Genomic DNA, 130,768 nt, shown 5'->3' with positions numbered 1-130,768 from the left:
TTAATAACCACAGCAAAAAAGGTCGAGAATTCTGGTGCAGTCACATGATCCCTCATTTACTGACTGTACCACTTGATGAATTTCCCGGCTCCTATTGTGCTCATAAATCGAAGGCTACCTGCAATGCCTCCAATGTTGTAAATGCCAACAGATGGCAGTACTGATGCACAAGAAGCTCTGACATGTTCTTTAGTGTTTGTTCTGTCACGGGTGAGTAGAAAGCTGCTATGAGAAAAGGATGTATTGTTTGTGAAATGGAAGCCTATTGTGAGTACTTACCAGTGTGATTTAAGTACACTATAATTGAATCTTAATTGCTTACATGAGTCCCCCCAACTGAAACTCACCACTGTTGTTTGTGGTGATGACTGATATGAGTATTGTATGTTAACATGAGTGTTGAATTAAGAACAATTGGCAGATCGCTCTGAGGGAAACTGCTATCAAGTTTGGCATTTCACAGGAACACATCAATAACTTTACTATTGGTCTTCAGTACTGGAACGTTTGTGCAAGATGGTTTCTTCACACGCTGACAGCAGAAATGAAAAGTTCAAGACTTGAAATTTGCCAGCAAATTAGTTGTTGTGCTATAAGAATGAAGGAGAATTTATTCACAACATCGTGACAGCCAATGAAATGTGAGTTTGTCATTATGGACCAGGAAAAAAGTGTCAGTCCATGGAATACCATCACAAAACTTCACCTACAAAAAATAAAAAATTCAGACTTCAGCAGGAAAACTCATGACTAGTTTTTTTGCTGCACAGATTGTGTTATTCACATAGATTTGCTTGAACCTGTAACACTCAAAACTTTGAAATAATGATTAAGCAGCGTTTGGAAGCCCAAGGAAATATTTCAGTAATTTGACAATGCTAGACCTTGTACCTCAAGAGCCACTCAAGAGGCAGCGATGAAACTGGATCTCACCATCTTACCCATCCGCCATATAGTCCAGACTTGGGGCCACATGACTCTCACATTTTCCCAAAATCGAAGGAATATCTTCACAGGCATCTGCTTGACTTAAATGAAGAGGCAAAAAGATTGTCAGGACCCGAATGAACAGGCAGTATGGTAGTCTTTCATGATGGCTTTAAGAAGTGTGTCCTTTGCTGGCAGAAGTGTGTAATGACTCGTAATTATGTGGAGATGTAAATACAGGTAACAAAAGAGCTCATTTCAAGGATTATTTTCCTGTTCCATTTATTAAAATATCCCTATTTACAGTTATGGGGACACGGTGACGCAGCGGTTTAATGACGCTGGAAGTTGCCGGCCAGAAATGGTCGACACTTCAGCGGTTCGAGCCCAGCTCCATGCGGCAAAGTGAGCTCCTGTCTCATCCCTAGCTTCTGCCAACCTAGCAGCTCAAAAGCAACCGTGAGTAGATAAATGGGTACTCTCACCCCAGTGGGAGGAAAAATCCCGGTGGCACCTTGTACAGGAGATGGGACCAGTTGCCAACAACGTGGAAGTTGCGTACTTCCGAAAAAGAAATGAAGCAATGGAAACTTTGCCTTCCTGTGCCCGCCAGCTGAGCTCTGCTCTAGGAAGGGGGCAATGGCAAACCACTTCTGAAACATCTTGCCATGAAAACTGCAGGGACTCATCCAGGCAGTCACCGCAGAATCGGTCATGATTGAGTGCGGATTAAATATATATATATATATATATATATATATATATATACACACACACACACACACACACACACACACACATATACATACATACAGTTATAGAGGTAGAGGCATTACTTTTCATTCAATCCTTGTACATGGGGTAGGGGATACACAAGTCTGAACTGATCTACCACCCAGCTATATCTTAGTACTAGACTTTAACACTGCTAATATACATACTTATGTTTATATTTCTAGCTAATGTATCTTGTGAAATGCAATATATGAGTGATGGCCAACTGTGGGAGAGGGTTGGACATTATACCCACAGTGCTGCTGCATCTCTTTTGTGACTTTCTCTTCTTCGCTGGAAAAGATACTGTATAACTAAAAATGTATATGGTTCATGCCAGACACTTGTCTTTACATACATGAAGTCTGTTGTCCTCTCCCTTAGCATGGGAGAACATTAGAAACAATTACAGGAAGTGCCTTTGTTGAAACAAAAGAATGCCATGAAGTGCATTGGAGAGTATGACATCTGCTCTAATTTAAGTATGACAAATTCAAAATACTTTTCCCAACCATTTGAAAATTCCAGACTTTGATATTTCTAAAAGTTTGTTTACACTGATATGATTCAAATTTTAAAGTACTTGAAATATTCCTACTTAGTTGACTTAGACATCTTACTGTTTAAGGTTTTTGTGTTCCTATCTACAGCACTGGATTTTAAAAAATTATATTCTATTATAAGACCAATAATAAGCTACATATGATCCCCAAACACCTCAGACCACATTGCTTAAATATCCAATTTATGACTCTGGCTTTAGAAGATTATGTTAAAATAAAGGTAAAAAATGACCCTTTCCTCCAACTCAATATCATTAGAGGTCGTATAAACTGCGCCACCTTATCCCAAAGTTGCTTTTACTCTCCACTTAAATACTTTTTCAGGAAAGATAAATATACCTTTTCTATTTAGCATTTAAAAAATCCTTTTACAATTCTTGAAGAAAAATGTCCTTATATTTGACCTTGAGAAACAACTGTATTCACTCTATATTCACAAAAAACCAGGCAGCCACATTTTAGTCTTGCTTGTTGTACAATCCCAGCCCATGTTATCAGTATATCATATGAACCCCAAAACTGGGTTGTTTTACCCACAGGTAAACATAACATGATACTTGAAGATGTCCCTTCACTCAAGTGGGTCTGTTGGCATTTATTATCTTCAGTCAGCAGAATTATTGGATATCTGCATATTAGCATTTCTGCTAATGCAATGCCAAAACGTCAATATTGTTCCAAATCAACATCAAGGTTACTTTTAAATTCTGCGCAGGAATCAACACAGAATTAGAATTTTAAACTCTCCTGCAAATTAATAAACATTGGATGCCATTTTTCTGACCAAGCATCCTCAGCGTGCTCTTCACCTCTTAAAGGATAATGCAGCAGTGGCAGAGTTGCTGTCGACTGCCTCCTGCAGAAGGAGGTGGTGTTACTGGAGCAAAGCAAGCGTGAACTTTCACATTAGGTAGGTGAACCTGCAGAGAAACTCAGTCTTAATGAAATCTAATAATCAAATTATTATTTATAATTCAATACAGTAAAACAAAATCCCGCTACAATGTTTCCTAGATCATATCTACGCTATAGTGGGATTCTGTAAAATTGCCTACATTCAAATTGCATTATTTTTAGTAACTTGGTTTCTAAATCAGAAAATGCCCACAATATAAGTGGTCAGGTATAAAATTGACTTCCAAATTTCACCACTAGGGCCAAAGACCATGAATTGATAAGCAAGGGTTATTACATACCTGGGACTTTCTCTTATATGGGGAAGCATCCTTTAGGAGTTGCATCTGCCAAGCCTGTTGCCCAAAGCTCCTACTGAAGTACAGCCTTGTTTATCTTCAGAGGTGACAGGAGAGAAATATACTCTTCCTATGACTGTTTTTAAGACACACTATGCGGTTGTCATGCACTACAGGTAGTATCTGTATCAAGAATAGCTTCTTCAGTGGAAAGAGTCTTCCTGTTCCCCAGGTAGGGCCTGGAAAAGTGGTATTACAATATAAAAAATATGAATCAGCAGCATCACTTTAACTGAGAAACGGGATACATTAACAAGGAATTAAAACATTGCCAGAAACTTCATTTCTGCCATTCCTCCTCTCATAAGGAAGATTAGGTCTTGCAAATGCTCTCTCTTTGATAAGATCACCCCAGCGAGGTGTCAGGGAACAGCTTGAGAGGGCCATTTATCCTAAAGCAAACCTATCCAGAGTAGTGAGTTGTTGGCATCTATTCCTTCAGGTCCATGAGAGTAGCAGCATCTAAGCTGTTGCAACAAAGTCCTAGTGAGCATCTCACATTAAGGGCTCGCAGAAACAAAACTTTGACAGAGTGGGGAAATATTCTGTTGTGCACACATACCCCACCTGTCCTCATTGTTGCTTGTAGCTGAGACCTTTCCCTGAGCATCCTGTAGGTGTCTCATTTGTATCTCCAACCATATTCCAGGACTCTCAAATTGACTCATAGTCACCTGAGTTTGAGTACCCCTTTGGACTAGACTGCTGCCACTGAATCCCGAAAACAACTTGGCTCTAAACTATGATACCCCTAAGCAGCTACTAATCTCAGACACTCAACCCTGCATTCCCTGGTTTTCCCTCACCACCAGATCTGCTACATCAGTCTACTCATATGAACTGTAGCAAGAGAGGCTGTAAAATAGGATATAAAGTATCAGTCCTAATAGAGGAGGAAAACCAAGTATGTGTGACTCAGAAATCAGAGTATAATTTCCATTTCCTCCTAAGTCTCACGGAAATCATTCTTTACTTAGGGACATAATGGAGCAGTACAGTTTCCTCCTCAATCAGCATCCAAGGCTGCTGATTCTGAGAATGAGTGAATGGAAACTCAGATGGCTGCCTTCCAGACCACAGGTTAACTGAAAGGTATTAAATGTTGCTCCCCAAGGGAATAAGCTGAAATTCTTCTACTTTCCCTTCCCCCATTGTCACACCAAAGGTGTTTCTTAGTGTTTTATCTGCTTTTCAACAGTGTAACACTTAAATCAAGGACAACTACTGGTCTATTTGGTTTGCCTTTAGAAAGACTACAAAACAACTTCAGTTTTCTTGAACTCTATCCCCCGCCTCAAAAAATGGTCAACATGCTAAGCCAACTTGACTCCCACCAGTAGGTAAGACAAAATTATAAATGTGTATTTTGTTCAACATGGAATGAACTCTGGAACAAAAAGTAAATCTGGCTTAACACTATCTTCTTTGTGTGTACAAGGGCTGGGAGAAGCCAACAGGCTAGCCTCCAGCTCTGAGACCCCTAGGTTGGGGAAAGCTACTTCATTTCTTTCTGCCCGTGCCAATTTTTCCATAATTCATCCAAGGCTAATAGCAGCTTAAATGGTCCAGATTATTACTGGCTCCAATTATTGTGATTCCCTGCCATTTTTCTTTTCTAAAAAAGGCAAAGCACCTTGGTGCAATTATTGACTAGCACTGTTAAATATCTTAATTGTGTAAAAAAAGTCATTTTATTCAAATCATTATGAAAGTTGTATTTCTCAACCACCTAGCGGTCCACAAATCACAGGTGGAATCTTAAGTAACTAAAATCTACTGACCTCCTTTCAAACCTATGAATAGCCATGTTGGTCAGAATGTTCTGGGAGCTGTAGTCCTAATGCATTTGGGGGTATACCAATTTGAAGAAAAATTGTAAAAAGTAATCTTTGTGGCTACTTCATTAAGCATATCTGTTGCATATGGGAATTTGTGTCTTTCTCTGGGATGACAACAGGGTTAGAATTGGTCGTGCAATTCATGGTTCTCCATGCTACTATATTCCCAACCAGACCAATGGCTTTAAATTTGATCACACCAAATGATCATTAAAAAAAAAGGGTTTCTTTACACATCCTTACTTTGCTACTGAAACTATCTCTGCCATCTTGTCAGTCTTTATATAGGTTACTCTAACATATAAGAACTTTGCTGAAGGTATTCTAAAACTTCAAAATGTGCTCCTGTCACATGGGAGAGGAAGTGAGTTAAAGATAAGAATCATATCTATCTTCCTTAGTAGAGGTGTGCAGTGTTTGGACCTGAAACAGGCAACGGTATGCTGTTTTGACCTCCTTAACACTTCCTGCACAGCTACTGTGGATATGTCATGGCTCTTTCAAGGAGCTGCCAACAAGTACAGTTCTAAATCCTAACCTTGCTTATATGAGCCTTGCAAGCTAGAGAATGGGAGATCAGAGACCAATTTTTCTCTCCTACCCATTAATGATTTCTTTGGGAAAGAAAGAGGAAAACTCAGCCCCTTACTGGCCCACAACTTGGATCGATATAAACTCTCAAATATAATTTGGAAATACTGTATTAAATGAGCAGGTCCATTAACTGCAATTTTTTTTAAAAAAAGAAGCAATCGTTTGTAAGACAGAATGCTTATAATAGCAAAGGGGAAGAACACTGGTATCCCTGGTTTGAACTAGAAAGTAAATACAGGATGAACTTGGAGAAAAATTAACATTGCTGCCAAACCATAACTTGTTTCCTGATCTTGATGTTCTTTCAGTTTTGGAAATAAATATATGCAGTTGCACCTGTAAAGAACCCTAATCCAAATGTACAAACTTGTTAGGGCCACACTTTAAATCTGTGGTTGGAACAAACTATCGTTATTGAAAATAATGATGAATCTGTAATGCTATCTGTTGTTAATTTAAAAAGAGGGCGTTTTCCCATGCATGGGAAAAGAAGGAACACATTATTATGCTACAGTTTAATATTGTAACACTACTGCACTGGCTGGATTCTAAATCCTCTCCCCCACCCCGCCAATTTAAGAGTTATCAGTACTGGAATATTAAGCATATGTCCAAATAAGTGCTTCTGTGAGCTGTGTATTTCAGTGCTATTGACTAAAGATTATACAAACATCTAAGGTAACTCAACAGTATTTTAGTCTTTGCAACCGTCGTTGTCCTCAATTCATGAATTAGCAAAACATAAAACGTGAGTCATTTTTTCTCCCACCTTTGGATAGGGATTTTTCAAAAGGTAAGTTAGTAGACTTTAAAAATCTTTATCATGGAACTGGAAGGAAGAAAAAGGAAACTATATGTTAGAAGTTCACCTACCACTGATTTCAAATTGAAATGGGGTTTTCTTTATGAATTAGTATTTAGAATAATCACACCAATAAGTCTTAAGATGGGGGTGGCAAACTTTGCATTACCATGACCAACTAAAATGAATTTGTGTAACCTGTACACCCCCCCCCCATGAATAAAACTAACGATTTCACTGTGATTTAGACTGGACAAGAAAAAAAAACAGTTTGTTTTTAATGATGACATAATTTAAATATCGCAGGCATTCTCCAACTTTGCACAAGTACAACCTCCTCTTCCAGTTTGTGCAGGCAAAACAGGAAGCAAAGCTCAGAGCGAGCTTTGACAACCCTTCTGCTTGCAAAATGAGTGGTGTCAAAACTTGCTCCTTATTTAGCTTGGTTAAGCCCACATGGGGTTTGTACAGCTAAAGCAGGAAGTAAAATCTGCAGCAAGTTTTGCTGGTGCTCCCATTTTGCCTATGCATGCCTGATCAGGTTTTTAAAAAATGCAACCCCCTCTAATTTGTTCATGATCTCCTGGTAGTCACAACCCACAGTTTGAGAACTTAGGTCTTAAGATAAAGGCTTTAAGTGGTATCAAAAACAATGGCAGTAGCTACCTAGGGATACCCTGTCACTTAAAATAGCTGTATGGTACCTACTTTTATTCTTTTGATGCCTGAACAGGTGACTTGCTGACAGTTGTATAACTCAATTCTCTCTAAGTTGTGGCAATTCTCAAGATGTTCTAGAGTCACATCTGTGATAGAAGACAGTTGTCCAGCTCCAGTATCTGGAGCATTTCATGTCCACATGTGCTGTTGCTCAGATGCAGAATACCATCATCTGTGATCAGCTCACAGTGCGACAAGCTCTAAAACAAAAAGCAACATATGAAATTTAGCTTATTTAAAGGCAAACTTCCTAATTTAGACAACAACTTCCACTGGAAAAATGGCCTTTCAATTTTAGTACAAGTTATTTTTGTCCTGCTTTCATTGTGAAAAGCAAAACTATCCAGGAGTCCTAGATTCTTTGATCTGCAGGTTTTGTTTAGTTAAAGTAATACAAACACCCAAACCAGGTGTGAGAAACTAAATCTAATGGAAAAAATGGATTCAGTCTTCCATCTCTTCTGGCAGGTCAGGTGATATCCATGTATGGGATATTGGGAAGGAAAGCTCCACCCTTTAATATCCTCTATATTGTCCATGTAAGAAGGGGCAGGAAGCAATGGGTCTCCACTTCTTGAATGAAGGATGCCTTAGCTCAAATCCAGGCCTTTTGAATTCCAACAGGAGTGTGAAAGGTGCAGCTCTACTTAGTCTGCCTCATTTCTTCTTTCCCTTCCCTGTTTAGTTTGAGTTGCCAAACTATGTTGCTTGATAGGAAACAATGACCTCCTCGCATATTCAATTTGATATCTTAGCAGGTACAGTGTTTGCAGTAGTCCATTATTCCATTCTCCCAATGATGGAAATGAGCTAGGAAAAGAAAAAAATAGGTAATTTATTAGATTATTAAAGGCTCTGTCTCTGGAGTTAGCATGGTTTCTACCAACTTCAAATTCCATTCATACATATACAAACAAGAGGGAATAGACTAAATGAATTATTTGCTTCCACCTGTGCTGCAGAAAATGTAGCCTCAAACTTATTTCAAACCAGAATTCATAACACCTGCATAGCAAAAAGAATCTTCAACTGCATTATTCTAAGCATTGTCTATTGATAAGATGAAATGAAGCATGTGAACTGAAAAAAACAGCTTTGAAATGAAACTATTTCAGTAAAAGAGAGAGAGAAACAGAGAGAGAGAGAGAGAGAAAATAGCTTATTTTACAGTCCTCAAACCAAATTAATAATGCGAAACTTACCAATACTTGCAGTTTAAGGCAATGAATGGAAACCTGTATCAATGTGTTGTCTTCAATCTAAAAAGGAAAAAAAAAACTGTAGAAGACTGGTTAACATAGCAGTGGACAAAGGACTTCTGAAGCACTTTGTCATCCTTTAACTAAGTACTTTAATTGCCATTAAATACTTCACTGAGATTTGACACAAAGGCATTGCATAAATGGCTCTTACCAGAACACATTCTTCTAGGTCCATCTTTTCCAGTTTGTGGCAACTCTAAAATTGGAACAGATAGTTAAAACAAGGTTGAACTTAAAAGTTGAAGTTCCCTATGATATGTTCATGTTTTATATATTTTTGACAAGTGTTAGAAGTTAGTAATTCAGGACAAATAAACTAAATCCTCAAGAAAAATAAATTCATGGCATTCTTAGTGAGTTTATGCTTGTATATAATAATTTCAAGATATACCTAATAAATCTGCCCCAAACTAATCTTCTCTTTATATTGGTAAAAATACAGAAGTATACCTAGAAAATCCATATTTTTAAAAGTCAGTGCTATGCTCTGAGAAACCCAGTTATAAGGCTTCACCCATCACTGAAATTCATTGGACTTGGATAAGTCACTAGCCTAAGGTGACTAGCTGTCTTCTAAATTTTTTGGATTTTTAAATCTCATCAGTCCCAACTAGAACAGCCAATGGCAAAGGCATTGGAAGCTGAAATTCAAAAATATATGGAAGACACTAGGATTCTTGCCCCAGCTATAGCTTAATTGCTGTAATCTAGCTTGCATTAAAATCTTGTTGCCAAAAGCTTGTTTCAGGTAATTTAAAAGAAGGGTGAGATACAAATATCAATAATAAAATATTAACCTTATCTACCTGCGCTAGAAGAGTAAAACCAACATCTGTAAGATGGGAACATTGTGCAACTTCCAGATTCCTGAAAAAAAATATTATTAAAGGTCAGCATAATTTAAAAGGATGTTCTTATGTTGAGATTAAGAACAGAACAAGGAATGTACAGAACAAGAAATAAATCAGTAGAAGCATATTCACTTCCAAGAAGATCATATACCTTCCTCTTTTGGCAACAAGATTTGTTTTCAAGTTTTACAACATCATTATAACCCTATGCCTATAACTGATATATTACCAAATAAAAATATTGATTCACACCTGAAAATACTTTTGTGGAATCAGAGAAAATGAACAAAGGTAAAATCTATTATGGTTGGTCCTTGCACTCACTGGTAAAGATGGACAGTAAGAAATACTCATTGTTAATGTTCTGAAATTTACCTACTCCTGACATTCCATATTCTGTCACAGATGAAAACCCCGAGGCTAAACAATTAACCATTTTTCAAAGTCTTCATATTTTTAGAGGATCATTAATGGTCTTCCAGATGTTCTTGAGCTGTAACTTCCCAATAGCAGCCACCTGCATAAGCAGTGATAAAATATGCTAAGATATTTAGTCCAACAACATCTGGAGAACAAAAGGTTCCACAACCATACTTTGCACTAAACCATCAATAATTGGCTTTATTAGATTGTCATAATAGTTTAAGGGACTAGGATTCAAATCCTCTGTAATGAGAAAAACATGGACAGGTCACTTTCAGCTTGGCATACCTCACAGGATTGTCATAAAATAAATGGAAGGACTCACATAGGTTGTACTGAAAAAGGTGATATAAATATAGTAATTATAAACTAGAACCCTTATTCTCCTGTCTCTGGTTTGGTCTCTGGGAGTCTAAAATATTATATTTGTACTTAAGCTTTTCAGTATAAGCAAGTACATGTGGCTTCAGCTCATTGCTTTTTAATTTGGGAAAATAAGCAACCACTCATTTTATTGTTGTGAGGATGCCTGAGAACACTAAGTTCTAGATTTTTGCAACAAACGTTTAGAACGTAAGCTGAAGCTGTTTGCAATTCCCCAGAGGAGCAATTTCTGACTAGAGCAATGCAAAATTTTAAAATTAAAGACTTCTAAAATGAAAAAAAGCAGAGGGAAAAATAATTGCATCTATAACTGAAATAAAATCACAAAACAAAGAAAAGTGCATCAACCTTTCTCTAGTCACCTTAAGAGAAATAATGCAGAAATACATTGCAAATTTCATCTCCACAGACTCTAAGAAGAAGTGGGAGGGGAACAATATCAGGCAGAGGGAGGTTCATCACAAACAGACTTGTGCATAAATACCAAAAGGCCAGCAAGGGACTGACATGGGGGCACAGGGGGGACCTTAAAGATGAGTAGATTTAATGTATCAGAAGTTGTTATGGAGAAAATTCTACTGTCCATAAATAATTTAAAATAATTATTTATTTCACTCTAATGATTTTAAATTATTACTAAGAACAATATTAGGCACTCTAATATTTCTTCAGGGTTATTCTGTAATGTAGAATTGCTTTGCAATCAGTTACCAGGAACGAATATGTTTTTAAAAGATTACTACAAGTCACACAGGTATTCTAGTCTTATGTACAGGTAGTCCTCACTCAACGACCACAATAGGGACTGAAAAATTCGTTAAGTGGGGCAGTTGTTAAGCGAGTCACACCTGATTTATGCATACCTTTTTGCAGCAGTTATTAAGCAAATCATGCAGTTGTCAATCATGTGGTTGATCACATAGAATCATGCAGTTCCCCACTGACTTTGTTTGCCAAAAGCTGGCTGGGAAGGTCACAAATGGCAATCATATGACCCCGGGATGCTGCAACCATTATAAGTGTAAGACAGTTGCCAAGCGCCCGGATCGCAATCACATGACCATGGGGGTGCTGTGACAGTTGTAAGTGCGAGGACTGGTTGTAAGTCCCTTTGTTCAGCACTGTTGAAACTTTGAACAGTCACTAAATGAATGGTTGTTAAGTGAGGACTACCTGTACTTTGTAGCAAGCTTCTTGGGGATGTCTTGTGGATAAACTTACACTGGAGCGCAGTGATAATTACTTACTACCAAAAAATATTAGGCATCTACTATACTCATCAGTTCAAGACCAAATAACACCAGGCATTAATGTAAGAAAAACTTACATTAATTGCCCAAGTCTCAAGTAAATATTTCTCATTAATGTCAGAAACACTTACATTAATGAGAAATACTTACTTGAGACTTGGACAATTCAGACCAAGAGAAGCACCTGTAAGGTTTGTACAACCAGAAACACAAAGTGATTGAAGGTGGTGCATCCTCTACAGATACTGTTTATGCCTTCATCTGATATTTGCTGTAACAAACAAGGGCGGATAACTTTTCACCTGTAAAGTTATATTATCTCTCAAGCTAAAACACTGTTTATCTTATGGCTGAGTAACCAGCACATTATTGTCAACAATATCTGATCTTGCCAGCTGGCTTTTCCTGATGGATTGTTTTGCTGTTCATTGTAAAGCTTGTTGTGTCATCAATCTACGATCTACCTTCATTAATCTTTAATTAATGGCAAGTGGAAGCCACAAAAAACATAAAAAGATTTAAATGAGATGGCATCCACAAGCAAAGAAAAAGCCTTAACAAGCCAAGAGATCATTAGGTAGGCAGAGTGCCAGGGCAAAACCAGATGGTGCAGTTCATGACTAAACCACAAGCTATGCTTGTTGTGACCTCTGAACATAGTCACTTTATCATTCTATTTAGTCATCTGGAAAACAGTTCAAACACAGCACTAATTTTTGTCAGATATTTCCTAACATGGCATGACTTCTTTAAATATGGATCTGCTTTCATCACTGATCATTTCATTGACTGCATACATTCCATACGTCAATTTGTAAACAAACAATTGTAAATATATGACCAGAGGAAGGATAATTAGGATAACTAGCAAGGATAACTAGCAACCCATAGCCAGCTAGTACAGATCATCATCATAGACATTCATGTAACAAAAAAGTTTGGCCTATAAAAACCTCCAATCTAATTTCCTCATACATACTGACTTACAATTTCCCTCATTTCCAGCTAGCCTAGCCAATGGGAGTTTTAGTTCAATTCATCTCAAGGACATCAGACTGGGAACTGTGATGGATTGATCAGAAAGATAAGATAAAATCCAGGAAACATTATGAAATCTCAAAAACGAAAAAGAGATTCCTACATTCACAAAAAAGGAAATCACTCAGAATTCACTAATATGTTGATCATACCAACATTTGTGCCTTGTACTGAAGTTTTGTTTTCAATGAAAACAAAAATTACCTTTGCTGTGATTAAGAGGTAGACAGTGATGTTGTTATTGCACAATTCACAGAAACATGCAAAAAGGAAATCCTAACATGATATGTTTAGAAGAAAAGGAGGTACAGAAAGGAGAAGTATTTTCTTCCATCTATTTCTCCTCTTCAGAATCACTCCATTACATATTTAATAGAGTGAAATCAGTCTACTGGCTGGAGACCAGCTCTATTCTGCTCCTCCTCTCCCCTAAATTATTCTTCATTCAAACTGGGTAGTAGAAATTATTCATATCTGAAAAAAAATGGTTCTTACTTATCACTTCCTCCCTGTTTCTCTTTGTTTCCCTCCAGACATTGGAGAGGTGTCTGGTCTTTCAGATTACAACCTCTACTATAATACCTTCATTATTATTGATCTTACACAGGAATAAGCAGGGGTTTTGGCCAATGGGGACACTGAGAATTTCGAGAATACTTTTTTCCCAGTTCAAAAATTGCAGATTTAGCCAAATACATTTAATCTTTCCATCAGAATTATTTAAGAATTAAATGTTTATTAAAAAGAAATACTTATGGTACATGACTGTAGGTTTAAGGTAACAAGTTCATGGCAGTGCATTTCAATGTGATGAAGAGCTTCATCTACTAGCTGTAGCATTAGAATTCTAGCAGTATGGCATTACAGAATTATCAGGTAAAATAAATGGATCACTGCAGGTAATAATTACATTAAATTTTACTGAATATTTCAATACAAAACTAGTTTTTACAGACTTAACTTGAAATCTAAAAAAATATGTATCCGTGTAAATCCTCTAGGCAACAGTGCCTTTAGTCCATTACAGCCTTTCACCAATACTTCAACAACATCTTTCGAAATTTGATCACACTAGGAAAGGTTCAAGAATTTCAGGTTTTCACATCCCTCACTATATAAAATTAAGAAAACAAGACATTAAGTGCACAAGTAATATTGTAATAATCATCTTACTATAAATAACTACCAGTCCTTTTAGAAAAGCCATGAGAAAATCACCCATGATTTACACATTAGTAGTACTGGTATTTGGTGAGCCAACATTCAGTATTAAGATACCAAATCAATAGTTTAAGTCTGAGCTGAACAAACAAGAAATCTTTTTACCTTAGACTCCTCAAAGAATTGTTTGTGATAGACACACAAAATGTTAGATCCAGTTGTTGTAGCCTGGGACAGAATTTACTAAGGCTGTAAAATGTGCTGTAAAAAAAGAAGAGCACTAAATGTCTATTTGGTTCATTACTTCTATATGCAGATATCAAATGTTATCTGCTTACCTATCCATAATTTGTGTGTATCCATTGAGGGTCAAATATTCAATGTTACTATAGTTCTGTGCAAAGGTTCTGCAAGAAGCCAAATAATCCAATTAAAAAGATTAAGGTTTGATTTAGTCATACTCTCTCCCCTCAGACATTTCCATTCAGTAATTACAAATCATCAAATATACATTACTGTTCTTAAAAAAGATCTTCTGAGTCTGTTAAACTCATATCCTGTTTTATTATCTGTAGCTCAGTATCATATATATTCTTTTAATTAATATTAATCAGTCAAAAGAGGACAGTTGGTACACTTTTGTTCTCCTGATATCCACAAGCAGTTAAAGTCAAGTTAATAAAAACTTTTAATTTGTTAAATGATGCATATGTTGAATTGAAATAATTTGGCTTACAGCAGCAATCTATAAATCCACTTTTTGTAAGTTCTGAAGCTTGCTGCTTTGATGTCCCTATATTGCACGTCAAGACACTGGACAGCCTTATTTCTTTTTCCAGTGACAATGCTATAACTGCAAAAAAATATTTCAACACCTTCCAGGACTATTAGAAGACTTGCAGGATTGCAATACATTAATATATGGCTAGGACTGGTTTATCCTATTGTTATTAACATTTGTCAAAAAATATCAGCAGTAGTTCTGTGTTGCAATATGTATTTGTTGTGGCAAAATTAATACAAGGAATCCTCCAGACAATGTATTCTTCATTGCCTCAACAACACTGATGAACAATAGCAGATCTTTCCTTATCTACTAAATCAAAAACATGTATGAATACTTTAGAATGCTGCTTACTTCAAAGTAAGTAAGAGAATCTCCAACCCCAAGACAATTTCTTAGACTTAATTGTCTCAGGAACCCACCACACCTTTTAGAAATATTTTCTAACACTCGGCCCTTAAACAGATGAAACAAATGTCAATTTCATATCTAATCAGATGAATGTCAAGAGGAGATCCAATATTAGGCCACATAGTCTCTAAAACAAGACAAAAAAGATAAAGATTCTTTTTAATATCGTATTCAAATTCTATTTAAATCGGACCAAATTAATTTTCACTTTTAGGACAGAATTTTAAAAATAAATTAAGTAAAACTTGTGAAATATTGCCATCATTCCAGAACCAGGAATGTTCATTTAAAGTATAGAGAAGCAGAGAAGTGCACAGAAAGCCACATTAAGCCACAAGCCTTTGCCTTTGCCAGCACTGTATGTAGTATTCCATTCCTAAAGTTTAGTAGTTAAATAATTTAGATCCAAGGCGTAAAGACAGTGGAATTTTTAGGTCCTCCATTTTTTGGCAGAGGAGGCAAAACAGAGTTTTAAAAACTTTTTGCAATGTGTTAAGCCTTTTCAAAATTGGTTAGTACACTTTTATTATTATTATTATTATTATTTTGCTTGTTACCCTTTTGTTTCCAAGTCATTAACAAACAGAAGGCAATCATGTTATTGTTGTTAAAAGATTTATTGCTGAAGTTTGGCAGTATGATTTGGGGGAGGCATTCATTTAAAATCCACATTTGTGGATCCAATGAAACTGATCTGCATATAGAGGTTTGGCTCTCCCTTAGGTACAGAGCCTACCTAATCCTGCCCAAGAGCAACACTAAAATAAATTAATGCTTTTTGTTCCAACTTTTCAGTGCATTGTAATTTGTCCTTGCTACTTGTGAGATTGGATAGTTGGAACCAAACAATTGCTCCACTGATTTTTTTGTTTGTTTTTTTTATCCCGCCTTTATTATTTTTATAAATAATTGAAGGGGGCGAACATACTAATACTCCTTCCTCTTCCTATTTTCTCCACAACAACAACCCTGCGAGGTGAGTTGGGCTGAGAGAGAGTGACTGGCCCAAAGTCACCCAGTCGAATTTTCATGCCTAAGGTGGGACCAGAACTCACAGTCTCCTGGTTTCTAGACTGGTACCTAGACAATAGAAAATTACACTTAATTTTACTTTTGTATCTGTTACAAGCATGTGTTAAAATATGAACAAGTATGAAGTTTACTGCAGTATGCAATGTATTCAACTAACCTTTATTACAGCTATCTTCTGGGATTAGATGGGATTACAGTATGGACAGTACATAAGCTTTCCTCTCCTTACTCAACCCAGTTTGTTGCCCACAAGAACATGTGAACAAATAATTCTACTAGGCCACCTACACCTGGTGATAAATAGCTTTCCACTGGAGTCATTCTGTTAGTTTTTTTCTCCCCAAGGGAATATTTGTAATTACAGCTTGTTGCCCCTAAAAAACCTAGTTCAACACACAATACAATTTCTGTTTCTCAGCATCATTCAGAGGCTTTTTGTGTTTATTATATTTTTATCAAAAAGTTGCCATTAAAAGAGAAATAAACAATCTATTTCCAGTGGCACACTGTAGGAAATAAGTAACAAGAATATCAGTAGTATTATCCTTTGTGTTACATAATTACTTAATATATTCAGTAATGTACGATCTAATTACATTAGTATATCTGTGGTGCTAATTACTTGCATTTCTAGGATTTTTTAAAAATTCCTATTAACATCACACTAACCACATTTTCTATCCCTTCAGTTTATACTCTATACAGTATGTTACTGAGCACAGATTAAAGTGTTAACCATCTCATAAGAAATGTTGAACATTGAAATGTCACATAATAAGAAAGCTTACCCTTATTGGCAATTTGAAGACTTAGCACTGTGCATGAGATGTCACCAAAAGGCACACTTGAAAGTCACACTGAACAAAAGATAGTGGATACAGGTAATATGCAGTTTTTGCACCTTAAAAATAATCCAAACCGATGATTTGGGGTATAGCAGAAATGCCGTGGAGTTTTATCCTAAGTTTAAGTACTGTATGAGGAAGGTGTATTTTGTATGTACTGTATATTAAACAGAAATGTTCACTACATATATATTAAAACTATGGTCATACATTTTGTGATATGATTTAAACTCAAGATAATCTAGTGCAGTGGTTCTCAAACATTTTGGTCTCAGGACCCCTTTACGTTCTTAAAAATGATTGAGGACCCCAAAGAGCTTTGGTTTATGTGAGTTATATCTATTGATATTTACTGTATTAGAAATTAAAACTGAGAAATTTAAAAATATTTATTTATTTGGCTTCATGGAACCCCTGAAAGTGTCTCGGGGACCCCCAGGGTTCCCCAGACCACACTTTTGAGAACTGCTGATCTAGTACATCAATCTATTTCCTATACAAATTGGATAATTCTTGTTTACTAGTCTGAAGTTAAAATTACTGGTTATCTTGCATGAGATTATCAGACCAATTAGTTAATCTATAAAAAGGAAAGCAAAACGATGTACTGTCATTATGACTAGTGTTAGACTTTCTTCTTCTACTCTTACCTATTTGACATACAAAGAGTAGAAATAACTACTAAAAACTGTAGTGATGGCAGCCTTAACCTGTAGAGGCACAGGTAATAAGCATAAGAAAAGTTTTATTTCCAATTGCATAGGTGATACAAAATAAAATAAAAAGTATATTTTGTGAATGTATAAATAGGCTGCAGTAAAGGATCCATGAAGAGACAGAAACACTGAATAATAATGTTCTAATAGGTTTTAATTATCCTAATCCCTGTGGCTTGTAAAATATCCACCCTGAGTGCTTGTCAGAACAGAAAGGCACATTATAAATTATAAAGAATAAAATACACATTTCATAAGCCTTGTGCATATGATTTCAATCTACAAACATGCAAACTTTAATTAAGATTTAAATCTAGTTAAGGTTTGGAAATAAAAGATCCAATAGTTTGTAGACATCTCAGTAACTACCATAACTATAAAACTAATCTACTAAAACATGGCATTATAATATTTAATGAGACATTGCTTCAAACTGTTATGTAGATAGAATTTTAAAGTATATTATTTAACTGGTAATTGTATTATTTATTTAACTGAATAATTTCAAATCAACAAAGAGTAGATATGAGATAAAATTATATTGCCTTCCAAGTTTCAGTTTCACTGTATATAAATAGCTGTTTCAGCAACAGTGGAGAATTGCAGTATAACAACCTCTACATCTGTCTGAAAGTTGAAAAGATCAGTTCTTTGCCAGTTACTTCCATCCAGAGCCAAGACATTCCAATACTAAATGTACAAAACACACAAAATATATGCATTATAAATACTTCAAATATCTTTGTACATTTTTCTCTCAAAAAGTACAAAAGATGCATAAAAAGGAAAAGGTTTATTATTCTAAGTAATATGAATGAACATGAAATCAGACTACTAATTAAGATGGATTATGTTTTCATATTTCAAAATCTACAGTCTTAAAAGGAGTAAAAGTTTTAGTGTAGGAATGTAGAAAAGCTATTTATATGTACAGCAGGAAGAAAGAATCCTCATTTGGTGTAAGGTGAGGTAAAAATATTCATTCCAAATATTTGCTTTGGCTTGGTACAACAATGATGATAGTTCAATTTAACAAGAGTGAACTTATTCATTTCCCTTATCCTTCTCCATTAAACTACCAGGTAATTGAAAGTTTTGTTCTGCCACATCTAAATGAACTTGTTTTAACATATGATTTATGGAAACAAATCAATGTCATAATGCAGTTTATAAAGCGGGTTTATTTCCTTAAATCAGGAGTGAACACCTTTTCAGCCCCAAGGTTAAACTGCCGTCCCCAATGTGCACTGGGTCCACAAATATACATACATACATATAACTACCCTTATCCCAATGAGCTCAGCTAGCCTTGATAGAAGGGACTTGATAGAAGGGACTCATCACATCATGAAACTTTTTTATTTCAGCACTGCAGGGATGGCAAGGTTAAAGCCTCCTCCCCTATGATCCATGAGGCTGTTATCATTATGATCTTGGGGAAAGTGTTATTTTAAGTGCATCAACATCTTTGGCAGCAGCAAAAGAGATGGAAAGAGGGACCTGGATAACCATAAGTGGAGAAAAATGGCTTTCAGGAGTCACTTGCAGCACATCTCTCCCTACTGCTTCTCTTATTTTGATTGCTACATCATCAACAATAGATTTTATGGACCCCGTATGCAAGCAAGGGGTTAACATGGTACCCCACGAATGCAGTGGCATACTTGACCCCCTCAAGATGGTACCTGCAGGAGCCAGAATTAAAATTAATTTTAAAAAGTTAAAATGACTGAAATCTCTCAAGATTGCCAAATCTGGTAAAAACCAATTATTTTCTTGCTTGAAATCTTGCAAGCTTTGGCAATTTGGTGAATTTCAAACATTATTAAAACATTTTTATGGGGGTCTTTTTTGGTGGGTATCCACCCCACAAACCATCCAGAGCATTCTGTAAACACTGAATGAGAAGCACTGAAGTAGATTATTACAAGCTAGAAAATGTGATCCTTCTAGAAGCTATGACCCACTGATTTCTTACCTATTATAAACAAATGTTCCAAGTATACGCAGATTTATCCTACACCTTACAAACAGGAGATAAAATCTATATATTACTAAAACTCTCACTGTGTTTATCTGTTTGCCTGTTTCTACCCTCAAGTTAGCCCAGACAGTGCATTATACTGCAACAATTTTTGAATCAAGGTACCTAAAATCCGCTAACTTAAAGAATGCATAAAAAAATCCGGGACCCATCACTCCTGTGGAATTGAAATTTCCACAATGTTCACACCAGTTTTATTTGCAAAGTTGTGGCCGTTGCAACATCCCCATAGTCACGTGATTGTGATTTCTGATGCTCCCTGCTAGTTTCCAACAAGCAAAATCAATGGAGAAGCTAGCAGGAAGTCAGAAGTCGCTCCTGCTCCCAATGCTTTTTTGCCTGCCTGTGGTCATTCTATTTATCTGTTTAGGTAAATAAATATTGACTTATTATTGAAGTTTGTTTGTCACTACAATTATTTTTCTGTTTATGATACATACTCTTCTTAGATGATCACAGGACTGTCTGGCATTGGGATAAAAAAAATATGGTCAACCTAAAATTTAATGTTCATTCTGGTCACATCAGACTGTACTACCTTTCTCTCATAGGATGACCCAATGGATCACAGAGTTGTCTAGTTTAATTCTGAAGTTTAAAGTAGATTTATATTTACTTTTCTTAATCACAAAATAATAATTATAATGCAAATGCCCAACAGTACCTTAGAAATTTGTGCACATCTACACAAAGTAATTGTATCCAAGAATGAAAATATTCTGTGAGAAAAGAGAAAAAAAACCTAAGCTATACATTCCAATAGTGCAGTCTATATATTTCTGTAAGATTAAAAACGTAAGCATTATCTTATATGTTAGATAAAATTAAGTCTGAAAAACCTTGATTATAATAAATAAAGCCAGTTATAAGAACTTTGCCCATTTAACATCCATTGGAGGATCTCCCCTACAATCCCATGACTCGTCACCTTACTCAAGAGTCTTTGATGAAGAACTTTATCAAAAGCTTTTGAAAATCCAAATATATAATGTCAACAGGATCATATAGTACATTATAACAAGTATTATTGGTGTTTTGGAGCATGGGATATCCTTGGAAGAATGGGCATCTCAGGAAAGGTTGTGACTTGGAACTCATCTGTTGAACAGTTCTCTGAAAATAGTAGGATGATTTCAGTCTGGATTAACAGTACTCCTCTTACGTATACAGTAGCTTTAGCAGCAGAGTTGCTTCATAAAATGTTGCTCATAAAAAAGCTATTTCCAAATAAGAATGATAGGAAGGCATGCATGGCTACATGTTGTGGCTAGCCACATAAAATAAAGCCACTTCTAAACTATGTGCCAATGGTTATACAATTTTAAGTTATTAATCAGTAAACCATACTATGGTTTACCACATCATGCAAATATGCTCAACTGATACATTGCATACAAATTGCATACAAATACAATTAAAATAGAATTAAAACTAGACATATATTAATTATGTGAAATCGCAAACTTAAAACCAAGTTAATTTATTCTTAAAAACTGCAATCAGATTAAATATAGAATTACCTTAAAAGAAGTTCTTTAGGTAATCTTTTATTAATAAGGGCTTCATCATTTGACAGTGCCTATTTAAAAAAAAACAAAACCCACACACTTTGAACAACTCTTTAGCAAAATCATGTATTTGTCTCTGTGCCAAAAAATCAAAAGACTATTTCAAATAGACTGCATTCTTTAAATAAAAAAGGTAATGTTTACATGAACATAAACATTTGAAATAGCTTTCTGAATAAAAATATATGCCTCACATATACAAGTATATCAAATTGGATACAGAGAACTATTGACTTGATGTGCCATCAAGTCGGTGCCAATCCTTTCCACTGAACCTAAACCTTCCCCCTCCCCAAAACACACACACTCTCACACCCTCCCCCTGCGATTTCTCACCTTCTGCATATAAAGCCCCTGCCTTGTAACCTCGCCCGGACGAAGTCACCTACACGGACCTCAGCCAGATTCTCTCTCCCTCAGGGGCGCCCCTCCTACCAGCCGCTTTCTGCATCTCCAGTTGCCTCCCTCACCACCATCCGATAACCCTCTTCTTCCACCCAACTCATCTAGGTAGCCTTCGAGGAGGAGGATGACGACGACAACTGTTATTATTATAACATACCGGGACACAGCAGCAGCGACACTTTCCATCTATTATCCACCCCGCTTTCCTTATGCGCCCTGCCTGGCTAAGTGCGGCCTCCTGGACGAAGAAGACTCACCATGGTCAAACGCAGCAGCGATAGTGCGGGACGCCGGTCCTCCCGTGACGAAGGCGCCATTCCCGCCGCCAGACGACGCGCGTCTGAAACCTGCGCTTGCGCGACACCCACCAAGGAGAGAGGTCGGGCGGCGGGCGGGGTGTTTCTCGTCACATGACAGGAGAAATGGCCCTGCTGCCTGGGAATCTGGAGGCTGGGGCTTCGGGATCACCGGACGGTCGCGAGTTGCTTGGACGGACGGACGGACGGACGGAAGGAAGAAAGGAAGTTAGCTAGCTAGCTAACTGGGTTGGGGTCTCACATCATGCTAAGCTGTATTGCCTGAACTCTGGCATTACCAACTATGATTTATGGATTAGTGTTGTGTATGAACCAAGTTAGTTGTGGTTTATTCAGTAAATAGTGGTTTAAATGAAGACTTAGTGCAATGTGTGAACATAAGTGAGAGTTTAATGGTGCTTAACAAATGTGTCAGTATTTAAGACTCCATTGATTAAGAACTGGATATGTGGGACTGGATATGTGGATATGTAGAACTGGATATGTGGGATTTTGCATTACAGTTGGAGGGATCTCCTCCTTTGGCTCTGCCAGCTTCCTGCCCAAGTGCATCATGCAGCTTCTGCTTATATGGGTAAGATAGTACTTACATTGCCACCATCCATTCTCCTGGAGGAACAAAATGCCATGACCAGGCTCCTCCTACTTCACACTAGCTAGGGAGAAAGATGGGTATCTCACAACCTGTACAACTTACCCATAACTTGGACATGACAAGGAGGAGGAGACTGAAAAAAGAAAATTCTTTGCATCATTTGTCCCTAGTAGGGGAGATTTCTTCCCAGTTTACTTCACCAGCTAGCTGATCCTAACCAATCCCTGGTTCCCTAGATAGCAGGCCTCTGTCAATATATTAAGAAAACTTCCTCTTAGCTCCTGTTGCCTTCTTAGAGATTTCTGGGTAACAGTTGGTGCCATCTCCCCCTTCCAACCCAGATATACTTAGTTCTGCTCTTACCACAGGTCCCAGACAGTCCAGTCCCTTCACCAAGTTTCTGCTACTTTCCTGCATAAAGCTGGCCTAATTCCCTGTTTCCTGAAGGTTTTCTGGGCTCCAAGTCATCCCTTCCGTCATCTCTAGTTTCAGAAAAACTCAGCTTTGCTCCTACTGCTGTTCTTCCCACTTGAGCGTGGGTTAGCTGTATGCTTTCCGGGACAGAACTCAGCAAGGCTATGTGTCTGTGTCCATTATTTAATTAAATAGTGCCTTTGCATGCTCTTCCTTTAATGTGAGTTATGCCTTCATTTGCCAGCAATGCCCTTCTGGAGTCTACATGGAACAAATAAGACAAACTTTACCAAGAAGAATTAATGGGCACAAATTTGACATCAGGACTCCAATCAAGGACTAAGTAATATCAGAGCATTTCACCCACCCAGGATATACTATCTTGGGAAGCTGAGCCAATTAACTCCTGCTGGATGTAAAGCATGAAATAGCTTTGTAGCACTTTCTCTGCTTCTGCCAATCAAGCAGTTTTCCATTAGCAGGAACTGCTGTCTCATCCACTGTCTTAATTCCTGGGACTTATCCTTCCCAATGAGAAGGCAAGGCAAGTACCTTCATCTTCCACCATCAATCAGGTGACCAGCCAGGCAATTCCCCCAAGACGTCTGACTGCCTCTTTTTTACTCTCTTCATTGGCCAGCTGGCGGGAAGGGTGACTGGCACCATGACAGGAGGGAGCCTGGTGTAGAGACACTCAGGATGACACAAAGCTGCTAGATAATAGGGTGGGTAAGGCCAGTAGCTGTATGAAAGTGCCATCAGTTTCACAATCCATGGCATGCATTCCGCTGCTTATATACAGTAAGCAGCATGCATCAAATTCACAGTTCGCCTCTCCTCCTAATCTCTAGGCTCAAGTGAATATTGCTCTCTTTCCTCCCTCACCTATACATACTCTGCAACCTACGACCTCGTTAAGCACTGTTGTGAAAACCACCTGGTTGTAAATGCCAGTTGCAATCTTCCAAGCATCATAGCTAACAGATGTTTCAACAGAAGCAAAAGGAATAATGTTTCTATTATTTTATGTTTTATTGGAAGAGGCTTCTTTTTTAAAGGCAGGATATATGCATTTGCACACATTTTAAATAGTGACTTTTTCAAAGATATGTGTCAACATCACATAACACTAGAAAGAAAAATGGAAAAGATACTCTTAGAAGACTTAAAGAAAACATTGTTTTAATATGAAAAATAATGTTCATCACTTTTCTTTTGACTGTGATCCTAACTATTTGGAGGGTACAGGAGCCCCATGTACATAGATATGGGCATAGATACATATGGAATTTCATTATGAAATGTATGAACTACATGTGCCATAAAACATTTCCAATTCTGAGTTTCTGCTATCCCCAAATAATGCTGCAGTTACTTTTCATTAGAATACACCAGATTAGCTTACTTCTACCAAAGGAAAAAAAATGCCAAGCAGTTGTCTTTGCCAGCAATTTAAATGTATTGGTATTTCTGAAAACTCTTTTTCAGTCTTTATTCTGTTGTTGTTACTTTAATTTCAGAAGTGTCTGTATCTGCAGGGAGCCCATCTACGTAGCAATATGTAGCTGGCCTTGGCTGATCTAGAAGACGAAGCAGAGCTGGCACTGGAAAGTTCAAGCAATAGAAAATCACTTTCATATCGTGCTCAGGAACTGCATGGAAGTGATCAGGAGACAAATTCTACTTTACTTTAGATTTAGCTTTCTTTGCCTGGGATTGCAGTATTCAGACATCCAGTGTTATTTTTTAACACTGACATTGGCTTACTGTGGTTTATATATGGTATGTGTTTGTCACATCATGTACTTCATTTGGCACACAATCAGATTTAGAAGACCACAACACAGATATCAGTGTTTCCTGTGTCACCCACACACTGATATATATGCTTTTTATACTTTATTGTGAGGGAGATGGTATTAAGTTCCCCATATTTCTTTCAGAATGTTATTAGTTTTCATTTAATTGGGTAAAAACATTCTGTAAAAATAAAATGCTCACTGCAGCTAGCAGACTGCTGACTGACAAATATTTTTTTGAAGACTTCTCTGCACCTCCATATCACAGGGTCATAATTCAGCTCCTATAAACAAAGACACCTTTTATTTTTCTCCCCATTCCTCTAATTTTGGAGGCAGAAGGAGCAGTGAGGGGAGGGACCTGAAGAGAAATTTAGAAGCTTTAGAAGAACTACTATTTATATCACAGTGTATGAGAAATTCATGTATTGAATATGCACTACTGGGAAAATTTTCTAATAGCGTCAGAGATTCCAATACCATTTTCTTGAGGCCTGTTTTAAGCTGACTTCAGTTAGTCTTAAGTGGTCTGTTTTTCAGAATTTCTAACAGATACAGAATAACTGCTTAGTTAAAGGTGCTGCATAAATAATATTGCGTAGGCTCACCGTATCTACAGGATTAGTAACCTCTTCTGTTCCTGGATACTATTGTGTGATCTCCTTGTGCTGTGTTTTGTTTTATTTTTAATCTTGTAAATTATCTAGTCGATGTTGGAGTGGGGGAGTATAATAAATCTATTATTATTACTATTATTTTATGCACAACAATGTGAAATCACAGCTACCAGTTCTTTAGCTTGTGTTAGCCTTCACTTGCATCAAGTTCTTCCCAAGAACCCAGGACTTTGTAACATTGGCGTAGTATATGTGCACATCCAAGCAGTGTGGCCTTTTGTAATTGACAGATGGAAATTTTGTCAATGTGATGACAGATGTTCTAAGTGCTGCCAAAGTTTTTGGGTATGCCACCCAGTGTACCAATAACCATTGGGACCACCACTGTAGGTTTATGCCATAATCCTTCAACTTCATTTTTCAGCTCGTGATACTTTATGATCTTCTCCAATTCTTTGTCTTCAAAGAATTCAACTCCAATTCTACTATCCCCTGGTATTGCCACATCAGTTATCCACACTTTCTTCTTTTCAACCACAGTTAAATCTGGTGTGTCTTGCACCAAGACTTTATCAGTTTGTATTCAGAATTATTATTATTATTATTATTATTATTATTATTATTATTATTTAATACCCCAAATATCAAACAAAATTGATGATGATGGTTTTTATTATTAAATTTTATTTTAAATTGGGAGATGGAAGCACTCTGGCTCCCCCAAGCACTGTATTGCGGAACCCTGCTATACATTTAAGAGTAAACTTCATTGAACACAACTTAGTTTTCCATGAAAATTATACAGTTGCACTGATAGGAACTTATTAAGTGCTTTCCTTGGGCAAATTACATTTCCCCAGGTCCAGCCTTTTATCCAAGAATCCCAGCAACTAGTCTGTCATTCCATTAAGTCACAGTAATGATATATGTAGATATTGAACTGTCTTTTGTTATAATATTCACTTAATATTTGCATTCAAATTTGTCAGATGATGGTTGTAAACATAACAACAAGAACTTGATTTCAACTGACTTAAAACCAGGTACTTAATCAACTCTGATAAAAAGAAAAGCATTCACTTTTTTCATAAGAAACGTGCTCTGTTTCTGAATTTCAACTCTTACATTATTTCATATCTATTTCTTTTAACATGGACTTCTTTCTATTGTTATGAAGTCAGTGGAGCTGTGGAATAATGCCTTCTTGATGGCAGCAGTGTTTGCTGGAATTAGACAAATCAGAAATTGGTTAGTTAATTATGCAGAAGTTAATTTTAAAATTGTGTATGTGATGAGGAGAAAAGATGCAGACCTGATGTTCAAGTCTACCTGCTTGTGAATATTAAGCCTTTCCTTTTCATTACTGTATCAGTATGTGGCTTTATCTTTCATAGTTTTATAAACGAATAGGCTCACTTTCCCTCTCTCTTTGTAAGCATGGGTGTATTTAAATATTTCAATATGGTTTACAGCATTTAAAAATAATAATTTTTAAAAATACATGTTTCTTCCCCATCAAAGCGGAGCAAAAAATATTATAGTTAGAATTTAGATAGAATTAGATAGTAATACATAGATCAGACCAATTGAGATCAATGGGACTTAAGTTATGACAAGCTTAATTTCAACTGATCTCAGGAGGTCTACTTTAAATGTGACTAACTGCAATCTTCCCCTTTAGGGCATTATTATCTTGTAGTATGAAGGGGTTTGCACATCCCAATGAGGTTATGAGCTATACCATTGGGAGTGTACACTCCTAGAAGTGAACACAAATAACAGGTACATCATAGACAAAGGGTCAGACTAAATATGAGCCACTGGAAAAGAAAATGGCAAGTCAGTCCAATATTCTGTCAAGAAAACCAAATGGCATTCACAACTAGAATAACATCAATGTGATCCTGGAAGATGATAACCAATGAATTACTAGAGAAGAGCAGAGGGCAAATTAAGTAGCACTAGCTCAGGCACTTTTGGGGCTGGATTAAAACTGGAAGGACATCCAGCTGTTGATGTGGCCAGAGACAAAAGGAAAATTCATTGCTGCAAAGACATGTATATTATTGGTATGGGGAATCTCAAAACCATGAACCAAGGCAAATGATTTTGTTGGAGCAGAGAGGTCAAGACTGAACATTGAAATTCTGGGAATCACTGAACTGAAATGGACTAGAACTGGTCACATTATATCAGAGGAACAAGATCCATGAGGGATAAAAATCAGGAGGAGTCTGGTAGCACCTTTTCTGATTAACAATTACATTAAAAGGCATAAGCTTTCATAAGCTGCATGGAATGATTAAACTGATGTAGGATTTAAATTGGGATGAGGCAGGGGAGAATGGAGGGGAAGGCAAGTTGGTTATGCAGACGCAGGATACATGTGAAACAGCTTATAGCACTAAAAAAGACATCATACTAATTATAGGAGGCTGGAATGCTAATGTTGGAAGTAAAATAGTGAAAAAATAATAATAGGAATATTTGGCTTTAATGTACAAAATTAAATGATGATGAAGCAAAAAAAATGAAATGCAAAAGAAGGTGAAATCGCTATCTGCTCATATACTGCAATTCCTTGAAGAAACAGATAGATGGAAATTGTCCAATAAAACACTGGGATCTAGAGAAGAGAAAGAACAAATAATTATATCACAATAAGCGATGCAAAGAATGTGAGAATAACAAATGGAAAGGATTTATTGGACAAGAAATTTATTTTAAAAAATACAGAAATTGAGGGTACCCTTTAAGCAAAGATGGGCATGATAAAAGACAAAAAAGGAAAGATCTAGTGGAAAAAGATATAAAGAAGAGATGGTGTGAATATACAGAATTGTACCAAAACAAACAAACCCCAAGCTGACAATAAGCATGAAGATCTGATCACTGAACTAGAAAGAGCCTAGAACTGGAAAGTGAAGTCAGATTGGCCCTAGAAAATATTGTTAATGATAAACCTGCAGGAGAGGATGAAATACTAGCAGAACTGTTTAAAAATTTAGAAGATCATGCAGTTCAAGTGCTACATGCAATTCATAAATATAGTAGGTATGGAAAGGACAGTGGTGCTAAGAGATTTGGAATTTATATTCCAAACACAAAAAAGGCATTGCTAAAGGATGCTCAAACTACCAAGCAATTGCATTTATCGCATGTGCTAGTAAAATAATGCTCAAGATTTTGCAATCCAGAGTTCAACAATGCATGAAACAAGAACTCCAAATGTATAGGCTGGATTCAGATGAGATCACATTGCTAACATCCGATGGATAATAGAAAAGGCAAAAGAATTCCAGAAGATATCTTATTTTTGCTTTACTGAACATAAAAAGGCTTTTGCCTGCATAGAGTATAACAAATTGTGGAAAGCCTTTAAAAAATGGGTGTACAGTAAGGAACCTCAACTTGCCACTGAGGAATTTGTGTGATGACCAGGATGCAACTGCTACAGTGCAATATGAAGTAACTAAATCTTTCCAAATAGGGAAAGGAGCGTGCCAAGATTTTATACTATCAGTTCATTTATTTAATTTATATGCAGACTATATAATGAGACATGCTGGACTACAAGAAATAAAAACTAGAATTAAAATTGCTGTGAGAAACGTGTATAATTTCAAGTATGCTGTGCTATCACTTTGATAGCTGGAAGCAAGGAAGGTTTAAGAAATCTCTTGTTGGAGGTAAAAGTGCAAAAGCTGATAGGCAGAAAAGTAGTGGGCTCAAACATTCACAGGGATGGTGACTGTAGACATTAAATAAAGAGACAGCTGCTTCTTGAGGAAAAAACGATGATGGATCCAGACAAACTGTTGAAATGCAGAGACATTACTCTGATAACAACACTAAAGATTGTCAAGGCCATGTTTTTTTCCAGCTATAACACACAGTTGAGAAAAGCGGACCATCAAAAAGTTGAATGAAGAAAAATTGATGGCTTTGAATTGTGCTGGAGAATACCTCCATGAATCACAAGAAGATCAACTCATTCAGTACTAGATGAAGGAAATCTGGACTGCTTATGAAGAACATTTTATAATGGTGGTACAAATTTAAATATTTTGGATATATAATGCAAAGGCAGGAATCATTGGAGAAGGCCCAACGCTTGGAAAATTGAAGGCTGTAGAAAAAGAGGTCGACAGAGAACGAGATGGCTACATATCACTGATGACATAAACATGAGCTCACAAAAACACAAAGGAATAGTTACTGACAGAAAATGATGTTCATCAGGTTACAAACAGTACAAAGTCACAGAATGACTGAACAACAATACCAACTGCAGTCTTATGTGTACTCAAAAATAAGTCCTGTTGAATATAATAGGAATTATACCCCACTAATTACTGTATACATAGAATTGTAGTTTAAAGTCAATGCAAAGAATGTATACTAATTTTGTTAATTATTTTAAGGGAAAACTATTTTTAAGAAGTTTAAGGGTTAAGATGTTTCCAAAGTTTAAAATATTAAATGATTTAAATTATGTTTTTAAATATCTGGTTGAAGAAGAAAATATTTGCCTAATTCCTAAAAGACCATACAGCTGACACCAGGCAGGCCTTTTGGGATAAATAATTCTACAGTTAAGACAACTCTGCCAAATAAAGCCCATTCCTTCATTAAGGCAGAACATTTCTGTTTAATGATCTTAAGGGAAAACTGATATGGGTGCAGATGGGAGATGATAAACCTAATTGATGGGATTGTAACACAATGTGATCATACAAAAACAAGTTTCCCATTCCTGCTTCCCCTATGTGATTGCCATTTGTTAGTGAGATATGCATTATTTCCCTCCAGATATACTGGAATAGCAAGAGCCACAACTTCCAGCCAGCCAAAGAGTGCTGGGTAGAAATTCTCCACGACCAATTCATCTGGAGGGCACCAAATTGGGGAAAAGGTATTAGCTGCTTTCTAGAATATCTTCCATCATCTCATTTCCTTCCATATAGTCACATGAGCTGCTGAAAATAAGTGTCTGCATATTCAAAAGTGGCACTTTCTCCATATTGGGATATCAAAAACAAAGCTGCTCCCATCATCTGAGAACTGGAAAGAACAACGGAAAGAGACACTCCATATAAAGGCAAATCCTGCTTTGGGTTATTACTCTCCTCAAGCTTTAGTTTTTCTCAAAGGGTCTGTCCCTTGTTAATCTTACATTGGTTTGTTGGAAGGGAAAAAGGAAAAAGGAAATTGGGTGGAAGCTGCAAGAAAGGAGATGATGATAAAAAGCTTTCTATTTGGTTCCAGAAGAAACAGGGACTGTGGGTGTGTTTTAGCCAAATCCATTTTGGCAGTAATAAAGATAGGTTTCCTTTTTATCTTGGGGTTTTCTTTTCCCATTTCATCCATGTTACAGACAGTGTAGGAAAATACATTTGAAAAAGCAGATTAATGAAATAGCATATATTCCTATTTAGAATCAGATCCCACATTTTCTTCAAGAGCTTAAAGGATCTTACGTGAGGATTTCCATTTTATCCCCAGAACAACAACCCTGTGAGGTAGGCTGGACTGAGAGCCATTGGCTCAAAGTCAGGCAATAGTTCGGATACGCTTCAACTGGGTCTTCCCGTGCCCACCTCTTCATGCTCACATACATAACACACATAGAACATAACAACTATACATCCAAGTTAGCAAAACACAATTGTGCTATCGTATCACATGCCATGCCCAAACCAGTACACCAGAATATAGTTTAACTTGATAGACTAGTTCACACAACATGCTAAGATTATAGTGAGATGTTCACAACGCACTGGACCAACCCCAATCTAGACTAGCTTCTTGTGTGTATCCAGGCATCCTTTGGTTCTTTGCCTAATTTGTCCTTGCGGTTCACCAAACCTTTGCTTGAGGCTCACTTGAATCTGGGCAGCATTATGTGATGACTATTATGTGTATCCAACCCCTCACAAAAGGGTCAGTCACACATGCGAAAGGCTGGTTCTTGTCCATCTACAAGCAGGTATACAGACGTGGAGCCACGCCAGGCGGGAAAAGGCTCAGCGGGAAACGCGTTCACGTGTGTGATACCAAGGCGGCCACAGCAGCTACTGTGATCCCGTGTACTTTTTCTAGCGGCTACAGCCGTGCAAAAGTTGGTTGTCCTTTGAGCTTAAAGGGTGGGGGAATGTCGCCTTTCCTGCGAGGGTGCTGTGGAAAGCCCCGGGGCTCGTTTTCGAGTGAACCCGCTTTCTCTAGCCGGTGGCACCCATTTCCCCTTCTCGTTTCTCTCACCCCTCTTGTTTTTAAAAAGTGAGCTCCCCCCTCCGTCCCTTCTGTCCTGATTTACTGACACAGAGTCGTGACTTTTCACACGAGTTCTCCAGTGTTCACAACGGGGCTGGATAAAAGAAATAGCCTCTCTCGACTCCTAACCCAGCAGCAGCGCCGCAGCAACCCCGGCCCCCGCCCCGCCGCTTCGCCCCGAAGACAGCGCTGGGAAAGCGGCTTCCTTCTCCCGCTCCCTCTTTCCAGGGCTTCGCCTCGGTCCATCCCCCCCACACCCCTCCCACCGTGAATGGCCAAGGCGCGAGGCCGCCGCCACAGGAATCCTCCCACCCCCGACTCCTCAGACGCGGAGGGAGCGTTTCCAAGCGAACTTGTCCGCTCCTGGCCATGGCGCCGCCGGCTTCTAAGGCATCGCCGGTCCCCTGTGCTCGGGGCGTGGGGTTGGCCGTCTTCTTTCTGCTGCTTGCCTCGGTCGAGGGAGACGGTGAGTCTTTCTTTCGCGGCTGCTTCTCGAGCCACCTCGAGCGTCGGATGTCATGCAAGAAAAGTTGAAAGAAAATTATACTTGGATGTATGTCTATGGGGTTGGGGGAGGCGGTATTTTAAAAAAAACACTGGAATTCAGAATTTTCACGTCGTCTGAGCAGCTGGGCCGACAGTGGGAATCGATTTCGTTAAAGAAGGTGGCCGATTATTTTCCTAATACGAAGGATGTGTTTCTTTTCATTGTTTGGGGGAAATCTGTAACCTTACGAAGTAAAACCAGACCATGTTTAACGTAACGGGTCATTTTTGTCCCGACACGTTTCTGCCCACAAGTCTGTTAATTCGCATTTTTCCCGTTCTTGGTCTGAAAGCAGCAGGACATACCTGTGTGTGTGTGTGTGCACATACACTGTAGAGGCACAAATTTTGTAAGAACTCCTCACTCCCACACACATACAAATCATTAGGTAATACTACAGAGAAACAATGGTGCCGGGGAGTTTAACTTAATTTGAATATCAACATGCCCTTACGTAAGGCGGCCTTTCCCCAGTGTGCTGCCTTGCAGGTGCATTGGACTACACCTTTCATCATACACAGCCAGCATGAGAGTTGTAGTCCAGCATGTCTGGAAAGTGCCAGGTGGAGAAAGTCGATGTAAGGCTTGAATAATACAGCTAGATGTCAATTCCCTGTTCCCTGTTCTTTGCTATGCTGGAAGGGGTGTGGCAGGCTTCATCCCAGACACAGCATGTTGGCAGCCTAAGCCACACACGTGTGGCTGATTTTGATTTTTTATTTCTGCTGAGATTTGAAATAGCAAAGAGGGGGGGACAGTGAGTGGTAGTAGCAGTAGTAGCAGCCATTAATTCATTTTTCCCACTCCTGCATACCTCTTTTAATGGTCAAGGCAAGCATATTTTTAACCTTCAAACTGCCCAAGGAGTGTATTTTTTAGTAGTTGTGAAATATAGCAAGAGGGGTGATAAGGAAAGAGGGTCCCATAAAAACCAAGCAGAGATAATTAGTGAAAGCACTTCACTAGGAGGATAAGTGAATTCTGTGTTTAATTTACACATAGGTTTGGTTAAGATCTCAGTGTTCTGTTGCAGCCTTAATTTGTTTGTTTGTTTGGGAATAATTTCAAATAAAACATAATTAGAATACAAAAGTAAGGCCCAATATCCCTTAGCTGGAGAGTCCCATTGAGTTTTGAAAAGCTGGCATGCTTGGGAGTCTGCTATAATTTTTTTGACTTCCCTGAGTGTGTGTCAGTATACCACATATACTTCTACTTGATGGAATGCAGGGAAATGTGCGATGGCTTACACAGTAATTTCTAGATTAAAAATCCTAGGTTGTATAGAATAGTGTGAGCATGCTTGGGATAAAACCGGCCTATGATTATGCTTGTGGCAGATTAGTCAAAATGTGCCAAAACTAACTGGTACTGCCCCTGTTATTACCAGGGGATGTGGCATGAGTACAACAAAGGTTGGTAACCTAGTCTAAATATTCTCTGTCTTGTTAAAAAGTGTTATTAGTAAACCTCAATTAACCAAAGCCATGATGGATGACAGATGTCAATATCTGTAGGCCTATTTGGTGACAACCATGGCATATGGAAGATTGTGAATTGGAATAGAAGTGAATGGCAAAGCTAGAAACCAGGAGACTGTGAGTTCTAGACTTAGGCACAAAGCCAGCTGGGTGACCTTAGGCCAATCACTCTCTCTCAGCCCTAGGAAGGAGACAATGGCAAACCACTTCTGAAAAAAAATCTTGCCAAGAAAACTGCAGAGACTTGTCCAGACAATTGCCAGGAGTCAAAAACTGACTTGAAGGCACCCTCACAAATGGCAAATAGCATGCATTAAAGAATTAAATGAAAAAAAAAATTGTAAGGCTGTGAAACTAAAGAAAAAGGCCAAGAATATAATAGAACTAAATAAAGGGTAGATGATCTAATCTTATAGAATGGATCTTTATTTTTTTTAATTATTAATGTTTGCTTTTAACATTCTGTAAGGCAAGAAAAAAACAAAACTACAACATTCAACAATATATGTCAACATTTAATCACTAGATTTATCAAAACAAGGATCATTATTGTTAGCATAAATTATGTGATCTTTCCAGATCTGATAACAGTGTGAGTCATCCATCTGTGAAGTCTGTCTTCAAATTTTATCAGTAAGTTTTACAAAGACAGCAATTGACTGTAACTTAGCATATCAATTGTTTAATGATAAGTTATCTAAAATTTCAATTTTTGAGCAATTATGTAGCAGGAGTAAAAATAAAATAAATTCTTTCTTGTTTAATTTAGAGTTACCTCCCTCAAAAATATATAATAGCCCCAACTCTGGAACACATGTTACTTTTTGTTTAGTTATTATTCTAACTCCTTTTAATATTTCCTTCCAATAAGGCTCAACCTTTTCACAAGTCCTCCAACATTTTGATGAGTAATTATGAAATATTTCTGCTATTGTAGTTGGGGTTAAATGCCAGCAATGTAATATTTTTCACTGCATCTCCTGTATAAAAGCTGACAGAAAACCATCTGATTTCCAAGTATTTGTCACTTCATTTCTTCCATTTGTTTTCCTAAATCTGTGTCCCAAACTTACTTTAAACCTACGCAGAAGTCTCCCACCTCCAATTTTAATAATAACCCATGCGCTTTTGAGATAGTTCTTTTGGGTTGGGAAGGGTAAACAATGATTAATTTTTCAAAAGCAGTTAAACGATGAAATGCCGACACCTTTGTATCCTGCTTATTCAACAGGGATTTAAGTTATTTGAATTACCAAGACTTACTTTTGTATTTGTAACTGAATCTCTTCTTTATCACAATGGTTTATTACTGTGGAAGTCTCTTATTTTATTGCAAATGAGATCTCTCTATGACTTCAGTTGTACTAACCATTCTTGATTAAAGAATCCTGGGTATACCTTTAAAGGTGTGTGTGTTGGGGGGGTAACCCTCTATCTAGGCTGCATATCTTTTTTCCAAATTTGAAGTGTAGCTTTTATGAACATATTATTTATATTACCTATTTCTATAAAATCTTTTGGAAGAAAAAACATTTGGCTTATAGATCTATCTGCCTCCTGTTTGTTCTCTAGCTATATCAATTATTTTGTTGGATCTTCCAATATAACGGAATAATATGACTCATATGTGCTGACTGACAGTATAATTTAAAAAATGGAACTCCCCACCTCCCTATTTCTGGGTCTGTGCGTGATCTTGTATGATATTTCTATACTCGCTTAATTTTTTAGTATTGAAACAAACATTTTACTTTTTCTTTGCCATAGTGTTAATCTTTTATCTAGCACTTCTGGAAGAATTTGAAATTTTTAAAAAGTTGAAAAAAACCATTTTAACTACCACCGTTCAACTCTGTATATTTAAATGTTTTTTATTCCAGATTTTCATTGAAAAAAAAATTCCTCCACATTGGGGTAACATTTTTAAGAAATAGTTTATTTTTTTGGTGATATTAATCCTTAGATATTTGACAGATTTGTATTCCATTAGTATATTTAAATATTAGATTCCCTCTTTGTATTTTTGGAAATATATATATTTTAGAAATGGTCCTTCCATAGAATCAAAAGCTTTAAAAACATCTAATGAGCATACTGATAGAGAATTTTAAATGTAAAAGTATGAATCATCTTTAGCAATTTTCTGATGGGGCTAAATATTTTTCTTTTTGAAATGAAACCTGATTAATTGGAATGTATACTTTTTTGTATAATTAGCTTGAGTCAATTGGTTAACAATTTAGTATATCATTTGTAATCAAAATTAAGTAGGGAAATAGGGTGGTAAGCATTGGATACAGCATCCCCTCCACCAAGTTGTTTCTTTCATGGTGCTAAATGGAGGTGGAATCACCTGGTGTCCAGCTTTCCATGTCTATTCTTCTGCTGCTATGTACATAAATGTGTTACAGCTGTATTAATCAAAGGCAACTCTTTGCAACTGTTCATGCTAATTATCACTGTATCATTCCCAGAGATTCTAGGAAGTCCAGTGCTCTTGATACAGTTAGAGAGATATATAAACTAAATTCTTGCCTGTTATGTATGTCTTATTTACTCCCTACTTTCACCTTTTATCCTATGTTGCCAGTTAACTGTTTTGTTGTTTGCTGATATTTGGTAAATAAATAATGCTTATTTGTTGTTTAATAAATAAACATCAAGCTACATTTTTGGTAGCTGAACTGAATGGTGTGTATGTTTGATCTGATCTGGATACAAGGATTGACTGGGAGTGTGCTGGATACCAACTAAATTGGAAATGACCCACAGTTATTTTCCAACAGTAAGAAGATACTTTTAGTGGATCTTTACCTGGTTTACAGTTATTTTAGAATTGTGCCAGGATAAGGGAAGAAGATCACCCTGATACAGTGCATTGTTTAATGACAAAAAATCTAATATATTGTCTTTGAAAGTCTTATAGAATTCACTAATTATCCCATCTGTACCTGGATATTTTCCATTTTTAATATTTTTTAAAACCTCATCAACCTTTGAGAACAGAAAATCCAAATATTCAGCATCCATTCAGGATAACGTATCTAAATACTTAGTAATATTTTCCATTGCCAGGCTGTGACAGGTATATATCTTTCCTTTGGTTTTTAAAGCTTATTTTCTTAAAGAAAATTGCCATAACACTCAGAGTGTAACGAATATAATGATTCCACATAAAAAATGTTTACCAGTGTCAATGGTCTAATTTTAATGAGAGAAATTGCTACTTAGAAAAAAGGTCAGTGCTGAAAATACAAAAAAATTCTCCATTTTTACCACTTCTTACTTTCAAGCATTGGAGAGTATGAAATGATCTGTTAACGGCTACATCTAGAAATAAAGAAAATGTGTTTATATTTTGGAATGCATTTGTGATCTTCATATTGCAGTCAAGAGGAAGAACTTCTGCCTAGTCCAGCCCACATCCTATTAGACTGCTCAGATGTACTGCACTATACAGTAGATCCAATAAACCTTATCCAGCATCTGCAGGACATTAGAATGGGGAAGGTTGGACCATTCCCATATGAAGCTATGGAGACACCTTAATATTTAAAAGTTAACCCTAATCCTTTTAAAGTAACCCCACCATTAGTGATAGGGGGAAGTGATGGGGTAAAGACTGTGCCCTTTCATTGTGCTTTCCTGTTTATTATAAAATGTCCTTCCCATAAATATTTAATTAGTACCTGGTCCACTAAGGTTAAGGATGCTTAAATGCCTGACTTTTTAGAGTTAAAAAAAAATTTTTTTTTTTATGGACACTGTGTGTGCTTCATTTATAATGTTAATTATTTTATATCTATGAAGAATTGAAAAGCAAGATGATATTTTAAAAAGTAATGAATAATGGAATCAATATTCTCAATGTCAGATGAAATTTCATTTTGTATTTTTGAGTACTTATAATTGAGTATATATGTATAAGGAAAATAAATACATGCAAAATCAAAACATCAGCAATTCACAAACAACAGCTATCTTTTGGCTTGGAAACTTTGCTTTTTTCCCATTTTACAGAAAGAAGCTCAATCATGTATAATGCAGGTAGTCCTTGGGTTACAACGGCAATTGGGACCAGAATTTCTGTCACTAAGGAACGTGGTTGTAAAGTGCAATGTCATGTGACCACATTGCTTAGCGACGGCTATCCTGGCAGTCCCGGTTGCCCTTGTAACCCCAGGACCACATGGGTCATTAAGCGGGAAGAGGTGGGAGTCCCAGGCAAGCTGGCTGGGTGAGAGCTGCGGGTGAGAAGTATAGGTGGGGGAGTGGGTACCACAGGCGGGCACTAGGGAGCCCAGGCAGATGCTGCAGGCAAGGGGTGGGTGCTGTGGGTGGGGGTGGGGTTCGTAGGCATGTGGGCAGTTGTAGATGCAGGCCAGCCCGAATTTTGATCATGTGACCGTGGGGGTGCTGCGATGGCTGGACCTTCAAGGACTGGTTGTAATTCCGTTTTTTCAGTCCTGCCATAACTTTGAACGGTTGCTGAACAAATGGATGTAACCCAGGACTACCTATATATTGAAACAGTGTTTCAGCCTTTGCAGCCTGTATGCATATATGCACACATGCATATACAGTATATTACCATAATCTAATCTTTTAAAATGTGACAAGGTGCAACAAGCACAATGTACCTACAACTAACATGGGATTTAATTCCTAAAATAATACATGCATAGGATTACAGCTTCATGTAGTAATTCTTCCAAAACAGACAAGTACGGATACACTTTAGTAAACCTAGGTAATCTGCTGGTAACAACATCAGCTCTCAGCTTGATGGAACCTAATCAGCTATGCATTTTATACAGCTTGTTTGGTACCTCTTGCCTTGTAGGAAAGTTATTTGTCCTTGGACCCAGGAACAGCTCCCAGAATCTGGATTTAGCAATGGCTCAGCAGTTATGTGCTACTGTAGGAGCTCATTTAGCCAGCGCAGAAGAACTGAGAAGAGCTGTCAGGGATTGTTCCTTTGCTGTGTGCACCAGTGGTTGGCTAGCTGATGGCTCTATTGGGTAAGGAAAAAAGAAAATGTTTCTTAAAAAGGTAATTCAAATGATACAAACAGCCTCATCTAGGTAGCACTATTTGATACACCTCTGGCCCACTGACTGCATGTAACCACTAAACAGCTAACAGCTTTTTCTGTGGTCTACTCTGGGAGCTCGAAACTTGCTTCTCCCTGGCTCAGTTTCCTCTGTGATCCCAATGCAGCCAAAATCACTGTTTCCCACTGCCAGGAGTACCATGAAACAGTGGATTTAGCTGCATCAAATGGCTGGAAAGAAGACTTTAAAAACTGAAAGGATAAAATACTTGAAAGATGTTACATGGAAGAAGTTCAGCACTTCTTCTCTCTTATCCTAGAGTGGAGGGAAAGGGTTTATGTTACTGGACTGCAGATATTACAGAGTGTTGGGCAAAACTTCCTAACATTAATTGCAGTTATATAGTGGAGTCAGCTCATGAGTGTTATCTAGCTAGTTCAGTCTGTTTTGTGTGTACTTGTTAATATTTTTCTGTTACATCTCATAATTTGTTATTCCACATTAAATTGAATATAATATGCAATTGTTGAAATTGTACAATTGAAGATGGATAGGCAGTTACAGGAAGACCTTGGGAAGGGATGGATAGAAGGGGCCATGCTAGAAGGGAGATGCTAGGAAGATGGGGGTATATTTGGACCAATTGTTGCCTAGTTTAGATAACATCTTTAAGCCAGTTACCCAAAGAAATGATGACCCTCCTTCATGGGATATGTTCAAATCAGGACTCAGTAGCCTTCTGCCTGGGGTATTTTAACTTGGATTTCTGCACTGAACAGGGGGCTGGACTTGATGGCCTTAATGGCCCCTTCTAGCACTATTATTTTATGATTCTACCAAGGAAGGTGGTGAGTTTCTCTTCATTACATGCATTCAGAAGTCCCATCCCAAGATTCCTATCCTTCTATCATATTTCTCTTAGTCTGCTACACATAGCTATTTAGTTTGCTAAGAGGAATGCAATCCTTACTGGTGAAGAATGGTCTGAACTTTTCCAACTTATACATAATATATTTGTGGTGGGAGCACATATGTATATGTGCATGTACTTGTGCTTGTATACTGCAAACTCAGTTGGATAAACAGAAATGTCACTCACCCTGGTCTAATATCATTGCTAAGAGATTGATTATAAAGAGAGCATTTTATAATTGAAGCATAGGTGGCACCTTCTGAAATTCTGTCTATCCTTAATTAGTACAAAGTTTGGCTTCTTCCCTTGTATGTATTCTTTGATCTTCTGACATTCAACATTCTAGGCTGACATTATGGATTCTGATAAGTTGTTTTGACTTTTCCAAACAATATGGAGCATGTTTTAGGTAACATTATTCCATGTTCCATACTTCCACACAAGCTGGAACCAATTCTGATATGAAACCCCAGAGAAGCAATATGCTCTTAATTTGTACATAATCATTTAGATCCAATACTACAAGAAGGCAAAATATTGTTGTGTACTTATTGCACTAATATTGCAAAATTCTTACTTTTGCTGTAATTTACATCTCAGTTGCACTGTCAGTATCACTGAGGAGAATGTCTTTTTCAAATAGCCATCTCCTAAATATTTTGTTTCTGTCAGAACTCTGATCTGAAAGAAAAACTCCGTTGCAACATAAGTCAGTTTGCCCATTCTGTTCCATCAGTGTTTTGCTGGACCTTTAACTGTTGAATTGCATTTAAATACATTTCTTGGGAATTGAGATCTGCCAAAGAAAAGAAATATGGGGGAACCAAATGTCAAATCTTATAGGAAACTCTTCTAAATGCTGTCTGGAGAAAGTCAGGGGCAAAACAAGTCATGACAGAGTAGCTATACATATTTTATCCATGTCTGTTCTGGCTCTGTATAAAATGGGTCATCTTCTTTTTTTTCTTTTTCTTTTAAAGAAATGGGGGTTGGGAAAAGAGTAAAAACCATTGAAATTTGTTGAACACTGTTATTTGAGCAATTTCATCACAGCCTGGCTGCAGTCAGAGAAAATTAAATCAACAGTGTGTAATAAAAGATGATATGGGAGGAGATCAAATTTGCGCTCCTCTCTAGCATGCTCTTAAGCATCTAACCAATTGTTTCCCTTGCCTGATTTTCATTTTATATGTGACACCTGGATGGATACCTTTGTTAAACCTGCTAAAACCTAATTTGAACTTCATTCAGTATTATAGCATAAAATTGCAAAAGAAGCAACAGATCTCTCATGAGTAGGGTTCAGAAGCATAGGCAACAAGCCATCTATTTAATGTTCAGCATATGCACAAGCTCATGCAAACAGTTTGAAGAAGCCCAGTGTCTCTACCATAGCAATCATATGTGATGTAAGGCAAATAATGGGAAAACTTGCCATTATTTGCGTAAGAGATATTGAGATGAGAAACATATGAAACATGGAACAATTAGGAAAACCACAGACATATCAAATGCTAAATCAGATAAAATCTAACAGTACTTTTAAAAATGTGGATTTGAACCATGTGCAACAGAACCACAATGGCCTTGGATTGTTTTCTGATGTCTTCACAAGATGAACCAAAGTGGCCTCCGATTAAAATTCCCATCAGCACTTTATCATTAGTAATTAACATGTCATATATCCTCAGCATGATGGCACTAATTTAAGTCAGAAAAGATCCTAAAATAAGCAAACAGAAATAACCAAGTTATTATTGGTTAAATGGTTAAAAAATTACTTGTTTGACTTACTTTTCATCTCAATTAAGTATTGATAGAATTTTTGCATGATGGAGTTAAATGGAATAATACCATTTTGGTGATTAATTTGTTAATGGGAAATGAAATTTCTATCCAACTCATTAGGACAGTTATTTGCATTGGTCAGTTACAGATTAGACTAAAAGTATATAGGTCATTGCATTATTAAAATCAAATAGTTTGCTAGAAACTATTCTAGGAAACATTTATTTATTTGACTTTATATTCTGCCAAGGACAATAATAAACTTTTTTGCTTTTTGGAACACCAGTCTTTTCCCCCTGCAGTGTTATAAGCTGTATATCTGCTTTTGATTTATTTATAAGATTGATGACAAAATAATAACTATGAAACACCACCCTGACTTCCTTTCTACAATTCTAGAGATTTGTTTGAATGTTCAGTATGGCAAATAAGTCCTGTTTTCTTCCAATAGCTATGTAGTTTATGAATTCAGCTGCTAAATGTTAAAAATGAAAAGAAGAAATGGTGTTTAAATTGTAATCAAAAAAAGATAGAGAGATCTAAAGGGAAAATAGTTCCAACAGCACTCTGAAAAATTTCACTTGGTCGACAGGTCTCCCTCCCACTAAAACACCAAAGACATCAGCCCAATATACATAGTGATCTCTTTCCACATTCTTACTAAATTCTTGCTGATGCATTTATTTCTTACTATATGTTTAAAATGTCACCCACATGGCAAAATCCTATGGTGTCTGATATACATATACACCTCCCTGAAGAATGGGGACAATACCCTGGCAAGGAAAAATGGATCCACGCATTTCAACTTAGGAGAAATGCCTTAATAAGTGATTTTTATGATTTACAACATTAAACTGTGTTTATGTTATCACATGTATATACATTGGAAACCTGCTTAAAAACATTTACTGGATCAAAAGCAAAACCTAGTATCAGATTTTAACACATGTAGGAGAGCAAATGCTGTAAAATGGACATCTTTTGTTTACCTTTGTTTAAGTAGAAGACCTTGTACATATGTTACACTTCTAGACTAATCACACAGAGGATCATATTAGCACACAATTCAATTTGTGAAGAATTTCTTCTGAGCCTACTTTGGACACGGCAAAGCACAAATGAGACAAAAAATCTTCAATATTTGACATTTTGGTCTAAAAGGCAACAGTAAAGGCTTTTTTTGTGTACATTTTTTTTTGCATTTTTTGAACAAGATAATTTTTTGTTACACATTTAATTATCTTTTTGTCTTATTTCACTGTTTTAGGACAACTGTATGCAACAGAACAGGCATCAAGCCACAGAGCATGAAAGTTATTGAAGTTCACCTTGAAATGGATCCTTTGCCTGGTGGCAGATATGATGCTTTTTGTGTGAAGGTTGAAGGTCAGCATTGATATACTACCTCTTCAGGTGCTATGATACCCTAGATTAGAGATGTTTCTTTTCCTTTTTAAAAGATTGCTAACCAGGCAGTAGCAGGAAAAAAACCCTTTGGATGGAGAGAGATGAAAATCTAATGATAAACCACATTCTTTTTAGAATCCTTATAGTGTTCATTTAAAAAAAGAAAGGGTATTTATTTGAAATCATGAGAGTGCTTGATCATAGTGCTGTGATAAAGGTACCTCCTCACTCTTGAACTACCTTCCTCACACCTCTAAATTTGATTTAGAATGCATGTTTGAACAGAGGGTAGTGTACTTTTATTTTAGGAAGGGAACATGCTTTCAGTCAGTGATGATGCAGAGCATGCTCAACATAGGCAAGATGGGGTCATGGCATCACGATCCAAGCTCCATTTGTACATTGCACTAATGTACAAAGGGATGGGGCTTTAATCACTATGCAGTAGTGCCATATGGTCTATTTTGACAACCCCTTGTGGATGCCGTGATTGAAAGCATGGATTTCAACCAAAAAATAAGGCAGAAATTTTGAATAAAGATAGATTCTTCCAGATGCTATCATCAGTTCTCCAAGATGAACTGCTGCTGCTGCTGCTTGTGGAAGCAGTCATCCAATACATCTGAACAGAAAAGAATGGCTTGGGAAAGGTGGTCTTATTTCAAGAACAGAAGCAACTATAATCTTACATGAATTTGTTTCCTTTTCACCCTCTTCTTAATCTCAGGCCGGCCATGTGGGGATCCTCCATCCTTCCCTCATGCCATTCTTCATGATCACACTGGGTTTGAAATGGGAGATGAACTGCATTATGTCTGTGCCCATGGATATGTTATGAGTAACAAAGACATGGCTTTTACTTTGCTGTGTCACACCTGTGGGGAATGGTTTGGTCAAGTCCAGGCTTGTGTCAAAGGTGAGCCCATAGAGATTTTTCAGTCTCTGTTTATAACATCAGTATTTCTTCCTGTACAGGTAGATTTTCTCTTTCTGATATTGTCAGGGCTTTGGGGAAGGAGGTTTGGATTCTTTTGACCAGAAAAATATTCTACCTGACACTGGATTTGAATGGCACAACAAGCTCCAAGTTCCTTCCCCTCTTCTTTGAGGATCAGTGTGGCAAACCATTTGTCTGTGGGTTTCTTTGAGATTGCCATGTCTGAATCACTTTTCTTTTGATGGGACAAGAAACCATGGGTCCTCTCCCTGACTTATTCCAGCCAGAAGAAGGCATTGTGTAACATTCAGATGACGTAGCAACCTCAAAACAAGCAACAGCCAGAGGGTTTTAATTAGGACTGAGTATAGCACTCATAGCATGCCTGAGAACTCTGGGAGTTTTAGTCCCAACAAATCCAGAAAATTCTGGTTTGGGGAGGCAAATGTATTGATCTTGCTTCTTGCTTTCCTGACTAGCAGCAGCTCTATTTGCAAAGCTAGGAAGCCCATGGACCTTTCAGATGTTATTGGACATCATTCCTAACCATGATCCCTGATTGTTGGGGTTGATTTAGGAACTGAAATCCCAACAAGTCTTTCCCAGCCATGCCATCTGAGACTTTTTGGCCTAAAACCTATGACTTAAATTAACGCTTTTGGGCCCATAAGTTGAAATCATGATGATATAGGAAATATTGTTAAAATCTGAGTGGCTTCCAGGAGGGGAGACGCTTTGTGCTTAAGGCTGCAATGCCCTGTAGCAGACAGTAAAGAGGAGGCATTGTGTTTTTCCACAGCATAGTTTTTCAAGTTAAATGCTTCAGGTGTCACAAACTGTGAAGCTTGGAACCCAGGTTTTTGGAACTTTTTCCTTGAAATAGAACCATAAAAGGCTATCCTGAATATTTTTATATTTGGTATCAGAGGATATTTTAAAAGGGGACATAAGGAATACATAAAACTGATCCTGAATATTATGTTCACAGGGTACCAGAGAATGTGCCAGCAAGGCCTGAATTATGTAACAGCATGATTCCTTTTGTTACTGCTTTCAAAGGAGCATTAGACTCATGCTCACAAATAACCTGCCTTGGTAAGAGGCACAGAATACCTCCTTTCGGGCATCTTGGCAGGTGGCTAAATCAGCTGTTCTAAGCACCCACCTAGACTTGTCCATTCTGGCTCCACCACATGTAAAGGAGACTGATTGAGGGTTGCTTTTCCCACTGCCAGGTAGTACTTGGTGGGAAGGGAAGCAAAGCCAGGAGATTCCACCAATTGCTTTCCTTAACTTATTCCACATTAAAATTGTAAGGGCAGCACCTCTTGCCAGCCTCATTAATGAGGGACCGGCAGTGAGAGCAGCACAGTTTATTTCATCATACTTCTCTGTTAGCTCGTGGACTTGAGGATAGTACATTAATGCTGTCTGAAACACATATCTTCATAACCTGAGTTAGTGAGGATATAATAGACTTTCCGTGAGTCAAATTAGGCATGATAGAAATAGAGCCATATTATACGTATTTTTTTCTTATTTTATTGTGAAGTGAATTTGGAATCCAGTCAGCATTTAAAGAGATTAACCTATTTATTAAAGACAGATTACTACAGATGAAGCTTTTTAGCCTGATGCCATCCCAGTATGTTGAACTGTAATTTTCATCATCCCCAATCAACAAGGCTGTTGAAGAGTAAACTGGTAGTACTTTTCTGATGGAAATCCTTTGGCTTGGTTCATAAATCCTTTGTCTCTCTGTTATATTCAGTATCTTCTTCTTCTTGTCTGTGTTCACACTTCGTGTTCAAGTCAGAGGTAGACAACCTATTTCTTCCTACCCTATTTGCACCATGCCTTTTGAGATTTTCTGAAAGCAAAACTGAAAAATATAATTTCTCTGTGTTTTGAGGGTGGAATAGTTACCTTAGTATAGTCTGTTTTTTTCTGATTTAGGGAAAGTTTAAAAAATATAAAGAAACCACATTACAGTTTAATGTGACATAGAAGCCTATCTGTATGAGAGGAATTTCATAAATTGCACCATAAAATTGATACCACCTGGCTGTTGTTAGAATAAACTTGCTGTTCCTGTTTTTTTTAAAAAAACTTGCATGTACTGTTATGCTCATTGACATACCCAGACTTCATATAGATATGAATCTCTGAGTTTCAAGTTTTAAAAATCTAGAAGCCATAGTTTAGAATAAAATGAGAACAATTCTTAATGATTTAAAACTTTGGCATGTGTTTCTAAAGATGATTTTGAAACCCTGGACTGACAATGTAATACTAGGTATATCTACTCCAAAACAAGTCTCATTGCATGCAATGGACTTGGAAAAAAGTGTATAGGATCACAGCCTTGTCATCTTTAAGGCATAAACCTTCTTTATTAAGCTTGATCTCTAGAGGTATTTGATTATTATTTAGAATGTTTTTTAGTTTCTTTTGATTTCTTTTGAAATTTCTGATTTCTGATCAAAGCAGAACACAGTTACCAAATAAATATGTAAGTTGTATATGTTTTAGCAGTTCTTTTCTTCCTTCTCTGTCCACAGTAATTCATTATTATGGTAAACTGATATATTCTTACCCATCCAGTTTTGATGAAATACAAAGGAAGGCTAATTAATGTGACGATATACAAGATTGAAAACTGTATGAAGCAAGAAAAAATCCATGTAGAAAAGTTATTGATGCTTGACTGTAGATATAAAGGCACTACAGTCTCTCATCCCTGCTATAAAGTAAATTCTTGATACTGCGTGGTGTAAGAAAAGAAGGCTTTCTCACACTCAGTTGTTAAATTTTAATTGCAAAGTGATGTTGAAGGGGAGACATCAGTAGGGTTATCTGGGGATTTGGATTCAACCCCCAAAGGAGATCATATTTATTAAGAAAGACTATGTTAGCCATTTCTGACTTCAAGAGGGCTAATACTCTTTTCAGTTTATATAATTATGAAAACAAGTTTTAGATTAATATCCTGTTTTCTGCTATGGATATATGCAACTTCAAAATAGTAGGCACAGTCTTTATATCAGTGTCAATTTTGCCTTCAGTAGAAGCAAACTAACATATGCTAGCTAGGAGCTGATGTCAAAAAGCCAAAGTTTATTACTGATTGTTACTGATACCAAAGATTATTCCTAAGAAAAATAAAAGTAACCTCACCAAAATGGCATGGGAGAATAGTCTTTCAGACATCATAATTTTGATAAGTCTTCCTTTGCATTCCTCTCCCATTCTCTTAGTGTATTAAACTGTTCAATAACTAAAGACCAAAACTGACAGGATATTTTAGAATTTCCTAGTCAACATCTCATTATTTTTTTTAAAGAAGTATCAGACAGCTAAAAAGTTATTTCTGGCAGAACTTTCTGTCTTCTTCAGGGGAAAGAATCAGAGCAGCCATAATAAAACCAAGACAAGTAAAAGAGAACCAGTTTTATAGAATTTGGAAAGGAATGAAAATGCGCACTAACTGACATTGTTCAAGAAATGAAATTGTTCAGCTTGGAGACTGAGTGGGACTTGCTTGCAATAAAATATACAATCTCACTCATTGATTTTTTTAAAAAGCTACACTATAATAATTCTGTTTTGGGTTATTCAAGTGTATTAAACTGTAACTGCAAAGCTCATTATAAATTCTACTCTGATTTGACTTCCCAAATTATACAAAAAATTGTACCATGTTTACCCAAATTTGATGAAAAAAAATGGTACAATTTTTTAAAAATGGACTTCTGCAACCTAATGCCCTTTAAAAGTCTATAAAAACGGTCTACAACTTCCATCACCAACAAGGAGTGTGGGCACTAATTCAACATATCTAGAGAGCACCAAGCTACTTTAATACATGATTTAACTAGAAAAAACAAGTATGAAACATCTCTATAGAATTTTGATTTTTATTTGTTTAGTGTCTGTGGAAAAAGTGTTTGGTGCTGAAGTATTGATGCAACAATGTTGTAGGATGATATTGAAGGAGATTACATCATTTAAGAAGGCAGTGCTTCTTAACCAGTAAACCAGTAAATCATAACTTGAGACATACTTTTGTACCCACAAAAAGTGGCATTATATTCTGTCTTTAAACCATGTTACTAGCTAGCAGTTCAGACATCTGCCAACCAAATTTTTTTTATGGACTGCAGTGCAAGTAAGTTATTGCCACATTAGATCAGAGATCTGTCTACTCCAGCGATTTATTTCCCATAGCAATCAGCCAGATTTCTTTAGTAAGTTTAGTTGGAGGATGCCTTACCCAAGGCATTTTTCAATTTACTGCAATGAAACTCAATGTTTCATTGATGTTTAGAAGAGTGTGTGTGTGTATGTGTATATTTATGTGTGTGTGTGTGTGTATACACACACACACACACATATACATGCATGCATGCATGCATGCATGCATGCATGCATATATAATCTGTAGTACAAACCGCTCCATACAGACTCTACCTACATTTCTTCCATATGGTGCTCAGCAGGAACTGGAAAAGAAAAAGACTCAACCTGCCAGCTTTCTAGGAAAGGAACAAATTTATTCGTGCCCTCCTCCTCCTTTAAGAGATGACAGGAGACTATAAGAGAAGAAGCAAGATGGTTTCATAGTTAGGCATGGTCTTGCATTTTGGCCTGTGTATCTTCAGATAAGATAACATAAATGTAAGCAATAGCCATCATGTATTTCTAGAGGATTCAAATCAATGGTACCAATATGAAGGGGAAGAAACCCCCCTCCAAATTATATGTTCAATGGGGAAGTCCTCACTTTGGCAGCAGTAACTTTTACATGTTATATGGTAACTGTCTGGATGAGTAGCAATATCAGCTGGAAAAAAAGTTAACATAGGCCTAGCCTAAGATTATACCCCCAAAAAAGAGGGATTCAAAACATGTAATTTCTGATAAACACATTACAGACCTCTGTAAGACTAGTGATTTATGTCTGGCATAGATTTGGTTGATTTTACTTAAGAGGCCTCTTTGGTCCCAAAACCATTGTCCAATTTGGCAATTAAAAGAATTACAGAAAGGTGCTGCCTAAATAAATATTGAGAGAAATAAGATATGTCTCATAAAATAGAGAAATCTTACAAATTAAATTAATCATGACAGAGGCAGCTTTTTGTCTGCATTGCCTGTTAATTCACTTGATCTGGTTGGTTTAATGTAAGAACAGTGGATCTTTGCTACAGTTATAATTAAAATAATAAATTTCTGTACAATTCCAGCATAGCTTGGCTATGTAGACAATCTACTTAACAGATTTTCACAGAACAGTCTCCCTTATTGATTATATTTCTGGGAGACATAGCAACAACAGTGCTTTACTTTATGGCAGCAAGCTGGTGAACCCAACAATACATGCCACTTTTAAGAAATGGTGTCTAAACCACCTTCCCCCCCCCCCTTATCATCATCATTTACTTTTCAGATGAAACTGAGAGACATATTGATTATGAAGATAATTTTCCTGATGACCGATCCATGCCTATTGAGGAACATATCAAGAAGGAAGAGGAAAAGGAACATAAACCGGAGCAAATTTCAGAGGATGGCAACAAGACTGAACCTGCTGATGGCAATAACCACATTGGTGAGAAAACTGTGTACAGTGAACAGGGCAACAGAATGATATACAAAAGTGAGGACTTCCTCATTGAACCCATCATTGTGAGTAATGATACAAAAGCAACAAAAAGCATAGATTCTAATGCAAATGATTCCTGGCTTGACGGTTACCCTGTTACTCAAGAAGCAGTTGAAGCACAGGAAGAGAAAGCAGATAAAATGGTTGAATCTATGGGGACAGAAAATATCACTACTAATCCACCAAATTTTGTAGGAGTTAGAAAAACAAGTACCAGCAGCCTAGAAAAGGATTTTACACAGACTGGAACAGTTCCATCAAGGACACGTGATAAGGTCAAAAAAATACCAGTAATGCTGTTGCCAACAATTGGTCTAGAGAATGTGAACATAAGCAAAGATTCTGATGATGTCCTCAGTTATGACCTAACAAGACCAATGGAACTCGCATCTGTAACTACAGTGACTACCTTGAATTTGGCCACCTGGGAAACTTCTACAATGTTCCAGCTTGTTGATCACATTCTATTGCCAGAGGAAGACGAAACCATGGTTTCCCTAATGCAAACTATTACTACTGCAGCTTCTCAAAATGCATCTACTGATACAATAACAGATGATGAGACAGAAGCTCTGACCTATGGACTAGATGGAAAGCATATAACCACTTTTGAACCATGTACAGGAGTAGATTGTTCCAGCGTAGATAAAGGCCTTATGATAGCTATTGGGATAACAGCTGTCTGCTTGCTTTTACTTGCCACACTTTTGGCAGCCTGGTGCTTCAAGAAGAGGCAGCAGAAGATCTCTGTGTATAAACTAAATGGAAAAGATTATACTAGGTACCAGTTGCAACAAATTGAAATGCAGAAGATTTAGTTGGCAGTCTATGCTGTTTGGAAGGAGTGGAATAGTACAAAAAAAGAAACTGTATGAGAAACAGATTTTATTGTCCACTTGTTCAGAAAATAAGGTAAAAAAACTGTGTGCACATCAGCAGGACTTGAAGTTATCACATACTCATTTAGCTACTTGTTTTAACCCAACTTTTTGAACTTTTCCAGACTAATTAAGGGAACCCTATTTTATCAATTGATGACTGTAACTTTCTGATGTGTGTGATGTGAAAACTCATCAACAGGCTAACTTGACAACTGCCACCCTTCACTACTGTGTGCATTGGATTTCTATAGACCAGAATGGATTTCCAACAAAGACTAAACAATATCTGGTTTTTCATCTATCCATAAAAGCAATTTTCACTTCTGTTGGTTAAAAACTACAGTAATGACAGGTTTCAAAGTAGCTTAGTAAAGCAGAAAAAAAAATCTCTGTGTGAGGTGGAAATTATTTGTTTACATCTTTTTTCCAAAGCAAGGATAAAATAACATGGGTAGTAATTGCTTGCATGTTTCACTGAACTATTGAAGTGCTAACCTTCAGGAGTTGTTTCCTCATTGCCCTTCTTCGTTTCAGTGGATTTGATCTGGAACAATTCTACCCTTCTACTGATAATTTCAGGGTGGGGAGGGGATCATCCCAGATTCATCACCATTTGTTAGCTAGAAAAAAATGCACATTTTGCATTTTACTTATTGTTGTTTTCTGCCTAGAAAGAAGTATCTTTTTATATTGTTGTGAAAGTGGGATTTTATTTGAATGGACTTGAATTAACAAGATAGTACTAATTAACCTTTAGAAATACACCAACATTTTCATTATTTCACCCAACCATTTTGGGGACTATACTTAAAAAGGTGAAAATCACCATTCAGAACTCTGCTTGAAACACCAACAGTCTTTTTCTAGTATAATGCCCTCATTGGGCTAAATCCAAATCTAAAATCAATGGATCTTTAGTTAATTATCAGGACTGTGTGCAATGATTTAGAAGTGCTTTGGACCTCACTCAAGCAAGCATCTCTCTGCTATTCATTAAAACACTCTACCTTTTTCAGCTTCCATGCAAGCCTGAAAAAAAATGTCATTGCTTTCAGAAATCCACTTGTTAAAGTTAATGCAACTCTTAAAACAGCTACAACTCTTTTCAGGCGCATGCAGAAGCCTGAAAATTGCTTTAAAACTTAGCTCAGAAGTATTGTGTTTGCACAAGTTTTGAAGCACTTTTCTCAAAATATATTGGAAATGTGCACAGCCTTAATAATTATACAACTTAAATCTGCTGAATTCAGTGACTATATTTTAGCTGTGACTAAATTTTCATTAGAATTCTTTGGTGTTAATCTTATTAATTATGCTGGCAATAATACAGACTTTCTAGAGGTGCATTTGAGATTGGTTGAAGTGAAAACTTTTATTCTCAGGTTAACTCAGGGTTGATTTAGATTAGATCTGCTGTAGATGGATGAACATTTCACACCACAGCAGCTTGTGGATGGCTTTGCAAGTTATTTACTTTGCTCAAGACACTCCTTTTCTTGACATTTATGTTTTCATATAACATAATAGTAAGGTTTCTGTAAAATGGTCAAGATGAGGCCATCTTATGGATGTCATTGTTGTGCATATATGGCATTGTGCATGTTGTATATGAATGCACATAAAGGACAACTGTGTTTTAAGTGTGGTAAAGATACAGCCAAACCTGCCCATTAGCCATTATATTATGGAAAATACTTTTTCTTAAGTGTTTGTTTCTACTATTAGAAAAGGAGCTGTATCTGTATAATATTGAAATAAAAAATAAAATCTAGAATAAATCAACTGTCCATGAACATTATTCTGCAATGGCTTTGCAAAATCCATTGTATGGGAGTTAATTTAAAATGTGCATTTTATATTGGGAACTCTGCATGTTCTCAAGTCCATACACTGAACTGCTGGGTTTGGGTCTACTCTTTAATATCTGCATGGAAATAATCCACATGCATTTAAAAAGCATGGCCTGAAGTCCAAGCAAGATATGCCTGAATAGGAACTATGATACTGGAAGAAAAAACACGGTAAAAAGCCTTGCTAGCCAGGTTATGAGCAGCAAGGGTTTTGAAAGATTTAAATAAGTGTCAATTCAGAAGTTTCACTTTTCTGGAATATTTCCAATAGTTCAAGAACCGTAAAAGCAACTTTGCTGTACAGTATCAATCTGAATACTGAACAGAATACAAGTCTGCAAACATACAATTACAATGAAGATAAGATGTGGGTAATTTTATAGATATATTTGCTTTCTATTACACAACAAGGTCTGCATAGAGAACAGTGGAGGCAGATGTCTTGATTGTTAACCAGTTATAGTAGAAAAGCCTGTAGAGTTAGGGGTCAAGTTACCATTAGGTCCTTCAAATATTTGAATGGTAAATTGTAATCCCATTCTAAATTTGGGGAGGAGGAGGAGGAATTGGAGTTTAATCTGCAGTGTCTAAGACAAACAAAATAGCCCAGGATTAAACTTTCAGTCTAAAAATAATAGAAGGCAATTATCAACCAAATCTCTAACATCAACATATTGAATTTAGCAGAGGCTAAGAATGGAAAATAGCAGTGCATGAAGTGGGATTACTGCCAGAAAATCTGACACTGCAATCCAAGTATTTATTCCAATGAAGAAATTGCCTTGTAATTAATATAGGAGTGAAGTTAGAGTTTATTCTGTTAAACTTTAACAGAATAGACTCTAATTTCACTCCTATATTAATAACAGTTAAAGAAATTGCATATAGCAAAGTTGACAAAGGAAACTATATATCTAACTTGTAACTCTAGATTATGGTTGATAACTGGAACCAATCTTAAATCATGTTGCTAAATTAATTCAATCTTTTTAATTGAATAGTGAATAATTTGGGCTTTAAATTAAGATACCAAATGAACAGCAATCACTGCATAGCATTTTAAAAAATAAAAACAAAATAATTTTTTCCAGCATTCTATAACATTATGTTAGAAATATTACAGAAAGTACTGTATTCTTATGTGAAAACTGGTATCTATCAGTCACAAGTAGGGTCAATGTATGTTAACAGCAAGGTCTACATTGCAGATAGAAAGAACATTCCTCATAAATAAATAAAATTATGAGGAATGGAAAATGTTGAATGTTTCCAACAAAATGTATTCAAAATGTTTGTGGAAGAAACATCCATCTCACTGGAACATCAGTTCAAAAAGAAGCCAAGAAGCATTATATCTATAGTATTAAGCCATTTTGGAGGGGATGTGTCTGCACCTGAAGTTCTTTTCTTTTCTTTACAAAATGACCTTTTGCATGGATCAAACATTTAAAATAATAAAGCAATAAAACCTACACAGCAAAGAGATTGAAAGCCTGAATATGCTTCACTTATTAAAACTGCTATCAGAACCTTAATTATAAAAGCAATTCTGTACATTGTTATTAAATACTGTATCTGATTAATGGAAACTCTTCTATTTAAAGCCCCCCCCAAAAGTATTTAAATCTTCTATCTGCAGTGTAGACCATCGATAGCCCATTCACACATGAAAGCTATCAAATAATATAAGTAAAATTCTGAAACAGGCCACATCCAAAGATCCAAGGCATCCAATACAAACTTAAAACATGTGAACAATCGTATTTTATGAAACAAGTATGATGAAGTGCTGTTTGAGGAGAATGTAGAAAGTTTATATTTTACTTATTTTACTGAAAATGCTTCCAGATGATTTCCTGGAATACCTGTTTTTGAAACTCCTAATAGAGAGATTTGAACAAATCCTCCCTACTGCTGATTGTTGCTAGCATTTCTCATAAAAGCAAGAGTCTGTGCAGCAACTGCATCCCCTTACTTAGCAGTAAACCTCAGTGAAGTCAGTCAGACTTAATTCTGAATAGACATATGAAGGATTGCTTTGTTAGTCTCAGTTTCAAAATCTGGTAATTACTGCAGCGAGATATGTATATTTCATTCGTTTATTGCTCCAAATTTTCTGGCACATAATCACTTGTCATTTGTGGTCTTCTTAAGCCCTTAATAATAGTGTATTTTCATGAAAATGTATTGTATCTGCCCACTCCCACAGACTCTGGGTGGCTGTAATAAATTTATATGAAAATACACTAGGTTTATTATAATTATTATTACAGTAATTATAATGTATTATTATACACTATTACTACATTTATTATTAATAATAGTAGTAATAATGTTTATTGCATTGCAAAACGTCATGATCTGTGTGTGTGTCTTTTATAGAAAGCTCAGACATAAAATGTTATTGACTAAAATGACTGAAAACCAAATATTGTATTCAGACATATCTATATTTTAATGTAACTATTTTTCACCCTGCAAAAGTGAATGTTAAGCGGTAAATAGGGGCCATTTACGGTTTTAATGGTGTTGATGCAGGCTTACTAAAAAGGTACGAACAAGTGATGGTGGAGCAGAGTTGTGGAGGTAAGCAAGCAAGCAAACTTGAAGCATAATCAAATGCTCTGATTTGACAAACAGATTTGTATTTAAATTTCAGAAACTACGCATTTTGTCTCTATAAAAATGGTTATCCCCATACAGGAAAGAAATGTTAAAAGAGCTAAAAATGGAGTGAACTATACCCTTATTATAAATTTTTCTGTTATTTTAATATTTTAACTCTAGGGACTGAAGACAGCTGAAACACTAAATGCCAGTAAGCTGGATGGAATATGAGCTGTGATTTACAAAACAGGCAATTTTTAAACTTTTTTTTTTTTCATATAGCTTAAATTCGCTACACTAGGTCATTCAGGCCTGAAACTTCCAGAAAAATGAAGTAGCTGTTTAAAATATGGCAAACAACCAAGATTTCAGACAGTTGCCATGAAGTAGATTTTTCTCATTGCCGTGCTACAAACTGCACTACAGCTCTATGTTCAAATATTTTTAAAAACAGTGTTTTCTTTGGCATCATCTACTTCTCCCTACAGTTCATATGTTGAGGGTTTAAAAAAATAGAATAGCTATATTTTCTAGCATACATTAAAACATAAAATATATTTTAGTAATATATGAGGCATTTCCACTGTTTGGGTTCAGTTGTAGCCATAATAGATGTTGCAGAATTACTGTTGGATGATCGCATTAGTTCAGCCTTCTACAACCCACTGCCTGTTCAACTCCCATAAAACCTAGCCAGCATGGATGTCCATAATTGCTTGCATTCATAACATCAATTTTACAAACTGATGAGATTGATTCCTCCTGCAAATCTTAATTCAGAGCACGTTTTACAAAAGGTATCAACAGTAGTTAGTAAAAATGGTCGTCTTTAAGCCCAGTTCAACTGCAGATGATTTCAACATACCTCTATGTTGTTCCTTGGCATCAGTACAGAAGTTATTTGCCACTGTCTTCTTCCAGGATGTTTTTTCAACTTCTTAGTCTAATCTATAGCTCCAGGACCTCCTGGTGGTCTTCAGATATTAGCTAGGCTTGCTTATTTGTTTGCTTATCCAATTTATGTGTTTATTTATCCAATTTCTTGGATAGATGGATGGATAGCCATCCATCTATCCAAGAAATTCTGGGCAGTGAACAAGATAAAAACAAAGAATTGCATTAAACCAAAAAGAGAAAACTGTATCGAGGCTCAGTAAAACCGCACAATTGCTAATTACGTACACCCATGCCAGAGCCTCCATGCTGACATCCTGAACACAACACCTGGGGAAAGAGCCAGGTCTTCATGGCCTTATGAAAGGCCAATAGAGTGGGTGCTGTCCGTATTTCAGGAGGCTGTTCCATAGGGCAGGTGCCATAACAGAGAAGGCATGCTTCTGGGAACTTATCCCTGCTTAGCAGTAAGTTTGTTTCTCAGATCAGTCAAGATTGCTCAAGTGTTACCATCTAGCAGGACGTTAAAAGCAGCTACTGAATCCCAAACTGAAGCCTCTGTGAGCGTACAAGATCAGAAGATAACAATGGATTTAAGTTCTCAACTGTCTTCTGGACAAACATTACATCCTTTTGAGGTTTGTTTCCAACCATGACAATACTGAATTGCTATAGAAATCAGGTAATTCTCTCCTTAATCTGCTTTAAAAAGTGATCTGGCTGACCTTTATCTTGATCAAACTAGATGCTTTTGTGAATGCATCCCTTGGTGTATGGAAATTATCTGCAAACAAGTGCATAGGGCTTCCTCATTCTATGATCTGTCAGTGGGGAGGGGCAGCCAGCCAGTTGCAAAAGGGTCTTTCCCAAGCCTGTAATTCAAAAGTAATTTTTGAATTACTGTTATCTATTATTGGATCTGAAATTCTCCACATGCAAAGCCATCTGCTCTGGTCTGCTAAAAAGGCCATGTCTGTAGCCTTGCCTCCTTTATGGGTGTTCTGATGGTTCAGGACTCTCCAGTTTAAGCAATTTTAACAGCTTGGACTTCATAAACTCTTCTAGGCTAGATTACATAATTCAACATACAAGAAAATAAATTACAGCTAGTTATTAAGACCTTTACATTTCAGGAAAAGAAGACTGCTGAAAATTTTTTTAAGGCACTTTATTTCAACCTATGGCACTTGGATTGTTCATATCAGAATTAGCCATAAAAAAGGTTAGCACCAATCTCCTAATGACCAATGTCAAAAAACAAAACACATTAATTCCAACATAGGTAACTCACAGTTTCTAGGTGAGACATAATACAAAACAGCAGAATAAGAGACAGCAAGAAACAGAATGAATATGAATGAAATGACATGCATACAATATTGTCTTCTCCAAGAAACAAGCATATACTCTGAATATTAATATTTTGAACTGGAAATCAAAATTAGAATAAATTTGCACGTATTTAGGCTTCTTGGTGAGTTACCCTTAAAAAAATAAAAAGATAGCAAGATCCAGAAGTGCTGTACTGCATCTTTCCCAAACCACACAGCTAATGGAAGTTATAGTCCAACATATATCCACTAGATGGGGGAAGGCTGTTGTATGATTTAATTTATAATTTAATTATCACATATTATCCTGCTTTTTATACAAGGAGTTCAAGGAGCCATATATCTCCCCTCCCTTTATCCTATCTTTTAAAATGTTATTAAACTTTCTTGCAGAAAGGATAGCCAAATCTCTCTTCGATCTCCTAACATGAACCTTTTGTCTTTAACTGTTACATGAAAGGACAGAACATTTCTTTTTTCAGTCAATGACCAGCAAAGTTACATGAAAAGAAGTTGAACATGTGAAACTTTTTGCATTATTGTATCTATATACCTTTAAAAGTTTCCCTTGATGAATTTTGCATCACTTAAAGAGACAAGACCTCTTATCAGAAAAGAATCTTAAGAAAAGTCAACACACATGTTGATTGTGTTTACATGTCCCACTGAACTAATAACTAGTCATCCACATCTCAGTCACATTTGCTGGTGTGAACCCAGCCCATTCATGCGGGTCAACAAGTGCAAATTATGCAAATTACATTATTTGCATCAGTTGTGAAATGACACATTTGACATCACTTTCCCCCCTACAGACACCCATAAGCCCTTGCAATTAATTTACAGCTCAGAATACTGTACAATTTTGATTGGCTGGGTTACTAGGAATTGTATGGGTTTTTTAGTTTTGGCTAAACATGTTCTATGAACCCAGTCATTGGCTTTTATAATTTATGACTTTGGGATTAGTGTTAATATTAAATCAGGCTGCTACAACTTTTTCAACAAATCACAATACACAATGTACTGATGCAATAAGTTGTTATTCCCTTTGCATGAAGTATTGCTCAAATCACAATTCCATCAAGGTCAACTGATTTACTTGGATCACACAATCAACTGAATTTGCATGACAGTGTGAGGCAAAATAAAACAGACCCTTATTTATGGTTTAGTGTAAGGAGTAACCCAGGCAGTTAATTAATACTGTCTAATGCACTTGAAAGAAGGAACATCTTTTATTCTTTATTTTCTAGCTCAGTGACGGCAAACCTTTTGGGCTCGGCGTGTCAAAAATTCAGAAAAAGCCTAACTTGACTCTGCTGGCATGTCGCCTCCCCCCAAACAAAAGAGAAACAATTCTTTACATATTCATTTATTTAAAAAAAATACAGTCCAATCATGTGTGGTTCTATGTATTTTATAAAGAAATGTCAAATAATTACAAAAATGAAATATGAATAAAACAAACTCAGTTTTTGGGTAACTCAAACAAGGAGAATAGTTGTCAGGTGTTGGTGAATGCTGGCATGTCACCCAAAATGTGGCATGTCACCTTTGACACACATGTCACAGGTTTGCCATCACTGTTCTAGCTCATCAATTTCAGATAGTGAAACCAAATGAATTAAAGGTTTAAGGCATTAACAATTCTAATAAAAATGCAAGCAATGACTGCTTCCATTATACATTAACTCATTATTAACTGACACATGGTTTACTCAATACAATTGCCTGGGACCACAACAACAAAGCAATGAGCTGTAAAAAATATTGCATTTTAGCTTAGTCTATTGTGCAAAACCTACCAATATATCAGTGAAGGGGAATGGAAATGAACAAAAAAAGATTCTTCCACTTGTAGGTAACTGTAGTATTATAAGGAGCAATTAGGATTACAAGCCAACCAGAAAAAGAGAATCAGTCTTATGCTACTGCAGCTTGATAGCCTTTCACTGCATGAAGATAAAGATTAAGCTGCTGTTAAAAAGGCAGACATAGGAATGATTTAAAAAGATGGGGATTCCACTTTGAAATGGATTCTAATTTTGTAACAATGTGTCTATATACTTAAAAAAAACAAAAAAACCACACCCACACAATTATAATAAATTAATGTTTGTACCACAACAATTACCAGCATAAGTCTGCAGCATATGTTCCACAATAAAATATCAAGGCAGACAAGAGTTAGTCTACCAGTTCTATATGGAAACTAGAGCTGTGCAGTGCTTTAGAAAGAATTTGGAAACATTGCTTCAAAGTACACAGAGATACAAATGTAGCACCTATCTACAGTTCTTTAAAGCAGCTGTGTCTTTCCCTGGGATCATGTGATAACTGCAGAGAACATTGCATGATTCTGGGAAAACATATGGCAGCTTTAAAAGTTACAGACATTTGCACTCCCATGAACTCTAACCGTTTTGGAACTTAATCTGGAGCATAGCAAAGCCCTAACAGAAATTAACATTGCTTCCTCTGATGTGCTTAATAGCAGAATTTGGTCCCCTAGCTAATGCCATTACTTTTTAATAAGAATAATACTTCAAGCTGATATGTTTAAATTAGATACACTAATAATGGCAGTAAAATTTGTTTGTAACAATCCTTCGTAATAAGTCTGTGTACTATTGGTGGTCTTCAAGGGTACAGCAGGTAGTTCATGGTACAGTCACCAAAAAATATTTTTTAAAAATAGCCAAAATCTCCAAGATTACCAAATCTCATGAAAATTCAATGGTTCTCATTTGGAATCTCATGAGATTTTAAAATATCAGTCAATTTTAAAAATATTTTTAATTTAATTTGGGGTTTCCAATGTTGCTATCATAGAGAGGGTATTGTGTGTACTATGGCACTCTTGGGTGCATGTTGCCAATATTTTGATTATACAGGGACCCCCAAAGCTTTTGATCACAAAGCAGCAATCCTCATAAAAGGAAATGCTGTGAAGTCCTGGTTTTAATATCTCCTATACCAACATTTCAGGGAAAATCAATGGGATTTATGTCAGAATACACACACATATCTATCTATCTATCTATCTATCTATCTATCTATCTATCTATCTATCTATCTATCTATCTATTTATATTGATAGTCACATGTAGGATTTTGTGGTTACAGGTCTAAATAATTAAGATAATAGAATGGGCTGGCCTTTAACATTTAACAGATGTTATCATCTAAAAAAGGCAAGAAAAGTTTAAAACCATTTAATCCAGATCATAAATTCTACAATTAGCTGTGACACCAGTGTTGTAAGTACTCAGTGCTCAGCTTATTTCTGAGTAGTAAACTCGCATTGAATTGCCTTTAAAGTCCTTCTATGTTACCCGGGACATATTTAAATGAGCATATTCTATTATCTCTTACTTGGAGCTATAGAGGAAGCATTATCATAAATAATTAAACTATGCCAGACATGGCCAATGAACCCATCCATCCTTAAGGTGGCCACTTTCCCATCTCCTTTTCCTACGTCTTGACCCTTAACCCTACTTGCCCCTACCTGTGCCTATGGAAAAGCTCTATTTCCCTGTTCCCCACAAATAGGCTCCATTACTGTGAAAGGAAGCTGTTTTAAAATTCTGTTCATGTATGTAAGGTACATTCTTTATGTTTGCTTTATTTGCCCTCAAATCCTCTTTCCTCCACATGTGCTATGACAAGGCTTTAAATTAGGTTTCACTGACATCAATGGACATTATTTTAAATTCTGCACAGGGACATATTGAGGAAGGTTGTTCACTACTAGGGAGAGAAATTGTAACCTTTCCCTCCTCAGTGTAGCAAATCTCTTTAAAAAATCACCTCCCATGCGCCCCCAGATCCTCATGACAAACAAGGCTCAGTGCATATTGTAATTTTTATATTGCTAGTTTCTGAAGATAAGTGACAGGAATAGTAATAATATCCTGCTGAGAATAATGACTGATTTTTAAGTTAATATAACATCTGAAATATGTTTTACAGTCCATACTTCCCATTAGCAACATTCACAAATCCATACTTTGGACATAATGGTTGTGTCTGCAATGTCACATTGAACTACAAACTAACCAACCACATTTTGGTGTATGAATCCAGCCTATGTGGTTATTTAGTGTCATATGTTTTATTAGGGCTACCATATCTGGAATATCAGATACAGAGATAAGAATCCTTTCCTGCCCTCTAGCGGTCATCTGATCTGTTCGCCTTAGTTAACTTGTTAAGAAGGTGGTGCATACGCAGCTTTAGTCAGTAAAACTAACCAGAAATTAGTTTTTCTAAGGCTTGAATTTGGTTAATTGCCAAACTCATTCTGATAGAGCTATTTTTCTAAAGTTTAGCTCCTTTGGAATTATATTAATTACTAGATGCAGACAATTTAAACTCAAATCCAAAAATATAGCTAGCCAGTTATCTTACTTTTCTTATCACTAAAGCCTTAGGTATTAAATTATATTAACATTTTATAAGAAAATCTTGTGGCATCTTTTAGATTCACTAAAATCACAACCTTCAATAGTTTTTCTTCTCTGAACTCTCATTATAGCCAATTTAGAGTGCAATTCCATGGATCTCTACTTAAAAAAACACTCTGAGTTCAAGGGACTGACTTCCAGATAAGTGTGTACAGTATAAGACTGCAGCTTCAGAGGAAGTGCTTGCGGCTTAAGACTTTATAAATGCATTGTACAGTATAACAGATAAAGCATCCTTTAAAATTATAGAGCTCTGTCTTTCTCATTTTATTTATTTGAAGGATTTATATCCTACTCTTCATTTGAAAACTGCTTTCATCCAGAACAAATTACAAAGATCCATATCTCCCATTCTGCCAAAACCCCAGTTATACAAAATGTTCCACATTTTAAAAAAAGGAAATAAAGAAAAAGAAGATCCAGATGCATGGCAAGGTAGAAAACTCACAGGGTGATTCAGGTGACATCTGATGAAGCTTAAAAAAGACCTGAGGTATTTCTAAACCTGAGCTAAAGATGATGCATGGAGATACCTAGGAGCAATGGTGAATATTCACTTCTTAAAGTTCTTTAGTTGTTAAAAGTCACTGTGTTCCATCTGCCACCACCAGGAGTTCATCAAGGTATTCTACTACTTCACCCTAGGACATATTATCACAGAGAACAGGTTAACATTTAAATAGTTTAGCTTTTGAGAAAAAACTCCTATTTTTCAAAAAAAGAAAATAAATAATAGAATTGAAATGAACACTAAGAGAGCCAGTTTGGTGGAGTGGTTAAGGTGCTGGCCTGGAAACCAGGAGACTGTCTGTTCTAGGCCTCCTTTAGGGATGAAAGCTGGCTGGATGACTCTCTCAGCCCAACCCACCTCACAGGGTTGTTTTTCTGGGGAAAATAGGAGACAGGAGCATAGGCATATTTGCCACTTTGAGTTATATATAAAAAAAGGTGGGATAAAAATCTAATAATAACATGCTAAGGCATACTTATCCACTTTCAAACATGTGATCTATCTTTGATTTGATTTTCTACTAATCAAAGGATACAGCAGTATCTGTTACTATGGCACAGATTCTGTGACATCTTACAATAATATCTTGTATTGTTCATATTACAGTAGTGAATTCATTGGTAGACCAGTGACTATTGATAAGTATAAAATATAAGATATATTTTTTCCTCCTGTTTATATTTTTAATTTGTACTTTTATTTTTTGAAAAAATCTTTTTAAGATTAAAGAGTGTTTTGTTAAAAAAATAAAGACATTACATTAAAAATGCTTTAAAAATAGATATCCACTTTCAATATAATGGGACTGAAGGCTGATCAAGGGATTGTATGTCCCTTCACAGGGTGCTCTTTTTACTGCTCTCTATTATTGCTTTTAATGATTGAACTGTGTCAGCTGATAAATGTTGCTTATTTCTGTAAAAGGTTTCTGCATCCACTGATTTTTTTGATGAATCTACTGATAAAGATACAAAAGCAGACAAAGCTGGGCTATTTCTCGATGCAGATGAGCTTCTCTCAGAGATTTGTCAAACGCTGGATTTCTTTGTTAGTTTGAACATGGGATTTTCCTAGCCCTTTACTTTGGACCTTGCAAGTGCCCAGGGCTGCTGAAGGCAAAATTAATCTCTTGGCACCTCTATTACAGCTGCTCAGCAAACAACGATGGGATCACAGCTGATTAGGCAGGTTGCTGCTCTTTTTTTCTCTTTTCTTCTAGGTTTATAATTTTGCAAAATTGTGAAATGTTTTGAATAATTTCTGAAGGACATCTTCTTGCTTTTAAGTTATCTGAAACTTTCAAATGTTAAACCCTCTGAAAGGCTAGTCATACAACTTGACAGCAAGCAGCCCATAAACAAAATAGGGAGCAAAAATCAAAATACCAAGGGAAAAAATGGCAATTATCATGGCAAGAGAGACGCTTATGTCATCTTGAGTATGTCAGGGATAATTGGAAATTATTCATATTTAGTTACATGGTATTATAATATATATTATTTTCAGGCTCCACTTCTCTGCCTTTAATGGGAGCCTGATATGTATACAATAAGCGTATAATAGGCATGGAGAGATGCAAAAACCTCACTCCTCAATTTCAGCACGACAGGCAGTTCTTAAAAGCAAAAACCAGAACCAGAGAAAGCAAGGGGGTTTCATTAGCAAAACATAAAACCTGGCCCTTAGCTTTTTTTTTTCCCCCAAAACATTAATTTTGCTTTAGTCTGCTTTACTTACTTCATCATCATCCATCACATACTCTTTAGCAAATTCATACATTTCTTTCTGAAGTGTTGTTATGTTGTAATACCGAATAGCTTCCTAGAAAAACAGCAGCAAAACTCTGTGTCATGTTAAATCCAAACACTGTTTAAAGTCTCAGGGTCAACACAGCAAGCATGAAAAAAATACAGGTAGTCCTTGACTTATGATGACAGCTGGAGCTGGAATTTCCATCACTAAGCAATGTGGTCATAAGTGACAACAATCCCTGCAGTCCCAGTTGCTGTCATTAACTGAATCCCATGATCGTCAGGAAAGGCAACTTCCTGCCAGCTTCCCACAACCAAAGTCAGTGGGGAAGCCGGTAGGAAGTTGCAAGTCCCAGGTCCACAGGGAGGTAAGTGACTGCTGCTGGGTGGGGGAGGGAGTGAGGAGATGCGCAGGGGTGCGGGGGAGAGTTGGGGTAGGTGTGCAGCAGTGCGTGAGAGGCACCATGTGGGTTGGGGAGAGTGTGTGGGGTGCACAAGAGGCATTGTATGTGGGGTGGGAAGGGTGCACAGAGGTGTGCAAGAGGTGCTGCATAGGGAGGGTGGGTGGGGGCACGGTGCAGGTTGGGAAGGGTGCGTGAGTAGCCAGCATGGTGCAAACACAGAGGGGCTGGGGGAGGGTCCGTGGGTGGGGAAGACTTACCCCAGAGACTTGCAATCTTCCCTGCCAGGCTTCCCCTTTGACTTTCTGGGGAAGCCGGCATGGATGGTTGCAAATGGTGATCATGTGATCACGGGGCACTTGGTAACTGGTGGTAACCAGTTGTAAGCACGAATGGATTGCCAAGCACCCAGAACATGATCATGTGAACGCGGGGGTGCTGGGACAGCCGCAACTTCGAGGACGGTTGTAAGTCTGTGCTTTTTTAGCACTGTTGTAACAGATGGTTGCTGAACGAATGGTCGTAAGTCGAGGACTACCTGTAAGCCTGTTCTGGTACTATATATCAAGTGCTTCTGATCACTTTACCCCAGAAATCTAGAGTTTTTGCTAGACTTGTTAGCCAACCAAAACAGAATGTACCCCTTTTCCCTCTAGATTGCAATAGGCCAACATTTACTTACAGCTCTAGGCTGGAAATCTTCATCTGTGAGTCCCCACTTATCTTTATGATATTGGTAATAGACAAGATTCTGTTTCATCACTTCATCTTTCTGGTCAAAAAGCATGTAACTAGCAACGCATGGAGCTGCATTCTTCAAATCATTCACTGAATGAAATACGTAACAAAACCAAGTCAGCTTCTTAGAAGGGGTACTGTTATAACAACATATACTGTATAAATGTAATATTTTGTTAGGACTTTGATTTGAAATCAGACTTCAGGGTTGAAATGTGTAGGCATGGTAGGAGTGCATATGTGATGCTTGTGCTTATTCCCAACTAAAAAAATTCCATTTACAGTATTAAAAACAACTATCCCATACGAACATTAAAACCAGAATTATGAGATATGTCTTCTTTCTTTTTTCTTCTGCCTTTTTTTTTACTTCTTTCAGATAATGGTAATATATAACAGTTCTTCTGTATACAGATAAAGCCAGTGCTAAAATCTCCTCTCAGAAAATAATTGTGGATATTCTCTGTATATGACAAATAATTATATCATTGTAGATCATCTTTATGTAAAAGATACAAACCAAAATGAGCACTCTTTTCATCGTGATCTGATTAGAGCCTTTAGGAAAATCAGAGGGAGTATCTACTATAGGTGTATCATCCTGGTGCAGAAGGCATTACTCAACTTTCTTCACAGCCGAGTTCTATTGGATAGTGTTGAGCTTCAGGGTTTAGTGACCATGGTCTAGACAACAGATTTCAACCAATCAAAATGACCCCTCACGATCGGGTACAAAGAACCAATCAGAGACCAGCCCTGCACCAATTGGAAACAAGCTTGGCTAAACACCAATCAGAAGTCAGGGCACCTGGCTATAAAGACAGGAGCCCAGTCAGTCCCTGCTCATTTGCCTTCGGTAGACTACCTTGCCTCTGAAGATGCCAGCCACAGTTGCTGGAAAAAGGTCAGGAAATCTATTGTCTAGACCACAATCACTAAACCTTGCAGCCCAGCACTGCTCATAGCATGTAAAAATAGTAATATGTACTAATAATATATAAATTACACATAGCAATAAATAGCACAATCTTACATTAATTACAACAAATAACTTGATAGAAACTAATCCAGCATTCATGGCATCAGTATCTACCTTAGGTCTCTGAAATAACCAGGCCTTAACAAACTTTTGGAAGCCATGAATATAGGGGGGAAATCATCTCTGCAGGCAAGTTAATCCTTAGGAGTGGAAACCCCACAGAGAACACTCACATTTGTGCCCCCTCCCTCCAGGAGCAGCCAATATGGTGGGCATGACTGCACAGTTGAAGCCCTGCCACTTTGGACATGCATGCAACGTTTATGCATAAAAAAAGGAGGAGGCTTCAACTCCCTGGCCTTTTAGCTCCTCATCTGGACACCTTTGCTAGGGTCAATTTCAGTTGAGAACAAAACTCTTAACTTACACTTATAATAGGCAAACTGCAAGTAGTGATACATAGTTGCCACAAATTTTTCCACTATGTAGCCCCCTATGACAGGTGTCAGATCAATTTCACATCTCAGTTTGCACTGAAGAACTTCAGTATAGTGATCTAAAAAAAAAAAAATCTGATCATTACTCAGTTTACTAATTCAACTTAAAAGATGGCGAGTTGACTGTAAAAATGAATTTTAAAAATGTTCAGCACTTGATACTTGAAAGTCAGTGGGATATGATACCATTTAATTTCTGGGAGGAAAGAAATCCATTATATAGAATACTTAATAAGCAAATACAGCATACGTTCTGGATATCACACTTGACCCCAGTGTGACAAATTCCTAGTACAAGTCATCATTAGTTTAACCATTAGAAATCATTGTGAATGTGTTAGGATTGTGCAGTTTCAAAGAACCATTCTGATTCATCTTCTTTTCATCCAGATGCTAAAACAGCCTCAGCACAGAGGTCCCTTCCCACTGAACTACCCCATTCTGGCTGAATTAGTTTGGCCATTTCAACATTTCAATTTGAGGCAAAGAGATCTGATTTTCCAATTTAAGGTTTTTCCTCAAATTTAGCACTGCAATGGCTTGGACTGAGGCAACACCATGAGATGCAGCAGACCCACTCTGCACAGGTCTAAAAAGTATGCATAAGAATATACAAAACATTGTTTGCATTTCATGGCAATTAAAGCAGGCAGGAGAACTTGGTTATGGTATTTGGACATAGAAAATGTTCTATGTGTATATTATACAGAGAGCTGGAAAATGTCATGTTTGAAAAAAGAAAATCAAATTCAGATAAAGTAATATTGCTGAGTGAAATGGAAACTTTAATTTTTCACTCCTCCAAATTATCTCTCACAGGCTTTCCCCACAAACTTGAGCATGGGAATCTAAAACAGAGAAATAGGAACAGGGAGGGTTAAGCCTACTGTAGCTTCATTCAATCCTTCCTGCTGTACAGCTTCTTTGCTGTACAAAAATTATTTCTGATATATTTACGTATATCATGTTAACTCATACTAATGTAAACTGCTTGTTCACTAATATAACTGTATTTCCAATAATGAAGTGGGTAATTAAATATTACATTGCATAATTACTATAATTTTGGTCCCAATTTCAGTCAAGACTTGTTTTCACACATTCATTGCTTGGCTGATGTTTTCCCCCTAATCTAGATTTACAGGCATTACAACTCTAGGCCTTGTGAGTAATATGCCATCATATTGTAGGACTACTTCATACAATGTATACACTAAATAGCTAGGATGAAACAAAACAGAGAGAAAAAGAAAAGTTTTGTGGATAAGCAGAATGTCTCTCAAAGAATGTAACAGGTGATTACAAATATTTATTTAAGCTTCTTTTATGTCAGAAAGGGACATATGGAAGTTTCTATTTTCCATTTGCAGCCAAAACTTGGTTTCATCCCCTAATTTAATTAAATCTGAAATACCAAAATGCATACTGTACCATGTTTGCCTAATTATGCTTTGAACAAACTTCTTCTCCATCTGTATGATCACCTGAATAACCAGATTTATATCAAATATGAATCATTATTTGATCACTTCATCACTTCACTTCGTTATTTCACTTATTCCCAATATCACTTCATTATTAGCTCTTATTCCCACACTCCTCTCCCCACTGGCTAAAAACTGATTAGCATCAAGGAATCATAAAGTATATACAGGGTGTGGAATTTAGAAAATAAGGATTCTTTCAAGAAATGCTTTCCTCGCTTTAGAATACAACTGACCACCCACCTGCGATAGACAGATAAAACTCCTTAAAATCTGTGATCTCCCGGGAGCCTTCACAGGCGGCTGTACAATCATCATAGGCTTTGTAGAAATCAGGAAGTGCCAATTCCATGTCTGAAATTGAGGTCCTCCAGTTTTCTCCATTGTAGGCCCTTACTGCCCTGACAAAGAGAGTCTGAGAGACAAGAAGAAACCAGAAGAATGTGGCAAAGATTTTAATTGAATGGTCTGATTTAAGACCCCATCACTATGAGCAGACTCAGCTGAAGCTTTCCTTTGCTTCACTCCATTCTGCTTGGGCAGCAGATCCAAATAGGACATTTCTCTGACCCTACCTTATCAACTACATATATTTTTTTTGCCATGAAAATTATATCGCCTTAGAATTATGGGGTCTTCTAATAAAGTTCTGTATTAAAGGACTCACTTTCTAACAATACTTTGATACTGGTAAATTAAATGTGAAGGATTGTCAAGGGACTATAATTTGGCATTTTTTACAATAAAACTATTATTGTTGTTGCTATTATTATTATTATTATTATTATTATTATTATTAACCAATGACAATAAGGAACTATAGGCAAGCTAAAATTATTATTTTTACATATTTTTATAGAATATAATCAGGAATGTTCAGAAAGATGGGTAGAAACTGTACCTCATATGATTTGGTTTCTAAATCTTTAATATACTCTTCAGCATCAGGCATACTTTTATAGTATGCCATATTCCTTTTCATCATCTCATCGTCCGGATGTTTCAGAAGAAATGTATGTGCAGCTGCAATAGCTTTTGGAAAATTGTTTGCCTAGTCAAAAAGGATTATAAAAATATGTATTACAAAACCAATTTTTAAAATATGAAATGTTTTTATACTTCCATTTTACAACTTCTATATAAAAGATGCGTAGTTCAAATATAGTAAAATGTATTTATTTTCATCTTAATAAACAATTTCCAGTAAGTGAAATCAAGGATTTCTCTGGGATTGGGAAAGGCAATGAGATGGGTAGAAAATTCAAGAAACTGAAACTGGGTGACAATAAGGGTATGTGGAGGGAAGAAAAGTACAACAGCACAATGGCAGCAATGAAAAATTGCACTGCTTTGAACAGAATTAGCAGTAAATTGTAAAAAAAAATCTGACCTCCAAATAAGGAACTCGGAAAATTGAGATATAGTATGTAACACTATTAAAAAAAACCACAGTGAGCAGATAATGGAAATGTGGGATAAGCAGCATATACTGGTCATTAGGTATGAGGTTTAACTTTAGGAAAACACCTTCTTCTAAAACATTCAGTTCAGCACATATGTCAGCCTCTTGCAACGAGCAGCATTTGCAGGATCTCATGGCTTTCGTCAGACTCAAAGAAACGTGTCATCGTGCCGCAACCCCTGCCTCTTTCGGGCATCCCTGCAACTTCATGATGCCCAAAAGGGGCAGGCCTTGCACAGCGACACCGCTTTTGTTAGTTTGACCACCCCCTTGCCTCCTTGTGAATGCTGCTGCCTCCGGCCTTGTGTTTTTGTTAGGTTTATATGCGACGTTACTTCTAGGAGCTCAAGACAGCACACACAGCCTACCAATAAGTGTAGATAGATAGATAGACAGACAGACAGACAGACAGACAGACAGACAGACAGACAGACAGATAGTCAGACAGACGGTAAGAACATAAAGGAATAAAATGGGTTGGCAGATGCTGACTGGTCCAAAGTCACCCAGTGAATTTCCATGACTAAGGGTGGACTTGGGTCTCTCCACTAATTCATATGGTAGGCTACAACTCCCAGAGTTCCCACAGCCATTAGCCAGCACATAAATGGGTAGTCCAACACATCTGGAAGGCTGCAAGTTGTGAAGACTGGCATATATAACAACCATTTAATTTAATTTTTATAACATTAGAAAAACAGAAAAATAACAATTGGCTGAAGGATTAAGGAAAAGGAATTGATGGGCCTAAAGGCTGTGAAGTTCCAAGTTTGACAGTGATATATACAAGGCTATAGCATGATATGCAGGAAAAGAAATGTGCAAGAAGGTGTATTTATTTATTCAGAACAGTGTTTCTCAACCTCAGCAACTTTAAGATGTACGGACTTCAACTTCCCAGCATGGGAATGCTGGCAGTTGAAGTCCACCCATTTTAAAGTTGCTGAGGTTGAGAAACACTGTTTCAGAATATTAACCTATCACACAGTATGAAGTTCTGAACTTTTTCAATAAAAAGTAAAACATAAGCATGAAATTGGAGGTGGATGATAGATGAACATTGCATTTACCTGAAAGGAAGACCCATTTGACTCTCATATGACCCTTCCATTGTAAAGGTATTGGGGGTGTGTGTGTCACAAGTCTTCCTTTCAGATACAGTAAATATAGATGACTTAGCATAAACTATGGACTATGATTGTCACCTGTTTTACATCTTGTCCCTAACATCTAAATGCATGACAGACAAAAATAACTAGATAAGCCCTTTCCATCCAGAAGTGATGTAACTTTAGGGAAAACTTCACCCGTTGACTTCTGCCTGCCTGTTTAAAAAGCCCCAAACTTAATACACGGAGGGAGAGTACCAAACAAGCTGGAAAGGAAGATTTTGAAAAACCCAAGTACATTGGCGCAGAAGACAGAGTCCTCATCTCAATGAGCGGAATGCCTTTAGTCACGGAAAGATCCGGGCTTCATACCAACTTTGGACAGGGGGGGACGCAGGAAAGGGGCGGACCATGGCAGGGGGTGAGCCGAGGAAGGCTGGCGCGAGCGAGGGCTACCTTGAAGTAGGCGAACTGCAAGAACTTGTAGGGCTCTCGGCGCTGGAACTCGTCCAGCACTTCCCGGCTGGGCTGAGACTGGCGGAAGGCCGGCAGCCCTTGCTTGCAGCGTTTCAGGCACTGCGCTCTGCGCAGCATGTCGCCGAAGTAGCGCAGCTCGGGAAAGCCGTCGAAGCGCTCGGGCGGGAGAAGCCCCCGGGCGTCCGCGCCGGGCTCCTTCTCTTCCTCCATGCGGGCGGAGCTGCAGTTGAGGTGACAGAAGGCCTCGCTGTCCCGCAGGAGGCGGTAAAGCCGCAGGCTCATCTCCAGGTAGCTCACGCTCTCGGGCCAGTTCTCGTTGCTGTACTGGTCCAGGCCGTAGCGGTAGGCGGACTCCAAGGGCATCAGCTCGTCGCGCGGGAAGCTCCTGAAGCTGTAGCGCTCGTACTGAGCCCGCGCCCCGGCCCAGAGAAGGCAAAGAGCGGCCACGAGCAGCCGGCGCCTCCACATCTCTCCAGGCTTCAAGCGCAACCGGACACCACGTAGCAAGAGGAAGAGGGGAAAAAAGTTGAGCCTCCCCGTCCCACTCCGAGAACCAGGCGGGGACCCTGAAGGATTGACGTGCAGTTGGAGCCCTCCTCCTGGCGCACGCTGGGAACGTCGCTCAGTTTTTGGAGAAGCAGATGGAGGCGGGGGGGTGGGAACCAGGCCGGACCCACGGGCGGCGCGTGGTCCGGCAGCAGTTTGATCGAGGGATCTCGCGTAGGAGGATTGCCGCGGAATCCGAATAGACGGCATCGTCGGATATTTTAGGAGTTGAACATCGCGAGCAAGCTGGCGTGCAAGAAAACTGGCCTTGTCGTAAACTCCTTTTCCGTCTTTTATATCGCAGGATATAAAAGATCTTCCGTGCCCTCCGCTTTTCCATGAAGAAGGCACCGAGGAGGTTTGATTTCAAAACTGACTGTGCTTTGGAAACAAAGAATCGCGCACGAACATGAATGTTGTTCTTTTTGTATTTATATATCTATTCACTTAAACCAGTGTTTCTCAAAGTTGGCAACTTTAAGATGTGTGGACTTCAACTTCCAGAATTCCCCAGCCAGCCAACATTCCCCAGCCGGAATTCTGGGAATTGAAGTTCACACATCTTAAAATCACCAAGTCCACACATCTTAAAGTCACCAACACTGACTTAAATGATCACCGACTACTTCTTGCACTCTGTGAAGTTGGCTCTGATCCACAAAAGTTTATGATATTCTTTCCTTCTTGGGGTCTCTCCAGATCTGTTGGACTACCACTGCCAGAATTCCCACTAGCCATGTTAAATAGGAATCCTGGCACTAGTAGTCAATTCATCTGGTGGTCATACATAATACTTAGAAAAATTCAAATGTATTTTAAGTAGCAAATCTTGTCTAACATCTGCTTCTGTTGCCCTGTTTTGTTAAGAAAGTAGCAAATCTGATTGATAACCTTGTACGTATAAAGCAATTCCTGAATATAAACTATTCCATTCCAGTGTTGCTGATGGTTTGGCAGGCCTCATTAGCAAATTATGCATTATGTGGCTGCTCAACTTGGTTGTCTTATTCTCTTGCTCTCCATTTCTCCACAGAGCAATAATTGTCACGGTAACTCTTATAATTAGTAGGATTATTAATAAAACTGTTAAAGAGAACGGTTAGATTCCCGTGAACCTCAGCACTTTAAAAACACAAGTTAAATTTACAAAGAAGGCATACTATTGGCACATTGGTTTTCTATAAACAAGTTTTTAATATTTTGTTACAATTATTTATTGATACCAAAACAGATAACTCATAGTTACCTGGTTAAACAATTGGTGTTATGATACTTTGAATAATTGTTCAACTGTATTTCCAACTTATATTTTGTTTATTTTATAATGAAGTGTTTAAAATAATTTTTATATTTTATTGAATAATGTACAGGTAGCCCCAGGGTTAAGAACCCCTGGTTTAAGAATGGAGCCTATTGTAGCAAAATTCGAATTAAATACACAATGATTTGACTTAAATACACAATGATTCAAGTTAATTACGCAATCCTACTTACACAGTATTATACAATAATACTGTTCTGGCTTACCTACAGATTCGACTTAAGGACAGACCTTGGGAACAGAACTTGTTCTTAAATGGGGGACTACCTGCATTACCATTCTGCTTTGGGGATTATTTATTTATTATGTCATGCTGCTTTTGTGATTTTTTAAAATATATTCATAATGTCTATTTCATCTTTCAGTACATAAGAACAATATGACTTACAAAACTGAAAAGAATGTGCTATAACTATGGAAAATTTTTATTAAATGAAACATGTTAATGTCTTACAATTGTTATGATGTTACCAATTTGATCACAAATATTTGACTTCTTTAATAAAGAAATATATATTCCATCTTTATACTAAACATAATGATCAAAATACTAGTGCAATCAAAATAAGACCATGACAAATAAAACTAAGAATAAAATTATATTAGATAAAAGATGTTCATAAAAAAGTGGTATGAAGGATACCCAAGAGCTAAGTATGTTAATAAAAACAAATCTGTTTTTTCTGGCTGATAGCAATAACACAGAAGGATCATGCCTACCCTCCTTAGCCTGATTTCCAAAGATTGCTTTCCTTAAATTCCCTTTCAAAAATAGTACACCCTGTAAAGATAATACAAATTGCCAGGTGCAGTGTTCTGAGATTTTGTAGCAAGCTCTTTTAAGAAATTATGGGAATTAATGAGTTTAATTAGCTTTGTTAATGGATTTGACATAGCTGGTAAAGGTGGCCTTTGAGGCAGAAGTCAGCAAGATAAGCAGCGTATTTGAAAAGTTCTGGGGCAATGATGGTGGAGGGCATTCATTCCTTCAGCTTCAAGTGAGGAAGCATAAAGACACTGCTTGGGCATGGCCCTTGCCACTCTGAACGCTGGAGCTAAGCAGTGTAGGGTCTAGTTAGTACTTGGGGAGGTGGTCTACCGTGTGACGTAAGCTTTTTGCTTTACTCCGTGGGCTCCTCCATCCTCTTACCCTCCGAGTCTCCTTTTTATTCCCCTCTTTATGTTCTGGCCTGAGCCGGGCAATTGTGAAGAGCTAAGGGGAAATGCCTTGGAAAGAGGCCCGACTCCCTTTCTCTGCTCTCAGAGCGCCGCCTTTGCTTCCTCTGGCCCTTCAGGGCGTCTATCAGATGCCCACCCCCCACCCCCCACCCCAGCTGCAACCCAGGGAAACTCGTACCCTGCCCAGGAATAGGGTACTCCCTCGCACTCAAGCGAAGAGCAGGGGTGGGGAGAAGACAAGCAGCAGAAACAGCAACCAAGAACTCCCCTTATTCTGAACAGCAGAAAGCAGCTGAGCTCAGCGGGCATCAGATAAAAAGATGGTGAGGACGATTACGCACGCCGCTCCACGCAATGAAATCTGAATTGGCTCGCACTTCAGAGATACTAACACACACGCGCGACCGCTCGAGGCGGAAGCAGTCAGGTGACTCGAGTCATGCGATCGGTGGGCCGGCGGCTTCCTTTCTTCTATTTCCTCGCTTTGCTGCTTTGCCATGCTTGCTCTGACTTTGTTTCACCTCCTGGCAGCAGGATTTGGATCCCCGGTAAGCATACTCCTTCCTCGTAATCTCTCCCTGAAGGGTTGGCTTGCTCTGCCTTCGATTATTCCGTGCATCAGGGGAAGGCTGTGGCTGGGCGCTTGTGCGGAAAGGAGCTTCCCTCTGGAGCGGAAGAGGATGCTGCGTGAATGGAACTCAGTGTTTTTCAAACTTAGCAACTTTAAGATGTGTGGACTTCAACTCCCAGAATTCCCCAGTCACCCAAGTTTGAGAAACGCTGACTTAAACGACCACTGACTGCTTGCACTCTGTGAAGTTCGCTCTGATCCCCAGATTTTATGATAGCTTCCTTCCCGGGTGCTCACCAGATCTGTTGGACTATGGTAGTGCTCAGATATTCAGATATGCTCAGGAAGGAAACTGAGCTCCTCACCATCAATCTATGGCAGTGATTCTCAACCTTGACCACTTTAAGATGTGTGGACTTCAACTCCCGGAATTCTGGCTGGGGAATTCTGGGAGTTGAAGTCCACACATCTTAAAGTTATCAAGTTTGAAAGCCACTGATGGTATTGCATGTAATGCCCAGCCTTTGCAAAGAAGCCCAGCACTCAGCGAATGGGGGAAACCGGGGTTACTCAACAGACCTGTTGCTGTGCCCAAGGAGAACTAGCATGTAGCTGAACTTGGTTAATGTTGGACCTGATTGATAGGAGGCTACCAGGAAATCCAAAGACTTTAGTCTAGATGAGGAAGTGAAAAATTTTTTCAGAAGAGGCAACTTTCCTATTATTGCCTATTGCTGTGACCCTGTACTCACCAGCAGTCGAGCTCATTTCGAGGGAATATTTACTTTCTAGAAAAGCACCGAAGCTGCAGAAACAGATTCTTTTGTGTGTGTTTTGAAAACGTCTACTCTTCCTTTGGTTAACTGAGGTTGAAAACGCATGGGACAAAGTCACGTGAGGTTAAACAGAATGAGAGCACTAAATTAATGACTTTTTTGGCCCTTTGTTCTACTGTAATAAACATGATTTATTGCCCTTCTCAAGCTGCAGAAAGAGGTGACTCTCTAAAGAACCTACTGGGTAGTGAAAAGCCCTCCTTTTTTTGAGTCTAGTGAGATAAATTGATGTAAGTATAATTTGGAATACAAATCTTGGGAGTCTTAAAAGGAAGCCTTTCGATAGGACGGCTGCATCAGAACATCATACTGTATCGCAGTCTGGCAGTCAAGTCACCAGTAACCTATTGTGTAATTAGATTTTCTTAGACGTTAATAGCTGCTACATTCAGTGGTTAGCACAGTGATAATGATAACATAGCATAGATAGCACAGTGGCCAATAGTGTAGTTATTTTCCTGTTTTTAAATAATTGGAAATATTTTGTTAAAAATTCAGCTTTTACTCTCTAGTTAGCACTACTTGGTAGAGCAAATGCAATTATTTCCAGCAGCTCCATCTGTTGTTCTAGTGGAAGAGTAATGACAAAGCTTTAATAACAACTGGAAAAATAAAAGGCTGTAGGAGTAAATAGTCCTCTGACATTGGTTTCATGAGCTCTGCTAATGTGAAAAGAGACTTTGCAATACGAGATTACAGTAATTGGATTACTAAGTAGTTTGCTCAATCTAAAACATAACCTGCCAGAAATAATAATTAAAAACCGCCTTTTTGGAAGAAAACATATTACAGTGAATTCAAGTTTGCAGAGATCTAAAGTCCTGAATCAGATATATTGTTTGGTTTAGAGAGATTTTTTTTTTAATTTAATGTGTACACTATGGCTTGAGAGAGCAAAATAAAATCCTAATACAGATCTTAATAACATTATAAATCTGAGGATGATTTCCAAAGCTTCCCTGATGGAGTAGTCAGTGCAGGGTTCCTCAACCTTGGCAACTTTAAGACGGGCGGACTTCAACTCCCAGAATTCCTCAGCCAGCAAGGCTGGCTGGGGATTTCTGGAAATTGAAGTCCGCCCGTCTTAAAGTTGCCAAGGTTGAGGAACCCTGAGTTAGTGACTGTTGGCCCTGCCGTTGGATAGAAAAGGAAACATAGTCATTTCTGGAGAACAGGAATTGGCTTTTCCTGGCTCTAGTCACCCATTTCCTTTCGTCCTTTCACCCAGTTGTGCAAGAGCATATCGCCCTACTATTAGATGGGGCAATCTAAGCACTCTGGAAAGAAGAATTGCCTAGAATTTTACGCTCTGAAATGTGCTTGCTACAGCTTATGGGGCAGTGTAAGCCAGCCATCTCAGTTCTGGTGTTGTACTGACTGGGAGTACGAATCCAATTTATTTGGAAGACCCAAGATTTGGGAATGCTGGTACAAGCAATGCAACTGACAGCATAAATTATTCTAACCAGCAGAGACAGACACTCTCTGGAATTGAATCCTCTTAGGGCAAAAGCATCTGAGCTACATGACTCTGATGAATGGAGATTCATTCAGAGATAGTCTCCCTGGTGAGATTGTATCTATGAAAAAAAGAATATGACCATGCATATCCAGATTTAAAATAATCCAGTCATGAAGCAGACCAATCTCAGTGTTCTGGAAGTGCCTGGACACTCAGAATTGCCCATTCCAAGGTCCAAATGGTCTATTTGGGGGGGGGGGGGTCATAACATTCTGCGATGGAACCTTTTGCGTATTCCAGTTTTCAAAGCTCTTCACAAACATATCCGTAATCATTAATATGATACTATTGTGTAGGCAGATACTGAAATGTAGATAATTGGGATTAGAATAAGGCCAGTCATTTGTAATAAGTTACCTAATGGAGCTATACTGGTGTAGAAGTTCTGTCTTCATAGGCAGCTATTAGATTACCTCAGCTGATCCCAACTACAGGGAGATCAGGATGAATGGACTTAAATTCCCAGAAATCTCAGCAATGGCTGTGCTGGTTAAAAATTCTGGAAATTGAAGTCTATGGATCCAGTGGGGAAGGCTGCATTGTATAATATACACTGATTTCCAATGACAAGCTCTGAAACAAGGCATTTTCTTCTGAAAGCTATGAGCAGAAATGTAGCATATAAAATGTTAGCTCTGTTTAGCATTCATACATGCAATATTCTCTCAAATTACTTTTGTTGGTTGTGGCTTCTGATTACGCACCTGATTTAGGAAGTAAGGTTGGTTTTGAGGGGAAAAAAATTGTAATTCTTAGAATTAGACTTATGCTCCTTAAGCATTCTAAGACATTATCATTAATTGCCTTTGTCTTCTTTCAGTATTTGGAAGGGGACTCTATTTCTTTTATTTTTTTATTTTTTAGTCCAAAGCTGATGGTAGTTCGTGGATTCAGGCCAAATTAACCAAGAAATCCCTACAGAGCTACTTATTAATATTTCCTGGGAAATTCTTGTAAATCAGCAAAGAAGAATCTGAAAGTATTCAGGAGTAGAGATGATCTTCAAGCAGCTTCCATTTGAAGCAAAGGTTGCAGTTGCTGCTGGAACTGTCTTCTTCTCCATGATAGTATCACGAATGTATCTGGCTGAAAATATTGAAGTGACGAGATTGAGATGGCTGCTGAAGTTGCAGATGATATTCTTTATTAATGCCTTGATGATCATAGGATCCTGTCACATATGGAGAAGTACAGTTACTGTGTTCTACAAACCACCAGCTGCCAACTCATTCTGCTTCATCTTATGGAAAATAATATTATTAACGTTCCTGATTTTGGCACACTCAAGTTTTTTCACACTATTGTTTCTTGTCGCAGAAGAGCCTTATTTCTTTTCTTTAGCAGCATTCACCTGTCTTGGAAGCTACATCATTCTTATTTTCTTCCTCTTCACTTTTGGTTCTCTGGAGCAGCTGTATATTCTCATGACTCAGAGAAATGCAAAAGTGGGTAGTACCAGTAAAATTGGTAAATTGGCAAGGAAGCCAGCTCTAGCAGTTACTGTGACTATTGGATTGACTGTTATTGGGCTCCTCAATGCTTCCCAGCCTCCTGCAGTAAAATCAGTAGCAATTCCTGTTCATAAATTACCATTGTCTATGAATAACCTGAAGGTAGTTTTGCTTTCTGATATTCATTTGGGACCAACTGTTGGAAAAACTAAACTCCAAATGATTGTAAAAATAGTTAACAGTTTAAAGCCAAATATTACTGTGATTGTTGGTGACCTGACTGATTCTGAGGTGAAAGACCTTGGCCATGCTATGGAACCGCTTGGCCAACTTGATTCCCCACTGGGGACTTATTTTGTCACAGGAAATCATGAATACTATATCTCTGATGTCAACAACTGGTTTGAATGTTTGAAGTCACTCAACGTTCACCCCCTTCACAATGAACATGTGAAGATCATGTCCTACAAAGACAAGGATACTGACTGGTTTTGTCTGGCTGGGGTTGATGATATCGAAGCTAATGTGTTACATTACACTGGGCATGGCATGGATTTGAAAAAGGCATTAGAAGACTGTAGTACTGACCATGCCATTGTTCTTCTTGCCCATCAGCCGCTTGCTGCAAAAAGGGCTGTTCAGGCTCAGTCGGATATAAGTTTGGTCTTGTCTGGGCACACACATGGAGGGCAGATATTTCCTCTGAATATTGGTGCTTATTTCATGAATCCATTCTTTGTTGGTTTGTATAAAGTTGGACAGAACACTTTTGTGTATGTCAGCCCGGGGACAATGTTCTATGGAATACCCATGAGACTGGGAAGTAGAGCAGAAATAACAGAAATCATCCTTCGTTCTCCTTTATCAGTATGACAACTTATTTCTCATACTGAGGGGATCATCTGGTCACATTATTTTAATTGTTATACTTTCCTACTGATATTTCTGGAATGCGGCTGGACAAGTTATGAAAATCATAATATTTTTAAAAGAAGAAAAAAATATTTAACCAAATTCCTGTCTGTAACATGTTCAGAATTGCTGGAGATCTGTGATGAAATTTCATTAGTTTAATGTGCTATTATTTGGGGATGCAAGTTTTAAAACACTAACGTAAAATATTGATATTTCCAGGGTAGAGATATCTAGTTGGTGAAGCTTATTAATATCCATCCTTTGAAAGTGTGATGGCATTGTGTCTATGAAATGTTCTATGTATTCTGTATCTTTTTTCTCAAACGTAAGGGCTCCTGCAAGGGGTCATATCAGTAAACTGACTTCTAGACTACTTCTGTTTTTTCTTGGGCATGAGATTTGGTAGAAACTCAAATATACTTTGTAACATCTTGATTCTCTGGAACCTTCTGGATAGGTCTACAAGAGAGATAATGTATAATACATTAATATAATATAATATAATATAATATAATATAATATAATATAATATAAATGCATTCTATTTGTACAGTAAGAACCATGCTCATTAAAACTATAAAGGTTTAATTAGATTTTTAAAGTTCAAATTAGGGGATGAAAAATAGCTTTCAGCGGTTAAGCAAAAGTTGTTCACTCAAGTCATTCAGCTCATTTTATGATTAACAATCCCATTAGCTTCCCCAGCCTAGAAGTAAGATCTTTCAGCCTATTCCTTAAATATTTGACAATAATATTGTGTGGCTAGTTTCCTTTTCTTCTGTTTGCATGATTTTAAAAAAAGTTTATGCTAAAGCAAATATGACCAAAGTAAAATCCTGAACATTTTATTTAGAATTTACTTTTGAATAAATCTGCAAACTATCATACTCTTGGGCAGTGTTAATATATTTGATGTATTTTATATTAAATAATCTAGTTTCCACTTGGAAATTATTTTGGGTGAGTTTAATTCTAATTAAGTTAACATTTTAAATTGTTTCCTAGTTCCTTTCTGTTAATGATAAGGGGAGTAGGGAGAATAAATGTTCTTTGCTTTTGTAATACAGAATTGTATCTTGTGGTTGAAAATTAAGGATAAAACTTCTTTTTATGGCAATAGTCATGTGGTTGTTAGATAAAATTTTGGGGATGAACACAGAAATGCTTAGACATTTTGATCCTTCCAAATACTGTTTCACATACAACAATTAAAAGCACTGTCATGTTTTTATTATCCTCTTTCCCTGTACATCCATGGGAACCAATTTAAGTGTTCGTAAGAAATAAATAACATGCATTTTAAACAGATTTATATCATAGCTAGTTTTTATCTGTAGTCACATCTAGTCATTTAGGTGCTCTTCCCATACTCCTTTAATTACTTGGGTGTCTGGGAAAGTGGAAGAAATGTTATCAGCCACCTTACTGCTTAACCAGAGGCTACAGGCAACCGGACATTCATGTATTTAGAGCCACCTCATTGCCTTTCAAGTATCTACAGTGTTGAATGCATTTGTTTGCATAGTTAGGTTCCAAAGTTACTGCAACCAACTGGAATCCATTAATTTCATTAATCTTTTTTTGGGGTGGATAAGGGGCATAGCCTAAATCAAGGTTGTCAGAAGTAACTCCTAGCTGTAATAACTTCATTTTATGTATTCTAGTTATTTCATATACAATTCATATTAACAAATTATCTGGGCTATTGGCATGGATTAGCAAGGATTTCTTCCTCTATCACCTCTCATTTATTTTAGTTCCATGTGAAGGAATGAGCTCCTGATACTCTAATTTCAGAGCATATGATTGTTCGATTCTACTTATACATCCATGTGTCTCCATTTGGTGGATATGTAAGTTCTGGAAAAACAAAATAGATCCTGCCAGCCCTAACATCAACTCCATACTTAGTAATATTTATGACAATCTTTCTGATAACTCAGATTATATTTATATTGCATATTGAAGGAAGGCACTGAGACTGAGGAAAAAAAGATTGTACCCCGAATGCAATGTGGCTGAGATGCAAATTGAACTTGCATGGGATATGGGGAAGTGGGAGGATTATCCAGGGCTTGACTATGCTTCATCTAGGAATCTAGGATCCTTTAAAAAGTTGTTGAAAAGAACTCTATGGGAGGAAGTTAGGATAGCAATTGTTAGTTACTAGCAGAGAAGCTGGGTTACGAGTTATAGTTAAGTTAGCATTAGAAAGTAGAATTTAAATTCAGCAAATGACTCTGGTTGAGTGTAGTTTCTCCCATGTTACAACTAGTGGATAATTTGAGAGGGGGGTTGCCAAACCAGTCATTCAGATTTTTGAAAATACTTATTATTGATCTCACCACTGATATCTTTGCATGCTGGCCTTTTCATTCTCTGTTATAAGTTGAGTTTGATTTGTTATCTTCTTTTTTGTATGGATTATTCTTGAGGTTATTACTTATGTGCTTAAGTGGTTGCTGAACTATATTCATTTACATTGGGACCGCAAGCCGTACTCTGTTATTTCTGTGCTATGAGCCACTTTGAATACAATCTCTTTTGTGGAAAAGAAGCATACACTACAAATGAAAACTTGAATAAGGTTTCAGTTGCAAGCATGAGTAATTCTTGTCAGTAGTGATTGCATGGAAATTGCTTACTTCCACAACTTCAGTCATTCATGAAAGAGACCAAATATGTATCTTTCAACGTTCTATGATAAAGTGGCTTAAAATTTACTGAGATGCCTTAATAAGTATACAGAGATGAGCTGGAGAAAGAAGCTGAGTTCACGAGTTACAATTGTTGGTCACAGTCACTGGACAGACTGATAGATCCCATACAATATATTAAGTTTTTCTAACATACTGATGCTCTAAATATGTGGAAGATAAGAAAAATCTGCCATGGGATTAAGATCACTCAAGTCATGAAATCTTCTACAGTATCCCATTTCCAAGGGGTGAGATATTTTAGGAATTCTAACCCTTACCCAACATTCACTTTCCCTGAAACACGTTCATTAGAAATTGACAGTATTTCTGTGATACAAGGTATATATATGTGGAGGCATAAGATGAGGAGTTTACAGTGTTTCATGTTGCTCATCGTATTTCTGGGGGGCTTCCATTGCCTTAAGATTCACCAAGTATACATATTATAATCATCCTCTTACTGCGATTTTTGGAGGTGGGAAAGGATGAAACATTTCTATCCACCAACAGTTAGCCTGCTGTCTTTGAAACAGGATCACATTTGTCAACAATCTTAAGAGGCATTGCCATTTTGTTAGTCCAACTGACAAGTATCAAGTTCAGATTTACAAGAATAAGGATCCCTGTATAATTAACTTGACCAGTCTCCTGAATCTAAAACTATGTTAATATAAGCCATGAAAAATACGGATTCACATCTTAATATTTGCTCATCTTGGTTTGTCCTCTGTCTCTTGCTCAATAGAACTCCAGCATTAAAACAACCACTAATAAATTACACCTGATCTCAAATTTCTCCAAAGACCAGAATGCTTATTAGAGGATTAGGCGTCTCCAAGCCTCAAGGGACGTGCCATGTTTTGTTAGATTGAATCATATATGTTGGACTACATTAGTGTATGTCTGAAGATATTATCTGATTTTTCCTTCTGTGGTAACAATTGAGTCTTTTGCCAAGAGGATTGTAAGAACATAATCCATTTCACAGGTTCTTCTGAGGATAAAAGATATTGGGGGTGGGGGCGGGGAACGGAGGGAAAATATACATAATTTTGGGCTTCTTATGGAAAGGAATATTAGAATTATTACTATTATTATTAAAATATATTTCTATATGCCTCCCATATAGTCAAATCTTTAATGATGCACAGTAAAATACAATAATATTGAATTTAGTTAAATAATTTATTACTGCCTTTTTAGTCTTAATGAAACATTTGTAGGATTTTCTTTTCTTTTTTAAAAAGCATTTGCTCTTTATATTTTACTGCATTTTTAAATGCTTATTTGTATTGCTTTAATACAGAGAAAGGAAAATATAAAAGAAAACAAGTACACACACGTACATTTTCTTTCACAAATGCCAGAATGATTTCAGCAGCTCTAAATATTTTGAAATTTTATTTGAAGGGAAAGGACATGTTTACTTTTCAGAAGCTAAATGCCTTGAACCAGTCCAGTTTGTTCGCTGCACTGTGAGATGACGGGGTAGGCAGTCCTCAGCCTATGGGCGGCACATACCTCAAACCCTTTTTGTGGCTTCCAGACTCAGTAAATTCAGCAGCAGACTAGAGGTGCTATTTCCTGCTGGGTTTGGGGTGGAATTTAAATAGTATATAACTATGTAACTTTCCTTTAGGCTTACCTTAAAACCTCATTTTAAAAATCTCATCCCTGCCTAGGTTCACGATGTCACAGCATCATCACTTTCCCTTTCTCACTGTAGCCCTCAACCCTGCCCCTGGTAATGTACATTCTTGTTGGTTGAAAAGTTGTTGAACTCATTAGGTGCTACTGACTTACTACTCGCAGTTGCAGCCAACATAATGAAGAGCGAGGAATACTTGGGGTTCAGCTTAACAACTTCTAAAAAATCACATGTTCTCTACCCCTTGCTGTAAGTAATATATACTGCCTAGTAATTACAGGTTGAAAATTGATAAGGAACTTAGAGGCAGTTTGTTCTAGAGTTACAGCTGAACGCATTCCAAGTTTTATTACAGAGGATTTAGAGGAGAATGAATGCATGAATGTGTGTTTATCTCTTGAAATATTGTAGAAACAAGAAGGGGATCACCCAGCAGGAAAAAGGGATAGATATGCTGTATATAGTAATTCTCCAAAACTTGCTGAAATAAGATTATAAGGGAGAAGGGGAGCGTGGGTGTGTGTGTGTCTCCACAGTGAGATGGAGGGCAGAGTGGAAGATGTTTAGATTATTATGTAATTTAATTTGTGAATGAGATGCTGGGAAAGAAGCCCTATTGCACTACTCTAATGTTAATTGAAGCCTTCTGTTAGGAAGGGCTTCTGCCACATTCAACAAAGGGTCTTGCAGTCATGTAAAATTTAAAAACTGTATTACGGCCTAGACCTTTGTGGATCACAATCCCTTTCATCCATGATTTCAGATGAATGGTACATGTATATAATCCTGTGATTATGACACACTTATAAGTTCTTGTAATACCATAAGACCCCCTGATTTGTATTCCAAAAGTGGTGGTCAGAAGCTCAGTGTCCATGGAGAGAAATGGAAAGCGTTAGTTAAGCTTGCCCATCTCCTTGTGGTCATGTATATCTTAGGGGTGCCTTTTTTGGGTGGGAAAAAGTAGGAAGGCCTCTACAGAGAACCAGTGTGTAGTATTTAGGAAGGGGACCAACAATTTTTCAGCCAGATGTCACAGTATATGATTTTGTGTGATATCACAGGTACCAAAAATAACAACATTTTTACAAAATATAAAGAAAATTATACTTTCTTGTATATCAATTTTAAACATTAAGTATTCTATCAGTGGCTTATAATTTTCTTGGTATTGTTGTTGGATCTGCTTTTAAACATAGTACGTATTAATTGATAATTAATGCAAGAGGCATAAGAAATATTTCTTATTTTGTTTCCTTTGGGGGGGTGGAATTAGTTTAAAATTGGCAAATTTTACTGTTGTACTGATTTATTTTAGGAAACATCCCCACTTTTCAAAAAATAAAATATTACAATTTAAATAAGGCAGATTGAATACTTACAGTCTAATCCTAAAAATGTCAATTGAGAAGTTAATCCCATTGAATTCAGCTAGAGTACTTTTATGTAAGTATGTACAGAACGACACTTAATTTCCATGTCTTTTGTTACAAATGTGAATTAAAGTAATGTGAAGGGTTTTCAAGAATAAAAATGCATAAATTCAGATCATTTAATGAAATTCTTATGTAATACTTTGTTTTAATAAAAATGGTAAAGCAAATAATTTGGAAGATTAAAAAAGATAGTAGAAGTTGCAATATCAAATCAAACCTTTATTACAGCCTTTGGGCCAGAAAGCACAACAATAAAATACGTAGACCTGTAATTATTATAAAACTTTAAAAAATGCAATAAAACTACATAAAATACATTATTATAGTAACTGTAGTACAAATAGCAGTGGCAGTCACCAAAATTTGTGCTAAACTTCAACCGTAGGTAGAACGGATACAACAAACGATAGCAGAAAATCAGGCAACCTGGAAAGATATGTTAGGGTCCTGGTCAGATAGAAGCAGTGACAGAGAGACATTGTGCTCTCTACTGGGGTAGTTCTTTAAAATGGGATAAATATATATCTTCCTTAATTCCCTGTCGAGAGAGCCACAAAGGAGCATGTGGTTTAGGGATTCCACACAGAGCCATCTCCACGTGGACATAAGCACTGCTGAAAAGGGATGTTTTTATACTGCCCCAGAACTGCAGAGGGGAGTGCATCCAACTGGCCAAGGTGAAAGCCCAATGAAATTTCAGAATTAGAATTGAAGAGAGAGAATATGATGGCCCATGCCCATTTGAGAAGAATCCATAAATTGTAGAGTTGGATGCTAGGCTTAAACTGATTTGAAAATCAATATCCCAGAGATGTTTAAGATGACTCCTGGCATTTTCAAGCCGTAATGGACAGAGGCTTTCCAAAGAAAGTCCTAAGGACTGGAGTTTGCTATTAGTTTTTGTCAGTCAGGTTGATTTACAACCATCTCTGAGAACCAGTGGAGCCAGACCCACAGGAGAAAACATCAATTTCAACTAGAAATTAAGGAGATAGAATCAGGCTCCTGCACCCACAGAAACTAAACCTGTTTCTAACCATAAAACAGCATTCTTGATGCATCTTGGAACTGCAAGGATTGCTCTAATAAATGTGGGCTGGACAGCTTCCAGAATATTAAACTTTGTAAAAATGTGAATTGGGACACCATAAAGAAACTGAGAGATGACCTTAGTAAGAAAAGCCTTGCAAGCTGCAGGGATAAAATGTGCCCCCTTTGTATAGAGGAATTTGAAGACAGCTGTGGAGCTACATTGGGCCCGATGAGAAATGTGCGCTGCAAGATAAGGAAGCCTGGAACTGTATGTACCAGTTTTATTGGCAAATTATTAATTTGCCATTTATGTCACCTACTGTTGTGTCGTGCAAACACTAGCAGTTTACCACACATTGTTCTTTTAGGCAAAAGGAAGCCAAAATATCACAATATAATTTTTGCACAGATGTTGAGTTATATTATTGGTGGTAGTTTTTAGAATAGATTTCTCCAAAATTGTAATATTGTCAAAACTGGTGCCTGCTGCAGTAGAGTTCATGAGCCCTCAAACATCCTAGGGCTGAGTGGATTATACTGAATATTATGTACAGGTTAAAATTGTCACAGTATATATTCTCAAATATATCTCAGTATATATCTCAAATATATACGTGATTTTTGCACACATGATTGTTAAATTATGTATTGCTAAAATACTATAACAATGTTTTGTAATTAAGTCATAGACAAGAAGAGTGCAAATCAGTTATGAGGTAGGGGTACTGGATGTATTCATCTGTAAGCAAAGATAATGTCTATAACTTAATAAAGCCCTCCATTGTTGGCAAGTTAAAGTTCTTGTCTAAATAATTTATTTTCATAGATTACATCCCAGAGAAGCTTTGAGATTGATTATGCTCGCAACTGCTTCCTCAAGGATGGGAAACCATTCCGCTACATCTCAGGCAGCATCCATTATTCCCGGATTCCCCGTTTCTACTGGAAGGACCGTCTCCTGAAGATGAAAATGGCAGGCCTTGATGCTGTTCAAACGTAGGTAGTGCTGAAAAGTCTCAGACCTCTGAAGATATGAGAGCAGTCATTGACTAATGTAGCACCATAAGATGATGATCAGAAGGGTCATATGAATTGTTGTAGGTTGGTTAACAATTATTTTCTTCCATAAAGAATATCCTAAGATACATTCTGTATTCTACATAATGCATTTCTTTAGTTTATTCAGGAACAAATGAACATGCTTCTGGTAAGCCAAAAGCAGTTAGAATAAGATAGGTATTTCAGAAACTGTGATGGAATGGAATTATGAAGGCCAGGCTCAGGGAGATAAGCATTTTCTTAGTTCACTGGAGGAGCGTGGGAAGTTCAGGAGGATGAGGCTGGCACCTCCCTGAGGAATTCACGGTGTTGTGGCTGGCTGGCTTGGGAGCCGGGGTTCAGTCTGGGGAGCTTCTTGCTAGAGGTTGTAGCTAATAAACACAACTGAACTGATTTTGCATTGTCTTTTGGAGTTTTTTGGGCTAAACCTGACAGAAACTGACAATAGATTCATACAGCGGGGCCTTCTGCTGAGGGTGAGAGGGGCAAATGATGTGACTTTCAGATGTCATGGTACAAGTAGCACTAATGTATAGTTGCATTATTTGCGCAATGATATCATGATTTATGTGTCATTTTGACACTGTGGCTTTTTATAGATGCTTATGAATAGTAGGTTGCTTTACAAAAAGAGTTAGGGCTACAGAGTGCTTTAAAAGAAGTTGAATGCTCCTCTAAGGCAATTGAGATTCTTCAACATCATTAAGAAAAATAAATCCAGCAGTGTAAATTTAGGCAACTTGTGTCCAGCTAATAATGTGGATAGATTTTACTTCTGCTACTCATAGGAGTAGTTGAAATAATTATGGAGGCCATTTGTGCTCAGTTTTTATTTTGGTTCAAGATTTCACCAGGCATTGCCTCCAACCACCCCCACCTTCCCCACCTTGAGACCTAAAAACTTGTTTTGCTAAAAATAAGAATCTCTCAGGATGCTGGTTTTTATGTCTGCTAGATTTTCTTGGGGACATCATATGTTTATTTATCTGTGATTTATCTCAGCCCAACAATATTTACATGTAGTCATCTAACACTGCAAATCTAGTTTCAGCCACATGTGAAAGTAATTGACAGTTTATTACCCTAATGCAGCCTTTCTCCGGGGGGGGGGTTCTGCGAGGGATTGTAATTGAAAAAAAAGTAAACATTTATTTAACTTCGTATGCCATGCAATGCAAGTGCTCACAATGGTGGGAATTTTTACACTCCACAATTCACCTGCTGGCCTACCACTATGCTGCTGTTGTAAATGTTGTAAAACATGGATTGTGTACTTTAGAAGTGAATTGTACAGGTAGTCCTCATTTAGCGACTGCCTCATTCACAGTTGAGATGATGATAAAAAAGTAACTTTATGATCTATCCTCACATTTATGATCTTTGCAGGTCTGTAAAGCAGAGGGAAGCTGAAGTAAGATCATAAGCACAGTCACGTTTTCATTTAGTGACCGCTTTGCTTAATGACAAAGTTGCTGGTTCCAATTGTCATCACTAAACAAGGACTACCTGTATTGTGAAGCTTTTTTTTTTTTTTTTTTTGTGATTTCTATGCAGGGGTTTCCTGAGACCTGAAAATTATTTCAGAAGTTCCTCCAGGGTTGAGAAAGGGTGCCACTCCATCATATTTCTAAGAAACAGCCACTAGAGGGAGATAGATGCATATGATCTATAATGATAATAACAATGAAAATGTTTTTAAGAAAAAGCCAGTAGGATTATTGCTACACTGTGCATGCAAAACAAATTAGACTCAGAGGTTCTTCTGGACTAATTTCATGAGACAGAATGAAAAAGTGTATAAGAGCTCAAAGTAATTAATGATACATAGGTTGATTCCTGGCTTAATAAGATTTTATCCATGGGGTCACAAATATAAGCATATGTCCATAAAACCTGAAATGAAACATGTCCTGAAATATTGGAAAATAGAATTGTATGAATATAATCCCACTGTCAATCATTTCTTATTGTGTAATGAAATCTTGCTGCTTTAATTATTTTTTTTCTTCCAGCTTTAGGTACATAAATCCTCTTGCAATGCTCTTTGAGTTATAAAGCAAAGTAGACGAGTTAGGGGAAGCCTGCATACTTCTCACCCCATTTAAAATTAGCTCTGCTATAGGTTACTTCGCTGGGAAGGCCTTAAAATGAAAGACTCAGCAATCTTTTGAGCTGCTGACCAACTGTCCCTTCCACAGGGATGCCTGGGAGGATTTTTTCCCCCCCTGGCCAAATATGGACCATTTTTGAACACATCTTCCTTTTGTTGGCTTTTCCTACCACGCCAGATATGACTGAGCTCTTGAAGAGTTTATCTTGCTAACAGGCAGACGACAGGTGAATGGATGGACAGAGTCCTGAACCCTTTAATATTATTTTTTGCTAACATTCCATGGAATTGAAAAGTATAAAAAAGAGGTAACCTCAGAGCTGCTTATTAAATCCTTTTTATTGTTAGTCAAAGCGTGTCTTATCACAGGCAATTCCACCAGCTTTTTTCAATGAATTAAGACAGAGGGGATGCTGGGGTTTTGTTTCCTTGGCCATCTTGCTTTGTTATAGGGTAGAATTCTGTGGATTATGCAGCCTGTTCTGACTCTGTTAAGCTGACTATTGTGTCGAGAAGTCCATCATTCCTATCTCTCTGGTACAATCTGTATAAGAATAGAACAGCCTACCTATGGAGGCTGTGGGTTCTCCATCTGTGAAGCTTTTAAGATTAGGCTGGACACCCACCTCTCATGGATTGGTTTTCCTGAATCATCATCATCATCATCATCATCATCATCATCATCATCATCATCATCTCATTATGGCATAAACTGGCAGTGGTAGTCCCAGTGGTTATCAGCACACTGGGTGCCATACCAAAAAACTTTGGGTGGCACTTAGAAAATCTGTGCATTGACAAAATTTCCATGTGTCAATTACAAAAGGCCACACTGCTTGGATCTACACATATACTATGCTGATATATTACAACATCCTGGGTTCTTGGAAAGAACTCGATGTGAATGAAGGCCAACACCAGCTAAAGAACTGGCAACTGTGATTTTACGTCGTTAGGTATACAATAATAATAATTTGTTAAATATATATTCTGCTTGATTGACATTAAAGAGGGTTGGACCAAATGATCCTTGTTGTTCCTTCCAACTCTGCAATTCTGTGATTATATGGTTTTGATCTGATATTTGCCTCAGTAGCTGTAACGGTGTGTGGGAAAAGCCTTGGGAGGCAGGGTGAAGAGATGCTGCCTAGGGAATGGTCAGATAAGAGAGGGCATAGCCCGCAGCTGCATAGTGGGTGGAGCAACAGGCTCAGAAGGGACCTTCCCTAGCTTTTCAGGCTGTAAAGGAGACAGCGGGAGATTTGTACTTTCAGACTTGAAAGATTCTGTTAATGTAGCCTTACAATAAAGTAGAATTAGCTCATCTGGTTGTGTTTCCTGACTTGTCTACCTGGGAAGGCTCTACTGAATGTTAATGAAGATATATTGTGTACAGTTCTTTACATACAGTAGATGATAACCCTCACATAATCTATAGTTAATAAGGAGCAACAGCATTCCATATGTATGAGAGATAGTGTGGTGCAGTAGTTAATGTGCTAGACTAGGAGCAGGAAGGCCTGGGTTCTAGTTCTCCATTAGACAGGGAAGCCAGTTGGGTGACTTTGGGCCAGTCAGTCTCAGGTCAAATCAGCCTCAGGCTCTGTGATGAACCAGTTGAAGAACAAAACCTCTTGTTGCATCATGCATTGATAGTTTTGCTTATGTGAACTAAGTGACCGCAGAGCAAAACACATGGACCCTGAAACCAAGGAAAACATTGTTCTGTATGTGAAGGAAGTTGTCTGAAAAAAGCTTAGTATATTTTCAGAATTATTGTGTGATAGTCCTTTCCATGTGTGTTCACACACACACACAAAATATAGGCACTAGTTGCAATAATTTTAAATGCAATGCTATTGCTGCTAGACTAGTGAGTTTTTTGTAAATTCCACTTAAAAAGATGATAGTGATATATGTAGTATTTGCAGGTATGTTCCATGGAACTTTCATGAACCTGAGCCAGGAGTTTACAACTTCACTGATGACAGAGATCTGGAATATTTCCTGAAACTTGCTGATGAGATTGGCTTGTTGGTCATATTGAGAGCGGGGCCTTATATATGTGCAGAATGGGACATGGTAAATATTTTCTTGTTTATTCAAGTTGACTTGCTCTTACAAGGTGAAGACTGAATAATCAAGTCACAAAAAATTCCTATGGGATGTAAGAAAGTTTCACAATCAATGTTAGGAAAATACCCTCATTAGGCTAAATCAGTGGTCACAAAATATGTGATTTTCAGTTGTGTCTAATTAAGGTATTGATCCTTAATAAGAAATTTGGAATACAATTATATGCAGTTTATGAATTAGGCTTTACCTATAGTCTTCTCCTCCATGGAATCAGAGCCACCTAGTATTACTGGGTGGTCGGGTAGAGGATTCTCTCATAATCATAAACTATAATGATATCTACCTTACTTTTCTTGTTTTAAGGAATAAATGGCAATAATTATAAATTATTGTAAATTCTACAGTTATAGTAGAGATTATTTTAAGACATGGACTAAAACTACTCCCTACGATCTGCATCTTTTTTTATTTCCACAAGAACCACATAAAGTTAACCCAAACCATTTTATGCTCAACATAATTTTCATATGATTTTGTATGCTTGGAGAGAGAGACCCAAGAAACTCTGTTTTTATATAGGATTGTTTTCAGTTAATCCAAGTAAAAAATGTTTCCCAAGCCTGTTATTGTATTCATGTCCTGCTGTAGACTTCTCAGAGTCACCTGCTTGGCCAGTGTGGGAACTGAATGCTGGATTACACAGAAACATTTAATCTGATCCACCATGGTTCTTTATATGTACAGTTGCTTAGAACAATTCAGTTTCAAATAGCATGAGCAATATTATCACCAGTAATTTTGGTCAGACCCTAAGACATCATCCTTGTCATAGATAGGCAGTTCTGTCATTGATATTGCCAGAATCCCAAAACCTAGGAGTTCTGCCTTCTTTAAGACATGGATATGGAACCATTCAATATCCTTAGCATTCTGCATATGCTTTAATCAATTCTGCCAAAATTAAAGGAAACTTTGTATAATAACATTATTCTGCTAAATATCAGAGGACAATGCCTTATGCAGTCTTAGAATTGTTCTCTTGGCTAATGATTGTAAAGGCCTCCTTCCACTCCTCCTGACTTGCTAGAGTGGGTATTCCCAGGAAGAATATATACATGTTTATCATTCTTACTTTATAGGGTGGTCTACCTGCCTGGTTATTAGAAAAAGAATCTATTGTCCTTAGATCTTCTGATTCAGGTAAGAAGATAAAACTACTCAACAAAAATTGTATTATGGTATCTGTACTTGTAATGTTTGGAAATAGGATGAAAATAAAATCAGGCCAATAAATGTGTGCTTGCGATCCCACAAGTATGAGAGCATTCAGATAAATAGTGCTTTTTATATTTGGAAATCTGCATAACAGGGAAAATAGAAGATGGCTTAGCAGTGTAGACTAGCTTTTAAAATATTGTGGAATATTTTAAAATATGCATATGTAGTATAATGGCTAAGAGTATCAGACTAGGGCTGAGAAGACCCAGATTCAAATCCTTTTTCAGCCATGGACCTCACTTGCTAGATATGGCTGTGGATTGTTATGAAGGTAAAATGTATGAGAAATGGCAAAATGTAAATGTAATGCCCACGCTTTAAGAATAAAGATCAAGAAAAAAAAGGCTTTTCAGAATGAAGGAAAAATATAGGGTGGAAAATCTCATGCATCTCTATTTAATTATGCATGACAGAGGCAAGCAGTTGTGTTGCCTAATTCTTAGACAAAATGGTGACAATATAACAAGGCTATGAGTAATTCTAGCCAACTAGCTAAATGGGCAAAGGAATGGAAGATGCAGTATAGCATCTGGAACCTTCTGTTGGGACTTAGGAATTTGTATTTTGCATGCTATTGGGATGAAACTGGATGGGGCTGTTTGGAAAAGAATGTTCTATAGCTTTTGGGTGCAGCACAATTTATAACAAACAATATAAATAATGCTTTTCTGTAATTATTTTTAAATGAAAAATAATACTCATACTGCCATTGCAGACCTGGTTCATCAGAGGAGGTCCTTCTGTATGTGCCAAAGACCATAGAATGTCATCTTGGGTTGCCTACAGTTGGACCTTCTCTGGAATACTCTTCCCCCTGAAATTCCTAGAACACTTTCCATGTCATCTTTTAGGCACCTCTGGAAGACCTTTATACCCTGCCCTTCATTGTATGAAAGTTGAATGAATGGTTTTGCTTTTTTTTTTTCTCCTCCACTCTTTTAATGAATATGTTATTTTGAATTATGAATGTATTACTTTTATTACAGTATTTTATAATGTAAATTGCTTTGAGATGTATGACTATGGACAGCTATATTGGAATATATTATATAAATAAATGTTTTAACTCTCTGTTATATTTTTGCAGACTACTTAGCAGCTGTGGGAAGATGGATGAGGGTCTTACTACCAAAGATGAAATTTTACCTTTATCAGAATTGGGGCCCAATTATTATGGTGCAGGTAGAATTATGTAGAGTAATAATAAGTTCTACAACTTTCAAGCTCAATTTTTTTTTAAAGATCCTGAATGAGATTAATGTGTTTATTTGGAACTGTAATTCCTAAAGCAGTCTTTTAAAGTTTTTGGATTTCAACCCCTATAAACTGCAGTCAAGTTGGACAGACCCATCTGATAGGCACCAAGTTAGTAAATGCTGCACTAAACATTTTATCATTTTAACGCAATTGATGTCATACTCACTTTGGGATATAATCTTAATGCTGAGGTGGTTATTTAGAAACCATGTAGACTTATGAAATGAGTCTCTTGTTTGAGCAGCTAGTGCTGCCAGGTGGCATATCTGCAAATTCATACCAATTCAATTCATTTTTTATTTTCTAGATTTTATTCAGTAATTAACTCAGCGTGGTTTCTAAATTATTAGGGCTCATTCCAGCGAAATGGAGTGTTTAAATTTCTGCACATCTAATCCACAATCTCTTTCATGTCTAAAAAACACATTCATCTTTCTTTCTCAAAATGAGAGCTTATAAATGAGGCTGAGGTTTGAAAAATTCATACTGTCTGAAAAATGGAACTGATAATCTCTGCAGCCTAAAATGCAGCACTTCTGAGGAAGATGTCCTCAGATTTACATCTGAAAGACAAAACCTGGAGCGTGGCATTGACCTCATAACAAGCCAGCTTCCCAGCACAGCTTTTGGAATAGATTGGGATCTGTGTTACATCCTCACCTACTTCAGTTGAACTTGGGTATACTTACCACGTAATAAGTATCATTAAGGATAAATTGGACATACTTTTGAGTAGATGTGCTCGTTAGAACTCAAAGAAAGGGGAAGTAGAAACGTGAAGATATTAAGTAAAAATGAAGATTATGAAGAATATGCAATTCAATGTAAATTATATAAATAAAAAAGACTTTTCTATGAAACAGCTACTTTTTCACTATTTCATTGGCCACTTATCTGATTGTGTTTAATCATTTGGTGGTTGTCCAATAACAACATAAAAACTTGAGCCTAATCTTCTGAGATTTGGCAGGATTTATCCCTTCAGAAGAGGCAACTGTGCCTGAAAATCACTTCTAAATCAGTTAGAAATTAGAATAATATTGGCAGTGCTATTTAAAGGACAAATTTAATGTTTTGTCTTCAGTTTAGCATGTGTCACCCCTCTTAAGCTAAAATTCTTACAGCAGGCTAAAAACGGATTAAATAAATATAATCTGGCACCCTATTCTCCCCAAATAATTGCCGTTTCATGCTTTCCACTTATAATTAATGGAGAATTGAGGGTGGGTGGGTTTTGGAGTTAATGTTAAGATTTGACCCTAAATGTCAGATCTGAGCTCTGAATTGTCAAGTCTCTTCCTCAACTGAGAACTTTTTCCCAGTCTTTTCCCTTAAGGTAGTGTAGTTAAAACAGCCTCATTTTGAGTGTTAGCAGGGATGTGCAGAGGAAACTTATTTCATTTAAACTTCAAGGTTGCCCACATAATTTCTATGACTCCTTATTACTATCTAGTAGGCATCCAAGTTAGTACTGTAGAGCCAAATTCCAGGTAGCAGCATATAAAGCCTGATGGGGTGGGCTTTTTGTAATATTCTTATAAAATTTGCTAATATGTTTATATGTGGTTTTGGTATGGTTATGAGTTATATGTTAGTACTATCTGGGATTTTTTTTGTCCTATATTTAATGTTGCTGTTTTTTGACCAGGGTTGTTTTTTTTTTCATTTCACTTGAAGTTTCATGTTGCTTTATACTTTTTCCTACTGAACTTCGTGTATGTGTGGGTGTTTTTTTGTTAGGTTGAAAATGAATATGGAAGTTACTTTGCGTGTGATTTTCATTACCTTCGTTATCTTAAGAACCTTTTTCGCCAGTACCTTGGGAATGAAGTAGTCCTGTTTACAACAGATGGTGCAACCAAGGTTTTTTTGCGCTGCGGAGCTCTTCAAGGCCTTTATTCAACGGTGGATTTTGGACCAGGTGAGTGGCATTTGAGATTGCATTTTATCTTGAAAATAAGCAGTTTAGATAGTCAGTTAGTAGACACATGAAGCTGCCTTAAACTGATTCAGGCTTTTGTTCAGCCTGGCTCTGCATTATCTGCTAGGTTGACTGGTGGCTACTTGCTACATTGTTAGATGTTTCCCAGCTAAGAATCTGGAAGTTAAATTTGCAGCCTTTTGTGTGCCAATTGTGTGCTTTGTACTGAGTTCTCTAGCTTTTCCTAGCATAAAGTTTTTAAAGTATAAACCCCTCCTTTTACTAACCTAGGGCTTGTAAGGAATAAACTACAGGTAGTCCTCGACTTATGACCATTCATTTAGCAACCATTCAAAGTTACGACAGTGCTGAAAGAAGTGACTTATGACTGGTCCTTGCACTTATGACCATTGCAGTGTCCCCATGGTCACATATCCAAAATTTGGGTGCTTGGCAACCAGCATGTATTTACAATGGTTGCAGCATCCTGGGGTCATGTGATCGCCATCTGCAACCTTCCCAGCCGGCTTCTGACAAGCAAAATCAATGGGGAAACCATGTGATTCACTTAACAACCACAGTGATTCACTTAACAGCTGCTGCAAAAATGTCATAAAATCTGGTGCGGTCATGTGATACCTCGCCGTTTAAAAATGAATTTTCCAGGCCCTATTGTGGTTGTAAGTTGAGGACTACCTATAACTCTTTACAAAAAAACTAACTTCCCATCTCCTGAAATCAGATGGTGTTAAGGTTTGGTAACTTTTCTAGAAGGATATTGATCCCAAGGAAATAGGGTCTTCAGGACTATAAGCAAAGCTACCTGTGTATTATATCCATGTCCTTTCCTGCTTATTAAGGCCTCCTGGAGGATGATACATGGTTGGAACCAAGCAATGGTGAATGCAACCTTGAAGGAAGGGGTGGTTCTGCCAGCTCTTAAAGAACTGGTGGTCTGTCCTCTCCTCAAGGAACCATCAGTGGATCCAGTGGTGTTGGACAATTTTTGTCCCATCTCCAACCTTCCATTTCCAGGTTGAGAAGGTAGTAACTTTGCAGCTTCAGAGGGTCCTAGAAGAAACAGATTATCAAGACCCTTGTCATCAGGTTTCAGACCTGGATATAGTCACAGTCTAGAGCTGGCCCTGGAGGAAGGAGGAGAACCACCGCAACACCAATTTTGCAGTCAGTGTTGGTACGAAGGGAGAGTTCTAGCCAGAGTGTTTGATGAACCCATCTGTACTGGTTGGTGGGTTGGTCTTGGTTAAATTATATATTCTTTTGTGTTGTTTTTTACCTTGTTGTTTTTGTTTCTGGTTTTAATCCAGAACAAGGTGGATCTCAATGTGCAAGGTGGACAGATCTCAGTTTGCAAAGTGGACAGCTATATAAATTGACCAAATAAATATATAAATAAGCAAGCAAGCAAGCCACTAGTTACTTATCAACCTGTTCAGTGGAAAGAACTCAACCCATAGTATTTCTTAATATTTTTAGTATATCATGAATTTTTGAATGCATGATTCAGTTGCATTAGAAAGGAGTTTTCTCACTGTTTCTTTTCCTCCTCAAAGGGCAATTGGTCTTTTATTTTTTCGATTAGAAAACGTCTACCAAAGAGGAAAAGATGGAATTAATCCATAAAGCCTTTTTACTGGTAGCATTAAGAGCTATCTTTTAAAAGCGGGACACCCACATATATATTTCCAGAATGAAACATTTGGGGTGGGGGGAAAGCAATCAAATATGAAGTTTTTTTTAAAATAAAACCCTGTATTAAATGTAGAACAATATTACATATCTCAGTTTCAACACAAGTGATATTTTAGGTGACTTGTCTATTACTTGAACTAGCTTCTGTTGAATTAGCTGACACATAAGATTCATGCCTCAGTACAAAGTATCATGCATTTTCCTTACAATTATACTTTTCTGCAGTTTATGCTAAATTTCCATTCAACAAAAACTTCTGAATTCAAAAATGTTCTTAAAGGAGCATTCTTTTGAAGATACAGTGAAAAGTAAAAAGTAATACTTTAAAAATCTTTTACTCTCCCTGCCCCGCGCATGCCCACATACACTTTTGAACTAATTAACTTTGCCCTTTTGATCGCCTCTAAAAGGAAATGCAACACAAAAGTATATTGGGGAATATTTTGCTGGTGTAGCATGCAGAGTTAAATAAACATAAGATTTCACTTTTTTCTTCTTGCTTCAGTAATATCTTGATAGAGCCATTTTTTTCAGAAGGTACCCTACTATTGAGCCAGTCTGAACCAGGCTAGAAACCGGGAGACTGTGACGTCTAGTCCTGCCTTAGGTACAAAGCCAGGGGGGTGACCTTGGGCTAGTCACTCTCCCTCAGCCCTAGAAAGGAGGCAAGGGCAAACCACTTCAGAAATCTTGCCAGGAAAACTTGTTCAGGCAGTTGCCAGGAGTCAATACTGACTTGATGGTACGCACACACACACTACTATTACTTGACTGATCATTTTTTACTCTCTGCAGTGCTTTTAATATAATTGAAATGTTTTCTGAGTTCACAAATAACATACATGCATGTAGTAAATTAACTTATCCTTCTCCCTTTTGTTAAGGCTAATATCTTTGTGTACCACAAGAATACTCTTTAAATGGAGGCCTGTAGTTAGTGGAGTCACAGCAAGAATCAGATCTGACTCTTTGTTTCATTAATTTGCAGGTACCAATGTCACTGCAGCATTTTCAGCTCAGAGACTAACTGAGCCTCAAGGCCCCTTGGTATGATTTTTTCCCCATACATTCATACTTTACTGCTAATATAAGTACAAATTTGCAAAGATGGTAGTAATGAATTAATACTGAATATCCCAATTTGGGTTGGAACTTTGGGGTGGTTTGTTTATAAAAGATGGAGTGTCATTTAGTTTAGGAGCATTATGCTAGTCCTTGCAGTTTTAATCATCTCATAAGAGCTGGATATGTTGCACACAAAGTATATCAAGCAGCAGGGATACTAAAGGGTGGAAGATGAGTATACATGGATAGGAAAAAGCATGGCCAGTGGAAAGAACGGTCATAGGTTTTTAAAAGTTTTTCTTAAAATTGCTGCTACTTACAAAAATATATGCCTCTTACTATTATACAGGTAGTCCTCATTTAGCAACTGCAGTTGGGACCGGAAGCTTGGTCATTAAGCAAAGCCATCGCTAAGTGAAAATCATATGACCATGACTGTGGTTATGATTTTACTTCAGTTTTCCTTTGCTTTACAGCGTCAGAAGGATACAATCCCAAACAGCTGAGTGAGCCCAAACTGCAGGGAAGAACAAGTTTTCAGAACTTGACTCAAAAGGAAGCTAGATAAAAGGGCAAATCTTATAGCCCTTTTCCCCCACTCCCTGGCCCTAGGATAATTAGCAAGAAGGGAATGAATGTTTGTATTTACATTCATTGGAGAGGAAGGGTTTGCAACAGAGCAAGCAGACACACAATGGGAAATACATACAGAAAGGAATGAGGTAGTACCGGCTGTTTGCCTAGCACACTCATGGCTGTGAGCCCTAAGCCGCTTAAGAGGCAAAAGAAAGCCTTTAAGTGTGAAACTGATTAGGGTCTTGTCAGTTACAGGCAGCAGCTGCCAGGATTCTAATCAACTAATAAAGGTCACAGAGCTGAACTTGTTAACTTGTCCTTAGCACCTTTTGGAGAAGCCCTGCACTGGGAGAAAAGCGGCTCAGGAAGAGATAGCTTGTTTAGGCAATCTCTCTGTTCTGTGAGGAGGGTGGAAGAAAAAAAAAAAGGTCAGGCACAGGACAATGCCTACTGACTGACTGTAATGGTGAACACATGACTGAGAGAGAGACTCTATAAAGGTTGTAAATGCAGGCATTGGTCACAAAGTTACTTTTTCATCACCATCCTAACTGTGAATGATCGCTATCTGAGGCAGTCACTAAATGAGGACTACCTGTTGTAACTAACTTTCTGTAAAAGCTTTTGAGTTCCTTTGTTCTTGAATGTAGCAGGGAGTTCAAACTTTTAGAAGAAAGTTGGTTCCTTAATTTCAAACCAGAGCACTGCTTAATGTCCATAAAAGGAACAATTAATACGAGTGTCTTCTAGGACAGGCTGTAAAGTCCAGTATACTGTACCACAGAAATAGGTCCTATTGTCTCTAGAGACTAATAGGGACTTCCTGATCTAATCAGAAGTCTGAGAAATATTTAAAATAAAGATATTCCATAGTATTTCCCTTTACTGTTAAAGATGGAGCCTAAGAGGCTAAATGGCTTTGCTAGTTTTTGTGGGTTTTGTTTTAGTGTTTTGAGAGGTTTGTTGGCATATTTTGTGTGAGCTATATTGTGAAAAGTAGAGATAAAGAAAGTGAAAGTGGGTAGAAAATTTTAAAGTTATTACTACAAAAGAAGCTGCCATCAAACTCAGCATTAAAGAAAAAGAGGGAGAAGCATTCTTCAGTGAGATCTGTTTGACTGGGTTCTGGATAACAGATCAGTCTTAACCCTGGGGTAGGGGAAGTGAAATGACTACTGTATACTGGGAAACCCTGGCAGTTACAAGAAAGGTAGTCCACGATCTATGACTGTTCGGTCAGCGGCTGTTCCAAGTTACAACGGCACAGAACAAATGATGGTTACCTCCAGTCCTCAGAGCTCCAGCCATCCCAGCACCCATGCAGTCACATGATTGTGATCTGTCTGCATGACAACCCATTTGCACTTATGACCGGTTGCCAACCACCCCATGATCACCTGATCACCATTTGAAACCTTCCCTGCCAGCTTCCCCAGAAAGTCAATGGGGAAACCGGCAAGGAAGGTAGCAAGTGGTGGGATAAGTCTTCCCCAACCATGCACCTTCCCAACCCCTCTGCCTGGACACATAGGTCATCTAGTTTCTTCATCTTCTGGTTTCATTGTCTATGGGGAGAATGCTACTTAACTATTTCTCTCTCTTCCTTCCTCATTTATTTAGCCATTGCATCCTTGTTTTATCAGAACATTTAGTGTTTGACTACTGCTTAGTATTTTTTTCAAAAAATCTGGATTTATACTTTCAGACACTTCCACACAGCCACTGTTTTTGCTTTCCTGACCTACACAGTCATACTTACATGGTTCCTCAAGTATGTTCACTGTGCTGCCCAATGAACTCCCAGATAGACTAGTGCTTCTTCTAGCTGGCCAGTGAGAGAGCACAAAAAGTGATGCTCCAGCCAATCCTTTGTTCTCCATCTTGTCCAATTCCTTTCCTCATGGTACTTGAGGGGAGAAGAAAAAGTCTGCTGTGTGGAAGAACGGGAATTGTTCTTCAGAAAGGACTAGAAAGGACAAGAGAATAATGGGAAGACTCAACGATGATGACTTCAGGAAGGGAGGGGGAATGCTGAGGAGCAAGGACAGGGCATGAATTCCACCAGTGGGAAATCACCTACTTTGCAGCTCCAGAGGAAAAGTTGCAAAAAATCATCACATTTCCTCTGAATCAGGAGTTCATCTTCTCACCTTGCAAAGACCTTCGCAAGCCTCATGGTGTTGTGGAGATGTGGAATGTGGCACAACCCTTGAATGTGGAAGGGGCTTCCCTGCCACAACATACAGCATTTACAGCTTCTTTAGGTTTTAAAATAACTGAAGTTCCTTGGTTATTTCTTCAATGTCGTAATGGAACATTACCATTGCCACAGGTTTGTCAGTGGAGTTTTTAAAATGTAGATTAAATAAACACTGCTAGGCGAGGTTTCCTAGTATTAGTTGTAAACAAATCAGCCATATCCTCCTGCAGCAGTCCTTGGTTGACCTGGTGCTTGAAGCCTCTGGCTGGCAAGAAGGAGAATTTCTGAATTGGACATTCTCCTTCTCTCCTTGGCATAAATTCAGCAACATTCATAGTTAAATGTGGGGCAAATAGATCTCTTGAGCAGCTTTTTTGTTACAGATTGTTATGCATCAGTTTTTTATTTCCAATGTATGTTCTTTTTTAAAAAAAAACTTTTCCTTTTTCAGGTCAATTCTGAGTTCTATACTGGTTGGTTAGATCATTGGGGCCACCCTCATAATGCTATACCATCATCAGTCGTAGCTAAAACTCTTAGTGAAATCTTGGCACATGGAGCTAATGTTAACCTGTAAGTTCACTGATATCTGTTTAAAAGGAGAAATGGGTTTCTGATGCAGCATCCCTGATTGCTTCTCTGCTTCTCTTTTCAGTTATATGTTCATAGGAGGAACTAATTTTGGCTACTGGAATGGTAAGAAGTGTATGTGTGGAACTGTTTGTCTTATAATTATAAGATTTCTTGTTTTCTAATCCTAAAAGCACAGGAACACTTACTATATGTCCTCCTTTGAAATAGAAGAGAATACTGGTCGAAACAAAATATAAAAGTGACAGAAGGAAGTTCTCTATGTTGGGGTTTCAGTTTCAGGAATATAGCACAGGTAGTCCTTGGGTTACGATAGCAATTGGGATCAGAACCTCTGTCGCTAAGCAATATGGTTGTAAAGTGCAACATCATGTGACCATATTGCTTAGCAATGACAATCTCAGTTGCCATCATAACCCCAGGACTGTGCAGGTGTGCAGGTGCCATGGGCATGCCATGGACAGGCATTCTGGAATGTGGGCAGGTGCTGCGGGGGAGGGCCACAGACAGGCACTCTGGTGCGGGGGGGGGGCTCTGGGCTGGCGCTATGGAATGCAGGTGGGCAAAAGTAGCAGGAGCAGGAGCAACTTCCAACTTTCTGCCGGCTTCCCCATTGACTTTGCTTGTGGAAAGCTGGCAGGGAACATCAGAAATCTTGATCATGTGACCATGGTTCGCTGCAACATCATCACAAGCCAGGCACCAAGTGCCCGGGTCGTGATCATGTGACTGCGGGGACACTATGACAGCTGGAACTTCAAGGACCCGTCATAAGTCCCCCTTGTTTGGCACTGTTATAATTTTGCACAGTTGCTGGACAGGTGGTTGTAACCCGAGGACTACCTGTATGAATATTGTCTTAATGCCAGGCACTTAGGCTTAAATTACAACAGGGACTGGCAAGCTATATGAAGCAAGATAGTTAAATAAAGTGAGACAGTTCTACCTGGGACCATTATATTTTCTTTCCGCAATGTAGTCTTTCTCCTATTGGAAGACAAAAGTGTTAGGGCATATATATCACTTTATAAATTAGGAATGTCCCTGGCACTTCATTCATAATATTCTCTTTTAGATAAATAATGGTATAAAAAGCATAGAAAACAAGAACAATGCATAAAAGAAATTAAAGGCAGGAGAAAAGAGAAGGGGAACGGACATTTAACTGAATCTTGTTTACACCTACATTGTCCAGCATATATACTCTATATCTTTATAAACTACCCTGGCTTCTCTAGATATGTATTCTCTTTTGTTCTTTAAATTTTTCTCTTTAAGGATTTTATCTATGCCATCCAACCACAACTTACTCAGCCTTCCCCTCAACACATATTTGTGATCCTCATTCATTCCCTCTGCTGCTCCAAACCATCTCAATATATATTGGACTCACTTTTATTTTCAATTCATATTCATTCAGTACCAATTCATTCTTGACTTTATCTTGTCTTGCTTACCATACACAATTCTCAAGTAACCCATTTCCATTACATTCAACTTACGTTTATATTTCTCCTAATATACCTAGCTCTCATTTCCATATAACAGAAGTGGGCAGAAGCATGTTCTTATACCCAGCCATTTTGACTTCTTTCAACAAAAATCTATTCCTTGTGACAGACTACAGTATTACTCACTGCCTTTCTACCAGCATTTGCATGACTTAAAATTTCTCCATCTATTTTCTATTTATGCACCCTGGTAGAATTCTAGTAAGCATTCTACCAGGGTGCATAAATTCATCTATTTGCTTTGATATTTTGCCATTTGAAATGGTTCACTCCATTTTCCCTGTCAAACACAAGTACCTTCATCTTTGATACATTTTCTGATTCATAGTCCTCACTGCATCATACAGTCTCTCCAATATTTGCTGGAAATCATTCAGGTTTTCAGCTGTAGCTACATCACACATCATTGTCACTCTCTGCTTTATTTTGAACCACTCATTAAGCAATCCATTTATAGTATTCAGCAATCTTTAACTCCAGTTTTGCACAGAACATCTATATTTCAAGCTTAATCACTTTTATCATGCACTTTAAGTCAACAAATGTATACATATGAGAAATTTACCTGTTGAAATGCAAGAATGTAATCTGCACACATCCGCTGCCTGGTGTAAGGCTCCACTGCCCTTCTCAGATTTTGCTCATAGTCACTTCTTATACCCTTTCAACCAGAATTTTGCCAACATCTGCTCCAACACATTTACCAGCTAGTTCCCTATAGCTTTGGTATTACTCCTTCTACCTTTCCCTTTTTACATGGGAACGATAGTGATGTTCTTCTCTGCTACCCAACATGTCTTTGGTCAATCGAGATTTTTGCACAATGCTTTTAGTAAGAAAAGGAATGAATAAACTAGGTTACCAGTCATACCTGTGGCTTATACAATATTCTTTGTGAAGGATAAGCACGGTACCAATCACTTTGAGTGCATTTTGGTCAGTATACCACAAGTCCAACCAAAGCTTAGTTTTACTCCAAACATGTTCATCCTGTTATACCAAACTAGTATCTCAAACGTGGAGATTACCTTGCAAGTCAGTTTACTGTAGCGGATATTCTATTAGCTAAAAAGTACATGCAAGTACTGTCACACTGAGGACATTATAATGGCTCCTAAACCTATATAATTCAGTGGAGGCAATCAAAAGCATTCTGCTTACAATCTGCTTCTTCTCATAGGAGCCAATACACCATATATGGCACAGCCTACTAGCTATGATTACGATGCCCCACTGAGTGAAGCAGGGGATCTCACAGAGAAGTATTTTGCACTCAGAGAAGTCATTGGCATGGTGAGTTTCTTTTTCAAACATTGCTTCTGTATCTTGCTGTGGATTGGTTTTGACTTCCAATTTAGTACAAGGACTTAAAGCATTTGCTGTTACTAGATGAACCTGAGCCCTGCAATGGCCTGATTCAGTCAAGCAGTGTTTCTCAGATTTGATGACAAAATTCACATAAGTGTATATACATGTGCTGCTCTATCTGGGCTGTAAAAATCTGGAGGACCAATAGATTGCAGTAAAGAGACAGGGAAAAATGTAACACTTTGCTGCTACCTGGTAGTTTTCTGGATTTTTCCAGCCCAGATATGGTAGCTGTAGTGTGTAGCCCTTTGCAGGTTGGATATAAAGTATCTCAATTGTGACAGATGAAAATAAATATATAGTAATTAAGATGGTGCAAAAAAGAGGAAGTAAGGAATGTCTGGTAGAATCAAGAAGAATGTCTGTGCACATTTTTTTCTGCAAAATTACAATTTTTTTTAGTGAGATACAGTACTGTGCGAAAGTTTTAGGCAGGTGTGAAAAAATGCTGTAAAGTAAGAATGCTTTCAAAAATATATACTGTAATTGTTTATGTTTATCAATTTACAAAATGCAAAGTGAGCAAACAGAAGAGAAATCCAAATCAAATCAATATTTGGTGTGACTACCCTTTGGCCTCAGACCAGCATCAATTCTTACACTTGCACACTTTGTACACTTGCACAAAGTCAGGGATCTTGTAGGATTAGAGTCAGATGTATGATTAACCAATTATACCAAGCAGGTGCTAGTGATCATCAATTTCATATGTAGGTTGAAACACAGTCATCAACTGAAACAGAAATAGCTGTGTAGGAGGCTTAAAACTGGGTGAGGGACAGCCAAACTGCTACTAAGGTGAGGTTGTGGAAGACAGTTCATGTCACAGGTCATACACCATGGCAAGACTGAGCACAGCAACAAGACACAAGGTAGTTCTACTGCATTAGCAAGGTCTCTCCCAGGCAAAACTTTCAGAGCAGATTGGGGTTTCAAGATGTGCTGTTCAAGCTCTTGTGAAGAAGCACAAAGAAATGGGCAACGTTGAGGACCATAGATGCAGTGGTTGGCTAAGGAACTTAATGCAGCAGATGGAAGACACATCATGCTTACTTCTGTTTGACATCGGAAGATGTCCAGCAGTGCCATCAGCACAGAAGTGGCAGAAACCAGTGGGACCAGGTACACCCATCTACTGTCCAGAGAAGTCTAGCCAGAAGTGGTCTTCATGGAAGAATTACAGCCAAAAAGCCATATCTCCGACATGGAAACAAGGCTGAGCGACTCAACTATGCATGAAAAGATAGGAACTGGGGTGCAGAAAAATGGCAGCAGGTGCTCTGGACTGATGAGTCAAAATTTGAACTATTTGGCTGTAGCAGGAGGCAGTTTGTTTGCTGAAGGGTTGGAGAGCAATACAAGAATGAGTGTCTGCAGGCAACAGTGAAGCATGTTGGAGGTTCCTTGCAAGTCTGGGGTTGCATTTCTGCAAATGAAGTTGGAGATTTGGTCAGGATCAATAGTGTCCTCAATGCTGAGAAATACAGGCAGATACTTATACATATGCCATACCATCAGAGAGGTGTGTAATTGGCCCCAAATTTATTCTGCAGCAGGACAACGACCCCAAACATACAGCCAATGTCATTAAGAACTATCTTCAGCGTAAAGAAGAACAAGGAGTCCTGGAAGTGATGGTTTGGCCCCACAGACCCCTGATCTCAACATCATCAAGTCTGTCTGGGATTACGTGAAGAGACAGAAGGATTTGAGGCAGCCTACATCCACAGGAGACCTGTGGTTAGTTCTCCAAGATGTTTGGAACAACCTACCTGCTGAGTTCCTTCAAAAACTGTGTGCAAGTGTACCTAGAAGAATTGCTGCTGTTTTGAAGGCAAAGGGTGGTCACACCAAATATTGATTTGATTTGGATTTCTCTTCTGTTCGCTCACTTTGCATTTTGTAAATTGATAAACATAAACAATTACAGTATATATTTTTGAAAGCATTCTTACTTTACAGAATTTTTTCACACCTACCTAAAGCTTTTGCACAGTACTGTATGTGTGGAAACATTTCCAAAGTTGCTCCTCAAATTATTAAATTAGTCTAATTCTAGATTTAAACTGCTCATAGCAGAAACCAAAGAAGATTTTGGAGTTCAAGGCAGTCTCCTCGTTGTGTATAAATGTTCCCAATGTAACTCTCTGAAGATGTAGTGAGACTACAGTTGCCACAAGTGCTAGCCAGAATGGCTAGAAATTGGTGGTGAGGAGGGTAGATTTAGTCCCAATGAATCTCAAGAATTCCAGACCGAGGAAGGATATAGCTTCACCCAAGGTCATACAAGCCTATATACACAAGAATGAGAAAATTGATTCTCTAAATGCGAAGGCTGTATTTCTGTATTTTATTTTTTTCATATTTTAGTACAAGGACTTACCAAAGGGGCCTATACCTCCAACAACTCCCAAGTTTGCCTATGGAGAAGTTAAACTGATGAAGGTAAATGAATGTAAGGTAATACAAGGTAAATGTAGCCATTGGATTTGCATAGTCTTAGGTTGGGTGATTCTATTTTAGCTATTATGAATAACTATTTTAAATAAAAGGCAGAATAATCATTTGCTTTATCATGTAGGGATGTGCTTTTGAGTTTGGAGATGGAAATTTGGATCTTTGTCATTAAAGCTTGGGAAAGTGATGGAGCTCTTCTTTTACAACATACAGTTGAAAACTGTACAAGAACCCTGAAAAAAGTTTAATTAGAATTAGCACACCAGGGAATTTAGTCCCTGGAAAGAATCACATCTTCAAGATAAGGTAGTTCATTTACATTGTGGCAATAAAGTTAATTATAAAATTTAAGCTAACTCTGTGATGATGATCAGATTTTCTCACTGAGTTTTCACATTACCCCAGCATGGAACTGGGATGCATTTTGAATTATTGCAGCCTTCAACATGCCTGTGTGAGAACTCAGCTTAAGAGTATATGGAAAGCAGCATCTACATGCAGAAGGGCTAAGTGTTTCCTTTTCCTATTGTATATACTATATTATATCTTAAATAGATATTTTTAGAGCAAATTCTGATAAATATTTGTGTAAGCATTGTTCAGAATGGTTGTTTTGTTCTTCTGCATTTATTTTAATGCAGATTATACTCTGTTTCTGCTCCATTGTAGGTTGGCATGGTGACTGAACTTCTGAATGATCTTTCACCTTCTGGACCAATTAAAAGCATATATCCTTTGACATTTGTTCAACTAAAGCAGGTAAAAGTTGATCCTAGACAAGCTTTTTAACTCATGGTTTGGCATAGTTCATTAAATAATGTATGCCATGTCAAATTATTTACTCATGAAATAATTGACCTTTTAAATCAATGGGGAAGTTAGCCCATTGTTCCATTCTATGTTAGACTTTTTAGAAGAAACTTATACACATTTTAGGAAGTTCTGTACGATTTGCATACTCTGCACTGTCAATGGAGAACTTGAGTTTTTACTCTGATACTGAATTCTTGAGAAGTGAAGTGTATCAGAAAGGGAGTGGTGACTAGTGTGGGTGGCATAAGAATAAGTGTGATAGTTGAGGAGGTGCTATAAATAGAAATGGTGGTTGAATGAAAAGATTCTGTAGATTAGTCAGTGATTTTGATTTGAGCTCAGTAGATGGGCTACGGAGATGGAGAAATAGATCTAAGTACTGTATACAGGTACCTTAGAAGGTGGAGGAAGTAAAAATTCTAATCTAGACTTTCTTTGCAGTAGAGGTGGGAGCAAGAAGATGGTGAAGAGAGGAAAAGAATTAGAGATACTCTAGAGAGTGTTAGGCAACTTTTATAGAATCAGAAAAATGGGAGGTTTATGTGAATAGAGATATGAAGCATGCCCTCTGCCTCTATAGCTGTCCCCTATTTATTATATAAAATTTTGTATTAAAATATTCAGGTACATAAACACAAATACGATACTTTAAATGACAATACTGCACTCAATTTTGCACAGAATAATTTATTATATGTGCTCAGATATAGGCCATTATATCCATTAAAATTACAAGCTTTTAAACTACACCTTAATTCAATGTCGGCCCTGCACCTACACATGATTTAAGCATGTATTTGTGCTAACACTCTGTGACACACCTTCACTAAAATACACTCTGTGACATACCTTCACTAAAATTGGTTGTAAAATTTTTTTTTTCTTAGATTGAACTGACCTGAGCTACCTCTTTTCAGTATACTTTTAACAGAGTGATAAACATTACCAGCGTATAAAAGTTTATGCAGAAGATCCTTAGTTTGAGAATGACTACAACGTCAGAATCTTGGTATATAAGGAATTTGCCAAAATACATCTTCAATCACTGCTGAAGGCATAGTTTGCTAACTAAAAGCTGTAAATGCTTGCCAAGTTTTGTAGAAGGCCATACTTATTAAATGTTTAGCTCTTTTATGGTGTAATTTCAACTTTGCTTGCAAATGTAGGAGCTTAGTTATCATCATATGGTTCTTATCCCTCCTAGTGTCCAAATTATAAATAAAGTCTCACCACTTCTTGGATTCCAAAGGAATGGTTGGAATTGAGAGTGACTATTTGTCCAACATTCATTTAAGGCAGATTTCCAGCTGCTTTGTTGGATTAACAAATCCAAACATTACCTAACCAGAAAATTGTAATACTGTATGTTTCTAAAAGCTAAGCAGGATGTTATCAACACAACCTTAATTGAGGGTAAAGTCCAATTCAGGTCGTAGAACATGAGTAGGAGTTCCAATAATTTTCTGCAAAACTGCATGTGACTTTTGTATGTGACTTTTAAAAACTGTATGTAATGGGCATTCCACCCCCCAAATTTTTGCTTCAGACAGTATTTGCCATTCTTTCACAGAACAGTTTCAACATTGGATCTACTAATTTCCATCGTTTTGGACAGTAAAATTTCATAATCCCCCCAGTGGGTCTTAGCTGTTACTATTTTAATATTTTTTGTGTGAGCCTTCTAAAACAATGTTTCATTAAATATTCTAGATATTTAAATAGCTCACTGTTCTATGATGGCTTCTCTAATAGCCCATTTAAACTTTTTAGGTGTTTCCCCAAGTTCATAAATTTGGGTTTGGTGGAATTAATTCCTAGTTACTTCTAAGTACAATAAAGTCCTTTTAAAACACTCTTTTTAACCCAGTTCTTATTAGTGAGATAAGAATCATATCAGTGTAATAGTTTCCGAGAATGTAGAGATGGAGGGAAAAACTCTGGAGCTGGCAAATAAGGCAGTACAGAAATTGTATAAAGATTAAGCCAGTAGACTGCAGATTTACCCAATATACATTCCTCTGTCTCAAGCAGGATCCTCCTGAGGAAGGATGTTTATCTTAACATGTAGCAGAAGGAGATCCTCCACACTTCTTTCCATTCTGTAGAGGAAAAGTTTTGTGTCCTTTTAAAACAAAGAGAAAAGGACCATAATGGGGTTAGGAAAAGGAGCTAAGGAGCCTTGTTTCTGAGCCTCTGATTAAAGATTAGACTCTGAAAAATCCAGAGAAGCAAGCAGGAAATGTTTGCTGTAGTGATCTGTTTATCTGTAAGGAATAGGTGACAGGTTTGTGTTAGGAACAGTGCTTATTTAAGGGTCATTGTACTGGAGTGTGAGGGCCATTGAAAACCTTAGCTACTCAATTATTTGCGTATGTAGGCCATTTAATCCTATATTCCCTTCAACAACATTCCTCAGCCCTAGGCCTACTGGCTGGTAACAAATTTACTCCACCATTTTTACTCAGATGTGCTTATTGTCAACCCAGTTTTGGTTGATTGCAGTACCAGACTTAGGGATGCTTGATTTGACTCTCTTCCTCTTCTGCCATCTTTCTTATACTGTATGCCATCTTCTCTCTATCCAAATTAACAAATATTTGCAAAAGCTGAACCTAACTATTCCATATACGCTAGTCTGACTGATAATAGCTATAAATCTAAGCCTTTCCAACTCTTAATCTCAAGCAAGCTAGTTATTAAATTTCTTTTGTACACCATGATGATCTTCCAAATTCTCCACAACATCTCTTGTCCAACTAACACATTTGTTTGGAATATTTACAAGAGAACTATCAGTGTAGATACAAGGCATCCAAATCTGGTGCCGGCTCTGTGTCCCAACTTCCTCCCCCCATTCCCTGCTAAATACCGGAAGGTATCCAATGGTGACTATTAAATAGCAAATATTTGATGTTAGTCTGAATCCTTGAAACCTGTGTATTATAACTTTACTACACAGTGTCTGAAATATAAGTTTGGCTTGAACCCTGTGTGTGCTTCCCAGTTGCAATTGTGAGTTGGATGGCTATATAAATTGATATAATAAATCAATAAATATAGCTACATTGTAAAAATACAATGCTAGCTGGAAAAAAATCCTTTTCAATATTTGTTTCTCTCTGTTTTCCTCTTCAAGTACTTTGGATACGTATTATACAGAACGAAGCTATCAAGGAACTGTAGTAAGGAAATTCTCTTTTCACTTGATGCCATTCATGATCGGGCCTACGTCTCCGTGGATGGGGTAAAGGACCATTTCAGAATTACCTGCTTTCTTGTTGTTACGATTACAGCTCTTCATTTATGATTTCCCAAGGGATTATTCTGTCCCCTGTATGTAATGTAATAATAATTACACAAAAGGCATGCCAGATAAGTATTGTCCTCTAAGTAAGGTCAGATTATCTTAAAGTTTTGTGAAACTTGGTGAAGGCTGTTCATTTCCTGATATGGACACTGATGGATAAGTCTGCTTATATTTTTATATTTATTCGTACATATTTCAGTTTTCTAATGGTTTGATATTAGCAATGTTAACACTATTCTATAACTTCATTTTGCTCTATCATGTAAAACCCAAGACTTATAGAGTTTCAGTCTGAGGCTGTCCCTTCATTTAACCCAGGGCAATCTCACTGTAGAAATTATGAACAATAGCTTGTTGGAAACATGCCAGGACTATGGATTAGTATAAATTCAGATGTGTGGGTCTTAGGTATTCTACTGCCACAATAATTCCTGGTTACTTTTCATGACTATGGATCCTTGCTTTAGATAACTGCAAAATACTGATGTCAGGAAATCAACATATTCCTCCTCTTTGCAGATTTAGGGCACCTATGAGAAATAAAGCCTGAGGTCACATGGCCAAGACAATATACTGTAGTCATAGAATAAATGGCAGTAAGCTTAACTACTTTGCTCATCAGTATTATAGTCTGTTACGCTCTGAATGATCTGTTCTATACCTCTTCCTAAAAACTAGGAGGAATGCACTGAAATGCATAGTTTCTGAGATGATGCCTAAGCCTGAGACGTGTTGTCTGTGCTGGCTCGTGTCTGTCTTAATTAAAGATAGATGAAGCAGATTCTCTCCTGTCCTTTAACATGATGCTGGCATTGATAGAGGCAAGGAAGTAGTAGATTGATTTAGACTACAGCTTGGCTGTAGTTACATGGTCTGTAACTTTGGCTAGCAGTAGGTTTGTAAACTGGTTTGAATGAGACTATAAACACTACTGTCTAAGCGGATGTGATGCTACACCATGTTTTTCTCTGAGAATAAAAAACATAATCAATGGAAGGAGAAAGGAAGGAGGATGTGAACTTGCCAACTGTTCATTATCTTCCAATCCTGGTTGAAGACATTAAGCTTTGGGATTCTTTAAGAGTGGGACAGACAATTTTCCCCCCAAGTTCCTTCTTTGTAACCCCTGGGTCCTCCTCTAACTATTGTTGCTGAAAAATAGTGGTACAGTTTCTCATCATTTTGAGGCAGGAACTAAAAGTGTAGTCAAGTGCTACAGTAGAGTTAACAGAATTTTAAAAAACCAAGAACCCCCCCAAAATCTCTCTTCATGTATTAGCTCTGTGCATTTTGCATCACTGTCCCACCTATGTGTTCTTTTAGCTTCCAAAAATGTTAAATGTGATCCCAACAACACATTGTCCATCCTTTCTATCAAAGAATGGTAGAATGTACTAGGTGCAATAAAGAGTGTATTAGGACTTGATATATACTAAGGCTAGCTTCTGTCATCAATCAGAGAAGTGAAGGTGTATTTTTGACTCTAAAAAAGAGAACAAACACCAAGAAAATAGTTGTTTTAATGCTTCTTTTTACACCTACCATGCTTATCTGCTTTTTCTGTTATTTAAACTTCCTGACCACAGAGGGTGGGGAAATTTGAACCTCTTCAGAAGTACTGGTAGTTAATTCATTTAAGAAGAAAAAAAACACCTGAAAGATTTTGAGTTATTTAAATGACTTTCATAATTTTGAGTTAGTCAAATTAAAATTAGCACAGTTGGGGATGAGGTACATGCAAATACCTCTGAAAAAGACACTGCAGTGGATACTAAAATAGCTTTTGTTCTGTGCCTTGATTTGGGTTTAACTTTAAAATATTGTTATTGCTCATCTAGATTCCTCAGGGGATTCTTGAAAGAAACAAGTTGTTAAAGCTAAACATAACTGGGAATGCAGGAGCCAATCTGGATTTGTTGGTAGAAAATATGGGTCGAGTAAATTATGGACGATACAACAATGACTTCAAGGTACAGTTTCAACTGTCTTAAATATCCAGCCAACTGTAAACCTGCCAGTTATCTGAAGACAAAGCAACACTTCTAATGCTATTGAGTTAATGCTTATAGCATCTTTTTTTAAAGGTAGTGTATGAGAAGAAAAGAAAGAGTTTTGAGACACAATTGTACCCCTCTAATTAGAAAAAATATGACAGTTGATTAGTAGTCAAGGCACTGATTCCAAAAATCACTGCTGACGTGATGAAGATGAGAGGATGCTTAGAAATATGCATAATGGACAATCTGACTAAACCTTATATGCCACTGGCATTGGCCTAATGCAAACAAGGTGCAACACAGTGTATTATGAAGAGGTGTTGTCTCAAAATGCACCTTCCTTTAGAAATCTGAACAGTTGTTTGGATAACTGTAGTCCTTCTTGTGGGCTTGCTAGAGCAGTGGAGATGCCTCCCTATCACTCTTGTATTTACATTTTTCTAAAGATAAGTACCGGTAGATGTGCTCTTTTCTGTTTTAATCATTGTAATCTGGAGATTTGTGGTCTGTGCCTAGCCAGTTTTGATACTGAGTAGTTGTGAAATGATTCTCTCCTTTCTGGCTCCTTACTGTCTTTCAACATCAGGGAGCCATCTTCCAGTGAGTTGCCTGGCACAAGAGTTTATTCTCAATGTCATTCACTTTGCAATCATAGAGGTTTATTTTCTCCATGTCATCCCTCTTATGAATGTGTAGCATTGTCTCTGTATGAATTGATTATGTGGAATATAGTCTGCTGCCAGCTCTGATTTTGATGGCAAGGATATCCGGCCAGAAATAGATTACTAACTGTTATCAGTTGAATTGTGTACAACTTGGCTTGATACTTAAATGTTTTGCATATGGACCAGTACCATGAATAATTAAAGAAAATACGCATATGTGAATTAGTCTCTCTCTGTCTCTCTCTCTTAAAAACTCTTGCCTTTTTTGAGAGGCAACCTCGCTATGATACCACAATCTAGTGTATTGGTAAAAAATAGAAAAAGCTTTTTTTTTTTTTTTTTAAAAAAAGAGGGCTTCATAGTTTTCTTTAAGGAACATAGCTTTCATATGTTCACTGCTTTACTACAGGATGTGAAAACTTGCAGATCATATAATACTGTGAAGTTTAAAGTGTAAAGGTGAGATCAAAGTCCTAGATTAAATTTATCTTACAAACAATCTCTAAAAATTGAGCTTTAGAGAGGATGCTCAGGTTATGACAGCTTTTGCATTTGAGCTGTGTTAATGCTGTAAGTTACCTTCTAATGTTAATGGTAGCACCTTTTGCTATTTGGATAAATAACTTAGGTAGTTTGCAGGAGGACTGTTCCCAGTGATGATAACACTTGACCAAGTCTTAAAGGTAAAGGTGTTTCATCAGATAATCCATTCTCAAATTGTTTCGGCCCTTATATGTCAAAAACATGCAGATTGAAGTGCCTCACTCAGTAATCCAACCACTGTATTTTGTACCAGTTACAGGCTTTGGACCAAGCACAGTGGCAACTTCACAAAGAATGCATTATAGTAGTCCAATCATGAGGTTACCACTTTGTTAACCATTGTTGTTAGGCTTCCCTATCCAAGTCAGAATGCAGTTAGTATACTACTGGAGCTGATAGTACACACTTCTACTATAAAGACTTGAGTCTTCAGTGATTTTTTATTTATTAAATTTATATGCCGTCCCACAGAGGGAGTGATCGGTGATGCTGATGACTCAAGGAATACTTCCTGATTACATTTCAGAGGGAGAGCATCCCATTTCAGACCAGACAACTCCCCAGATTCCCACACCTGGGATCCACCCACCTACAAAATCTCCACCTTGTCAGGATTCATTCTTTGTTTATTAACCCAGATCTATCCTATCACAGCACTGTTCAGAAGATGCACAGACTTTCTGGATGCAGATATTATGAAGAAGTAGAGCTGAGTGTGATCAGTATACTGATGACAAGTAGCCTCAAATTCCTGATGGGCGTCCCTTCCCAGAGCCTTCGTACATTTGTTAAATCACATCAGGGACAGAATTCCTTGCAGCAATCCACCACAGAGCTTCAGATGTCAGAAATATAACCACCCATTATTTTTCTCTGAAACCATTTCTGTAAATAGGAGCAGAATCACTGTGCCACATCAACCACAGTTGGGTCTCAGACTAATAAAGATTCAGATGATATGTGACATAAACAACCAACTGCAGATTCCCCCTCCAGTACTCCCCCCCCCCCCGTACATTGTAAAGCTCTGGCTGTTTTCATCTGAATAAATTGGTTCTAAGTGGCAAATTAAGCTTACTTGCTGGAATTCTTGTACCCATACTCCTTTCCATCTTAATAAATCTTGCTAAAGAGAAGTCTGGAAGAATTGTGCTATATAAAAAAGAAACACTTTTAGATGAATCAGTTGCCCAAAGGTCTGATACCCTACTTGTGGAGACAAACCATATTTACCCATATTGAAAGCTGCTGAGAGATGAAGCAAAATCAGTAGTCTCACTCCCTCTGTCTCTCTCCCCCAGGAGGTCATCAATCAACCAGAACAGAAATCCAGTTGAAAAGGTCAATGTAAATCTGTGTATTTCTAGAACCCCCAAATACTTACTGATCTCATGGGATGACCTGTGCTAAATTGTTCAAATCTATTTAGTCATTAGACTGAGGGCTTCTAAAGTAAAGCTCTAAGACTAACCCATAGGGCTGCCAAAAATCTGGCCAGAAGCAAACAAATAAATCCACCTTTTTTATAGAGTACAACTGTGAGCCTCCAAAGAAGCAGTCAACACAAAGTCAGTTATTATAAATAGTTTTATCACTTTAAAATGTTTCTCACCTCAGTTAAACTGTTGGAAGTTAAAAATACTTAATGATCTATTGAACATCACTTCACAGTTATATCAGCAGAGATTCTATTCCTGTTGTGAAGTATTAAACCACTGGGTAAGTAGCTGGAAAGGAATTACTTTAGTCTTTTCTTTTTTTTTGAGTATTCTAAAGCAACAAACTGGCCTATTTGGAATAAGCATTTTCCATATGTATTGAACCTTAGCCAGCATTGCCAATGACTATGTTGATTTTGGATTATGAGGCCTGTAATGATAGCTTTTTTTGATGAAGGAAAATAATAGAATTCTGGGCTGAGAAAAAAAATCTTACGATATACTACTGTAATAAAATAATAACAGGACTACTGTTTGCCAAGGCAGATTAAAGACAAACTGCAATTAATGGTATCAGTTGATTTAAATTTCCATTCACATATTTTAATTCCTGCCAAACATTACTAACAATTTTAAAGGCTACCCTTTTAAAATTCCATTATCTCTTCTCTGACATGTCTATAATACATTTATTTGCAGGGCCTGATTTTGAATTTAACTCTTGCTCAAGATATCCTTCTTGACTGGGAGATATATCCCCTGGACATTGACAGAGCAGTGCAAGAGGGCTTCAGTCCTAAGATATCTGGAAAAAAAGCATCTGCATATGAAGAGCCTAGTTTTTATACTGGGAATTTTTCCATTCCTAGTGGAATTCCAGATTTGCCTCAGGACACCTACCTCAAATTTCCAGGGTGGACAAAGGTACAATCTTTTTCATAAAAAGTTCATGTCTTTCATAACTTCAAAATTCATGTCAAACTTCAAAGTACTTCTCATCAACCTTGCTTATAGACAAAGTGTGAAGCAGCTTAACTGGAATATATTGACAGTATTGGTATTGTTAGCTTCCAGTGCTAGGACTGAATGGCTTCTTCATAATAGAAATATTTAGGATGTCAACCACAAGGATTGGTAAAGTTGGCAATAAACAACAAAGCCATTATCTTATCTGCAGGCTATATAATCTAATAAAACCAAGTCATTAGGAATTACAATTATATTATGTTATGTTGTTTGATATCTGTCTCTTGCAACTGGTGGACCTGTAGATGCCTATTGGCTGAACCATATTAATATCAGTTGATAGATGCATGGTATTTCCTGTAAGAACATACTTGCATCCTGCGCAAATTCGTATTAAAAGAGTCTGCCTTCCCCACAATATGTTCCAGTGCCCAAGACCCAAATGTCCATTTGATACATCACTACTTAGAGAGATCATAGTACAACAGTTCTTATAATCCTTTCATGTGAGAACATCAGTGATGGGAATGCCCAACTTGTGAAAATGAAAAGGTTCTTTGGTCCATTATTTCTAATTAAGCGCTTTTCTAAGGTTGAAAATATCAGTGCACTTTCTAATTTAACATTTCAGCCATGTGTATTACATGGGCATCTTCCTCCATGCCATGGAATAATTATGTTATTAGCAGTATCTTAATGGAGGATTTTGCTCGACAACATCCTTCTGGAACAGTTCTGTGTGTTGAGTATATTCAGTGTTATTAATACTTCTGTGCCACAGTGGTTTCTCAGGATTCCATTCTGCCACCAAATCTGATAAACATGTATATGACATTGGTGGTGTCCTTGGGGAGCATTCATTATGACATTTGAAGTACAGAGATCTATTTCTCTGTATTATTTTAGTCAAGAGAAAGCCTTTCACCCCAGCTGAATAGTTACTTGTTTTTAATTAAATCTGTGCTGTTGTGTGTCTTGTTGTTCATGTGTCCTGGTTTTATTCTATATTTTAGCCCATTTGTGAGATTTTTATTGTACAATTAAAAATGGCTGCCAGAATATATGAAACAAGCCCTTTGTCAGATTATATTCAGGCCATATATAACTCATTACTCATTCTTGGAGAACATATATCTCTGTGGTCATAAGAGTTGACACTGACTTGATGGCACATAATCAAACTATCTGTTATTAACTAATTGGAGAGTGTGTCTCCCTTCATGCAGCTCCATAGAACTATGTGAAAGGCATTGTTCAACACCCCTTCCTGTATAGAAGTGAAGGCTGCAAGTCAACGTTAAAAACAGGGTCTCTAGTAAGGGATGACACTGCTGATTTTCAGTAGAATATTTGTCGCTCCACAGGGTTGAACTGTGGAGTCCTTGGTCCTCTTTGAGCTTGGTTGCTTGCTTGCAGGCATTTCATTACACAACTAGGTAACATCAGTGCGAGTAAGTGTGGGGTTTGCTTCCTGTTTATATACAGTAGCTTGCCCTGCCAGTGTTGGTGGAGGTTTGATTTTCTCCTTGGTAATTCCTTGATTAGGGTACTGTTTTCTGCTTGCTTGTTTGTCTGGTGTTAATTCTTGATTATCTGTGTGTTGGTTGCTGGAGAGGATGTGTTCTGGTCTTTTTGTTTCCTTAGTTTTTTATTGTCTCTTTTGAATGGTGTGTCTTGGCCTAGGATGCTCACAGTTTTTGAAGGAAAAAGGAAACAGACCACCTATACAACATCTTCCAGCAAAATGAATATCCACACAACTTTATCAAACAGTGCCTGACCACTCAACCCACTATAGTACAACCAACACAAGCTATAAAAAAGATACTGCCATACATCAAAAACATCTCAGAAACATCCAACAGACTATTACAACCACATGGCATCACCATAGCACACAAACCAAATAAAGCCTTCCAAAACATTTGAAGTAAACCAAAATATCCAGTAGCCCAGGAAGAAAAAACAGGAGTCATCTACAACATACAGTGTAAGGACTGTAATAGCCACTATGTAGGATAGACAACCATGGACACCAACTAGCAGTCAGAAGACATGATGAAAACTCCTTAATCTCACAACACATAGACAGACTCAACCATACGGGTAGTCCTCCCTTAACGACTGTTTGTTTAACGATGGTTCGAAGTTACGACAGTCTTGGAAAAGTGCTTTATGATCTGTACTTGCACTTACAACAGTTGCACACCGTCGCATCACCCTCCACGGTCACATGATCATGATTTGCGACCTTTTTATGATGGTGATTAAGCAAATCACTGCAGCTATTAAGTGAATCACATGGTCGCTAAGCGAATCACATGGTTATTAGATGAATTCCAGCAAAAAAATCAATTGGGGAAGCTGGATTCGCTTAACAATCACATGATCCACTTAGTGACCATGTGATTTGCTTAACAACCACAGTGATTCGCTGAAAGATTGTTGTAAAAATGGTAATAAAATTGGGTCTGATCATGTGGTGAACCGCTAAATGACCACCCCACTTAACAACCAATTTTCTGGTCTCTCTTGTGGTCATTAAGCGAGGACTATCTGTAGTCCTGGGAAACTGTGAGCATTCTAGATCAAGCTAAATCCAAAAATTCTAGGAAATTCCTGGAAACTTGGCATTTAGACAAATCAGCCATCAATAGACACATAGAGATAAACCACATTTACACAACATTCAAAGGAGACAATAAAAAAGCTTTGTTTCCCCTTTAAAGTCATCTAAGTTGGCCATTGCCATATTTTGTGGTAATAAATGTTAAGTTTTATGAGAAAATAAATGTTTATCTATCTAAGAGCAATACTAGAGTTTTTGTCCCCAATAATTTATTTTTTAAATGGGAGAGTCAGGTTCACAATGAATACAGTAATGGAAGCAAGTAAGCCTTGTTCTTTCTAACCTTTTTTTTTTTTTTTTTTTTGCAGGGATCTTTTTAAATTCAGGGTTATCTTTTGGGGTAAATTGTTACTTAAAAGATTCTACTTTTTTGTGCTTGATTTGTGTATTGAACAAATAGTAGATTGCCACATATTTTAGCTTGATGCTACAAAAGTCTTTTTCTTAGTCTCCTGCAAAAACAACAACAAAAAAGACTAGCAGACAATTTTGCCAAAGCCGCAGCAAGAGATAATTCTGATAAGGATGTTCTGAGGTTGAAACTTATTAATACTTTGTGGGAATGTGATTGATAATATCTCTAGAACTTATCTCCTAAAATGGATTTTACTTTTTAAAAGGCACAGAGCACCTGCATAAACAGAATGAGCTGCCAAAAATGTTAAAAATTGGGTTTGCAGAGGCAGATTTGTGCCCTAACTTAGTGATATTCATTTTTAAACTGTTCCAGTTTTTCCTGTTTCACACTTTGTCTAATCAGTATTAAGTTGTATAACACCCATCAGTGAGTCCTAGAACAGATGTCAGCACACAAGTTAAAAGGATTACCAGATGGAGCTTCCTTTCTCTGTAGCAGCGAATTGAACCCTGTGCTAATCAGCTGAAGGCCTTTGGGGGCACTTTCCATCACTCCAAGTCCCAGCTCCCTCCTGCTGCAATGAAGAGATCAATGTTTCTCAACTTTGGCAATTTTAAGATGTGTGGACATGCTGGCTAGGGAATCCTGAGAGTTGAAGTCCACATATCTTAAAGTTGTCAAGGTTGAGAAACACTGCCATAGATTGATGGTGGGGAGCTCAGTTTGCTTCTTGAGCATATTTGAAGCCACATCTAGTAGTGTCCATATAATCTTACAGATATTTCTCCAGTCACTTGTTTAGTATGTGTTCCAAACCGAAATCCTGATATCATGGGGTGGGAGGGTCATTGTGAATTCTTAATTAGAACTTTGTCAGATTTGATTTCAAATAAATGTTGCAGTCAGGATAGCTAAAATTATATTCTTTTTTTCCTTTGCAGGGACAAGTCTGGATCAATGGCTTTAATTTAGGACGCTACTGGCCAGCCCGTGGCCCTCAGTTAACATTGTTTGTTCCTAGCAACATTCTTGTTTCATCTTCTCCAAATAATATTACCATTCTGGAGCTGGAGAAGTCTCCTTGTGGCACCCAGAATTGTTTGGTGGAATTTGTAGACAAACCCATCCTCAATGGAACTCTTCTTTATGAAAGCAGTTCTGAGAAGCTGTTCTCCAAAGATTTGTGGTTGGGCCCTATATAATTCTGCTGGATTTATTGACTGTTGAGACTATCAAAATATTCAGATTCAAATGGTTGGTTAGTGGTAGGAAGTGTTATGTTTTAAGAGATTTTAACTCCATGAAAATGAACAAGCATATTCTGTGCTTTTAAAATAGTCATCTGACACTGGTGAAATCCCAATTATATTTAATTGATTTTTCCACATATTAAATTAAGAGGATAATTTCTTAAAGCTTGTCTGGGTGTTATTTTATCACCCAAATTTAACTGGATATTCCTAGACATGCCAGACTGTTTTATCCTTGTACCATTGTAGCTTTTCAGCATAAACATGTTTGGTTCTGGAATACGTTAGTGCTTTTATATGATGTCTGTCTGTGTTAGAACTGATGAAATTATTAATACTGCACCCATCACTGTTCCCCTGCCTCATAAAAGTCTGAAAATAAATGTAAAGTTGCCAAAATGACAATGCACAACCAAGTTAGTACAAAATCCTTAATCACAATACAATAGTTGTTGGAGTCACTCTAATTTTATTATTTTTTAAGAACATAAAGTCAGTTAATCAGGATGCAGCCATTCTGGAGAATTCTTCAAATAGTTTACCTGTTCATGATGATCTAGTAGATTTCTGGAAGTTAACTGTCTGAATCAAAAGCAGTTCATGATGTTCCAGACATGGCTACAGCCCTGAAACTAGCAGTGGCAAAACCATTTTTATATATGGGCATGTTAGTCACCAGGAATCAAGCTTGCCTTAAGGAAATTCTGTTGCACATCATTGTGAATCACCCTCCCCAGTTTCTACTGGTGATCCCTATACTATGTACACAGGACACTGTGTTATGGAAGCTGTTTTACACCTTATATGGATGTTGTTTATTTGTGGGGGAAATTTGGGGAAAATTTAATTTACACCAAAAGCTGATTTTATCCAGATTTATTATTTGATTGCTCCATTGTTCTTTGACTTCCATTCTTTTTTTCCACAATAGCTTCAAAGGAATTTATTTGTTCTACTCTGACAGCCAAAAGTAAACAGGATTTGTAGCACAGCATAAAATGCTAACAGCTCCCTCTGTGCCATCTCTCACTGTTCCCTCTTGTCCTCCATTAAAGTAAATAAAACAGTTGCTTGCAAAAATCTTTCCCTTCTATTACTCTTTCTGCATAGAGTCCATTTTTCCCTTTTCTTCCCTCCAGACTTCCCACTCACTACAGTTCTTTTATTTCTAGGTTCGCTGTTTGGGAACCTATGTCTTTCACAGACACTCTATCACAGTCTCACTAGATCAAGTGTAGGCCTGCAGTTCTGGAACTTACCATGGCATTTGGTCCATGCAACCATAGCTATTCCTTCATAGCTTTACAGAACAACCGAAGCACATGGTTCCTCCAGTGTTTGCCATGAAGATGAGGTGAATCCTCCAACATGGAGGTACAGTGAGGTGTGGTGTGTTCATTTGATGCACCAGGAGTGTTGTATCAAATGAGTGAAATGGCTCTTCCTGCAGATATGAATCCAGGCAGCAGCTGGTGCTTTATATTTCACAACCAAAACATGTTAGGGAAAAACCTACAACTAAAGTATAAAGCAAGAGCCAGTTTAGTGTAGTGGTGAAAGGCACTGGGCTAGAAGCAGGAGATTGTGAGTTCTAATCCTCCCTTAGGCATTAAGCCAGCTCTCAGCCTTAGGAAGGAAAGAAAATTATCTCAAGTTGTTGATCCTTGAGTGACTGACAAAAGGAATCTTGAATTTTAAGTAAATAGTTTAGAAAAATATAAATGAGAACTTATTTCAAAACCCATTTCTAAAAAGGATTGCTCAAATTTCCTCTTACTTCTCTTTTCATAAACCATAAATCCATGACAGTGATGGATTAATGTGAAATCTATGTCATGCTATTCTGCATTTGTAAACTCTTGATACTAGACTAGATACTAGACTTAATTCTAAACTCTTTTAACCTGGGAAAAAGCTATGTTTTATTAAAAAGAGAGAGAGAAAATGATTTTTACCTCTAAGATTGACTTAAAGATTGTGTGTAAGACCACAAGATGCAAGAGTCCCAGGGAACTTTGCCATATCTGGTAATTAATAATGATTTAACTAAAGCTGTCGCATGTGGAAATTTTTAATTTTTGCCTCATTCCAATTTTTCTTGCAAATTTTGAGCATGTTTCCATTTCAAGCTCCAATCTATGCAGCAAGGGTAGACAAAGCTTTATTGAGATACTTAAGGACTGTGAAGCTGAAAGGAAGCATGTTGTGGTCTCTGCCACCAGCTAAACCACTGTTGGGTGTGTGTGTACAGTACTGTGCAAAAGTTTTAGGCAGGTGTGAAAAAATGCTGTAAAGTAAGAATGCTTTCAAAAATATATACTGTAATTGTTTATGTTTATCAATTTACAAAATGCAAAGTGAGCAAACAGAAGAGAAATCCAAATCAAATCAATATTTGGTGTGACTACCCTTTGGCCTCAGACCAGCATCAATTCTTACACTTGCACACTTTGTACACTTGCACAAAGTCAGGGATCTTGTAGGATTAGAGTCAGATGTATGATTAACCAATTATACCAAGCAGGTGCTAGTGATCATCAATTTCATATGTAGGTTGAAACACAGTCATCAACTGAAACAGAAATAGCTGTGTAGGAGGCTTAAAACTGGGTGAGGAACAGCCAAACTCTGCTACTAAGGTGAGGTTGTGGAAGACAGTTCATGTCACAGGTCATACACCATGGCAAGACTGAGCACAGCAACAAGACATACCCACATCCACAGGAGATCTGTGGTTAGTTCTCCAAGATGTTTGGAACAACCTACCTGGCGAGTTCCTACAAAAACTGTGTGCAAGTGTACCTAGAAGAATTGCTGCTGTTTTGGGCAAAGGGTGGTCATACCAAACATTGATTTGATTTGGATTTCTCTTCTGTTTGCTCACTTTGCATTTTGTAAATTGATAAACATAAACAATTATAGTATATATTTTTGAAAGCATTCTTACTTTACAGAATTTTTTCATACCTGCCTAAAACTTTTGCACAGTACTGTATACAAAGGCAATGTCCTAACAGATACTGCTGAGATCACTTCAAGAATTGGCTTCTGTTCCTTTTTTTCCCTTTTGAGTTATCTGTTAAATACAAACCTGTTGGAAGAATGTCTTAATTTAGTCTTCTGTATGGTACCTAGTAAAGTTTAGTAGTTTTAACTGACAGAATCTTTATTCTTGGGTCTTCTGACTCTAATTGCTCCTTGTTCAACATGACTATGACATTTATTGATGGAACTTATCCTTAATTAGTTCATATTCCTCACATATAATGAGAAATTTACTGTCTTTTTTACTGTCTTTTAATTTATTTTGCAATAAAATGAAGCCACTGTGGAGTTCAGTGTGTAATGTAATAATTCTTACAGGCATAATGCCATTGCACCACTGTACAGGCAACACTTGGAGGTAGAAACTTCAAGGAGGAAGCAACTAATTAAAGTTTAGGGGGATTTTTGCTGAACCCAACAAACTGAAGCTCAATCATGGAAGACAGCTGTTGCCAAATACCTGTGTGGATGCAACACTTATTTCCCATTTCCAGATGATTACAGGAAAGGAATGCCTCAGAGTTATTTAAAGGGTAATAATGGGGAAGTTAATGCAAGAAGGCTGAAAATCTTTGCTCTGAGGCAGGAATTCCTCTTCTTACCTATGGCAGAAATTTTTACACAAATTGTTCAATACAGTTAGAAGGTATCCATCTACCTTTCAAATACTGTGTAGGAAGAGTCTTAAATTTAAAATGTTCATAGAATTTGGTGCCTTTCTGGAAAAAATGTTCACAAATAAATGGTCTTTTACAAATACCTGGGGAAAAAACCTCATTGTAATCAATGGGACTAATAAAATATGATCCCTCTGTGCATTACCTTAATGTCAATGTAATGGTACTAATAGCAGTAGCAACCAAGTAACAATATTAACCATTCAGCTTTTTGTGGAGAAGCCCAGCCTCATTCATAGGTTATTACAAATGAGCTCAGAATTCATCTTTTTCATCCATGTTTTCCCAATACATTCATCTTTTTTTTCAAACTATCTGCTCTTTGTCTGGAAGAACATCAGGTATTGTTTCTAAGTAGGCACACTTAGACATTTGCCACTGAGTTGAATTTTAACATGTTAGTTAAAAAATAAATTAATAGAAAGCCAGGAATATCCCTGGAGGCATGTTGCTGTCACAAGTTCCTTCCCACTGCATACTTTCTGGGCTGTTGGTTTGCACTTCTTTTGAGACTCTGGCTCTTGTTGACATGCTGCAAGCTGTTGTGCTGCCAACTCAAGCGCATCTTTCCACCATGACATTTGAATAGGCAAACAGTTTCATTTATTCTTTGTGATCTTACTGCATGGTTTGGTGAGTTCATAGTAAGTCAATCTGCCTTTCTCTGGGTTTATGTTAGTTAAAAAGAACTAGCTATATCTTCCTCTATGAAGCAGGAGATTGAGCTCCGGTGATAGAGTGGTGGATACAGATCTCTTCTATCCAGTGTTTAGCCTTTGTGTAACTAAGGCTGTCTTGGCCATTCCTACTGTTTTACAATGTCAGCTTGTTCTGAAGGGGGGGTGGGGAGAAGGCTGGCACAGTCTTAGTAGCTTTACTATTTTTGGGTCTCTAAATTTAGTCAATCCAGGAATCCCAGGGGCTGTAAGCTAGATTGGGAAGTTAAAAAAACCACTTGGAAGATGGCAATGGCAAACCACTTCTGTATGTTTACCAGGAATACATAGGGATGTGTCCATGTACTCACCATCTTGACCTGAGGGTGTCTTTACCCCTTTTTGTACAGAGCAATCAAATGATAAGCCAAGATAATAGCCAGTTAGAAACTTACGCCAAAAGGGAGTCATACTATCTCTCTATCTTTCTTTTGAGGTAGATAGATAGATAGATAGATAGATAGATAGATAGATAGATAGATGATAGATAGATAGATAGATAGATAGATAGATAGATAGATAGATAGATAGATACTGTAGATAGATAGATGATAGATATATCAGTGTGTACACTTGATTTGGCCAAATAAGAGCTAAATTGGGTTTAGACTCTTACATCTAAAACCACTGGAGTTTCTCTAAAGCCTTCTCTGAGTTTCATTAGTGAGACTGAGGAGGAGGTGATGCCCCAGGGGGAAAAAATCTGTTTGTAAAGAAATTGCCAGGTTGGGGAGAGAGAGAAGAGAGTGCTTTTAATCACAGTGGATAGTTTTGCCAGACTTCCTCTTTCACAGTGCTTTGAAGGACATAACATCAAAGCAGTATATTGCAGGACTGTTCTTGTGCTTAATGCTCTTTGATACTGTCTTCTGAGGACAAACATTAGATTTTGGTGGAATCTTTAGAACTTGGAAGTATAAAACTGGGAGCATGTTTGAAAAAAAAAAAAAAGAATGTTCCACACTGTTCTTTGCTTTGTAGCTATCCTTTACTCCTACTCTATTACGCTTCCTGTAATTCTGATATGAATGGAACAAAATCCATAAATGCACACATTTTCATTCATAACTACCTAACCTTGCATTTACTCTTTTTTTTTTCAGGTTCGTTGCTTAGGGGGATTACTGTAATTTACCAGAAAGTTTATTGTTACTCAAAAACTCCCAACCTATTCTTATAAAAATATATTGGATGTTATCTGTTCAGAAGATCAACTTTGCCTGTATATTCCATCCAATTCAGCCAATACAGTACAGTTCTTTTAAACTTCCAACATTAAAAGGGATTTAGTATAGCACACCCACCCTTCCTATTTATTGGAAACCCAAAACCCATCCTCTTGAACTAGAGTATTACTATCAGAGCAAAAATAGTCATTTCTTGATAATGAAAAAAGAGATTGGGATTTCCAAATAGTTGTCACATTCATATTCATATCCCAAACCAATTGGTGAGCCTCCAAAGAATTCTGAGATAAAGCATACCATTTTGCAAATTAGGGTCCAAATCAAGTATTTTGATCTATACATTCCTAGTACAATCAAGCTAGGTAATTTCTTCCTTTCAAAATTGTTCTCTGGTCCCCCCGAATTAGTAATATAGTCAGGTTTTACAGTAAATATGAGATGGCTGCTTCTCCTCTGAGTAAAATCATTTTTTAATCAGCAGCAAATTTCTATTACTATTGATAAAACAGCAGTAAGCATAATATTTTCATTGTTAATCACTTATGTGCCATGGCTCTGGATGAAACATGGAAAACTGTCCATGTAAAGAAATGAGGGCGCTTACTGGTGGTTCTTTCACCCCAGCTGGTGCCCTCTAGACTGTGTTGGACTTCAAATTGAATGGAGTTCAGCCACTATGTCCAATCTATTTGCTAAATAATGGTTATGGGAGTTGTAGTCCAACTTAGATGGAAGGCAACACATTGAAGAAGGCTAACTTAGTGTCACTATTGAGAATTGTGCTAAATGGGAATACCTCCTTGGCATGAAATGGGCTGATATTTTGTCTACCTACTGAGGAAAAAATGGCAATGTTAAATGGCTTCGTGTCATGAAATGGATGCTTTTGTTAAGTCATAACCAATTTAAAAATGAAACATAAACATTTTCATAAAACATGATAGGTGCATTATACTAACTCGGAATTTAGGATAATTATAAGATACTGAGTGGGAAAGGACTTGTTTTTGAAGTTGAAACTATCATCTTTTTATGCTTATTTCCTTAATAACGTTTTCCTTTGCATCATAGTATTTCTGACTATTGACCAATAAAAAAATTGCTAATGCTTGCAAATGTGAATTCTCACGTAGAGCGTGATAACTTTGAGATATATATATCTTTTGATTCAAGTGAGGATGTACATCCTTACTTAAGACTGGCAGGGATGTATGACTAATTTTTTTTTTCGTATAATTTGTATAAAGACATTGATAGATCTTTCACAAAAGATATTTATTTTTCAACAATGCTCATTAAAAGATAAAGCATAGAAATGTTAAAAACATTCTTCACAAAACCATACATTTCTTATACTAACCTTTATAGACAGTCAAGTAATACAATGCTTAAGTTTCAAGTGGCCATGAGAAACCAGCAGTTCTTTACTTTTAAAAAGCTGAGTATTAATGGTGTTATTATTTGAAATGACTGCCCATTTAAATGATTTTTTTTAAAACTTGCAAGGGAGACACTCATCTAGAAACATGGCAGAGTCACTTTGTGAGGTTGTGTGCATTTGACACTGAAAGAGTGAATCCTGCAAAATCATGGCATGTCTTTGAAGGAGGTAGAATGAATCCTCTGCTTTTGTCCCTATCAACAGGGGAAAATGAAGGTGACGGTTATGGCCAAGATCCTCCTGCCTTCGTAATGTGGTAACTTGGGGCAGTCATAAATGTAATAATATGTCTATATAGTTAGTTTGAATTCAGTAAGGCATAGGTAGATCCATACTCCCATGCAAAGGAGCATGGCTTACATTTTATGTAGCTGAGATACTAGAGCAGTGTTTCTCAACCTTAGCAACTTTAAGATTTGTGGACTTCAACTCCTAGAACTCCCTAGCCAGCATAATGATTAACAGTTTAAATCAATTAACAGTTGATTTAAAGCTGTCTTAACTCTGAAAAGAGAATAACATTCCTAGATAGCAAAAGACTTGACCTCCTAATGCCATGATTAGAAAGGAAACTCAAGAGTTAATGTCTTTGTCAGGAATTTGACCATAGGTCTGAAAGGATGAACTTATGTGTATTGAAGCTTAGAACTCTGTGTAACTGCTGTGTCCAATGCAAAATAGCTTTTCATATTTCCAAGCTGGATGGGCTGTTCAATTTTTTCAAAATTACTTGAAGCAGTGCTTATTTGTCACGATATGAAATTTATCATTGTTCTGATGCATTGGTCCAACTTCAAAAGACATCATTTCAGGTTCTTCAGAATGTCTCTTCATCACTAGTGGATTGAGTATAACCTGAACGTGATGACTCAGAACAGAAAGACTCATGGAACCCACAAGATTTACAAAATATTTTCGAAAAGATACAGTTTTCGAAGAACTGTTTGATGTATAACTTGAATTTTTGTCCCATAAAGAAATAGATGACTGGATTCAAACAGCAGTGAAAATATGCTAGGATTTGAGTCACCTGATCTGCATAATCCAGATTTTTGCTGATTTCACATTGTCCAAGAATACCCACATCATCCAAACATTTTAGAAAAAGTACAATATTGTAAGGTGTCCAGCACAAAAAAAACGCAACCACCACGACAAATATCATCTTCACTGCCTTCTTTTTCTTGTTATTTCTGCAACGAACCAAGGTCAAAACTATCCTTGCATAGCAAAAGGAAATGATGATGGAGGGCACAATGAGGCCTAATACGTTGATTTCCAAACAACTAAAGAGTTTCCATGTTGTGCTTTTCTTAAAGTATACTAATTTGCATTCAGTACGATTAGAGTCATTTACTGATGTGCTAAATATCAGTTCTGGAACAGAAGCATTCATGGCCACTAGCCATACAATAAGACTAGAAAGAGTGCCATAGGTGGCAGTTCTTGCTTTCAATGAAAATGCAACATGAACAATGGCAAGATACCTATCAATACTCATGAGCATGATAAAAAAGATTCCACTGAAAAATCCAATCTGGAAGATCCAAGAGATTAGTTTACACAAAGTATCTCCAAATACCCATTTATCAGCCATGAAATAAGACCAGAAAGGAAGACCAAGAACAAAAAGCAAGTCAGAGATGGCAAGATTGAGTACATAAATATCTGTCATGCTTTTCAGCCTCTTGTACTTCAACAGCAACAAGACAACAAGAGTATTTCCTGTCAAACCAAGCAGGAAGACTAGTGAGTAAAAAGTGGGAAGGAACCATGATCCAAAACTCTTTACTTCTTCTTTGGTGCATGGTTCAGGACCATATTCTTCACCATAGTCATACAAAGAATATAAAGAGAATCCCATGTTGACACTGGCTGCTTCAGTTGTAGATCTCATTTTCTTTTGGAAACCTAAATGAAAGGATGAAGGATGTCAACACAGGAAATCATATCTTTCTACTCAGAGGAACTAAGGTTGCCATCCTATGCATACTTACCTGGAAGGCCCATTAAACTCAGTGGTATTGCTTCAGAGTAATCATGTGTAAAACTAGACTGTCAACATAATATTTTTTTTTTAAATAACAAGAAAATACAGATATTCCAAATATTTGGAAGAAATGCAGTTCAGAGACAAGACAGAAACTTCAGACTGAATAACCTAATTACTGGTGCTCTAATATCATTTTTGAGACAGAAGGAACCATTTCCTCCAGTCATTCGATTATAGTACACAATCTGGCTTTGCTACTATAAAAATTGTCATTATTTTCTTCTTTCTGCCTTACCAGAAGCAGATGGGGTTTGCTCGAGGCAGGAGAAAAATATGTGTTATAATTGACTAGAATTATTTCAGCACTTTGTCTGGATGTCTCCTAAGTCCAGCCTGTAGACTTAAGAGGGAAACTTTTGGACTTTTCTGTTTCTTCCATTATCCTGTTACTATATATGCACCACCTGTTCTGATGAAGACTGATGAAGAACTTGAACATTCACCC

The 130,768-nt window shown here is 37.4% G+C and overlaps 6 protein-coding genes across 7 annotated transcripts; 3 read left to right on the top strand and 3 right to left on the bottom strand.

The window, feature by feature from the left end:
• Positions 1 to 1,235: 1,235 nt before the first annotated feature.
• FBXL2 (F-box and leucine rich repeat protein 2) lies at positions 1,236 to 21,996 on the bottom strand. Its single transcript, XM_088150937.1, is given in 17 exon segments — positions 1,236 to 3,184; positions 7,460 to 7,566; positions 7,569 to 7,671; positions 8,674 to 8,730; positions 8,885 to 8,929; positions 9,540 to 9,600; positions 11,792 to 11,870; positions 11,873 to 11,935; positions 13,432 to 13,526; positions 13,686 to 13,790; positions 14,006 to 14,101; positions 14,179 to 14,247; positions 14,962 to 15,080; positions 18,244 to 18,318; positions 20,337 to 20,391; positions 21,193 to 21,251; positions 21,903 to 21,996. Coding segments are annotated over 17 exon segments (1,356 nt in total). The 5' UTR covers positions 21,963 to 21,996; the 3' UTR covers positions 1,236 to 3,076.
• A 9,878-nt stretch (positions 21,997 to 31,874) lies between these two features.
• Positions 31,875 to 52,057, top strand: SUSD5 (sushi domain containing 5). 2 transcript variants are annotated; one of them, XM_007426276.4, is made up of 5 exons: positions 31,875 to 32,126; positions 38,532 to 38,709; positions 42,714 to 42,832; positions 43,581 to 43,769; positions 49,240 to 52,057. In XM_007426276.4, exons 1-5 carry the CDS (start codon positions 32,030 to 32,032, stop codon positions 50,271 to 50,273), a joined length of 1,617 nt encoding a protein of 538 aa, XP_007426338.1. In that variant the 5' UTR covers positions 31,875 to 32,029; the 3' UTR covers positions 50,274 to 52,057. The 2 variants fall into 2 exon arrangements, with proteins under 2 accessions (XP_007426338.1, XP_088006707.1); XM_088150581.1 differs by lacking the exon at positions 43,581 to 43,769.
• A 4,795-nt stretch (positions 52,058 to 56,852) lies between these two features.
• Positions 56,853 to 71,519, bottom strand: CRTAP (cartilage associated protein). Its single transcript, XM_007426277.4, has 7 exons — positions 70,879 to 71,519; positions 68,753 to 68,902; positions 68,095 to 68,266; positions 66,298 to 66,426; positions 64,836 to 64,981; positions 63,739 to 63,822; positions 56,853 to 62,131 (listed from the first exon to the last, which is right to left on the bottom strand). Exons 1-7 carry the CDS (start codon positions 71,365 to 71,367, stop codon positions 62,075 to 62,077), a joined length of 1,227 nt encoding a protein of 408 aa, XP_007426339.2. The 5' UTR covers positions 71,368 to 71,519; the 3' UTR covers positions 56,853 to 62,074.
• A 2,838-nt stretch (positions 71,520 to 74,357) lies between these two features.
• GLB1 (galactosidase beta 1) lies at positions 74,358 to 123,512 on the top strand. The gene is made up of 16 exons (XM_007426280.3): positions 74,358 to 74,493; positions 86,882 to 87,051; positions 91,156 to 91,306; positions 92,440 to 92,500; positions 93,666 to 93,760; positions 95,576 to 95,756; positions 98,458 to 98,516; positions 101,762 to 101,883; positions 101,966 to 102,006; positions 104,593 to 104,705; positions 107,151 to 107,225; positions 107,907 to 107,996; positions 111,187 to 111,294; positions 113,196 to 113,327; positions 116,701 to 116,925; positions 120,896 to 123,512. Exons 1-16 carry the CDS (start codon positions 74,443 to 74,445, stop codon positions 121,154 to 121,156), a joined length of 1,935 nt encoding a protein of 644 aa, XP_007426342.1. The 5' UTR covers positions 74,358 to 74,442; the 3' UTR covers positions 121,157 to 123,512.
• Positions 77,716 to 80,515, top strand: TMPPE (transmembrane protein with metallophosphoesterase domain). Its single transcript, XM_088150934.1, has one exon. The coding sequence runs from the start codon at positions 77,870 to 77,872 to the stop codon at positions 79,196 to 79,198; it is 1,329 nt and encodes a 442-aa protein (XP_088007060.1). The 5' UTR covers positions 77,716 to 77,869; the 3' UTR covers positions 79,199 to 80,515.
• A 4,729-nt stretch (positions 123,513 to 128,241) lies between the features above and the next one.
• Positions 128,242 to 130,169, bottom strand: CCR4 (C-C motif chemokine receptor 4). Its single transcript, XM_007426282.3, has one exon. The coding sequence runs from the start codon at positions 130,165 to 130,167 to the stop codon at positions 129,088 to 129,090; it is 1,080 nt and encodes a 359-aa protein (XP_007426344.2). The 5' UTR covers positions 130,168 to 130,169; the 3' UTR covers positions 128,242 to 129,087.
• Positions 130,170 to 130,768: the final 599 nt, after the last annotated feature.

This window comes from Python bivittatus, unplaced genomic scaffold, assembly GCF_059951505.1.
Source record: "Python bivittatus isolate LINGU-HERP-01145 unplaced genomic scaffold, Pbiv_v1 ctg000610_np1212, whole genome shotgun sequence".
NCBI lineage: Eukaryota > Metazoa > Chordata > Lepidosauria > Squamata > Pythonidae > Python > Python bivittatus.
This window is presented reverse-complemented; position numbering and strand designations above follow the sequence as displayed.

Coding starts and splice junctions, on each gene's coding strand:
- SUSD5 (XM_007426276.4), top strand. CDS start 32,030: ATGGCGCCGCCGGCTTCTAAGGCATCGCCGGTCCCCTGTGCTCGGGGC. Junction 32,127..38,531: donor TGCCTCGGTCGAGGGAGACG/GTGAGTCTTTCT, acceptor CTTGCCTTGTAG/GAAAGTTATTTGTCCTTGGA. Junction 43,770..49,239: donor AGTCCAGGCTTGTGTCAAAG/GTGAGCCCATAG, acceptor TTTACTTTTCAG/ATGAAACTGAGAGACATATT.
- CRTAP (XM_007426277.4), bottom strand. CDS start 71,367: ATGTGGAGGCGCCGGCTGCTCGTGGCCGCTCTTTGCCTTCTCTGGGCC. Junction 68,903..70,878: donor TGCAGTTCGCCTACTTCAAG/GTAGCCCTCGCT, acceptor CTTTTTGACTAG/GCAAACAATTTTCCAAAAGC. Junction 62,132..63,738: donor ATGTGATGGATGATGATGAA/GTAAGTAAAGCA, acceptor AATATGTCCTAG/GGTGAAGTAGTAGAATACCT.
- GLB1 (XM_007426280.3), top strand. CDS start 74,443: ATGCTTGCTCTGACTTTGTTTCACCTCCTGGCAGCAGGATTTGGATCC. Junction 87,052..91,155: donor GGCCTTGATGCTGTTCAAAC/GTAGGTAGTGCT, acceptor TAGTATTTGCAG/GTATGTTCCATGGAACTTTC. Junction 116,926..120,895: donor AATTTCCAGGGTGGACAAAG/GTACAATCTTTT, acceptor TTTCCTTTGCAG/GGACAAGTCTGGATCAATGG.
- TMPPE (XM_088150934.1), top strand. CDS start 77,870: ATGATCTTCAAGCAGCTTCCATTTGAAGCAAAGGTTGCAGTTGCTGCT.
- CCR4 (XM_007426282.3), bottom strand. CDS start 130,167: ATGAGATCTACAACTGAAGCAGCCAGTGTCAACATGGGATTCTCTTTA.